This window comes from Amblyomma mixtum, chromosome 5 (genome assembly GCF_055824585.1).
Source record: "Amblyomma mixtum isolate Tamu chromosome 5, ASM5582458v1, whole genome shotgun sequence".
Classification (NCBI taxonomy): domain Eukaryota; kingdom Metazoa; phylum Arthropoda; class Arachnida; order Ixodida; family Ixodidae; genus Amblyomma; species Amblyomma mixtum.
This window is the reverse complement of record NC_143016.1, coordinates 93,591,280-93,734,831: the sequence shown is the minus strand read 5'-3', so window position 1 is coordinate 93,734,831 and position 143,552 is coordinate 93,591,280. Positions and strand designations below refer to the sequence as shown.

The following is a 143,552-nucleotide window of genomic DNA, read 5'->3' as shown; positions in this document are numbered from 1 at the left end:
TCCTCTTGAGGATGACTGCCTTGCAGTCATTCCTGTCGGATGGCTCACAGAGACAAAATTAAGAGTGCTACTGGCCTGTGGCCAGGAGCTCGGAGGTGACGCGGCTCGCAAAAGCTGAGGCCAAGCCAGCTCTCGGAGGGGAGTGGATGCGTTGCCCAGTGGTCGTCGTTACCACTTGCCGTAAGTAGTCTTATTGCAGACATAATGATGGTAGCTTCATCAGCGATTGTAAAGGCCTCTTTGCTAGATTCTCTGAGTCTGCACCTCTGCATGGCTAAATTACAACTAAGAAGTCATGTTGATAGCCACCGCTTAGCCAGCTGTCAAAAAGAGGAGCAGAATGAACTGTTAGCTATTGCACTTGTAAGCTGATGAACTACTTCTGAAACTCATTAGTGCTTTGTTTTTGAAGACCTGTAGTTCCCAGAATTAGTGCTGAACTCAGTATGCTTAATAATATTTAGTACAGAAAGGTTTAGTATGGTAATTTTTTTTTTGCATTATGAAACATTGTTTTGGCACACAAAAAGCACAGACGAGGAAAGAGCACACAATACAAGTGCCAGACATCAATTGATGCTTTGCGTTGTGTGCTCTTTCCTCATCCATGTTTGTTGTGCACTGAGACAGTGTTTCATAATGCAAATTCAGAACCAATTCATCCAGCTGTTTACATTTAGTTCAGTTTGAATTGTAAGCCTGCCGCAGTGGCTGAGTGGTCCATGCTGCTGAGCCAAGGGCCCAGGTTACATCCTGTCTGTGGTGAAATGGAGCAGTGCAGAATGCGCTTGTGCTCTGTAATATCAGTGCATGTTAAACAACCCCATGTGGTCTAAATTAATCTGGAGTCTTCCGCTACGTCATCCTTCATAGCTTAAAGCTGTTAAATCCTAGAAATCAGAATCACACTTTTAATTGTAAATAAAACAATGCCTCTGCCACATGAGTGTTTCACAGGCTTTCAAACTGATGGTCTGTTGGCCTGAGTGCTGCTATACAGGCAGCTGAACGGGCATCAAGTCAGCAAAGCAGCCCAGAACAGCGTTTACATGCAGTAGTGCTGTGCACTCTCAAATGGCAGTGTTGTGGTTAGGTGCTGAGGAATGAAGCCACAGCAGTATTATTAGTGAAATTGGAAAAAAAATCCCGGTGCACTTGAAGGGGCTATGACAGGGTCATTCGACATATTGGTAAATTGGTTTTTGAGGAAAGGCAGTTTTGCGCTTCTGGGAATAATATGAAAGTCTGATTCCACTCCTGGAAGTATTAGTACGTGGGGCGCTTTATTTTTTAAAAAAATGCGATAGAAATCGTGATCGGGAAGCTGTTCCCACTGCGAGTGGCCACCATATTGAACTGCTCATATGATGTCACAATAGATGGCAGAGCGTTATCTGCAATGCAGGCCACACTGTCAAAGGACATGTCTCCTTCCTTTTGTGCATAAATGAAGTAGTGGTCCTACCTCATGCGGGAGTGTCATGAACGTGTTACTCTGCTAAAATGATAAACTTAATGTATGTTTCTATTGGCATAGTTAAGGCATGGTTGCACTCGGTGGGCTGGGCGGTATAGGCCTTAGCTGATTGATGCACCAATCTTTCACATTATACCGGTGACGATACCAGCGCAACCAGTGATCGCCTAAAGCCTGCGACCGATGAAACCAACCGGCGGATGGTCACTCGATCTGTCTTCGGCAGACCAGAGGCTGAGTCGGCGCTGCTTGTGGGCAACAAATTTGGAGCCTTTATTTAATGCAAATGGTCACCAAGCATGCTTCTGGATTAAACAATTTAAAATTAAGTACTAGTCATATCGAATAAAGCATGTACATGTAATTAGCGGGAAGCGGAGATCCTCTAATATCCCAATGTTGGAAGTCACATCCTTGACGCTTCTTGCAGCACTGTTACAGTGTGTGAACAAATAAAGCTACGACTGGTGAGAAACAGAAGAGAACATTTTTGGTAATGTGAACTTACCTTGCGTCTCATCCTGTACAAATGAGCAATATACAGCCACTTGTACACTAGCTTTGTAAACAAACACGCTGGGTTGTACATACTTGCAATTTACGAATCGGTGCATTCCTGCAGGAATCTTGAAGCACTCATTAATTGTATACACGAGTGATTTGCTTAACAAGCACTGAGAAAAGCGAGTGGAACCTCGGGATCCTGTGACTGCCGCACAATCGGCTGTGGGTGAAGTGAAATGGAGACAGCAGTGGCTGTTGGTCAGTGTGGGCAGTGAAGCTTTTGGATCACTTCGGGATCTACCGTGGTAGGACTGGGGTGGCAGCGCCGCGTGCTTTCGTGTGCCGGCCATCATTTCCCATGCTCTGGTAATGGTCACACTGACCATGGTTTTACAAAAGGGCTTTACCAGCCGAAAAAAATTAGTGTGTTTGACTAACATGTGCGCACACACATGCAGCTTCTCGAGCATCGGCACAGAAACAGCCTTATTTGGGATCGTAGGAGGTTTTGAGTTATTATTGCAGGTCAGTTGCCTTGTCTTGAAAGGCACTGCCGTTTTAGGTGATTTGCTGTCGCAGTTTGTAGTGCTCTGGGAATACTAATACCGCTGGTGTTTCAGTCTTCTGCAATGCCGAGTATGAAAGTAATGCACTTTAAACCAGACTGACACAATCTTTAAATCATTGTAGAAGCTAAAGTTTGGTACTTGCATTAAAATTTGGGAGGGTAATCTTTGTTCACGTTTTTCTACTGTGAACATATCATGCATGAGAGCATGCTTTGGTGCCGCTCGAAACAATGCTAACAACCTTGTACAATGCTCGAGGGCCCTTGAAATCTCGCTAAAGAGTTCCACACTGCTTTGACTCTATAGACTATATACTCAATGGCCATTAAAACTTCCGTTGTAGCAGCGCTCAGCGTGAGGTGATAGACTATCAGTTTGAGAGCCTTCGAAATGCCCGTCTGACAGGGATGTAAGATGCCTGTGTCATTGCCACACTGCACCTTGGCCTTATATATGCTGTTTGCTACCTGGAAATTACAAATGCCAGAAAGCAAGCATATTTAAACTACGTGCATAATGGCGTGACTTGCAGTGTGACCTGTTTGTCCTGAAATGTGCCAAATAATTGGTTGGAATATAAAACACAGTAAACTGCGATATAAAATGAGCTGGAGCATTTCCTTGTCTATTCTAACAATCAGGCTGCTCTAAGATGTTCATCCTGAAATACCAGCATGATACACTCACATTATTTTTTTGTGTGTGTGTAGTGTGGTGTCAATGGATCCCAGCAATGTGAGAAATGTTGCTTTATTTCATATGAAGTAGAATTTTCATGTAGATTGCTCAAGAGTTTGGTTTTTGATTTGTAATTTTTCATTTTCATTTATTGGTTTTGTTTGGCCAGTACAGAGACTGCAAACAAGGGAGAGCAAGCTAAAGGCGCCTAGTAGCGCCTGACAGAGGCCTGCCCTCCCCATGTAAAAAACAAAAAAACAAAGTGGCACTTGGCAATGGTACAAAGTTTCCATAAGTAACAGAAACAAGAAAAACAGCGGATATATTGACAACGAAACAGAGATCAGGCATGCATAGAGCTAAGCACAACAAAACTAAGATCAAAACATAACAGACAAAAACTGATTAGGTAAAAACACACCACAAATAGCTATAACAAAAATATTCATGAACAGTTTTCCTAAATCTGACCTCGGACATATTTTGTAGTGACAATTCTGTTAAATATGGATAGGCGTTTAATGTATGAGGAATTATGTGAGTTAGTTTTTGGAACCCATAGTTTGTACGGGATTTTGATGCTTGGTATTGAGGGTGCCTAAGACTGTATGCTGTTTGGGCAATTAAATATGTGCTCTCGAAAGTCTGCCAGTTTCCTTTCATAAGGTTTCTGATATAAACAGCAAGCTTCTTGTGGTAAGTGGCCGTGATGGTTAGCAGTCTATGGTTGAGGAAGGAAGGACCTGTGCTCTCACTGTAATGTAAGTTATCAATCGCTCGTACAGCTCTTTTTTGTAAAGTAAGTACTTTCACAAGATTGGTTGAGGTAGTCGTTCCCCAGATCAACAAACAATATTGTACATGCGAAAAGACTAGAGAGAAATAAATTTGTAGTTTGAATTTTCGAGGCAGTATTGTGCGAAATTTATTTAGGATACCAACAGAGCGAGCCATTTTAGTGCTAACGTAGTTTACGTGATCTGTCCAGAGTAAATGTTCTTCAAAAATGACTCCAAGGAACATTGTAGAGCTGACACGAGTTATAGGAGCTTGCTCGAAGTGAATTTGGAAGTTGTTCGGAACTTCCTTATTTTTGGCTCTAAACAGTATGTACTTTGTTTTCCTGACATTAAGTTCTAACCTATTTGATTTTAACCAAACAGACAATTGGGATAACCAACTATTGGAGGCTGCTTGCAAAATATTACTATCTTGCCCTGAAAAAAATACGTTAGTATCGTCTGCATAGATTATAATGTTGTCTGCTGGACGAAGGTTGACGATATCATTAATATATAATAAGAACAACGTTGGTCCTAGAACGGAGCCCTGTGGCACACCAGACACAATCTGACCGATCCCAGATGAAATACCGTTAATGATAGTTGTTTGAGATCGGTTGTCAAGGTAGCTAGCAAATAAGGTTAAAGGAACGCCGCGTATTCCATAACACCGCATTTTTTCAAGCAATATCTTATGGTTAACCGAGTCAAACGCTTTCCTCATATCAAGGAATATGCCAACTGTTAGCAGTTTATTTTCTATGTTTTCAATTAGCTTTTCTTTGATTAAGGCGGCCTCAGTTGTTTTGTTTTTTTGAAATCCGTACTGTTGCTTGGAGATGACATGGTTTTTGTCGAGATATTGAGAATGTTTGCAGGATCCTACAAGAGCGCCGAAAAAAAGGTGCGGCGCTACGAGTTCACTTCAGCCCTAGAAAGCTCGGCAGTTTCTGGTAATTGAAATTCTCATATTTCTTTATTGATGAGAAATTATTTTGCATACTCAACAAGACGTTCATGTGCAATTATTTTTAGGAAATAAGGGCCACAACGATGTTGTACAGCTGCCGTCACCACGTACGACATGAATTCTCATTTGTTAAGCCGCCGCGGTGGCTCAGTGGTTACGGCGCTCGGCTGCTGACCCGAAAGACGCAGGTTCGATCCCGGCCAAGGCGGTTGAATTTTGATGGAGGCGAAATTCTAGAGGCCCGTGTACTGTGCGATGTCAGTGCACGTTGAAGAACCCCAGGTGGTCGAAATTTCCGGAGCCCTTCACTACGGCGTCCCTCATAGCCTGAGTCGTCTTTGGATGTTAACCGCCTTAAAACTAAAACACCATTTCTCATTTCTATTTAATGTAAGGTCGACATTGTGTTAGTTTTGATTGGGGATTTATGTAGTATGCTTGCAAAATCTGGGAAAAAAAACTCCACCGTAGCTAATTGCACTTGCAGAGAAATAGAACGTGTTCAGACTTGGCATCAGCTTTTTACATTTGCCATGCTCTCAGATCAGCAGTGAATCTGCCAGTAACCATTTCGTGGCAAACTCTCTTACCCACGTTAACAGTACTGCGAACAGGTTTCTATTCACATGACATATATTCCGCTCTCTGTTTTTGGTTTCGCCATGACAGTTTCTTTTATGTCCTTAAATGTACCGTATTTTCCGGTGTATAAGACGCACCCGCCATATATGCAGGCTGTAATTGAAAAAGTTGCTATATAAGACGCACCCTTATATAAGACGCACCCCAGTTTACCCAGTTGGGCTAGTGAGGATCAATTAAACACGCTTGTGCGACCATCATGAAATTCACCGTACTTGTGAGAAATTCTTAAGCAACGCTAAGTGGTCGAAAAAGGCAACACTCACACCATTCCTGCCCACGTTTTAGAAAAAAGAAAGAAAAACGAAAAAACTCTCCCATATGTCCATAAGAACATTTTATTTCTACTTAAAACCTTGGAAGTCTTCACCTTCGGATGCGCTATCAAAAAGTTCGCCCATTTCTGGTGGCAACGCGACTGAAATATTCTGTTCGCACTACGTACATGGAGCAAACAAAATGGGAAAGGGTGGCTAAAATAAGAACGCCGGCTTGTCCTGGCTTGTCTTGACAATGGTGAGAAGCGTGATTGTTGTCATCTTTTGGCATTTCACATTACTTTTGCTTGGGGCCTCCGAAACGGTGGTGTGTTTGTGATCCCGGAAGTCGTCATCCCCGTCGTTTCATGATAAAGTTCACCTAAAAAAAGTTGCGCACGGTGGTCCCTGTATTGAAGTATTAACCGTGTTACAACCGCATCATTGGTAGTGATATTTTTTCGGTAAAGAAAGCTTGAAAATCAACCTGAGTAATTTCTGAACTCTCTAAAAAAAAACGAAAAATTCGCATATAAGACGCACCCTTGTATAGGACGCACCAGCAAGATTTTTGAAAAAAAGCCGCGTCTTATACACCGGAAAATACGGTACCAATGCACCATGCTGGTGCATGAGAAATGTAATTATTGAAGTACTATAGACACATATTTAAAAAATTGAAAACTGATTTTTCAGGAAAGAAAGTGGTGCAGTAATTCTCTCGCATTTCGGTGGACATTCATAAGGGAAGGGATAAAGGAGGGAGTGTGAGAAGAAAGGAAGAAAGAGGTGCCGCAGCGCCCTGGGGTAATTTCAGCCGACTGGGGATCTTTAACATGTACTGACATCGCACAGCACACGGGCGCCTTTTGCATTTCGCCTCCATCGAAACGCGCCGCCGCAGTCGGATCACAACGTTCTTTTATGTGTCATAGGTATCTGCATGATGTGACATTGTTTGTCACGTCAACTACTTGTCATGGAGGTGTCGGTTTTGGTGGGTTTTGAATTATGAAGTCTTTGTACAGCCTGTGATTGAAACCAAATTAAAATATCTTTTCGGCCAAAGGAAGTGTTACTATTGCCTGGGGGGCATCTCTATATAACCAGGAATTTGTTTCTGAACTTCGTAATTTTGTGTCTATTGTGTTTTAAGATCACCTGTATGCAAAACAGCCTGGCCATGCAACTGTTCTGTCCCTTCTCCAAAAATATCCTGAAGTAGCATTTCTGCATTCAATTAGGATAGAAATGTGACATTGTAGTTGTACACAGTAGTGTGTTCTGTACTTCCTGGATTGCCATCAATGACACATGTTCATCTTCAGCCCCACTGAATCACGCTGGGGAGAGCGTGAGCGAAAACAGTGCGCCACCCAGCGAGCTGGAGGAGTCGACAGCTGGGACTGTTGATGGTGAGATTTTCACTTTGTTTACTTTTGTGCAAAAAGAGAAATGCAAGCCAAACTTGGGGACACAGTGAGAGGAGAGGACAAATGCTGCTTGTCCCATCTTTTCACTGTGTTCCTTTCTTTTAATTACACTCCTATTTTGTCTAGTATCAAGTCACACGACAAGATGTAGAAGCTAGATCTGCTTTGTCTTATAGAAAAACAGCAAATATTAAATTTCTCATTGTACCTGCTGCTGCCGAGCAGCAGTCAACAGGCCCAGAAAGATCTAGAGAATATACTTATTCAGGAAGATATTTGCATGGAGTTCTCATCAGTGGCTCTTGCAATGGTGCTAGGAGCACATTTCTAGTTTCAAACTATGTGCTTTGAAAGGGGTCACTCTGAAAATCATCACATGTATTTCTCAAAAACGATTGTATTGAACTGAAGTGGTACTGGAATTTACAACCTAGTACTTCCATTGCTTTCTCTTGTGATTCATAGTGGACTGGTTGTTGTGCGCCCTTCCCAAGAGCTGTATGTTGTGCTTTTGTTGGGTTCTTTTGGATCCTGGCATTTCTGTTGCCTCTCTCTGCCTACATCACCACCAGGAAGCCACTCCTACAAATTGCACTCTACACAGTAGTCCCATGTTCTGTGCATTTGTTTCCTTACCAGCATAATTTGGTCGCTTCCAGAGGCACACAGGTCAGCAAGGCCCATATTGTAATTTTTCATTGTCTTTCAAAGTATTTTAAAAGTTTATTGGTTGGAAGTGAGTGCAGTGCCTTGGATGCAGCGAAATGTGCTGAAAAAAATTAATTGCAATATCACAAAGCTCCCATAAAGGGTGCTGAAGGAGATAAGCAGCCAATAATAGTGGCATGCTCTGAAGGAGGACCTCTTGCTTAGGAAAGAACTGAACAGCCTAACTGCCTTGTGGAGCACATCAGCTGGCTCCTAGTCTTGTCTTGCCTGCAGCAAAATGGATGCGTGGTAAGAGATAAATGTGACCTTGTTTTATTTCTCAACGGTTTGGCACCTCCTGTGCCTAGCAAGAAACGTTTGGTCCACCTCTTTGTTGCATTTCGCTTGTCAGCTAAGGGCTATAATTTCATAAGGGCTATCTTTGTTGCAGTTTTAATGCATTGATCCCTGCCAGCACTTGCAGTTAGAACAGATGTCTACCTCCAGCATTTTGGCCAATGTGGGTGTTGCCGTAAGCAATACTTTCCAAATGGTGCAATGCTATATTAAGGGCACAGGCCTGCTCTCCTTTCTGGCTTCTATTAGCACATGCTTCTCATGACACTGGAAGAATCCATTTGCGACTAACTGCTGCCATCTCTGCCATGGTGCAATAGCAGTGGAAATGCCCATGAACCAATGTAAAAATTGGCGAAGCTCATAGACTGAGAAGTCCTTTACACAACAAGGCTGCAGGTTCTGTGCTAGCTATCACACATAGAGCAGCTCCATTTCACCTAGGTGTTTGTCAGTGCATGGTGACATTTATGGCATTTAAATTAGGCTAGCAAGGAATAGAACATGAATTAGAAGTGTCTTGGAGGATAAAATTGGTGGAAGTTTAGGAGCATAGTACAGAGTGTGTTGCTGTTCTTTATTGTACCTCAGTGCGCAAATGATATTATTGCGCCCAGGTTAACCCTGCTCTCACTGAAATTGTTGATTGCTTCAGTTTCAGCTACCCTGCTGAAGCTGATGCGCCTGGTGCTGGAGGTCCGACAGCAGCAGCGCGACTTAATGCAGCGGTTACAAAGGCTGGAGGATCACGTGCTGCTGCGGTCAGACCGGCAGCTGGAGCAGAGGACTCGGCCAGTGTCCCCCTCGCCACCGCCTCCCACCCTTGCACTGCCCGCATTCTCCCCCGAGCAGTTGGACACTGCGGAAGCTGCCGTCCAGGACGACAGCGTGGCTGCTGGACTGGTGATTTAATGTTTCTGATAATTTGTGTCTGGAAAAAATGAATGCCTACTAACGAATTGCATGCCTAATGTAATTCCGAGGTTTGTGAAGAAATGTTGAGCTCCAAGAGTATTTGCATGCCGTGCTCTGTGAATAACATGCTCTTCATAGATATAATTCCTACTGTTGTGCTGGAGTGTGCTGTCACAGTGTGTTTTGTTAATGTAAATGTCCTGTTCATGAAAGTTGCTTGCTGATATACACACTGGCTGTTTCAGTGAACATTTTCAGGAATTCCTAAGAATAGGGAGTTCAAAATAGAAGAAATATTTGCAGGAACACACGCACAGTTATGCAGTAAATTATGTCCACCACTGCTGAGAGATCGTTCCTCCAAAAAAAAAAAATTGTTTTCCCATATCGAACTTGCGCTTCTTTAGGAATTTTTGAGAGTGTTCACTGGAACGCCCTGTCGATTCCTTGTGTGGTGAGATTTACTGTTGGAAGCAAAAGTGGTACGCAATGCCCAGCCGGTAGCAGAGCTTGCAAAAACTGCATCACGTGTCGGGACAGCTGTTAGGGGACTCTCTTTATCTGCTCTTTGGCTCCTATCAATTTGTTGGGCTCAGTAGCAGTGCTGAACATGTGGTGCTCGCAATATTGCTTACGGCAAGTGCCAGTTGTCACATCATGTTTCAGCCACGCAATGCAAAGAAAATGCCACCTGCGAGACTGCTGTCGCATCAGAGCGTTTAGGCGAGAAGGAGCGCTAAACAGCAAACAAAGCTACTGATGCTGGTTCTGTGCGAAGCATTGCACCTGTCACATCTTGTAGTAGCTTGGTATTTGGCGGTGCAGTCACAGGCTTTTTTGGGGCAGTTGCTCTCAGATGGTGTCACTCGATGTCATTCGATGTAGTTTTCCAGAGCTCTGCCGGTGGCCGGTCGTTGCATAACAGACTTGGTTCCAACAAATTTTTTTTCTCAGTCAAATATTTCTGTGATTACATTATTGTTTTACATCGATCAACAGCAAAAAAAAATCCCCTATGCTTTTGTTGCCTATGGCTGCCTTTCTTCGTATGTGTCTCATAACGAGCCCCTCATTTTCCTTACATTTGTCATTTATTGTTGTGCTGTTTTAATTTAGTTCAGCAGTGGACTTTGTAGCTAACATTAAGGATGTTGTAAGGTCTGTTTTACAGGAAGCTGAGCTTTCGGTTAATATACTGTTGCATGAACTGCTGTGAACACAGCTGGAAGTTGGTCCTCTCTCAGCGCGTCTTTAATTTCGGCTAGGTTTCCCAAATAATGGGGCAGCTTTAACCCACCTCTTCCCTGTCTTTTGCTCACATTATGCACATTTCATTACTTAATCTGCTGCCAAAAACAAGCAACATCGTTTAATTAAATGTGGTTGCTAAGCACGCAGCTTTACTCAGGTGCTTGGGGATTTAAATAAGCGCCCTTTGTATAGCATTAATTAGACTGCTCAATTTCAGGGTAGTGAGCCCCGCCATGGTGGCTCAGTGGTTAGGGCACTCGACTGCTGAACCCAAAGACTCAGGTTCAAACCCAGCCGTGATGGCCAGTTTTCCATGGAGGCGAAAAGCAAGGCGCCCGTGTGCAGTGTGATGTCAGTGGCGCATGTTAAAGACCCCACGTGGTCGAAACTTCCGGAGCCCTCCACTATGGTGTCCCTCATCATAGCCTGAGTCACTTTGGAACTTTAAGTTCTACAAACCAAATCAATTTTAGCGTAACGGCTGTGCAGAGAAAACACATCCAGCACATAGATATCTGCAAAAAGCATTATAGTTATAATATAATAATGTCCAAGATGCAAAGCATAATGGGTAGGAGTTGGCCACCTTTGCTTAATCGCTAAAGTTTCCCTGCTCTTAGTAAACTGGGAAAAAAAAGAATGTCCATATTGGTGGTGGTGCTTTCTGCTGGTAGCAACTAGTCAAGCTATTGTATCATACAGAAATTATGCATTATGATTGTAGGTACTCGCATGGGCTGTTGACAGGTAGTCACACAATTGCCTTAGCTATTCGATTCTGCTAAACTAAATGAAATTATAATTTATGTTTGTGCCTAATAGCTTGTGCACCTGTGGTGTTTCTTTTCAGCGAAAGCAGCTGGTCCACCTGGGGAGCAAGGGCCTGAGGGAGGTGGGCTCCAACATAATGACCGCCATCATGGGGTTGGCTGTACAGAGGATGTACAGCCTCCATGGCCGCAAGGGCAAGTGGTCATTTATTGCCCTGAAGTTATGCAAGGTGGCAACAAGTATGTTGTTGCAGTAGCTTTTAACTGAATTTTAAAAGATGAGCGGAAGAACATGCACCAGGTTCTGCTGCGCTTTGTTTTCTTTTCTTCTTTTCAGTTGATACTTTACCAGTTTTCTTTTTCATTACAGGTGAATATTTTGTTACTGTTTTTATGGGGATAGTCATCTGCAGTTTTCTTCCATGTGCATCTGAAGATATATGAGTCAGCAGATGCCTTTCAAAGAAAGCCCTCCCATCAGTCACATCCATCTCTTGTCATGGATCGTAGTCGTGCCTTGTATCTGCCAGCCATTTGTGCTCCCATATGTTAGTAGTGCAAAGTGGTCGACCGTGATGTCGCAGCAGCTTTATACAGTTGGTTAGAAGAGCTTTCAGGTGGATTTTCCCCTCAAGTTGTATTTGGATACTGTAGTCCTTTCATTCTGGCACGCACTTTGAGTTAACATGTACTTGTGGCCTTTTCTGTTTTCTCTGTTGCTGAAATAATCTTGATTTCTGTGAACGAGCAAACTTTTTCTGCTGGCCTAAAATGAACGCTTATCTTATGCAGATGCCATCTGTGAGAAGACGGGGGCGGATGTGGTGGAAGCGCAGGGGTTTATTAGGAAGTGGTTGCCAGGTTCGGTGGACCGTGGCGGCGGACGCAAAAGGCGTTTTGCCGAAGCGTTTCTGCCAAGTACCGCTGCCGGCCTGGCAACCACTGCGAGCCCCTGTGCTTCAGCCCCCAGCACAGTGCCCTCCCTTCCCCAAGCGGCCCCCACCTCCCAGAAATCCTCCTCCTGTGCGGCCCTGGCTCCTTCCCAAGGTCCCGCCTCCTGCGCGGCCCTCGCTGCCTCGCAGGACTCGCGCAACCGCGCGTCCCCAGCCACGGTGCCTAATTATTTAATAAATTGTTTCTCAGTTGGATTCTTTCATTGCCTCATTTTGTTGTGCATGTGTATAGAAGAGATGATTGCAGCTTTGCAATGCCAAAACCCATGGCTTTCCCAATGCGAACATTAACTGGAATGTGAATATTCGCTGAACTGGAAATGCAATGGTGGCATAAACTTCGGGCAAGCGTTAGCAGAAAGGCTGAACAGTGGCCTAATTGTGGTATGTCAAGCCGGTGTTGGTAGAGCGGCTGAAAGTGGGTACAATAGCGGCATGAATGTCGGTTCAGTGTTGGTAGAGCGGCTGAACAGTGGTCTGATAGTGGCATGAATGTCGGTTCAGTGTTGGTAGAGCGGCTGAACAGTGGTCTGAGAGTGGCATGAATGTCGGTTCAGTGTTGGTAGAGCGGCTGAACAGTGGTCTGAGAGTGGCATGAATGTCGGTTCAGTGTTGGTAGAGCGGCTGAACAGTGGTCTGATAGTGGCATGAATGTCGGTTCAGTGTTGGTCCGAACATCAGGCCAAGGTTGGAAAAAGTAACTTTTTGCCCCAATGCCGACGTCGGTACGACTTTCGAGCCGATTTTGACCAGCATTATGCCAGCGTCGGTCCATTGTTGGTGTGCTGCTTGGGCCGCGACAGCAACGGAACTGAGTGGTGTTCTAATCGAAAGAGGCGCCGGACACCAGCAAACCAGTTTTGGTGGCCGCTCGCTGCACACTGCTCGCTGCTTTCTTCGTGCCCGCGCACCCACGCTCACGCACCCGCGCATCGCCGCCGAAGCCGCGACTCTCGCCACCGCCATCTCTTGGTCGCAGCAAGCAAGCGGTGGGTCACGTGAAGCGAGCTCGCGCTGTTACTGGCACGCTCTCCGTGGGGCGGGGCTCCGTCGCCGCCGCTAAACGGAAACGTAGAGCAAGACCCGGCGGCACCGGCTTCTTGGGTGAAAAATACGAACTGACACGTAAATTTGGCGGAATAAACTCCCGTACGTAAAAATATGCGTTACTTAGAAGATATTTGCTTTAAAACATTTGTTCAAAAATTTTTGTGTCGAAAAATTTGCTTGCAATAGTTCGTAACACGTTGTAAAAGGTTGTTCATTTTCAGACGAACTTGCTTGACTGTGAACGGCTGCATACCTGACGGGAGTTGCGCGTTCAGTTTTGCCGTAATCGCCACATATATCTCTGCGTTGCAAGTAGGGGTGTTCGAATATCAAATTTCTCGAACACGAATCGAATACGAATACTTAGTTCCAAATATCGAATCGAATATCGAATAATAAAGGACCGACGCATTTAATCACTACAAAACATTTATTTGGGCACACAAGAACATCACAGTTCAACTATCGATAATTAAATGAACAAAAAAGGTGTGTGTGGCTATACAAAAAGTATCAAAGTCTCGAACATTATTCTTAGAAGAGTGGAAATATCAGATAAAATGGCTAGTATACAGCATTGATTAAGGCTAGCTTGCTATCAGCACAAAAGCGCGTTGCTGGGATGACGTAAAAGGTTGTCGTGAAGGAAAACCAGCTGCGCCACATGGTCAGGCAGAAGTAGTTCCCTTCTAACTGAAACGACTCCCCCAGCCACAGAAAATGCCCTCTCACTTGGCACTGAACTGGCACGTATTGCGAGGTATTTCGTGCACCGCTCTGATTATACCAGCTTCGCAGGTATAGCCACAAAAAAGCTCACTAGCGCAGTTAGCTACGGCATGGCTTTTGGAGGAAGAAAAAATTTTCCTTCCGTGTAGGCGCCGCCATTTTGTTATGTATCTGTCGATAGGGCTTGTGGACCGAAATGAACGCCGGTGCTCACAATGAATATTCGGCTAGATACGAATATTCCGTCGGGTCGAATATTCGGAACAACACGAATACATGGATTTCGAATCGAATTCGAATACTAAAAACATAATATTCGAAATGTATTCGAAAATTTCGAATATTCGTACACCCCTAGTTGCAAGTCATCCCCAGCTGGTGGCGCAAATGATTTTCCCACAGCCTAATGAGGCTTTCCGTCGCTGATGCAGACCAGCACGTGCGTTTATCGCACGCGGACGCCAACACGGACGCCGACGCTGCCGACGCGCTGACTCTATTCATGGACGCCGCCATTTTCTCGGTTCACGAGCTAACCGAGGTTCCCAAGCTCGGTTCGCGATAACCGCGGTTAGTCGCGTAACTGCGGTTTTGTCCGCCGTGTAACACACGCTAACCACGGTTACGCTTGACCGCGGTTACGCTAACCGCAGTTAACTCTGCCCGTGTAGCAATGGTATAAGACGGGCTGAAAATGGTTGCGCTTAACAATTCTGAATGGTTGACCTTGTAAACAGAGGCGGAGATCCATTAGCTGTCTCCGGGTGAAAGGCAGCACTGCTGTCACATGCCAAAGTATCATCCCTCTTTCCTCTTAAAAACAGTGTATTTCGTGGTGGTGGTGGTGATGAAACTATTTCCAGCAGATAAAGAGGAGCGACCTGAAGTCGACCCCCGCTTAAACGGCGGCCGCTATCTCTTGGGCAGCGGCGGCGTCTTCAGCTAGCTGGAGGCGCTTTATCTGTGTCTCTGGGTCGGGTCTGAGCAATAGAGCCTCCCAGTGATCAATTCTAAGATGGGCTCTGGGCTCCAGGCCACCAGAGTCTACGAGGCAATGAGGCCGCTGATGCGGCCGCCCGAGCGCTCACACGCCGGGCTCCTCATCCTAGCTCTCCTGGCTCAGAAGCTCACAAACCGCTTCTGCGGTTCCGCGAAATCTTGATGCATTACTGCAACAGCCATCGCTTCTACCCAGCATCTGCCAAGGGGCTGAGTAAGGCGGAGGAGCGAACTCTGCGGCGACAGGAACTGTTCTCTGTTCTGGCGTCGCCAAACACTGATCCGAACACAGATAGGCGCTGCCTGCACTGTGGAGAGATCTGCGATATCTTTCACATGGTGTGGGCATGCAATCAGAATCCTCAGCTTCACCCTTCCCCAATCCCGACCCGATAGGCATTGGAGACTGCCTTCCTCAACTGCTCCACACTGGAGCCCAAAAGGGCTCTAGTAAAGCAGACAACAGACGGGGCCTCGTCGTGCGGTGTCTCGGACTAAGGATACAGACCATATAGCGGGGTCGTCTGATCCCAAAACTCTCTCTGAGTATTAAAAAAGTTTTTCACCACCACCACCCAGTGATCAGAGTCGGTAATGAATTGACTCGCGGGTAGGGACTGCGGGCAGTTCCAGATCATATGATTTAGATCGGCTTTGAGTCTAGGCCAGCTTTTAAGACTGGTTCGATGAAACTGACAGCTGAGCCTGAAGTTCAAATGCTCACACCTCACTGACACAAATAACACTGTAAACAGGAAGAATTGCCTAGTGTTCAACCTGCATTCACGCTGTTAAAACTTAATGAATCGGAACGCTATCTACCTACAATTTAAAAAATTGGTGGGGCCTTATCTTTGGTTAAGTTTGGTAGGTTGCGAGCAGGTGTTTTGTACCGCATATGCAGCGCCTCTAGTGGGAAGAGCGCGGCGCGTCGTGGCAGGCGGCCGCCGTTAACCGACGAGCCGAGTTGGTAGCCCGTCTCTCGCTCCTGGTATGACGTCACGCCATAACGTCACTAGCGCCTGTGCGGGAGGAGCGTGTCACGCGTGGCTACCGGCCACCGCTGCGCGACGACTCGACTTGGTAGACCATCTCTCACCGTGGTATGACGTCAGAGGAGATTATAAAGGCCAAACATGGCTACCGGCCGCCGCTACGCGACAGTCCGTTCATGAGCGTAGTATTGATTTCACAATAAAAAAAAATTGGCGGGGGCTTAGCTTTCGTTGAGCCTGGTATGTTGAGAAAGCAGGTGTTTTATACCGCATATGCAGCGCCTCTAGTGGGAAGAGCGCTGCGCGCCGTAGCAAGCGGCCGCCATTACCCGACTAGCCGAGTTGGTAGCCAGTCTCTCACTGCTGGTATGACGTCACGCCAAACGTCACTACCCAGGCAGCACAACAACATTGGCCGAACGTCGCGCAAGTGTTGGCAAAACTTGGCACGAACATCGGTCCTACACTGGCATTTGGGCCGAGCGCTACCACTTTACACATTGGCCTTACTTTCATGCCAGTTTTGGGCCAACGCTCGGCCGATCAAGCGGCCAACGCAGTCCCGATGTTCGTTCTGCAGCATGGACCAGCAAAGGTCTCATACTGGCATCCAACTTTCAAACATTGGTAGCCAACTTTCAAACATTGGTAGCCAGCTTTCGAATAATGGTTTCCAGCTTTCGAATATTGGCATCCAGCTTTCGAATAATGGTTTCCAGCTTTCGAATAATGGCATCCAGCTTTCGAACGCTGGCACATGCAATTAGCCCACTCGCCAATGACCGGCACTGTGGATAGATGTACATACATAACATTCTACCTAGCAAATATTCATAAATGAGGGTGCGAAAGAATTCCAGAAAAAAGACCCGTTTATTGCTTTGAGTTACAAGAATCACGCTTCTAGCGCACACAGGATGGTTTGCGCTACCACCAGCCACCCTGGGAAGTAAAGAAAAGGCGCCCAAGAGCATGGTGGCAGAGGCTGTGGGAAAACAATTTATTTTCAAGTTTGGCGAGTGCCGATCAGGTTGGACAAAGCATCTCGGCAAGCTGCTGCGGCACGGCTAAGGCATCCATAAAGCGCTCAACGGAGCTGTCCTCCAGTGAACTGATCAGTCATATACGAAGTAATCGTTGCACTCCACTTGCAAGGGGGCTGCTGGACTGCATTCAAACAAATTCCTCGTCCAGTTCTTGCACGATGGCCTCACGAAGTGCCAAGCCTGCAAAGAGATGCATGATGTCATGGTAAGTTGAATCATGGCCATCACAGAACAAAAACAAACATAACATAACAAACATAACAAAAATAACACCGAATTTTGTGAAACACAGTCATCGTGAAGACACTAGCAACATATTTTACAGGATAATTTTTAATTTATTCTTAAGAACCAGCCCCACATTAGTTGCACAAAGTGGAATTTAATTTACTAAACTTCCCTTACACCAAATGGTTTAATTTAGTTTAATGCGTCGTGTCGCACTCCCAGTAAATATATTCAATGCGAGATAAGCAAATTAATGTGATATTGAAAACAGATTAATGTATTATTTTGTTTTAATATCATAACTTGTATCTCTAAATTGCGAGGTAATTTTTTATTCCAGTAAATATGCACAGGTTGTAGCGTCTCTTCCACACGGACGTCAAAACAACATTTTTGATTAGTTTTATTTAATGGGGTCAAAAATGCGGCTTGCGACTTTTGACGAAATACGCTGAACGCAAGGAACTCAGGGCACCTTTGTTTTACCTTAGTTGCTTCGCATGCATGCTATAGTTGGATTCTAAACTGCAACTTGAAAACCACACAAAAATACTAGTCTGATAGTCCAGAGTAATGCCCTTTTTCATTGCGAGAGAACTTGGGCAAAAGCTTTAACCAGTAATTGCGGATTTTCTATTGAGTCTAGAAGAGTAGAAGGCAAAAAGAAACACTACGGAAGTATTACACATATCCTTACCAACTAGTCTGCAGTGGAAAATTAATTAAGCGGTTCTGATTTCCGTCGTGCATAAGCGGTAAAGGACATATTCCTGAATGCATCCTATCTCAATTCATATGAGTTCAAACCCGCTGTTAGCCAAAGTAGTGAATCTTTAGTGAGTTCATCTCACCAAAGACGAAAAATTAAATTCTCACCATTCGGCCACAATTCCACTGCGCATGACGTCAAGCAAGCCATTTCGCAATGAGAGTGGGTACACAGAAGTCGTCCTCGTGCTTTTTGGCTCGCTCTCTTCTCCTGCCGAAAAAATAAAGGCGCATGTAGTCAAAGCAACATTTACTACAAAAACCACTTCAACTTCCAGACGTATATCAAGATAAAAGAGTTTTAGTACTTACAAAAGATCTTGCAGGCGGTACGAACAGCGTCGGAGCTCTCCTAATATACGAGGGGGCAAGGGCGTCTGCAGAACTTTTTCCAGGGGGGTGCACCCGATGGCCGGTTATGGGGGAGGCGGCACCTATGTAGTTGTTTTCTACTAGTGCATAAATAATATCCGTAATTCCAAGGGGGGGCAACCGCCCCCCCTTGCCCCCCCTTCCGGACGCCCATGCGAGGGGGTACCCAAAAGAAACCGGACTAAATTTTTTGGTCGGCAAAGCTTCTGTGGTACCGCGTTTTGCCACTAGGAGCGCATAGAACGAACATTCCAGAGTCAGTAAGCCGAGTGCCGTCGGTGAAGGAGGTCAGACTAGTTTAGGCAGAGTTTTAGAGTGACGACCGTTTTGTGTGAACGTCGTTTTTGCAATGACTGATTTTCGTGAACAGCGTGCGCCGGTGGAATTCTGATTTTTGCTCGGAAAAAGTTGAATGGAAACTCTTGAAATATTAAGAAAGACGTACAAGAACGATGCTATGGGGACAACTCAAGTGTTCCTGAATCGAATCCTGAATCAAAGCAACAATCATGCCAATGGAAAACATCAAATTCACCCCGCCTCAAGAAAGCTCGTCAGGTGAAACCAAACCTCAAAACAATGCTGATTTGTTTTTTCGACGTGAGAGGAGTCGTCCATTGAGAATTTGTTCCGCAGGGTCAGACAGTTAGCCAGGCTTTCTACTTGGATGTTTTGAAAAGATTGGGCAACAGTGTGCGGTGGAAGCGGCCAGATTTGTGGCGGTCGGGTGACTGGTTTTTCCATCATGGCAATGCCCCTGCTCACACAGCCCTGTCTCTACGACAATTTTAGACCAAAAATGGCATGACCCCTATTCCTCAACCCTCATACTCTCCCGACCTTGCCCCGTGCTACTTTCTTTGTTTCCTAGAATGAAAAAATAGGTGAATGGAAAGCGTTTCGCTGATGTTGCTGAGGTGAAGAAGAAAACGACGGAGGCACTGTATAGCATCACAAAAGATGAATTTAAACAATGTTTTGAAAAATGGAATGAAAGATTCGACAAGCGTATCATTGCAAGTGGGGAATACTTTGAAGGAGATTGAAGGTCTGTGCTTAAAATGTGAACAAATAAGTTCAAACAAAAATAAGTCCGGTTTCTTTTGGGTACCCCCTCGTATGAGTGTGGCTTTTCGCGTGCGCAGACTATGAACGGTGCTAGCTCGAGTGTGCATGCATTTTCGTCGCGTTGGTTTGCACGTGGTTGAGCTCCGCCGTGCAGTCAAGAATGTCTTATTGTGATGAGTCGCGCGGTTCCAAGACGAGCAGTGGAGACGATGGTGTGGGGGGGGGGGGGGGTTGGCTGGAGGGGAGAGAGGAATTGTCCTTTGCACAGGTTTTGTGGTTCCGAGAAAAGTCCTCGAGCTGAAAGGTGGAGACAGAGAGGTGGATGAACAGCGAAGCGCGTAGCTGCGCGCGAGGGAAAACAGGTTTGAGAAAGTGACAACCAAAAAGAAAAAATAGCGCTTCGCGGGGTGGGGGGTTATCCCGCTACCTGGAAAAGGGCACGGCCGGGAGAACAGGTGGGGAGATATTGGACTTGAAGACTTGAAAGAGAAAGGGAAAGAGGCCAAAACACGTGAAAAGGGTTTGGAATTTTTGGAGAATGAGTCACATGGCCACAGGCAGTAGAGAAAGGAATATCTACAAGAGAGAAGTGGATGGGAAACACGGAAGCGTCAAAGTATTGCTACAAAGCTGCAGCAAAAGCCTGAAAATTTTGAAGTGAAAAACTTGGAGCTTCAAGATGCATTTCGCCAAAACGACTTGAGACACTCGCGTATTTTGTGGGGCCGTATGATGTGGCTTCTGTTAGTTCAAGATAGCTTAAAATGTTACCACATGATAACAAAAATATAAAGCAACAAAAAATATCCAAGCAGAATGCGCGCTCTTTCATAGTTTCATGTACCGTACATGCGCCAAACAAGCTAGGTTAACATGCGTCTAACGACAGTTGTCAGTCCATTTATTCAGTGGTCGTCGAAGAATCCTCAAATTGTTTGTTGGTGTGGAAGTTTCGCGCAAAAAAAGCAAAAACAAACAAAGGCATGTTGAATTGTGGTTCGCAACTATTTTCGACGGTTTTCATCAATAAAGGTCATGTTCGAAAGAAAAAAAAAACTTGCGAGTAAATATGCAAGGACGTGAGCAAGAGCTATATTGCCCCCAATGCAAATTACGCAACAGAAGAATAAAATGGTCAAAAACAACAATTTCCAACACAACGATTTGCAGAAAAGGAAGGAAATAGCAAATCAGAAAACACGGGAAAGGCGCAATCACAGGGCACGACGTAGGGAAGCGTAGGAATCGCTTAGCACGTGTCCGCGTGCGTTTATGAAGCACCCGCCTAATATTTCACGAGCGCAATGCATAATTCGAAATTACGAGGCGACTGCTTCGTTTCTGGACGTTGCCAAAACTGAGCACAATTTCGGTTTAGCGAATGCACTTGCGCTAATCTATTACGTTTGTATCGCGATCTCCCTGAAGCAGACACCAGCTGCGCACTGCGGCAGTGAATTCCTAGAGCGAATAAAAAAAAGTGATTTTTTTATTCCAAAAATTTAATCAAAGGAAACTTATTTGATTTTTGTTGAAGGCACCTGTTCACAATTTTTGTTGAAGGCGTCTCGGGTGTAATCAGAACGTTAATTCTGATCAACAGGACTTCGATCGCAATTCTAAACGTATTATTGCTGCTCACTGCGCAACCAGAGTGCAGTTTTTCCAACGGAATCATCGGTAGCTTTGCTCACAAACTGCAAAAGTGTTCGGTTAAAATATAGTAATAAATAAAACCAAATCTTTGAACTCGCATGTTTTAGCGCGTTCGAAAATTATGAACTGCCGATATGGTACTCGACAATAAAATTAATTTTGAACCCATTTTAATGGATGACACAATGTTTACCAACGTTTGCCAGTATACTTTGAACACTGGATAAGCGGTGGTAATCCTAGGCCAATATAGGCAGCTCCCGGAAATGGCATAGCCAATTCTGGCAAAGAGTGGAACAACACTGGCTAACATGGCCCATGATAGCCATGATTCGATGATGGCACAGCCAGCAATGGCAAACAGTGGGGCAATCCTGGCTAACCTGGCCCATGATAGCCAGGATCTAATGAGGGCTCAGCCAATACTGGTAAAGCGACGGACAACCAGGGCCATTGTTGGATGTGCTAAGGAGTGGCACAACCAATATCGGATGCTCACTGGCAACTCTGGGCCTAGTTAGGGCCACGCTTTGCCAGTGGATTTCCAATATTGGCCCGCCGTCGTGTGCTACCTGGGTAGCTCCTCTAGCGGGAGGATCCTGTCACGCGTGGCTACTGGCCGCCGTTTCGAAACGACTCGACTTGGTAGCCCATCTCTCACCCTGGTATGACGTCAGAGGTCATTCTAAAGGTCAAACGTGGCTACCGGCAGCCGCTACTCTAAAGGCCGTTCATGAGCGTAGTATTGCTTTCGCAATAAAAAAATTAGGAGGTGCTTTGATGAACTAAAGTGCTGGTAGGCGAAATCCTTAACGCAGTGTTGCTTCTTGTGTCACTGTTGTGTGGTTAAGGTGTTAAGCTTCGCCTCTGAGTGTGGAACGCGGTAGCCTCTTGCAAAGCTGCCAGGGGGTCCGCAGAATGCCATCGTCCGTTCGGCTACCCGCCGTGGTGGCTCAGTGGTAAAGCGCTCGTCTACCGAGCCGGAGTACCTGGGTTCGAACCCGACCGTGGCGGCCGCGTTACGCAAGAGGCGTCCGTGTGCTGTGCGATGTCAGTGCACGTTAAAGATACCCAGGTGGTCGAAATTATTCCGGAGACCTCCACTATCAATTACTACAAGGAGGAGCACCGGCGCTACCCGGCCCCTTGTAAGGGTCTGGATCGCGCTGACGAGCGCCTCCTCATCAAAATTCTTACTAACACTGTACTGTGCCCGGCGGTGCTTAAACATTTCAATACATCCTTTGATGGCGCGTGCCAGTTCTGCGGGGAGGTGGCTGACACCTTCCACATTGTTTGGGCGTGTCAATCAAACCCATCTATCCCCCCCAACCCCAACCCCACCAGAGAGGACTGGGAGGCGGCCCTGCTCGGCTGTCAAGACCTAAAAAGCCAAAAGGCTTTGGTTCAACGGACGCGGGCGGCGTTGCTTGCCAATGGGGCACCGGAATAGGGGCTCCACCCAGTATTGTAAGGGGAAAGGGCCAATAGGGTCCTACCCCAATCACCTTTCTGTAAAAAACTTAATTTCCCATAAATGTTTTTCACCACCACCACCACTACGGCACTTCTTTCTCTCTTTCTTCTTTCACTCCTACCTTTCTCCCTTCCCTTCGGCGCGGTTCAGGTGTCCGCCGATATATGTGAGACAAATACTGCGCCGTTTCCTTTCCTTAAAAACCAATTTACCGTTCGGCTCTACGCCTTGCTCGTCGGTAAATGGGTTTCTGAGGAAACGAAATGTATTTGTCTCGCTTATCTCGGTGGACACCTGAACCTCATCATATGGAAGAGAGGAAGATGGAAGTGAACGAAGACACCGTATTCACTAGACTCGCCTTTGTTCAATCCAAACCATCGAACAGGCATGGCGGAGCGGTTAGCGTGCACGTCTCGCACTCCAGGGACCCTATTCGATTCCCCAAGTCGACCAATTCCCTACTCGGCTTTGAAGCGAAAATCGCTACGCAAGTCAACACCGCGCTTCGCGTGAGCCGGCGTATGTCGGAGCACTAGTGACGTCACGCACGGCGCAGGCTACTGCGCATATGCGCCGCCGCTTCTCCTCCTCGCCACAGTTTTACCTTTCGCCGCAGCCGTGCGCAATGCGCATTTGAAAAGAGGGGTATATAAGGCGCGCTTGCCCATAGCGGCTTCGGCCACGTATTTGCTTTTTCAGCAGCGTCCGCTTCGGCAGACGCGGTTGTTGCTGCGACGCGCGTCTTTTCTCTTTCTCTTTTCTCTGACCTTTTAATTCTCCTCTATCTGCACGCGGCAGCGGTGGTGGTCGTCTCGAGCCAGTAGGCAGGCCCGTGCAATTCCCTTTTCATCCTTCTCCCAGTCACCACAACAACAACAGGCGCACGCTGCCGCGCGCTATGCGTCATCGTTTGACGTTCGCCGCAAGCGCGCGTTTATCGCGGAGGCAGGCTATATAACCGCTTGCCACAGAATAGGCGTGCGCAAGCAATATGGAAGGAGAAGAGAGTGATACTACCGATACAGAAGTGCTACCACGAGAGTTGGCTGAAAAGGATCGAAGAAATGAAAGGCTGAAAGCTCAACGAGCGTCCGAGACACCCGAACAGCGAGAAGAACGTCTTGCTAAACGACGCAGCAAAGACAATCACAATGTTTATGGCGGACCATCTTGCTACTACTACTCATAAATCATAAACCATAACCATATGCTAAACCGTAAGCATATCCATAGGCTAAATCATAAAGCATAACCATAAGCTAAATCATAAGCATCACCCCAGCTTTTCGCTTCCAGATATCCAGGCTTAACCTTAGCTAAGCCCCAGCCAATAGACCGATTTCACAAAGCCTACTGCGCATGCGCGCGTTTACCGGAAGTAGCCAGCCGCCATCTTGGCTGTAGTCCTTCGTGGCATCGTCTGCACGACAGGCTACATTACTTTGCGCCTTGACTGGCATTATACCCGGCCGCAGTAGCTTTCCGCCGTTTCGTTTATTGTGTTGAGCTCTATAAAGGAAACAGAGGCTCCACGGCGGAGTTTCGAGGGGTGCAATGCTAATCGCGGTAGGAGCAGCGCAGAGAGGGTGGTCAGTTGCGGCATGAAGTGGAGTGCCCACGGTGGCGACGCTGCGTTTGTTCCTCGAACCTTGCTTTGGAAAATGCTGCAGGTGGCGATAAAAACGCGCTTGACCGCCGCTTTCGTTAATTTTGTCAGCAGAACATTTGAACGCATAGCGATGCACGCGATTTAATAAACGTCTTCAGGCAGTATTTACATTTCTTGCCACCTAATTTTGCTGTTTCAGTATTCGCTGTATTCATCTAGGCATTCGCTATAGACGTGTCACACAGCGTTTGTTGCCTTTATTTTTTCATCATAGCCCTTGATCAAAACCGGCCATGCGATTGTTTTTTTTTTATTCACGTAAACACACAGTATTCACGACGTGCTCGGCGGGTCACCAGCAGGAAAGGTGAGCGATTCGAGCGAGCTATGCCGTTTTTCTAAATGGAGACGTGACAAATGCTTGTGTTCAGTACAAAATGAGAAAAGGAGAAGCCAATCGGGGAGCTTTTGAGTACGCCTAATTAGGGTTTAGGGGATTTTAATTTCGTGACGAATAGTTTTATTTTGATTATTGATACACTAATTACTTCTTTATTTAGGTTAATATAATCTTCTGCCAGGGCGTCTCCCGTACGACTCACTTTCGCTATTTTCGTAGTACGAGTCTGAAAAGGTTGTCTGATTGGTAAACACTAGATGGCCTTTTTTATCCAAAACAACGGACAAAATGTGGATGATATCCCGGCATAAATGGCATGTGGCTGTTAGTGGAATACCATGTATACTCAACGAAACGTTGGAAATTATTCCACATTTCCACAGTTTTATAGCCTCGCTTTCTCATTCCGTGAAATAGAGAAAGCATTATCGCTAGTATGGGAGCTCGAGGCATCAGGAGTGAATACGTGCATCAAGCTAACATTGTGGATTCCTGAATATAACAATGAATCTTCGCGCACTGGTTACCTTACAACCTTGCACCGGGCAGAAATCGCTGCAAAGAAGGCTTGACGACGCAGCACGAAGGCAAATCCGATAGCCTTCTTTTTAACAATTTAAGGGACTGCCTCAAAGCTTAGAGCCTCGTAAAAGGCATTTAATACAGTTCAGACCTTGCAAATTTGCCATTCGTCATTGTCCACTGATCAACAGGGACAGTACGGCTAAATGTACTGAACGGCACTTCTTCAGCTGCCTCTCGTGAACAGCTTCTATGCAATGTCTTGGCTACTTTTTCTCTTCTAGAAAACGGAAAATCCGGGACGCTCTGCTTCGCACAGTTGTCGGAGCTCACGACACTCCTCAGGTGAACGCACTTGTCCCGCAAATACAGCATTCACGCAGAGAAACACCGTGTGGCGACGCAAACAGGGCTGCTTCTCGCGCGTGCGCCACGCACCGCGCTGACGCGGCCGCCGGCCGGAGTACCACAACTCCCAGAGTGCATCGCGGCGGCGGTGGCGTAGCGCAACTGCTTGTGAAATCGGTCTATTTGTTTGAGGCGAAAGCCTTTAATGGCTTATGCTCGCGGTGTCCGTCCATGATCGCGGTGACCATCCATGCTCGCAGTGTCCGTCCCTGCGCTGGAATCGCGCCAACTGTGGCCTCTCCTCCGCGCAGCGGTGCAACCTCTTCCATAATTTCCTTTCCTAAAATTTATTTTCTTCATTACAGACCTATCCCGGCCGCGGCGGTTGAATTTCTGGGGAGGAAAAATTCTAGAGGCCCGTGTACTGTGCGATGTCAGTGCACGTAAAAGAACCCCAGATGGTCGAAATTTCCGGACCCCTTCACTACGGCGTCTCTCTCAGCCTGAGTCGCTTTGGGACGTTAAATCCCATAAACCAAACCAAACCTCACTATATTTCTTCTTTCACTGCCTCTTCCTCCCGTCCTCTACAAACGGATGATAGGTGTCCACGGAGATAATTCAGCTGCATGACACTGCCACCACCCCACAGTACCTTGTCGCCCTTATCCAGCGCCACATGGCGACAATTACAGACAGGCTGCTTTATTTCCCCCCACCGTCTCTCATGCTTCCACCCCACCTGATCGGATGGGGAGGATTTTAATCCGGTCTATACATTCAAAGATATTACAACATATTATCAAAATTGTCATCGCCTTTACCCTAGCCCATGTAAAGGCCTGAAGAAGGCGGATGAGCGGCTCCTTCTGCGCCTTCTCACCAATACTTTGCTGTGCCCGGCAGCGCTAAAACATTTTGACCCCTCCTTTAGCGGCAGCTGCCCACACTGTAGTGCAGTGTCTTCTGACACCTATCACATGGTGTGGGCCTGCCCCTCCAACCCCGCTATTCCCCCCATCCCCAACCCAACCCGGGAGGACTGGGAGGCGACCCTGCTCGGCTGCCACGACTTACAGGCCCAACAAGCCTTAGTCGGGCGCGCCCGGGCGGCGGCAACCGCCACTGGGGTCCCATACTAGGGACCTCCACCTAGTGTTTGTAAGGATCGGTCCCTTACGGGCTGATCCAAACATACCTCCAGTTCATTCGAAATAAATGTTTTCACCACCACCACCCACCCCACCTTTCCTCCTGATTGTAACACCTGTGGCGTGCCCAGATCCACACTTTGCCAATACCTTTGGGAATGTCCTTCCCCAAAGGCAGTACAGCCCATCCCCTCCCCAAACCCCCTCGATCTTCCTGGGAGGCTGCTTTACGGACCGCTCAGCCCGCCGGCCAGAAATTGCTGGTGGATCGGCCTTTACGTGAAGCACAAGCCCGTGGACTCCTGGACCAGTAGGGGACCACCCTGGAAGATTTTTTTTGTTTGTAATAAAGTTGTTTCCATCCATCCATGCACTCATATACGAGACAGTTACTGGAAATTTCCTTTCCTCAATACACTTTTCATTTTCTCCACTACTGCTCATTTTTGTCTTCTTGCCCTCCCGCTTCCTCCTTTCTTGTACGGTGCGGTTCGGGTGTCCACCGCGCCGGTTACCAGGCAACGGTTCTTGCGGCCGCAACAGCAACACAACAGCGCGATTCAGGCGCCCACTGACCCAGGGAGCCAGTCATGCGCGCTTCCTTTCCTTAAAATTATCGGCTTGTAAAACGTCAACGACAACGCTAATGATAACGCCGAGCGGTCAACGGCGAAGCCGCGTAACGGGCGCCAAATACCTGCTCTCTAAAACACTATAATCAAAAACGTAACCGCTGTCGCCAAAGACAATAAAAGTCGCACATGCGTGAAGCCCGCCACGCGCCAAGCTGTTCGGGGAAGCGGCGGTGGGTTGACCACATGGCTTTCGCCAATCACACTTCAGAATTTCCAAAGTGTATTCGGTAATTTTTATTAAGGCGGAAGCCTTTAATGCCTCATCGTTGTAAGCAGAAGTTGTCGACAGAAAATGTCACGCTTTTCAGTTGGTCGAAACGGTCGTGACGTCACAGTGCGCGAATTTCAAAGGGGGCCAATTGCACTTTGGCTACTAACCATGCAACCAGTTAAAGGGATCGTATAGTGATGCTCCAAGTTAGTGGGACTTACTTAACCAGTTAGCCTTTCTAGTCAGACCAGATAAACAAATAAAACAGAGTAGGAAATTTTCCGAGCTTGAGAATCGAACCCCGGTCTCCGGAGTGCGAGACGAGCACGCTACCGCTTCGCCATGCCAGCTCGATGATTTGGAATGAACAAAGGCGCGTCTAGTGACTACGGTGTCTTCGTTCACTCCCATCTTCCTCCCTTCCCGTTACGGCGAGGTTTAGGTGTACACCGAGATATGAGAGACAGATACATTTCCTTTCCTCAAAAAACCATTTTCAAAGGCGCGTGTACTGAATACGGTGTCTTCGTTCACTCTAATGTCCCTCCCTTCTTCCGGTGAGCTTCAGGTGTCCACCGAGATATGCGAGACAGATTCATTTCCTTTCCTCAAAAAACAATTTTCAAAGGCGCGTGTACTGAATACGGTGTCTTCGTTCACTGTCATGTCCCTCCCTTCTTCCGGTGAGGTTCAGGTGTCCACCGAGATATGCGAGACAGATGCATTTCCTTTCCTCAAAAAACCATTTTCAAAGGCGCGTGTACTGAATACGGTGTCTTTGTTCACTCTCATGTCCCTCCCTTCTTCAGATGAGGTTCAGGTGTCCACCGATATATGCGAGACAGATACATTTCCTTTCCTCAAAAAACCATTTTCAAAGCCGCGTGTACTGAATACGGTGTCTTCGTTCACTCTCATGTCCCTCCCTTCTTCCGGTGAGGTTCAGGTGTCACCGAGATATGCGAGACAGATTCATTTCCTTTCCTCAAAAACAAATTTGCCGACGAGCACGGCCAAGTTCCGCCACGGCTTGACTAGCAACCCAAACCGCAGCCTCATGGACGAGTTCAGGCGTCTAAACGAGCATCGCTTGACTACAATCACCCAGCGGTGCAATGCGATCATGGAAGCATCACAGCTTCCACTAGCTTGTGTGAATGTACGTTCACTGTCGCTACACGGTCAAGACGTCGCATATGACCATGTCTTGGCTCGGTGCAAGGTTCTCTGTCTAACTGAAACATGGATGAATCCCTTGGTGGCACCAGTTGAGATCAAAGGCTTTCACTACGTTACAGGAGCAAGTCGTGCTTCCAACCAAGCAGCGGGAGTTGCCATTTACGCGCACCCAGACGTCAACCTAACACCGCTACAGTTTGACGACTTGCACTTTGATGTGGGGGAAGTGTGCGGTGTCAAGCTCGGAAGTGGACTCAACGTGGTGTGCGTCTACTTGTCACCTCACATATCCCAACGGGCTGGCCATGAATTCATGGGACGAGTGCTACCAAGCTGGTTCAAGTTTGGCCCAATGATAGTGGTAGGAGACTTCAACCAGGATGCCAGAACGCATCAAGACTTCCTAGATGGAATGCAGAAATCTCTGGGTCTGCACTTGTCTACTCCACGGGACAAAGCTACCACCAAGTACGGAAGCTGCTTGGATTTGGTCTTCAGAACCCACCCCAGCGTCAAAGATCTAGACTACATATCACTCCACTTCAGTGACCACAAGGCGGTAGTAGTCGACGTAGACCCGATCAAACATAAAGAATTCACCGGGCATGAGCCATCTGCGGAAATCTCCCCCGACCTAAACTTTGAGGAAGTCGTGGATACAGCCGAAGTCGAAGAAGCAGATAAAGAGACGCACTAGGGGAGAAGTGAAACGCGCCTCTGAAAGTGTGTAGTTTGAATGCGCAGTTAAAGTATACAGCCAAATAAAACACTAGTCAATAACAAACAGTCTCTCAGTCAATGCCTAACAGTGCTCCAGAAAGGCTTCCGCCTTGAAGCAGTTTAGTGTGCCAAAGTGCCCCCTGAACATTTCGTTTATTTATTTGTTTTACTTGGAGCATCACTATTCCATCCCTTTAATTGGTTTCATGGTTGCTAGCCACAGTACGATTGGCCCCTGTTTGAAATTCGAGCACTGAGACGTCACGACCATTTCAACCAATAGAAAAAAAAAATTGGCTGTGGTTTCGCCCATCGCCATCCCGAGTAGAATTCCGGAAGCAACGGCGCGGCAATCGCAGCGGCGGCGGCACCACTGAGTCACCCGTGTAGCGGAGGAATCGATGGTGGCCCCAGTGCCGCAGCTGTGCGCTGTGTGACGTCACTCGCTACTCGCGCATGCGCAGTTGAGGCTCTCCGGGGCTCCGCGAAATCACTCACACCTAGCGTAGTTATGCTTCCGCAACAAAAGCGTGACATTTCTGTCAACTCCTGCTTACAGCGATGAGGCATTAAAGACTTCCGCCTTAAAATCTGAAATCCATAGCAGCGGCCTTCCATTCACACCAGTGTGTAGTAAATTGGGAAGTAGTACATGGACATGACCGACCGTGTCGAACGGCCACTCGATATCCAGAAATACTACATTGGTGTCAATATTGTGACTTAGGACGGCCACTCGATATCTAGAAATACTACATTGATGACATTATTGTGGCTTTGGCCATGATCAACGCATATCAAAATACTCACAATCACATCCATTGTGCAGCCATGACCTCTGAGAACATCTCATTAGGGAATATTTCGACCAGCTCGGTATTCATTCGAGTACCTGACGTGAATTACCGAAAACTTCAGGGCGGCTTAAAACGATATCTCGGAGATATCGATAGTAAAGAGAATTATTCGACCGTTGTCTGAAAAGGAACAACCGTCACTCAGTCAGCGAGCTGACGCATGCCTACAGAGCCTCACGCCAGCTCTACCCCACGCCCCACTCCTCCCTAGATAACAAACAAGCAACACTCTGGCGCAGACTACAGATACACACTCTCCCCTCACCCTTTACCCTAGCCCACTATCATCCCTCCTTCCCCACTCCGGCATGCGCCCTATGCCCAGAACCCTTCGCTTCTTCCCTCCACATCCTTTCCCACTGCCCGGTGGACCCTCCCCCGCGAGACCTATAGAACCTCAAGACCTGGGAGGACTGGAAGACCCTGCTGCGCTCGGAGGATCCGGCCGTGCAGACCGTCGCCACCAGCCTGACTGGGAGGCGACCCTGCTCGGCTGCCACGACTTACAGGCCCAACAAGCCTTAGTCGGGCGCGCCCGGGCGGCGGCTACCGCCACTGGGGTCCCAAACTAGGGACCTCCACCTAGTGTTTGTAAGGATCGGTCCCTTACGGGCTGATCCAAACACCTCCTGTCCGTTCTGAATAAATGTTTTCACAACCACCACTACCGGCCGGGCTGCCAGTGTTACGGACCTTAGGCACATAAACACTTGAGTGCAGTGGGGTCATGCGGGGACCACGGGGCGTGCCCCGAATTCCTCTTCAAATAAAGTTTCTCTCCCTCTCCCTCGGTTGTACAAAGTAGCAGCGCGGCGACTGATCTTGCCCAATACACAATGATAGAGAACGGCCACTATAGTCGCCCGACACACACAGAAATGTTACATACAGCGACTATTACAGCCAGCCACCAAAAAAAAATGTCCCCAGGCATCCCCGTGGACTGCTAATGGAGGCAGTGTCTTTACGACTATGCGACAAATGGCACTGCACGCAACGCTCGAATTCGTACTGCCTTTTTAAACAAATGCTTTGATTCTTTCAAAGCTCCTGAATCGCTTGAGGTCATTTTGCCGAAAATACTCCTGCATACTCTGTACTGCATTAAATTTCAACTCCCAAGAGACCTCAATCCGTGCGGTAACCAGATATCTTGTAGTTTAAAGAGGTGTTTTGCCTAAGCTGTAGGCGTGAGAAGAGCGATGGAGCAGCCTACGCCAACGGGGTTCCGGACTGAGAGCTCCAACCACCGCTACAGCCTCCTAAACTATTTCATTAAAATATTTTCACCACCATTACTGAAATAAATTTCCGGAGACCTAGAGACCTATACTACGGCAACTCTTTCTTTCTTCTTTCACTCCCACTTCCCTCCCTTCCCTTCCGGCGTGATTCAGGTGTCCACTGAGATATGTGAGAGATACTGAGCCATTTACTTTCCTCAAAAGCCAATTTTATGACGCTGCTGGAAACCACTGTGATCCTGGCACGTTATTGCACTCATATGATTGCTTATCAGGTAGAGACGTTACTCGTGGTGGTGCTGGTGAAACTTTATTACCAGCGGATACAGAGGAGAGACACGAAGTCGCCCCCCGCTTAAACGACGGCCGCTATCCCTCGGGCCGCGGCGGCGTCTTCAGCCAGCTGGAGGAGCTTGATCTGTGTCCCCGGGTCGGGACTGAGCAATAGAGCCTCCCAATGATCAGAGTCGGTAATGAAGTGACTCGCGGGTAAGAACTGCGGGCAGTTCCAGATCATATGATTTAGATAGGCTTTGATATCACAATTTTTGCATTTTTCTGAGTTGAGTCGTTTCAAATAGAAGCTACACAATTGGGGATTTGGATAGGTGTTTGAAGTTTACACCAGGCTTTGGCCTGTTGCTTGGAGAGCATTTTATCTGCGAGGGGAATTTGAGTCTTACAAGCCTGTAGTGCTGCAGGATTTCTCTGTAAGAAAACAACCTGTCCTTGCCGGAGTATACGGTGGGTGGGCTGCACGACCCAGCTCGGCGGGACAGTTCTCGAGCTAGGTTATCAGCCGCCTCATTACCAGCAAGGGAGGCATCAGCTGGCGTCCAGATTAGGCGAATGCGCCGAGTGGGCTGATAATTTAGCAGAATCATCATCATCATAGTAACTTTATTTTATGCAGAGGAGTTTCGGGCTCACAGACCCCTGGGCCCCCGCACGACCCCACTGCACTCAAGCGTACATGCTCCTGCGGACCATGACGTTGGCAGCCCGGCTGGTTGCGATGGCCTGCTTGGCCGCGTCCGCGGAGCGCAGCAGGGTCTCCCATGCCTCCCAAGTGGTGAGGTGCTCCAGGCCCCGCGGCCGAGGGTCCGCCGAGCAGAGGAAGAGGATGTGGGAAAGGGTAGCGGAGGGATGCTGGCAGAGGGTACAGGAAGGGCTAGTGGAGTGATATCGGGATTGCACACAGAGTGACGGGAGGGTGCGCGTCTGGAGGCGCCGCCAGAGCGTCTGGTGGTAGTTGTCTCGGGAGTGGTGGGGTGGAGGGTAGAGCAGGCGCGCGGCCCGAAAGGCCTGCGTCAGATCGCTGAAGGAGTGCATGCGATCCCGCTTGAATCCCAGATCGGAGGCCGACGGCGCCCGGTTTAAAGAACCTCGGGCTAACGCATTGGCGGCCTCGTTACCGGGATTCCCGGAAAGCGCAGGCACCCATATCAGCTCCACATGGCGGGGCTGGTGGGCGGCAGGCGAGCTGAGTATGCTAAACGCAGGGACGTGAACTCGCCCGCGCGCGAAATTTAGTATCGCTGTTTTGGAGTCCGATATTATGTAGCGTGTCTCAGTGTGTGCAAGCGCGTAGGCGATGGCTGCTTCCTCGGCTGCCTCCGAGGAGGTGACCGAGGGGAGGGGGACAATAGCAAGAGGCTGCAGGAAGGAGTTGGCAACGGCCACCGCCGCTTCCTCACCCGTGCATGCGGTGTCCACCCATACGGCATCAGATTCGGAGCCATAGTATTTGTGAAGCGCCTTTGCTCGGGCTCGGCGGAGCGACTAATGATGCTGGGGGTGCTATTGCGAGGGAGAGGTTTGATGAGAAGTTCTCGATGGAGGGGCCGAGGAATGGGGAGGAGGGCAGGGTCATTCGCTGGGATACGATTGTCTATAGACCCCAGGATATGGCGACCAGTGGATGTTTGCGTGAGTCGCAAGTATTGCGCTTGGCGATGGGTTTCCACAAGCTCCCCAACTGTGTTGTGGAGGCCTAGGTGTAGAAGGCGTTCTGTGAAAGTGCTACCTGGCAGGTGTAGGGCCGTCTTGAACGCTGTGCGTAACATGACATCCAAGGCGGCCGTTTCTTGTCCGGTGAGTCGGATATAGGGAATTGTGTATAAGAAACGGCTGAGGACGAAGGCATGAATGAGACGACATAGGTCGTGCTCTTTCATGCCTCTGTGGTTGCCCGAAACGCTGCGGATGAGGTGCGATATCGCGCCTGTCACCTGTTTGAGCTTCTTGAGGGCAACGGTGTTTTTGCCATTGTTCTGGATGTGGAGTCCCAGAACCCGGCGAGTATCCACCCCTGGGATGGGAGAGCCATTCATCTCAATGGCAACGGGTGCGGTGGGGTATCCGCGGTTGGTTAGGCGGAGAATAAGGAGCTCACACTTCTCTGGGGAGCACGAAAGTCTGATGCTCTGGGCGTGGTCTTGTGTGAGTGTGGTGGCGTTTTGTAAGATGCCCTCTATGTTGCCATCCCTACCGTAGGTGGTCCAGAGTGTGATGTCATCCGCATAGAGGGTGTGTTTGAGATTAGGTATGGCAGACAGTTTCCGGGTGAGGGGGATTAGGGTGGCGTTGAATAGGAAAGGAGAGAGGACTCACCCCTGTGGGATGCCGACGCTCCTAAGGGTGTAGGGTGGGGAGGCAAGGGGGCCAAAATGAACCTCAGCCGTGCGGTCCGTGAGAAAAGCCTGAATTTAGGTGTACATCCCTGCACCTATATTCAGAGGGGAGAGGGCAGTAATAATCGCCTGATGTTCGACGCGATCAAAGGCTTTGGAGAGATCGAAAGCCAGGACTGCCTTTGTGTGGGCCGGAATATCCGGATCGAAGATGTCGTGAGTGAGCTGCAGCATGGCGTCCTGAGCGGAGAGATGGGGGCGGAGCCCACCATGCTGTGCGGGTAAAGGTCGTTGTCCGCCATGTGAAGTGTCAGCCTCGCTAGAGTCACGTGCTCGAAAAGTTTTCCGAGACACGAAGTGAGCGAGATTGGGCGTAGATTTTCTAATGCAAGGGGCTTGTTCGGTTTTGGTATGAATATTACCTTGGCGTGTCGCCAGGACTAGGGGAGGGTGCCCTCCGCCCAGCATTTGTTGATGTAGTCTGTAATCTGGGTGACTGACTAGTCATCCAGGTTGTGGAGCATAGAATTGGAAATTTTGTCGACCCGGCGCCGAATTCGTGCGGAGAGTCAGGAGGGCCGCTCTGACTTCCACCTCAGATATATCGGCGTCCAGTTCCGGGTTAGGCTGGCCTGTGTAAGGGGGCATAGGGTCAGGTGTGCCGGGTGAGGTGTATGTCCATTGAAGGGTGTCTAGGAGTGCGTCCGAGTTGCTGTTGTGTGCGTGTAAGAGGCGTGTGACGTGGTGTTGTGTAGAGGATTTGGACTGTGTGGGATCTATAAGATGTCTGAGAAGTTGCCAAGCTCGCTTGTTGGACAGTTTGCCGGTCAGTCCGTCGCAAACTTGCCACCAGTTAGAGCGGCAGAGCTCCTCCGCGTGTTGTTGTATCTGCGTTTGCAGCGTGTCCAGCCGCTGTTTAAGCTTTCTGTTGAGCTTGTTGCGTTTCCAGCGCCCGAGGAGGCTGTCGTAGGCCTCCAAGAGGTGGGCGAGGCAAGAGCGTAAGGTAGGGGTGTCTTGTGTTGTTGTGATGTGTTGGGTGTTGTGATTGACATGGTTGTAAGTGATTGTTCCCATTCGTCGATGTCCATAATAGGCGTGTTAGGGAGGTCTTTCCACGATGCGCGGATGGCGTCCCAGTTCACCAGCGTGTGAGTTAGGTATTTAGGGCAGGGTTGTTTGAAGGGGAGCGAGATATTAATGATGTAGTGATCGCTTCCCAGTGTGTGTTGTGTTCTTGTCCAAGTGATTCCACGCAGGCAGCGGCTGAGCGTTAGGTCCGGACTGGTGTCTATGCTGACGCTGTTACCGATCCGCGTGGGTGTGTGGAAATTGTTGTGAGTAGTGAGGCGCAGTTCCTGTACTAGGGACCAGAGGCGCTGGTTACGGCCTGTACTGTAACGGTAACCCCAGTCGGTGTGCTGGCAGTGTAAGTCCCCTCCAATCAGGAGAGGGTGCTTGCGTACAAGTCGGTGGAGGCCCGGCAGTAGTCTCTTGGGAAGACATCGAGTGAGATGGGGGGTGATATCGTATATTTGCAATAAAGATGGAGGGCATTGGGTTAGTGGTGTATGATTTCCGTGGAAACGGAGGGTGTCTCTGAAGTTATGGTGTATGATAGGTGAGTGATCGAACAGTGTACAAGTGTGGACACCCTGAGTTTGTCCGTGGCGTCTGAGTGGTAGGACGTCAAACTAGGAAGGGAGGCCCTACTGGCCGTATCCTGGGTGCAGAATCCGTGCTGCTTGTGGGGTTGATTCTTCCAAACGTGTAGTTACGTATCGCCAATTTTGAGTCGCTGGCAATGGTTTATGCCGAGGATCCCGCAATGGCTAGAGCAATGGCTGGTTCGTCTTCAACATGTGTGTGCTGAGTGCGTATAGTGCCCCCAGTTATGAGTGTACCACATTCCGTGGTGACCACAGCTACCATCTTGTCAGCCGAGGAATCTGCTGCATCTACATATACCACAGAGGTATCATTAAGAAAGCGTTTGCCTAATGATTTGGCTCTCTCTGCACGACGTTCAGCGTGGAAATCTGGGTGCATGTTCCAAGGTAGTGGAGGTATGACCAGAAGCTGGCGTATATATTTGGGAAGGTCAGTTGTTGGGCCGCCTTGTCGTTCGTATGTTATGCCTAGTGTGGACAGAATGTGTCTGCCAGTTGGTGTGTCCGATGGTGGTGAAAATATTTTAATGAAATTGTTTAGGAAGTTGCAGCGGCTGGTGGAGCTCTCACTCCGGAACCCCATTGGCGAAGGCTGCTGTCAGCGCTCTTTCGATGAGTTCTTTTTGACTCGTTTCGTCCGAGCTGGCCAGAGCTCCCTCCTACCCCTCCTGCGTTGGCTGGTTATTGAGCATGACCGCCCGATTTCGTTGGCAGGCTCATACCATATGGTACAGGTCCGCCTCCTCCCCGCAGAATTCGCAGTGTGAGTCAAATGACTCCGGATCTATTGCGTGTTGTCTTCGTGGGTTGTTGTAAGTGTTGGTCTGTAGCTTTCGGAGGTGTAGTTCCTCCCCTTTGTCCAGTGTCTTAGCCGGCGGAGGGTAGACCCGACGGGATACTCGTAAATGCTGAAGTATGTCGTTATAAGTTAGTAGTGGGGTAGAAGGTTCCACGGCATCCGCAATGGGTGCACGGGGGAGAAATGCTCGGGCTGAGGCATGTGCGCTCTCTTTCCCTGGGATGCCCTGGTGACCTGGTACCCATATTAAGTGTTTGTGTGTGGGTTGGTAGCCACGAGTGTAGCTATCTTGCAGGATTTTAGCTGCTAGTGGTGCCATCCTGCCCCTGAAGTAATTGCGATACGCTGCCTGTGAATCTGTAAGAATGTATTCCGAGCTAATGTGTGTTTGTCACAAAATTCGGCGCATATTAGAAACAAAGAAAGAAAAACCGCCGCGAGCACGGCGTCTCGCCGGCGCGAGCCCAACCGGAGAGAGGGAAAGCCCACGCCGAGAGCGTGCCTATCTCTCCCCTCCACCACCACTCACCGCCACGGCGTGCACCGAGGGGATGAGTCATCCAAGCCGAAGATTTCTCTAGAACATCCGAGTTGCTTCTACAGCTGACGGGGGGAAGAGGGGGAAGCCTTGCGTGCGCTAAGACATGTCCCCCTCCTCTGCACTCGGACGTCGGCGACGCCGCCACGATGGCGCCACGCCAGAATACGCTCGAAACTTCGAGACGCGACCCCCGACCTCTGACCAATGGGGACGCGCGGCTGGCGAGAGAAATGAAGGGAAACTGCACAGGAGATGCTGCGTGTATGTGAGTGCCTACTTTGGTGCGTACAACAAACAGACGGGAGAACGAGCCTATAAAGAAGGACGTTGACCGCTGTCAAGTCAATGAGTATCTGTTCTCGCTTCGGCGAGCGCGGCTTGGTGGTGGTGGTGGTGGTGGTGAAAACATTTATTACGAATGAGCAGGAGGTATGTTTGGATCAGCCCGTAAGGGACCGATCCTTACAAACACTAGGTGGAGGTCCCTAGTATGGGACCCCAGTGGCGGTTGCCGCCGCCCCGGCGCGCCCGACTAAGGCTTGTTGGGCATGTAAGTCGTGGCAGCCGAGCAGGGTCGCCTCCCAGTCCTCCCGGGTTGGGTTGGGGATGGGGGGAATAGCGGGGTTGGAGGGGCAGGCCCACACCATGTGATAAGTGTCAGAAGACACTGCACTACAGTGTGGGCAGCTGCCGCTAAAGGAGGGGTCAAAATGTTTTAGCGCTGCCGGGCACAGCAATGTATTGGTGAGAAGGCGGAGAAGGAGCCGCTCATCCGCCTTCTTCAGGCCTTTACATGGGCTAGGGTAAAGGCGATGACAATTTTGATAATATGTTGTAATATCTTTGAATGTATAGACCGGAATAAAATCGGGTTCCTGATCGGACGGGGAGGAGAAAACAGCCCGGTGATAGAGCGCGTGGGCGGCTACGTCTGCTGCCTCGTTTCCTGCCAACCCCTGATGAGCAGGGGCCCATATGAGGTAACGGTGTGCGGGGTCCGTATCCCGTATGCAATTTTGGTATATTCGATAGGCTAGGAAGGGAGTGCAGCCTTGTTCGACGTTCCGACAGGCCCCTCGCGAGTCGGTGATTATGTATTTTGAATTGGAATGTGAGGCCGCGAGAGCAATCGCGACCTCTTCTGCTTGTGTTGCACTGCGGGCTCTGAAAGTTAGGCCGTTAACTGTGTTGCTGTTGTGAACTACCGCGGCCGTGTACCATCCCCCGTGGTGAGGGCCGGAGGCGTCCACGTAGTATACACCTGTTTTGTTGCCATAATATCGTGCTAGCGCTTCCGCTCGTGCCAGGCGCCGACCATTATGGTCTTCATGTGACATGTTTGCTGGAAGAGGCCGCACGTGGAGGGCACGTCTCCACAGTTCCGGGATGCGAAACCTGTCTTCCATTGGAGGGGTGTGTTGGATATGGAGTCGAGCAAGAAGGCGCCGACCCGACTCCGTTAGCGACAAGCGCGTGTACTGGTTTATAAGGTGCGCCTCCCGGTGGTCGTGGTGGTGAAAAACATTTATAATACAATAAATATTTACAGAGAGGTGATTGGGGTAGGCCCTATTGGCCCTTTCCCCTAACAATACTAGGTGGAGCCCCTATTCCGGGGCCCCATTGGCAAGCAACGCCGCCCGCGTCCGGTGAACCAAGGCCTTTTGGGTCTTTAGGTCCTGACAGCCGAGCAGGGCCGCCTCCCAGTCCTCTCTGGTGGGGTTGGGGTTGGGGGGGATAGATGGGTTTGACTGACACGCCCAAACCATGTGGAAGGTGTCAGCCACCTCCCCACAGAACTGGCACGCGCCATCAAATGATGTATTGAAATGTTTAAGCACCGCCGGGCACAGTACAGTGTTAGTAAGAATTTTGATGAGGAGGCGCTCGTCAGCGCGATCCAGACCCTTACAAGGGGCCGGGTAGCGCCGGTGCTCCTCCTTGTAGTAATCGGTGATTTGTTTGAATGTAATGGCCAGATTGTCTGATTGGGAGTACCCTTCCAAGGACAGGGAGATAGCCCGGGGAGAGAGTGCGCGGGCGGCCTGATCGGCCTGTTCGTTTCCCTGGAGTCCCTGGTGACCGGGGGCCCAAATCAGGTTGCGTGGAGTTGGATCTTCAGATCGACAGCTATATTCCAGTATGCGCCAGGCAAGCGGGGGAGCCCAGCCCAACTCGTAGTTCCGACAGGCCCCTCGCGAGTCGGTGATGATGTGTTTCGACTTGGGAGTAGTGAGAGCAAGAGCAATGGCAATCTCCTCCGCGTGTGTTGCGCTGTAGGCTTTGAAAGTGAGCCCGGAAGTGAGCCTCCCGGAGTTCCCGGAAAGTATTCACCACCCCAAGAGCCATAAGCCGGCTGTTTGAAGTAGTGATGGGGAGGTCAAGGGCACGTTTAACAATTTTGCGAAGGATGACCTCAAGGGCGTCCTCCTCTTGTTTCCGTAGGTGGAGATAAGGAGTCGAATAGAGAATTCGACTAGTTACGAAGGCGTTTGCCAGCCGCAAGGCATCCTTACTTCGTAACCCTCCGCGTTTGTTGGAAACCCGGCGGACCATGCGGCCCACCTGGTCCCCCACGTTACGGAGTTTGGCCAATGTAGTCTGGCCGCCTGTGTTTGTGGATGTAGAGTCCGAGTACCCGTATCTCATCACTTTCGCGTATGGGACCACTCTCAAGAGAGAGAGATATTTTAGTTGTGCACTTCTGGCGGCTTCGGCCGCTTATCTGTTTTTCGAGCAGCGTCCGCTCCGGCGGACGCAGTTGTTGCTGCGACGCGCGTCTTTTCTTTCCTGTTTCTCTTTCCTCTGATCTTTTTAACTCTCCTCTGTCTGCACGATGGCAGCGGTGGTGGCTCGGCTGGAGCCAGTAGCAGGCCCGTGCAATTTCTTTTTTCATCCTTCTCTCAGTCACAACAACAACAACAAGTCAGTCCGGACCGCCGTTTAAGCTTCATCGAAGCGCGCCCTTTCGACTCCCGGGAAAACACCAATCGGCCAGCATCGGACCAACGAGTCAACGGTCGCCAGTCTGCGGGACGGCATCGTCGTGGAACTCTGGTCGTCGGACTGCCGCAGTGCCCGGTGAACAGATTGTGTTTTGTTTGTTTACCTCTCTCTTGTGTTAGTGCACTTTAGGTGCAATATTGCCTTAGTATTGTATACTCTCGAGTTTAACTTTGCACGAGTTGCATCGTTTTGTTAATCACTTTGTATGTGTTTGTACTAGTGATTGTGTAATCCTCTGTATCGTCTCTTGGCTGCATAAACTTTGTTTTGTTTGTGAACCTTTGGCTCCGACCCATTCTCTGGCTTGCGACCAGCGAAAGCTGGACACCGAACGCCCAAAAACCTCTTGTCACTTGGTAGCTGGTCTCCGCTGAGTTTGCCACGCTGAGTCGAGGGCATCTCGTTCGAGTCCGAGATCGCTACCCCCACAAGCTCTAAGGGTGTCTGGGAGCTTCCCACCTAAATGTGCGCGAAGTGTGGGTGACAGTGTTGCAGCTGAAGCGCCACTTCTTCCGCAGCCAGCATGCCCTGGATAGCCAGTACTAGTCCGTCCACTGTTTTATTTTTGCGCACTACCGCGACGGCCGTCATGCCCTGCTCGGGACCCGCAGCATCGACATAGAACACACCCTCGCGCCCGCCGTAGTGCCTTCGGGGTGCATATTCTTGGGTAGTGGAGCTGCCTTGAAATGTCCTCTTCATGAGGCTGGAATGTCTTTTTGAGCGTCTAGCTGTCGGGGGCAATTGATGTTTAAATCAGTGAGGACTTGACGGCCAGCCCGACAAGTGGAGAGCCGTACTACCTGCGCCGTGAGGTGTGTCTCTATTAGCTCGTCTATCGTGTTGTGTACTCCCAGCCGTAAGAGCCGGTCCGTCGACATCGCAAGAGGGAGGCGCAGTGCTTTCTTGTAGGCTGTTCTGATTATGACATCTAGGTTCCTGATGTCGCGCTTCTTGAGGCGCAGGTAGGGTCGGTCGGTCGGTCGGTCGGTCGGTCGGTCGGTCGGTCGGTCGGTCGGTCGGTCGGTCGGTCGGTCGGTCGGTCGGTCGGTCGGTCGGTCGGTCGGTCGGTCGGTCGGTCGGTCGGTCGGTCGGTCGGTCGGTCGGTCGGTCGGTCGGTCGGTCGGTCGGTCGGTCGGTCGGTCGGTCGGTCGGTCCTCTTCATGAGGCTGGAATGTCTTTTTGAGCGTCTAGCTGTCGGGGGCAATTGATGTTTAAATCAGTGAGGACTTGACGGCCAGCCCGACAAGTGGAGAGCCGTACTACCTGCGCCGTGAGGTGTGTCTCTATTAGCTCGTCTATCGTGTTGTGTACTCCCAGCCGTAAGAGCCGGTCCGTCGACATCGCAAGAGGGAGGCGCAGTGCTTTCTTGTAGGCTGTTCTGATTATGACATCTAGGTTCCTGATGTCGCGCTTCTTGAGGCGCAGGTAGGGTCGGTCGGTCGGTCGGTCGGTCGGTCGGTCGGTCGGTCGGTCGGTCGGTCGGTCGGTCGGTCGGTCGGTTGGTTGGTTGGTCGGTTGGTAAACATTTATTAAAACAGTCAAGGGGCCGAAGGCCCAGATCTAGGGGTCGGCCAAGACTCCTTGGAATCTGGCAGCCTCTAGAGCGAGACCGATGAGCGTTCGTTGGTCGTCTAGGGTAGAGCTGCGTAGACGAGCCTCCCAGGTATGTTGTGTGGGTGTTGGCATGTGTTGTCGTGGGCAAGTCCAGGCCATATGAAGGAGGTCTGCTGGGATATTGCAGTGTTTACACATCGGCATATACCGTTCAGGAAATATATTATGGAATCTTTTGGGATTGGGGAAAGTGTCCGTCTGGAGTTGGCGCCATGTGACGGCCTGTGTCTTTGTAAGTTCTTGGTGCGGACCGGGATAGAATTGGCGAGAAAGACGATAGTGCTGGAGCAGATCGCGTGAAGTGATTATGGTGTCCTTCCTGACCAAGGCGGGCATGTTGGGGGCGGGGTGATATCAGTCGTTGTGTGCATGGGTAGCCCAACTGCCTGTTTGATGCATTTTCTTATTATGGCCTCCACTTTCTCTTTTTCAGCTGACTTAGCTGATATAGCTAAGGGCATACGTAAGCTATACGGCTGATCACGAAGGCTTCTACTAAACGAAGAGTATTGCTTTCCCTCAAGCCCGAGTGGCGGTTACTAATGCGGCGAATGAGTCGCATAATTTGCTGCGAGGCTCCCTGAAGCTTCTGAATTACGTCACCTTTGAAGCCGTGTTCTTGTAGAATTAGGCCCAAGATTTTAATTTTTGGTACTCGAGGAATGGGGACTCCGCGAATACTGAGTTCGATGGCCGATGGGGGTTGCGCAAAGGATCTGATTTTTCGGAATATGAGAAATTGAGATTTGGCTGGAGAGCACCGCAGCCCCCTGGGGTCTACGTAGTTCCCCATGATATCGATGGCACGCAGGAGTCTCTCCTCGATTTCGGTATCACTGCCCTCGGCGGTCCACAAGGTGATATCGTCAGCATAGAGGCTGTGGTGGAGTTGCGGGATCTGCGCTAATTGGTGTGGAAGTTTCAGCATTGCAATGTTGAGGAGAAAGGGTGACAGGACCGATCCCTGCGGGTGCCCTCTGCCCCTTTTCGGTGGACACCGCAACCGGGCAGTGAAGAGGGGGGCGCTGTGAGCGCGCGGAGCGAGACAGCGTCGGTGCATCGGCTCCGCCAATTTTCGGCTGGAGCCACGTATCTTCGACCGCAACCCCGTCAACACAGCCGCGTCTGGCTTCCCGAAGTCGTCAGCTACCTGTGCATACCTCTCGCACACAGGTGGGGCAAAATTTAGGCCTTTTAGGGCCGATCTTCACTTAGGTGTCGTGGCGGCGGTGCTGGGCCTAGCGCCTACGGCGGCGCCCGGCCGTGAGTGAGTCGCCCACCCGCGGCAAGATGGCTTCGCCAAACCTGCAACGTGGCTACGACCCGGACGCCATGGCCTGGTCCGAGGTTCCAGCAAATCCAGCGCCTGATAGCCCGGCCTCTGCGCCCATCGAGAACTTGAAGTTATTCAAGCTAGTGGAACGCCGCTCCCGCAAGCGGAACGCTTCCAAGAAAGCGGACGCCACGTCGCCAGGCCGCTCAACACGGCACAACGCTGCTGCGCGCGCTGCAGCGCTTCACGGTGGGCCCCAGGGACCTGCTTGGAAACCAAAGCCGCTGCCGCGGCTTCATCCCGAAGACATCGTTATCATCCTGAAGCCCCGGGTGACCGTCGCTCTGAAGGATGTCTTTCAACATGGTGAGCTGGGAGCAGCGTTCGCGGCCTACCTGGGCGCCAAGGCCGCAGCATCGCTCAGCCTGCTCCCCACATGGGAGCAAAACCTGATCGTGGCAGGCACCCGAGAGCCGCACGTCGCAGACAAGCTATTGCGGGACTTCGAACTAACAACACCGAAAGGCCAGCTCTCTATGTACGGCCAGTTGAAGCTCACTGGTGACGTGTGCCGCGGCGTCATCACCGTGGCCAAGCACGAGACCAGTGAGTCCCTGCAAAACAAGATCCAGTGGCGTGCTGGAGAGCTTGCCGATATCCGCAAGCTTGGAAAATCAGACGTCGCGGTGCTCACCTTCGTGGGCAAAGTGGTGCCGCGATACGTTCATTACAACTCGGAAGTCACCCTTGTGCGTACATATAAGAAAACGATCCCGGCCTGCGTGCGGTGCGGCACCGTGGGACACCGAGCGGACACATGCCCCTGCCCGGATCAAAAGTGTGGCCTTTGTGGCAGTGCGGTGTCGACCATCGACGGGGTGAAGACACCGCATGAGTGCACACCGTCCTGTGCAGTCTGTGGGCAAGCCCACGCCACCAACTCCCGGGACTGCACGGGGAAATTCAGGCAGCTCAAGGTGCCCGGCCGCAAGACTAGGCGCCCAGAGCTCCCTGGAAAACAGCGACCTGGCCGGCAGGCAAGTCATCCCAATTCAGGTGCCGGTGGCGGAACGCCGCGTGGAGCTGACGGCATCGACAACAAAACATCATCATCATCATCCTCGGTGAAGTCACCACCCGGGAACAAGACTACGCCCCCACCGCCACCGCCCAGCGGCAGGGACGCTGGCCACTTCCCGGCGCTCAAGACAAATGGCGCTGCCGGCGCCCGGGCATCAACGTCTCAACACGGCAAACAACAGGTGAGCAGCTGGGCTGAGATCGCCTCCTCCTCCTCCCATTCCCCCTCCTCCCCAGTTACCGTCTCCGCACTCGATGCGGAATACAAAAAACAGATCGACGTGCTCCGGGCACAGAATGAGCTTTTGCTCAACAAAATTCAAAATTTAGAATCAAAATTGGCGTCCGCCGCTCCGAGCCCGCAGAACTCGGACGCAATGGAGAGCGACGCGGAGATCTCGCCTGCCCTCGTGACAGCCATCTCCGCGATGGAGGAGCGCTTAACCTCTAAATTACGATCTATGATCGAGACCGCCATGGACCAAATTTTGACCAAGGTCAAATCTGCCATCCCCGCGGTAGTATCAAAACACATATTGGACAACCCCCGCCTCCTCCGTCGGACGGGGCCCATTAGGGACGTATCCCGTCCTTCAAAATTCAACCGTCTGATTATTGATTCGGACAATGAGGACAGCTGCCCCGCTCCTTCCGTCATCACCCCCTTGATGGCGCAAGTAGCTGGCTCTGAGGCAGCCAATCCCTCCTCCTCTCCCCCAAGAATTTTAAATCATGGCGAAACACCTTAATCAAAGGAGTTCCGCCATATCCAATTCGGCCGTGTCAACTTCAATAACACAGTGGAACTGTAGAGGCTTTAAGGACCGCACTAAGCGGGCCAATTTCCGCCTCTACCTTGAAACTTTCGAGTCCTTACCAGCCGTGGTTGCCCTCCAAGAGCCAGGCCTGGGCGCCACAATTTCAAATTACACGACGTTCCAACAGGACCCCGCGTCTTGTCTTCTCGTTCACAAAGACTACACAGCCAACCTAGTGGATCTCGACCTCCAACTAGAGTACTCTTATGTAATGGTGACCCTCCTACCAGTCCGCCGCAGGGACCCACCGTTGCATATACTCAACGTGTACTGCTCTCCCAAACTAAAGCGAGTGACTTTTGCAGACCTCTTTAGCCGCGCGCTAAGAGTAGCGGGCCGCGATCCCCTGCTGATTGTGGGCGACTTTAACGCTCCCAGTCAGCAGTGGGGGTATCGCAAGGAGGAGTCGCGCGGGCGTAAGCTGGCGGAGCTTGCGTCCACGTTGGGCCTCACCCTCCACACGGACCCTGTCCACCCAACCCGGCTAGGAAATTCCGTGACACGGGATACGTGTCCGGACTTAACCTTCACTCGCAACATACGACACGCAGACTGGCTCAACACCGAGGAGACCCTCGGTAGCGACCACTGCATCATTAACACTACACTACGCACACGCCCCCTCAAGCGTCCCAGAACACAAGCCCATATCCCAGATTGGACGAAATTCAGGCAAAATTTTAAATCACTTGATAATACACCCATTTCCGCGCAAGGCTACACAGCATGGTCCCAACAGCTGCTGGCACACCTTTCCTCGCATGAAACACATCCAGCTCTCAGAGGCGGTCACGGACGTGGATAACCACCTTCTACACCTCTGGGAAGCCCGTCGCAGCCTCGTCCGCCGTTGGCGACGGCAGAAACACAATAGAAAGCTTAAAGCTCGAATTGCCGAGCTTACCCAGAAAGCGGCAGAGTACGCGGCCCAACTCGCCGACTCCAACTGGGTAGATAGATGCAACACGGCCGCGCGACAAATGTCCAGCCGAAACACGTGGCGTCTCTTTCGAGCCCTAATCGACCCAACCCAAACACGATCCGAAACACAAAAACATTTGCAGCGAGCACTGCACGCTTTTCCTGGCAACACGACTCAACTGGCACAGAAACTTCGGGACCAGTATCTGTGTACAGCCCAAGACCCCCGTGGATCTGCGTACTCTTATGCAGGCAGAGAGAACACGGAGCTGGATCAACCTTTCCAGCTCCATGATCTGCGGGCGGCTCTCGCCAAAATGAAACGGGGCACTGCGCCAGGACGGGATAAGGTCACCGTCAAGCTTTTGACGAACCTTCCCGACTTGGCATACCAGTCCCTCCTGGAATACGTAAATGCGATTTGGCGCGGGGACACCCCCCTGCCAATCGAATGGAAAACGGCTTTGGTCACATTTATTTCTAAAGCTGGCAAACCAATTGACACAGATAACCTCCGCCCCATCTCTCTCACCTCATGCGTGGGCAAACTAATGGAGACGATGGTGCGGGATCGGTTATCTACATATCTTGAACACAAACAAGTCTTTGCGAACACCATGTTCGGATTCCGCCCACACAGATCAGCACAGGATGTCCTCCTGCAACTCAATCGGGAAGTCCTTGACCCCCTCGAATGCCCCCATAATGACCGGGTAGTACTCGCCTTGGATCTTAAAGGGGCATTTGACAATGTAACACATGAGATCATACTCACTAACCTAAGTCACACCGACTGTGGCCTCAACACATTCCAATACATAAGCCAATTTTTAATGGATCGTCAATCCTACATTCGAATTCAAGATAGAGACCATGGTCCTTACCTACTCGGCACGCGGGGAACCCCTCAAGGCGCGGTACTTTCCCCGCTGCTCTTCAATCTGGCCATGATGCACCTGCCGGCCCAGCTGAGTGGTGTCGCCGGCGTGCAGCACGCCCTGTACGCTGATGACATCACTCTGTGGGCCACGCAGGGCAGCACAGGAGACATTGAAACCAGCCTGCAAACAGCGGCGACGATAGTAGACCGCTACGCCCGCCGCTGCGGTCTTCAATGTTCCCCTCAAAAATCGGAATTTGTGCACCTCCGCCCCTCACAGAAGTGCACAACTAAAATATCTCTCTCTCTTGAGAGTGGTCCCATACGCGAAAGTGATGAGATACGGGTACTCGGACTCTACATCCACAAACACAGGCGGTCAGACACTACATTGGCCAAACTCCGTAAGGTGGGGGACCAGGTGGGCCGCATGGTCCGCCGGGTTTCCAACAAACGCGGTGGGTTACGAAGTAAGGATGCCTTGCGGCTGGCAAACGCCTTCGTAACTAGTCGAATTCTCTATTCGACTCCTTATCTCCACCTACGGAAACAAGAGGAGGACGCCCTTGAGGTCATCCTTCGCAAAATTGTTAAACGTGCCCTTGACCTCCCTATCACTACTTCAAACAGCCGGCTTATGGCTCTTGGGGTGGTGAATACTTTCCGGGAGCTCCGGGAGGCGCGCCTTACAAACCAGTACACGCGCTTGTCGCTAACGGAGTCGGGTCGCCGCCTTCTTGCTCGACTCCATATCCAACACACCCCTCCAATGGAAGACAGGTTTCGCATCCCGGAACTGTGGAGACGTGCCCTCCACGTGCGGCCTCTTCCAGCAAACATGTCACATGAAGACCATAATGGTCGGCGCCTGGCACGAGCGGAAGCGCTAGCCCGATATTATGGCAACAAAACAGGTGTATACTACGTGGACGCCTCCGGCCCTCACCATGGGGGATGGTACACGGCCGCGGTAGTTCACAACAGCAACACAGTTAACGGCCTAACTTTTAGAGCTCGCAGTGCAACACAAGCAGAAGAGGTCGCGATTGCTCTCGCGGCCTCACATTCCAATTCAAAATACATAATCACCGACTCGCGAGGGGCCTGTCGGAACGTCGAACAAGGCTGCACTCCCTTCCTAGCCTATCGAATATATCAAAATTGCATACGGGATACGGACCCCGCACACCGTTACCTCATATGGGCCCCTGCTCATCAGGGGTTGGCAGGAAACGAGGCAGCAGACGCAGCCGCCCGCGCGCTCTCTCACCGGGCTGTTTTCTCCTCCCCATCCGATCAGGAACCCGATTTTAATCCGGTCTATACATTCAAAGATATTACAACATATTATCAAAATTGTCATCGCCTTTACCCTAGCCCATGTAAAGGCCTGAAGAAGGCGGATGAGCGGCTCCTTCTCCACCTTCTCACCAATACTTTGCTGTGCCCGGCAGCGCTAAAACATTTTGACCCCTCCTTTAGCGGCAGCTGCCCACACTGTAGTGCAGTGTCTTCTGACACCTATCACATGGTGTGGGCCTGCCCCTCCAACCCCGCTATTCCCCCCATCCCCAACCCAACCCGGGAGGACTGGGAGGCGACCCTGCTCGGCTGCCACGACTTACAGGCCCAACAAGCCTTAGTCGGGCGCGCCCGGGCGGCGGCAATCGCCACTGGGGTCCCATACTAGGGACCTCCACCTAGTGTTTGTAAGGATCGGTCCCTTACGGGCTGATCCAAACATACCTCCAGTTCATTCGAAATAAATGTTTTCACCACCACCACCGGGCAGTGAAGAAACTGGGACAGAACAGGAAAGAGAGAGGTTGTTGTTGTTGTTCTTTGTCGTTCCTGTTGTTGTTGCTGCGACTGTAGGAAGGATGAAAGGGAAAGTGCACGGGCCTGCCGACTGGCTCGGACTGAGCCACAATCGCTGCCAGGTGCAGACAGAGGAGCGTTGATGTAAGAGGAAAGATAAGAACAGACGCACGTCGCATCAACCGCGCCCGCCGAAGCGACGACGTCGGCTTTAACAGATACCCCAAGCCTCCTACTGTGTTGTAGCGGAGTCATACTGAATAATTTCTACCAACTGGCTATCCTAAACGTGCACTAGTGTCGCACAGCACATGACGCCTTTTCATTCGAAACGGGGACAGTTTCTCAGTAGCAGAGCGCGCTAAACACTGAGCCCCTGCGGCGGGTTCTGGTGCTGAGCTAGTACCAAGCGGTAGGCTGAACTACAGCATCAAGCGGTCCACAATTTCTATATAAATTATATGAGAAATTTGCTTTCACTTCCAGAGTCAGTCTCTCTTCTGCGTCTGCTTTTGTTCTTTATGCTTGCGCACAGAAGTGCGTCCTGGCTCGTGCTCATGCATGCGTACGTAAAGATTGCCGACGATTATGTTACTTCCTAATGCGAAATTGGAGCGCAGCTCATCAGCTTTTTCAGTTTTTCGATAGATTGTGGCAAAGAATTCGAGAAAGACATGTATGTACAATTACAGGCAACTTGTTATTTTGTTCATTGGCGTTGGCGTTGACCACGTTTTACACTCCGATCATTTTAAGGAAACGAAGTGCGCATAATAGCTCCCGGGGTCAGTGGATGCCTTAATCGGGCTTATAGGTACGTGAGGTGATGAGAGAGAGATGTAAGCTGCAGGCATTGGCAACGTTGTGCCAAAAACACGGCGCTGAAGCCATAGGTCGTCGGCGTTCATTGTGTTCACAGTGTTTGTGTTCATTGTTGGTGGCGTTGTCAACGTTTCGCACTCCGATCATTTTAAGGAAAGGACGGCGAGCGCGCGGCGAGGCACCTCAGCTGTCCGTAGAGACGTCACTTGTTCCTCGCGCATGCGCAATATGCGCATGCGTAAGAGCACGCCAAACGGCGAGACTATGGATGGATGGATGGATGGAAACAACTTTATTACACACAAAAATAAATTCTTCCAGGGTGGTCCCCTATTGGTCCTGGAGTCCACGGGCTTGTGCTTCACGTAAAGCCCGATCCACCAGCAATTTCTGGCCGGCGGGCTGAGCGGTCCGTAAAGCAGCCTCCTAGGAAGAATGAGTGGGATTGGGGATGAGGGGTACTGGCTTTGGGGAAGGACATTCCCAAAGATAGTGGAAAAGTGTGTATCTGGGCACGGCACAGGTGTTACAATCAGGAGGAAGCGTGGGGTGAAAGCATGAGAGACGGTGGGGGGAAATGAAGCAGCCTGTCTGTAATTGTTGCCATGTGGCGCTGGATAAGGTCGACAAGGTACTAGGGGTGGTGGCAGTGTCATGTGGCTGAGTTTGTAGAATGTAGTGATTGGATGATATGTAGAGAGGACCGATGTATGGCTACGCGCAGATGTTGCTTTCGCAATCCTCCATGTTTAACCTGAGCTAAACCACAGCCGATTTTTATTGCGAAAGCAATACTACTCTCAAGCAAGGTGTGTTGCTGGGCGAGTTGGTTGGGGTACATATTGAGAAAAAATAGCGCTTGCAGACAAAGGACCAGAACAAGAAGGACCAGAAGCGCAGTTGTGTGTCCTTCTTGTTCTGGTCCTTTGTCTGCAAGCGCTGTTTTTTTCTCAATATCTACTCCCAAGAATGGCCGTTCGCGTAGGGGCGCCCGCTTGGCACGTTTGACCTTTAAAATGAACTAAAAACAACAACATACCGCATAATTCGGCGAGTTTTTTTGTTATGCTTAGACACTGAGTATTGTCAGTAAACAAACCTTTATGCTTCCCACTCATTGCGTATTCCTTTGGCGCCGTCACCCAGGACGACGACCAAGTAAATGTTGTCCCGATGGCGAAGAGATCCCGCAGTGCATCCAAAAGAGGCAGCCATGCTGCGCCATTCACTTAACGCTTCCTCAAACGCGACACCAATCTGAATGCGTTTCGAGGAATTAACTAGCCGTCCGATAAAAAAAATGGCTGTGGTTCAGCTCTGGTTAAACCTGGAGTGACGCGATAGCTACAGCTCGGCGAGTTGAACTCGTTGAGTAGAACTGCAAAGTCAGTCTTTCGCTCCTGCATTTCGATGATGATGATGATGATGATGATGATGATGATGATGATGATGTCCTCAGGCTTAATGGCACATACCTGCTGCATTTCGCTGGACGTTCCTTCTTCATTTTTTTCCCTGCACATCGATTCACAGTTACTGCGTGATTTTTCTCAAATTTGCTCAAATTCATTTTCTTCATTGCGGCCCCTCTTCCTCTTCTTTCACTCCCACTTCCTCCCTTCCTCTACAAATGAATGACGGGTGTCCACTGAGATATGCATGACAGTTACTGCTTAATTTCCTTTCCTCAAATACTATTTTCATTTTCTTCATTACGGTCCCTCTTTCTTCTTTCACTCTCACTGCCTCCCTTCCTGTACGGTGCGGTTCGGGTGTCTACCGAGATGGAGAGTTACTGCGTCATTATTAGCGAGCTAAAGGCCATGACTACTCTTAGGCTTCGCTGTGGGTAAGCGATGTAATTCTACTGATGAATTACTTGGGTAATCTCTGACGTCATCAAACCGATGACGGGTGTCCACCGAGATATATCATACAGTTACTGCGTAATTTCCTTTCCTCAAATTAATCATTACGGACCCTCTTTTTTTTTTCTTCTTTCACTCCCACTTCTTCCCTTCCTCTACAAACGGATGACGGGTGTCCACTGCAGCCACGGGCATACGGCCGAGGTGTGACCACGCTCGACGAGGCGAAGTGGCTGCCATAGTGGAGCTATAGCTTCAAAAATAGTATTTTTGAGGAAAGGAAATGGAGCCGTAACTGTGTCTCTTGTCGATGGACACCTCAGCCGAGCTTCGACCCGGCGACTCAGTTACAACTCGTCCGACTGGCTGAAGCCGCCACCGAGAGTCAAGACCTTTCGACCGTCGTCTAGGCGGGTAGCCCTCTGGCTACCCTCTTTTTGTGGGACATTAAAACTTTTCCTATCCTATCCTATCCTCTCCTATCTGTCCTATCCGAGCAATAAGGAACTGAAGGTGGACGTGAAAGAAGAAAGAGAGAGGGAGGTATCGTAGTGGCGCGCTCCGAAATAATATCAACTGGCAATTTTAAGCATGAAATGCTTTTAGCCCCCGTTGTCGGCAGTGTGGTGACGTCACGCCGAGACCGAGAGCCATCATCCGGGCACTGAAATCCAGTCATCCGGGCACTGAAACGAGAACATCCGGGCACCGTACGAGACTTAGCGAGATTTAACGAGACTCTGTAAGCCCTCCTACGCGACCGGCATGCAAGCGCTGGTTGGTCTCCAAAGGAGTCACAAAAAATAACTGCTGCCAGTGCCTTCTCAATGTTTATCAAGATATCAGTCGCTGTGCGTTTCATAATGCACGGAATTATAATTTCCGATTTCTAATAACGCGTGCAAAAAGCACATAAATGCCACGATACACTTCGTTGTCATACGTGATCTCTTAGGGGCTTCGCGCATCGAAGCAAAGCCGCGCAGGCGCACAGGGGCCCGGGGGAGAAGCGCTGCGTTCAAAGGGCAAGACATCGCGCCGAACGGGTGGTGGCGTTCCTCCCTTCCATTACGGTGTGGTTCGGGTGTCCACCGAGATGGCAGAGAATTACTGCGCCATTTCCTTTCCTCAAAAAACCTTGCGTTCAAATGACAAGGCATCCCGCTGAACGGGTGGTGGCGTTCCTCCCTTCCTGTACGGTGCGGTTCGGGTGTCCACCGAGATGACATTAGGCCCGTAAACATTTCATGCTTACTCTACTCTCGGTTACGGGAGAGGCAGAGATTTTTTAACAACCCACCATGGTTGCTCAGTGTTCAGGCGCTTATCTGCTAAGACGGAGTACCTGGGTTCGAACCCCAGCATGGCGGCCGCGTTTCAGTTAAGGCGAAACACAAATGACGTTTGTGTGCTGTGCGATATCAGTGCATGTTAAAGGTTCCCAGGTGGTCGAAATCATTACGGAGCCCTTCACTACAGCACGCACCTCTTTCTTCCTTTCTTCTTTCACTCCCTCCTTTGCCCCTACCCTTACGCTGCTGTTTGGGTGTCCACCGAGAAGTGTGAGCTTGATACTGCGCCCTTTCCTCTCCTCAAAAACCAATATTCATTTCATTTTTATGTGCACTGATATGAAACGCACGAAACGCTGCCGCAGGGGTCGGGTTCGACGAAGGATACTCTGGGTGAGTAGGCGAACGCAATAACCACTCAGCCACCGCGGAAAGTAGCAGTGGAGGGCTCCGCAGTAATTTAGACCACCTAGCGATCTTTAACGAGCAGTGACATCGCACGACACATGGGCTTATTTTTCGTTTCGCCTCCACCGAAACGCAGCTGCCGTGGTAGGACTTCAACCCAGGTTCTCCGGCACATGCTCCGGCAAGAGGCTCGATTCCATTTGTTGATCGAATTGAATTGTTAAGGAGGGGAAAAGAGGGCCCCATTTGGTAGATTGGCAGACGTCTTATATTGTGGAGCCACGCCCTACACTGCTCTTTAGAGGGCACTTAGCACATTTAACAGTGTCTTCCCAGGTACCGTTCACTCCTGCTCTGGTCAGTGCACGAAATTCCTCATCAGTTAGAACTGCATGCTTAGCGAAGGGGTCGTCGCGTCCGTCGAGGAAGTCCTAGGAATGGCAGACTACGCCACACAGATCAGCATGGCATAATACAGACCCTTCACGGCAAGTCTACACGCCCTCATCATCCGTCATACGTGAGGGCCGGCAAGCGATTTGCGGATGAAGTGCGCTGCGTAGCTGGCATCGGCGATAATATTAATAATGACAATATGGTCAGGCAGGGTGAGGGCAGTTCATTGAGCAATGTAACCAGGTGGAGCAACGGCCCTAATTCGAGCGCGGAAGCTCTGTTGAGCATATTCTAGTGTGCATGTTAGGAAAGACAGATCCTTAAAGAAATCAGTAGAGCCGTCAATACCAGCAGAGTGTGCCCGCATAGGAAGGAACGAGGTCCTCTCCCGAGCCACACTGTGTCCGGATTGTTCCTGTCGTCATCACCCGTGTGTCCAGGGATTCACGCTAGGCATACATGAGAAACAGCGTTGGGTCCAGTGCAGACCACTGCGGTACTCCAGAGAAGACGTTCAGACGGTCTGATTATCCAGTGCGTACATTAACAAACTGGGTGTGATTAGAGCGGTAAGCTGAAATCCAGGAAACAATCTTATCACTGACATCGTAATCTTTAAGCTTTTCTATTAACAGAGGATGCAAGACAAAGTCAAACGCCTTAACAATGTCTATAAATACTGAATCAACGCAATTAATTATTGTCGCTAGGTCATGCGTAATTTCTATTCATTGTGTCACAGTTGAGAACCTTCGCCTGAATTCGCGCTGTGCTGAACATAAGTTATTTCCTTCCAAATAACTCGTAACAGAATTACTTATAATATGTTCCATTGTATTACTGCAATGGAAATTGGCCTGCAGGTCTCTCACTAACGGTTTCCAGCAACAACAACTGTGTAAAGAAAAATGCATAGACATTCAATTCTCCGGGCTTCTAGCCCCTCTCCCTCATCCCCTGCCCTCCTGTTCTCTTCGTCTCCGTACAGCTGGGTGCTTGAGGCGCTGCTTTAACGTCCGAAAAGGGCACCGAAAAGTTATTGGAAATGTTCTGACGGTTTTCCAGAACAAGCAACGTTCGAGTATTCCCATTGGCGAGCAGTAGGAAACAGAACGCCACAGGCAACACGAAACCGGCCGTTTAGTTAGATAAAACACTTAGATAAAACAGAAATCCTTATGCACCACTGCCGCTTCCTGGGGAAAGTAAATGGCCAGGGTTCAACGTGGATTGAACCTAATTATACGAGCGAAGGATCTGGTAAGCCAAATGTCAAGGTCAAGTACCTAATAGTCATAGTCATATGATTATGGGTCATACTGTTATAGCTCGGACCATACAACCACGCACTTAAGTACCGTTTGGCCTTGTGAGGCAATGAAGGTCATTTTCGACGTGTTGCCCACTGGCTCCAAAAGTAAAAAAAAAATGGCGAAGGTCAAGGTCAGGTACCAAATGGTCATAGTCTTATGATCCAGTGGTCATACTACCATAGCTTGGCCCATACCACCACGAAGTTAAGTTCGGTTTGACCTTGTGAGGCACTGAAGGTCATTGTCTCATCCACATCGAAATCGGAAGTTATACCCCGAGGAGTAGAGCTCTCGCTCTAAAAATGCGTACCACGAAGATAGGACAGTGCAGTCATGTTCACTGAAATGTGCTTGTATAGCGCAAAAGGGAGCTTGGGTTTTATTGCGGAAGCAATGCTACGCCAGGTCTAACCGCTCGCCGCGTGGTCCGTGGATCCCCCTGTTCCTCAAGGAGCCGCCGCCAAGCCTAACAGATGGTGTAACGTCCGCCTCTCCGTTGCTATGGCGACGCGTGACGTCAGCTTACTCTCTCCACCACAGCCAGGAGGAACCGGTTGTGCCGCGCTCCACGAGGAGTCTCGCCATGGAAGTCTCCGACGAAGAGTCTATATCTGAATCTAGTTGCTCTACTGCTTCTTAACAGTTTAACTCTCAGGCGAGAGCCAAGCAAGCTAGGAAGAATGCAAGAAAGAGGTTACAACGTGCCCAAGAAACGGAAGAACAACGAGAAAAACGACTGCGGAAACGACGAGAAGCCGAAGCAGCTAAACGAGCTGTATCGAATTCAGAAGCTGGAATTAGGCAAGCTAAACGGAATGAAGCCAAGCTGAAACAACGCGCCAGGAAACAGAGGAACAACGAGAATAACGTTTGCGAAAACGACGAGAATTAGAAGCAGCTAAGCAACCTAAGCTTTCGCAACCAACCAGATTTAGATAGAGCTAGTACAAAGTAGTACAAAACTTTATTCCGCGAAATGGGACGGGGTTTAGATAGAGCTAAACCACAAATTTTTTTCTTTATTACCGCCCCTATTTCTTCTTTCATTCCCACTTCCTCTCTTCCTCTACAAACGGATGACGGGTGTCCACCGAGACATGTGAGACGGTTACTGAATAATTTCCTCTCCTCAAATACATTTTTCATTTTCTCCATCACGGCCCCTCTTTCTCTCTTATTTCACTCCGACTTCCTCCCTTCCTGTACGGTGGTGGTGGTGGTGGTGAAAAACATTTATGGGCAATTAGATTTTTTACAGAAAGTGATTGGGGTAGGACCCTATTGGCCCTTTCCCCTCACGGTGCGGTTCAGGTGTCCACCGAGATGGCAGAGAATTACTGCGCCATTTCCTTTCCTCAAACCATTGCGTTCAAAGGGCAATGTGGTGGTGGTGTAAAACATTTATTTGTACTATTTACTAGAGTGGTATTGCTTGGACCGTGCCTGAAGGGCCCGGCCTCACAATCACTAGGAGGGATCCCTAGTCCGACACCACTGTGGCCTCCGCGGCGGCCCAGGCTCTTGTCACCAGGGCTAGTTTGTCCTGGAGAGTTGAGCAGCCAAGCACGGCAGCCTCCCAGTATTCTCGGGTGGGGTGGGGTGGGAAAGCAGGATTGGCAGGGCATGCCCACACCATGTGATACGTTGAAGGAGGGCAAAAAGTTGGGCAAGCTGGTAAACATTCAATTTTGCTGTCGGAGAAGGAACGAGCGTTTTTATATAGTAACGGCTAATATCTTGTTCTGTCTTGTTATTTTTGGTTCTTTATGTTTTCTGTGACCCCTAGCTATTCCTATCGTTGCAATAAACGTTTTTTGTTGCTAGTAAGCGCTTGTCGTGTGTGTTCTTTTCCTTTCGTCTCCGTCTTGTCGCGCTTTGAAACCCATCATGAATGTGATACGTGTCCGCAAACACTTCCACACAGTGTGGACACTCACCCAAAAAGGCCGAATTGAAGTGTTTAAGCACTGCCGGGCACAGTACCGTGTTGGTGTAGCGGCGAAGAAGCCAACGCTCCTCCGCCTTTGATGAGGCCATTACAAGGGGGGTGGGTATCTGCCGTGAGCGGTTCGATACAGGAGAGTGATCTCCCGAAAAGTAATAGCCGGATTGAAATCAGTAGGCGGATCAGGCAGCGAGAGAGGCGATGCCCGGTGGTTAAGCGGGCGGGCGGTAGCGTCCGCTACCTTATTTCCCTCTATCCCCGCATGTGCTGGGGCCCAGATGATGGTGCGACGGGTTGGGAAACATCTATGTAAAATTTCGAAGGCACGATCTGGAATTTCTCCCTGTTCAATACTGCTGCAAGCTCCCCTTGAGTCGGTGATAATGACTCGGGAGGCTGGATCCGCGGCTGCAAGTGCGATAGCAACTTCCTCCGTGAATGTAATGTTGGGGGCACGGAAGGTGAGGCTCTTAACTACGTTGTTTTGGTGGACCACAGGAGCCTTGTACCAACCCCCATGGTGTGGACCGGCCGCGTCCCAGTAAAATACCCTTGGTCGAGCACCATACTGGTCGGAAATGGCCTCGGCTCGCGCGAGGCGGCGGCCATTGGGCATGTTTTTTTGTCATGTTATTGGGGAGGGGGCGAACCTGTAGTGCGAAGCGCCAGACCTCGGTCGGATACCCGCTTCTCATCATGGGTTGTGTAATTGATGTGGAGGCGGGTCAGTAGGCGGCTACCCGCACGTGTTTTGCTTAACCGCAAGCATTGATTGCTGAGATGAGCCTCGCGCAGCTCCCCAAAGGTGTTCGTCATCCCCAGGCCGAGGAGACGTTGGATGGATGTTGCAATTGGGAGGACGAGAGTTCTCTTCTAGATTTTTCGGAGAATCACTTCGAGTGCGTTCTCATCGCATTTGCGCAGGTGGAGGTACGGTGCCGAATACAGGATTCGACTGGTTATGAATGCATTGGCCAGCCGCAGGGCGTCTTTGCATCGCAACCTCCCTCGTTTGTTTGATAACCGGCGGACCATATGGCCCACCTAATCCCCCACCTTGCGGAGTTTCTTCAGCGTGGTGTCAATCTTGCGGTTCTTTTGTATGTAGAGTCCCAACACTCTGATTTCATCGTGTTCAGGTATCGGGCCACAAAGCAGGGAGAGGGCAATTTTGGTTGTGCACCTTGGATTGGGACGTATGTGCACGAATTCCCATTTGGTCGGGGAGCACTCACGGCCGCAGCGGTGAGGTTTGGATCTTTGGATCTTTCCAAAGCTTTTGATCGCGGTGAACATCAGGCGATCATGACTGCCCTTTCCCCATGGAATGTGGGTGTGCGCACGTATGCCTACATTCAAGCATTCCTCACTGACCGCACGGCTGAGATACACTTAGGCCCTTTGTCTTCCCCCTCCTACACGCTTCATTGTATCGGCACCCCTCACGGGTCCGTCCTTTCCCCCTTTCTCTTTAACATTAACCTCATCCCCCTCGCCCAAAAATTGGCAACTATTCCCCACCTGAAGCATACTCTTTATGCCGACGATATCACCCTGTGGACCACCCACGGCAGTGACGGCGGCATAGAGAACACCTTACAGGAAGAAGCCACCCTCACTCAAAATTACGCACGGACCATCGGACTGTCTTGCTCCCCAGAGAAGTCCGAACTGCTCCTCATACGTCCTAAGAACCACCACTGTCCCCGCTCCCCCATTGTCATTGAACTGAATGGTGACACGGTACCTGAGGTTGACACCCTCCGTGTATTGGGCCTGCGCATCCAGAACGATGGCAAAAACACCACCACCCTCAAGAAACTCAGGCAGGTTGTAGGCGCGGTATCCCACCTCATCCGTAGGGTTTCCGGACATTATAGAGGCATGAAGGAGCGCGACCTATGTCGCCTCATTCATGCCTTTGTCCTCAGTCGTGTGCTGTACACTACCCCATACTTACCACTATCCAAACATGACATAAACGCTTTGGATGCTTCGATTCACAAGGCATTCAAGGTAGCACTTCATCTTCCCTCAACACACCCATAGACAGATTACTAGGCCTGGGCCTCCACAACACGATCGGGGAACTGGTGGAGGCCCACCGACAGGCCCGATACATCAGGCTCACAAAAACCTCCACAGGTCGGTATATCCTGGAAACCCTCGGAATCAAAATACCGGCCAACGACCCAACCCTCCTCGCCATCCCACGATCCCTTCACCGGGAGCTCCTCATCAGGCCGCTCCCAAGGATTATGCACCCGTCCCACCATGAGCAGCGCCGCAGAGCCCGTGGCGAGCGTACGGCTCCGACCCGGACGCCGTATGGGTGGACGCTGCCTGCACGGATCATGAAGCGACAGCAGCTGTGGTGGACTCCTCTTTATCCACCCTACTCTCACACTACCTCTCCCTAAAGAGACCTCCCCAGAGGCTGCAGAGGAAGCCGCCATTGCACATGCTATCACCCGCATGGAAGCCCGGTACATTTTAAGTGACTCTAAAACTGCGATTCTAAATTTTGCTCGAGGCTGACTCCATGTCCCTGCCTTTGGCATACTGGACTCGCCCAACGCACCCCCACCCCGCCAAGTTGAGCTGATATGGGTGCCTGCGCACTCCGGGAATCCCGGAAACGAGGCCGCCAACCTTTTAGTCCGAGGTTCTTTAAACCGGGCTCAAGTGGCCTCGGATTTCACGAAGGACCGCATGCACTCATTCAGCGAGCTGACGCAGGCCTACAGAGCCTCACGCCAGCTCTATCCCCCGCCGCACGACTCCCAAGATAACAAACAAGCAACACTCTGGCGCAGACTACAGACACACTCTCTCCCCTCACCCTTCACCCTAGCCCACTATCATCCCTCCTTCCCCACTCCGGCATGCGCCCTATGCCCAGAACCCTTCGCTTCTTCCCTCCACATCCTTTCCCTCTGCCCGGCGGACCCTCCCCCGCGAGACCTAGAGAACCTCAAGACCTGGGAGGACTGGGAGACCCTGCTGCGCCCGGAGGACCCGGCCGTGCAAAACATCGCCACCGGCCGGGCTGCCAGTGTTATGGACCTTAGGAACATAAACACTTGAGTGCAGTGGGGTCGTGCGGGGACCCTGGGGCGTGCCCCGGATTCCGGTTGCAATAAAGTTTTCTCTCTCTCTCTCTCTCCCACACCTCGGTGGACACCCGCAGCCCGGTATATTGGTCACCGTTTCGAATTCGAACATTCTATGGCAAACGGCTGGCATGATACGATTTTTGAAGCTAGAAGCTTCACTACGTATGCCGCGTATGCCGCGTATGCCGTGAAACCGAATGGCGAGTTCTACGCATGCGCGAAACCGAGTGACGTCGTGCGCGGCGCAGGTGGCCGCAGCCGTCGCCGCTGCCTCGTCGCTACTTTGAAGTGGAGACGCTACCACTCCGCCACGAATGCTCAAGATCTGAGCATGAGTTAAGGCGCCTCTAGTGAATGCATGGGTATCGTAAATGAAATAAAAGAAATAAAAAATGAAAACAAAAATTAAAAAGCATTAAAAAAGAGAGAAATAAGACATGAAATGAAAAAATGCAATGTGCAGAAAAATAACAACACAGCTAAGAAAAAAAGGGAAACAAAATGTAAAAAATAGTAAAATAAAAAACCCGTACATAATAGGGAAAAAATGAAACAAAACATTAACTAAAAAATGAAAATAAGCACCGAAACAAAAACAAAAATGAACTGAAACAAATAAAATATCACAAAAAATCAAAAAAGAAACAGTGCTCCAGGAGACACTCATATCTCGGTGGACACCTGAAACGCCCCTTAAGGGAAGGAAAATGAAAAGAAAATTAGTTTGAAGGAAAGGAAACGACGCCTGTCTCTCTCATATCTCGGTGGATACCCGAACCGCGCCGTAAAGGCCTTAAGAAAAGGGAAATGAAATGAAAATTGGTTTTAAGGAAAGGAAATGCCTGTCTCTAATATCTTGGTGTACACCCGAAAGGAATGGACACCACAGTACATGTATCTAAAGTAGTAGTAGTAGTAGAAAACTTTTATTGAGATCTTTTAAGAGATTCGCGGATTCGGAGCCTCCGTCGTCTTTCGTGGCGCCGGCGACTTGAGGCTTCTCTTCAGCAAGGTTGGGCCCCTAGTCCAGGGCTCCACTGAGTCGCGCTGCATCAGTAGCGTGCCGCACTAAGGCCCTTTGGGCCGCGAGCTCGCTGCTGGTGAGCCGGCTCTCCCATTGCTCCGCACTCGGGAATTCGTGTTGGTGGAATGCTTTATTTCGTTCGCACTCCCATGTGATGTGGTATAGTGTGGGTGTGTCGCCGCACCAGGGGCAGTTTGCTCTGTATTGTGTTGGTGACATCTTGTTATAGATGTACAAGTTGTATCTAAAGCAACCTTCTAAGACAGCACCGTATTCACTACACGCGCGTCTCCTTTTTCGCCTCCGTACAGGCAGTGTGTGGACGGCCGAACGCCGCCACCGTTACCGTGGTGCTCCCAGTGCATTGTGCGCGAACTGCGACAGCCATGACGTCAAACCAAGCGTAACTGACCTTTTCGCTTCTATATCCAGGCTTAACCACAGCTCAGCCACTGCCTAATTTTTAAGCATGAAATGCTTTTAGCTCCCGTTGTCGGAATTGTGGTGACGTCACGCCGAGACCGAGAGCCATCATCCGGGCACTGAAATCCACTCATCCGGGCTCTGAAACGAGAACATCCGGGCACCGAACGAGACTTAACGAGATTCAACGAGACTCTCTAAGCCCTCCTACGGGACCGGCATACAAGTGCCGGATGCTCTCCAAACGAGTCACAAAAAATAACTGCTGCCAATGTCTTCTCAATGTTTATCAAGATATCAGTCGAGCTGTGCATTTGATAATGCACGGAATTATAATTTCCGATTTCTAATAACGCGTGGAAAAAGCACATACATGCCACAATACACTTCGTTGTCATACGTGATCTGTTAGGGGCTTTGAGAGAAGGCCGCTTAGAGAAAGAGGGTGAGAAGGGCTTTCGGCGGAAAACTTTCGCTCCCTCCCCAAGGATGGCGCTGCGGTCCCACACTCCTGCATGTAAAAGACCGGCCGCTTGGCCTTCAAGCCCTGTATCTGTTCTCGCTTCGGCGAGCGCGGCTTCGGCCGCTTATCTGTTTTTTGAGCAGCGTCCGCTCCGGCGGACGCAGTTGTTGCTGCGACGCGCGTCTTTCCTTTCCTTTCTCTCCTTCCTCTGATCTTTTAACTCTCCTCTATCTGCACGTGGCAGCGGTGGTGGCTTGGCTCGAGCCAGTAGCAGGCCCGTGCAATTTCCTTTTCATCCTTCTCTCAGTCACAACAATAACAACAACTTTCAAGCCCTTTCCCCCTCTGGCAGGCAGATGTATACACGCTCGCGGAGTATTCGAACGCGCTGCATACACATTCTCGTCAGGCCTGCGTCTCGTCGTGTCCGCGTACGCTTCTGCATCGTCCTGGATTTCAATGCCGCCACCGTAACGCCGGTGGCAGGCAGCGCGAGCGGTCGCACGCCACGTCGGCTCTACCACTGATCGCTGTTATTTGCGGTCCTCAACTCTTTCCCGTAGAAAGCTTGGCACCATCGTCTCCGGCAACCTAAGCGGCATCCGTGGACACCACATTTGCCAAGGTGCGCTGAATTTTGTTCCATTTTCAGTGCTTTGAAGACCTCGCCCCATCTCTGCGGCGCTAAGCCTGACGGTGGCAAGGCCTGCGCCGGCAGCGTTCGGGGTTTCCTCTGGGATTCCTCGGCAATGGCGGTCCAAGGCCAAGTCACCGGATACGATCCCACCTCCATAGGGATCGTTAACATGGAAACCGTTCAACATGAAGAGCCTCTTCCCAGCGAGGAGGAATACCTCCAAGACATGGTCCGCGTATGGCGCGGACGCAGGAAGACTAAAGCCCCAACTCCAAGGGCCCTTCCTGGGCGTACGCGCTCAGCGTCGGCGCTCTTGGCGTACGCTAGAACCGGTCTGCGCATGCGCACTGCAGGAGACGCCAGCGAACCTCGGCGAGGCGCCGATATCTGTCACTGCTAGATATCTGCGCCAGCGCTAGCGCGAGCGCCGGAAGCTGCTCACCGTCACGTCTCTCATGGGCGTACCTCAGGCAGACATACACCAATGGAAGGACGCGGTTCTCGGGACATCCGGTGCGGCTTTTCGCGCGCTTTTCAAAACTTGCTGTCTACATTTTTGCTTGGTGCCGAGGCTGTTCGCGCCATGTCCCAAAATAAAATAATAAATGAAAGTCTGATCGCCGCAGTAGAAAGGCGGCTGTCGCTCTGGCAGGCGAGCCATAAAAGCCATAAAAATAAGCTAATAAAGGCAGCATTGTGGCTTGAAGTGGCAGCGGAAATTCTGCCAAGCCTGCTAAGCACAGGTAAGCCGATATCTTGCTTGTGACGAGTGCTGATTGAGTGAAATGTGCTCGAAAACGCTTGTGTTTCAATCGTGCAGAGGGTTCCACTCTAGCCCAAAAGCGGTGGAAATCGCTACGAGACAAATTTTGCCGGATATATCAAGCGGCGACGGAGGCAAAGAAAAGTGGCGCCGGGGCCGAAGAAGTGGCCGACAGGTCTGGCAACCACACAGCAGCGTGAGCACAAGCGCGAGCAGCGTGCGGCAGCGCTAGCCAGCGCCTAGTACCATGGAGGTGCGTACTGCTGCCAGCGCCTGTCGTTGCGCGGCGCCAAGAGCGCCGACGCTGAGCGCGTACGCCCAGGAAGTGTCGTTGGAGTTGGGGCTTGAGGCCTCCAGGGACGCCAACACGGACGCCGGCCAGCAACGGGTGGCGGGACGCTCGGCACATGTGCAGGGCGAGAACGCGCAACATGCAGCTTTGCAACAAGCAAAACAGCCCCGGTGGCGGCCGCAACACACGCCCCGCATCGGGAAAGACGAAATCATTGTGGTGCTTAAGCCACGAGAAACCATCGACCTGAAGGCCACCTTAGGTCCTGGACAAGCCGGCGCTGCCGTTCGCAGCATCCTCGGGGACGCCGCAAGTGTGGGGCTTGCAGTGTGGCCCGTGTGGGAGCAAAATGTGCTCGTGTGCACACTGAAATCAGTGGAAGCTGCGGAGAAGCTGCTCCGGGACGTCATGCTGCCGGTCGGAGGCCGCACGCTGCTATTCCGGGGCCACCCTAAGCTCTCCGGCGAATTCTGCAAGGGCGTCATCACCGTCTCCCCGGACGAGACATCTGAGACTGTCAAGAAAAAACTCAGTGAGGACCCCAACGTAGTATCCGTGCGCAAACTGGGCAAAACGCAGGTTGCTGTGGTCACCTTTGTGGGGACAAGGGTGCCGCGGACCGTGCTTTATAGTTGCGAGCGTCTCCCCGTCCGCTTCTATAAGAAAACGATCCCTGCCTGCCCTCGCTGTGGCACGGTGGGGCATCGGGCCGACGCCTGCCCGCGGCCGCAGCTTGGACACTGTGAACGCTGCGGGGCTCAGGTTGCTGCTGTTCCTGACGGTGGCCCAGCTGAACATCAATGCTCCCCGTGCTGCCTCATCTGCGGAGGCAGCCATCCCACCGGAGCGCCTGGCTGCGCGGGCAAGTACCGCAAGGTCGTCAAGCCGGGACGCCCACCCACCCCAAAGCAGAAGCAGACGCCGGGACCCAAAAAGGCCCAGACGCCCACGGCCGGACCCAAGCAGGCTCCGGGGCCCAAGCCCGAACCCAAGAAGGCCCAGTCAGGGCCGCCAAAATTTGTGAAGTCCGGGAACCCGACGAGGCCACCGGTCCTGAAAGCCGAGGATTTCCCACCTCTCGTACCGCGCCAAAATCAGGTGAGCAGTTGGAGTGGGTTAGTCTCTGGGCCCACCCCACCTCCCTCCCCCACCGAATCCGCCCTACAGCGGCAGGTAGAGGAGCTCAGGCGCCAAAATCAAATTCTCGCCCGTAAAATTCAAGAATTAGAAGCTAAGCAGGCCGGGCAGTCTGAGCCCATGCAGAACGCTGAGCCTGAGGATAGTGATGACGGATCCTCAGTATCATCTTGCCTAACTAGCGTCTCGCGGCAAACCGCGGACACGGTGGTCGATTCGGCTCCCGCGGACGCCGGCCGCTTCGAGGCCCTGGAGCGTAAAGCCGAGCAGTTGGAGGAGCGGGTGGCAGCGCTCCCGAACCAAATTATGATTGCGGTCCGCGAGTCCTTTCAGGACATGTTCAGGGCCGCATTTGCTGCAATGCTTCCCGACATTGCGGCCCAGGTGACTGACTCTGTCCTTAAGGCGGTGCAGCCCTGGGTCAGCTCCCAAATAAAAAATTCTCTCTCCTGCGACTCCCCGCAGCTAAAACGTAAAATAGCTCCTCGACAGGCAGCGGAAGAAAGCGGTTCCGGGCCGATAGCCGCGGCGTTGATGCAACCCCTACCTGGGGCTGCGCCGGCCCCCGAACCGAGTGGCTACCCAGCACTGTAAAATAAACACATCAATATGGCTGGCAAACCTTCTCAGAAAGCTAAAAAATTAGACGAATTCGAAATCATTCAATGGAACTGCAGGGGTTTCAGAGCCTGCAAAAAACGGTCACATCTCCAGCTCTACGTGCAGTCCCTTGGTGACATGCCGGCGCTTCTTGCTTTGCAAGAGCCCGGCAATGATGCTAAATTCTCTGGGTATAGCTCGTTTCAGGAGGGCCCCTCGACCTGCATCCTGGTGCATAAAGCATACACCGCGATTCAGGTCGATCTTGATCTGGAGACTGAGCAAGAATACACCATTGTGAGGGTTCTGCCTCTCAGGCGCCGCGACCCGTCAATACACGGGCTTAATGTGTATTGCCCCGCGCATAAGCCGCGTGTTACTTTCAGCGAAATTTTCTATCGTGCTCTCAGGTCGGCTGACAATGAACCCCTGGTGATCATTGGGGATTTCAACGCACCCAGTCTACATTGGGGCTATCACTTCGAGAAATCCAGGGGACGCAAGCTGGCGGAGCTCATCTCCACCCTTCGTCTTACGTTGCTCACGGATCCGTCTTGCCCCACACGTGTGGGCAACTCGGTCACCCGTGACACGTGTCCAGACTTATCTCTGGTTAGGAACACTACAAACGCCACATGGGTGAACCTGGGGGATACCCTGGGCAGCGACCACTGCCTTCTCCGCATCACGCTTTTGGCGAAGGCAGCCCGTAAAAAATGGGGCCAGGCGAAAATAACCAATTGGCACCAATTTAGAATTCAGGACGTCCCTCCGGTACTATTCTCCGACGGCTATGCGGAGTGGGCAACACAGGTCACCAACATACAGAAACAACACACGCAAACACTTCACACCACCGACGAGATCCCCGCAGTGGACAATCACCTCCTGCATCTGTGGGAGGCGCGCCGGAGCTTAACAAAACGATGGAAGAAACACAAGACGAATCGCAAGCTTAGAGCTCGTATTGCACAACTTACGGAGCAGGCTGCGGCATATGCCGCCCAGCTCACAGACACCAATTGTATAGAACGCTGCAACTCGGCAGCGCGTCAGATGAGCTCGAAGGGGACTTGGCGTCTCTTGCGCAGCCTCATCGACCCTTCTCAAACGAAAGGGGAGACGCAAAAACAGCTCCGGCGGGCTCTGCACGGGTACCAAGGTACGACGGCGCAACTTGCGGACACTTTGTGCGACAGGTATCTCTGCCGCACAAACGACCCGGTTGGGCCCGAGTACACGTACTCCGGAAAGCCAAATCAGGATTTAGACGCCCCTTTTGAGTTGCATGACCTTAAGGCGGCCCTGTCTAAAATGCGCCGAGGTGGGGCACCGGGTCGGGATCGCATAACAGTGAAACTGTTGGCGAACCTCTCCGACTGTGCATATCTCCATTTGCTACAATACATAAATCAGATCTGGGATGGGTGTCCGCTCCCACTCGAATGGAAAACATCGCTTGTAACGTTCATCCCCAAAGCAGATAAAGCCGTGACTACGGACAACTTGAGACCCATCTCATTAACCTCGTGTGTGGGAAAGCTCATGGAGACGATGGTTCGGGATCGCCTCTCTCCATACATGGAGGGTAAGGGCCTCTTTGCAGACACTATGTTCGGGTTCCGCCCGCACATGTCTGCACAGGATGTCCTACTCCAACTACACAGGTACATAATACGACCCACAGCCATGCAACAAAACGACAAGGCCATTCTCGACCCGATCTTAAGGGGGCGTTTGACAATGTTAAACATGGCACCATACTCTCTAACTTGAACACCACTAACTGCGGGACGAAGGTCTTCGCCTATGTCAGAGACTTCCTCTCTGCGCGTCAGGCACTCCTCCGGATCGAGGACGAGGAATACGGCCCGTACTCTATGGGTGCACGAGGTACACCACAGAGGGCGGTGTTATCACCACTCCTTTTCAACATCGCCATGATGCACCTTCCCGGCCGACTGGCTCAGGTGGATGGCATAAAACACGCACTCTACGCAGACGACATTACAATCTGGACCACCGAGGGGAGCCTTGGGGAGATAGAGGACCGCCTTCAGCAGGCCGCCTCCATAGTCGAAGCATATGCTGCCGACTGTGGTCTCCAATGTGCTCCCGCCAAATCAGAGCTTCTACACGTCAGGACAAACCACAAGGACAACACGTCTCTACACATATCTCTGTCGGGCGGTCCCATCAGAGAAGTGGCGGAGCTCCGGATCCTGGGTCTGTTCATCAATAACAAACTTAGGCCGGACTCTACTATAGCGAAACTCAAGAGCATAGGTGAACAGGTAGGGCGCATGATCCGCCGTGTTTCCAACAAGCGGGGTGGTCTGCGGGGCAGGGACGCGCTACGGCTCGCCTATGCCTTCGTGACCAGCCGGATCCTCTACGCCGTGCCGTACCTACGCACCACCAAACAACAAGATGAGCGCATTGACGCCATCATCAGGAAGGCAACAAAGCGAGCACTGGACCTCCCGGTGGCTACCTCCAACGCCAAACTGAAGGCGTTGGGAGTGGTAAACTCCTATCAGGAGTTGCGGGAGGCCCACCTCGTGAACCAATATACGCGGCTATCGCAGACGGTGCCTGGTCGCTGCCTGCTAAACCGCTTACACATCCAACACACATGCATACCAGAGGGTACGGAGAACATCCCGGTGCTGTGGCGCCACATGCTCTTGGTCGCTCCGCTCCCGCGTAACACGGACATGGCTTCACATGAAGGCAGACGACAAGCGCGGGTTCGCACGCTTCAGAGGCAATATGGCTATAAAGAGGGCGTCTATTACGTGGACATCACAGGGCCGTCGCCCGCGGGATTCTTCACGGCTGCCGTAGTCCACCGGGGAATGAATGTCGATGGGCTATCTTTTCGGGCCCCAAATTCAACACGAGCGGAGGAAGTCGCAATAGTTACGCTGCCGCCGATCCAAAATCGAAAACGGTTATCACAGACTCTCGCCGGGCCTGTGAACATTATCTTGCAGGCGAAATATCACCTCTGGCCTCGCAAATTCTAAGACGCGCTCTCGCCGATCCAACTCGCACAAAAGTGATCTGGGCTCCTGGCCACCAGGGTCTACGAGGCAATGAGGCCGCTGATGCGGCCGCCCGAGCGCTCACACACCGGGCTCCTCATCCTAGCTCTCATGGCTCAGAAGCTCATAAACCGCTTCTGCGGTTCCGCGTAATCCTAATTTATTATTGCGACAGCCACCGTCTCTACCCGGAACCTGCCAAGGGGCTGAGTAAGGCGGAGGAGCGAACTCTGCGGCGCCTGTAGACAGGAACCCTTCTCTGTCCTGCAATAGCAAAACACTTCGATCCGAACACAGATGGGCGCTGCCCGCACTGTGGAGAGATCTGCGATATCTTTCACATGGTATGGGCATGTACTCAGAATCCTCACCTTCCCCCCTCCCCCACCCCCACCCGAGAGGCATGGGAGACTGCCCTCCTCAACTGTTCCACACTGGAGTCCCAAAGGGTTCTGGTCAAGCGGGCGCGAGACGGGGCCTCGTCATGCGGTGTCCCGGACTAAGGATACCGACCATGCAGCAGGGTTACTTTTTTTTTAACCCTCAAGCTCTCTTTGATTAAAGTTTTTCACCACCACCACCGTCACAGCTGCTTAAGCCGAGCAATGGAGCCTGTGTTAGGCCCGTAAACATTTCATGCTTACTCTACTCTCGGTTACGGGAGAGGCGCAATTTTTTCCGACGCGCGGTGCTGGCAGCTACAACTACGATGCCGACGGCTATTCGAGCCGATCGAGCTGTATACGCTGGTTCGTAAACGTCTACGTGTGGGATACTGAAAAGAGCGCCATAGATGGTTGGTTGCGACTGAGAGAAGAATGAAACGGAAAAGTGCACGGGCCTGCCAACTGGATCCAGCCGAGCCACCACCGCTGCCACGTGCAGATAGAAGAGATTTGAAAGATAAGAGGACAGAGTAAAAGAGAGAGAGTAAAGAGGCGCGTCGCAACAACCGCGTCCGCCGGAACGGACGCTGGCTGAAAAAAACAGATACACGGCCGCAGCCCGGAGGCTGCAAACCGAATCGTCACCACCTCCCCCGCGCCATAGAAGTAAGAGGTCGCGCTCTTATACTCAACCGCCGCCGCGGTGGGCTGCTGACCCGAAAGACGCGGGTTCGAAGACGGCCGCGGCGGTTGAATTTCTTTGGAAGAGAAATTCTAGAGGCCCGTGTACTGTGCGATGTCAGTGCACATTAAAGAACCCCAGGTGGTCGAAATTTCCGGAGCCCTCCACTACGGCGTCCCTCATAGCCTTAGTCGCTTTGGGACGTTAAACCCCATAAACCAAACCAAACCATCTTATACTCAACCACAACATAGCGCATTGACAGCTGTCCCTGAATATTGCGTTGACACGTGGTGACCACCATGTCGTTTGTTGCTTTTTTTTAACCCCAGAGTAAGAGATATGCGGATTGTGAGGCACCACAAGCGAGCATGGAGTGCTAGCCTCGGTCGCAAGGATGCAGATGAGCAGTGTAAGTACAAATTAAAACATGGCCTGTGCACTCACGCGTGCTTTACCTCATGGCTTAGGGGCGCGAGTGTGCGGTAACAACTGGTTGAAGCAGCAGTGTGTGGCTATGACTGGTTCCTGTCAGAATAGCGGAGGAAAGAAAAAGTATATCCGGTGGTATGTCAGCTCCACTCCCAAATAATCATGTTGTTGCTAACATTAGTGTCGTTCTATCTGCGTGTTTAAACTTTCGCTGCGTCGGACTTTCTGCGAGCGAATATATGCTGGCAATGTTTCCTGCTGGAGCAGCCATACACGCTAAGTGTATTGAAAGGCTGACAGTCGGGAAACAAATTTGACATGGTTTCTAAAACTCTGCGTTGGGCTATGTCGTCGCATGCGAAAGTTAAACCGTCGCGAAAAGGGTTATATTGTTTCAGGCATAGGCCTGCAGTAAAGCCCCAGTCAGATATATCGGCAGTCTTTAGAAATTGCTTCGGTTCATTTCTGCCGCCGTTTCATTGAAAAGTGATCCGACCCATCAGCTTGACGAGGAGTGTATTCTATAGAAAGAAAAAGGCCGGTATATTTTGCGGTAGCGGAACCTTGCATGCAAGAAATGGCCCACGTGAGTTGAGCCATATCGGCGAGACTAATCGCATTTTTGATATTCTAAAGACTGATGCGGCTATTACTAACGGCCGGCTAAAAATCTGTTATTGCAGGCGGGCAGTTCTCGATAATAGGCAACAAGTTAACTATTGGAATTTATTTATTCAGCTTAATGGTTAATATGATTACCCTGTATTTTTTTATGTCTGCCAGCACTGGTATACTGTGCCGCAAAAAACTTTTCTTAACCTCAACAACCATATATTAGTGGCGGGCTTTCCCTGAACACATGCAATAGTTTAAAAGCATGTTTATTTGGGGAGGCATTATGGAGTCAGAGTGCCGCTTTGAGGAAAGGACCATGCTTGATTTTTCATGATGACTGACGTCGAAAGCCGGTGAGAGAAAGAGAAAAAAAGCTATTGTAAAGGGAATTCGAGGCACGCCCTAGGCTCCCCGCATGACCCCCACTGCACTCAAGTGTTTATGTTCCTAAGGTCCATTACACTGGCAGCACGGCCGGTGGCGATGGTCTGCACGGCCGGGTCCTCCGAGCGCAGCAGGGTCTCCCAGTTCTCCCAGGTTTCGAGGTTCTCTAGGTCCCGCGGGGGAGGGTCCGCCGGGCAGAGGGAAAGGATGTGGAAGGAAGAAGCGAACGGTTCTGGGCATAGGGCGCTTGCCGGAGTGGGGAAGGAGGGATGATAGTGGGCTAGGTTAAGGGGTGAAGGGAGAGTGCGTGTCTGTAGTCTGCGCCAGAGTGTTGCTTGTTTGTTATCTAGGAAGGGGTGCGGCGGGGGGGGGGGGGGGGTAGAGCTGGCGTGAGGCTCTGTAGGCCTGCGTTAGCTCGCTGAATGAGTGCATGCGCTCCCTCGCGAATCCCCGAACCGAGGCCACCCCGTAATTGGAGGTCGAGATCAAAATAATGGTAGCTAGTCAGTTTTCTACTCATTCACCTGATTTTTTTCTAACCTTTGTAAAGAACAATAGCTCCCAGAGACTGGTTCCTCCTCCTCCTAGTGTTCTGTTCCTGGCAAACTAAGACCGGTTATAACTGAAATTTTGTATCGTCATTTTCTTTCGTTGTGGCTCAATCAAACTTTCAGAAGTAAATCCTGATTCTTTCCGAAACGTTATCTTTCATTCCAAATGAATAACATACTTTAAGTGCAAAAGAGTAATTTCAGTCTGTATAAATATATGTTATCATGTTTTCTTTGCGTGTTATAGGTGATCGGTCAGTGCGGTACGAATTTTTATTTTTTTATCTACGACATGACCTCCCATGTGCTCGCATATACATTTTCATGACAATAATACGTGAAAAACCACATGTATTCCACATCTCATGCTCAAGAATGCCAGGAGGGGCAAAATGAGCGGGAAGCGTCGGATACGACGGTCCAAAATAGCATGACTTAGCCATTGACTCGAAAACTCTAGTCACGATAGTGCCGATTAAAACCAGTTCCATAAGTCAGAAAATTGAAAAAGCACAATTTATTGGGTTTAGGTGTTGAAGTGTTGTTATTTATTTTGTTTACTTTCATAGCCCCTAATAAGCAATGGGCCTGTGCACGATCAGAGGGTAGGTTTCCAGCAATTACGAGGAACTTTAGCGGCTAAAGTGGGGAAAGGCGAAAGCCTGAGTGCTGCATTCTGCTACGCGATTGTTCACTTCACATTTTGTTGGTGCATTAATTAACTGCCAGTTAATGACGCTTAAGCTTCGCCTTCAGGAGTGGAACGCAACAGAGTGTTGTAGCGCTGCCAGGCAGTCCACGGAACGCCACCACCCGTTCGGCGCGATGCCTAGCCCTTTGAACGCAACGCTTTTTAAAGAAAGAAAATGGAGCAGTAATTCTCTGCCGTCTCGGTGGACACCTGAGCCGCACTGTACTGGAAGGGAGAAGGGTGAGTGAAAGAGGGGCCGTAGTGAAGAAAATGAAAATTGTATTTGAGGAAAGGAAATTACGCATTAACTGTCTCACATATCTCAGACACTAGTCGAAAATTGTATTTCAGGAAAGGAAGTTGCGCAGTAACCACCCGTCAAAATTCGCGCGTGGTGACGTCACGACAATTTGGACGAATCTGAAACGCGGAAAAATACGCCTTGCTCGTCGGTAAATTGGTTTTTGAGGAAAGGAAATGTATCTGTCTCTCATATCTCGGTGGACACCTAAACCTCGCCGTAACGGGAAGGGAGGAAGATGGGAGTGAACGAAGACACCGTATTCACTAGACGTACCTTTGTTCATTCCAAACCATCGAGCTGGCATGGCGGAGTGGTAGCGTGCTCGACGGGGTTCGATTCCCAAGCTCGGCCAATTTCTTACTCGGGTTTATTTATCTGGTCTGACTAGAAACGTTAATTGGACTAATTGGTTAAGTAAGCAATTAACTAAACTCAGTCAAACTTACTTGGAGCATCACTATACGATCCCTTTAATTGGTTGCATCGTTAGTAGCCAAAGTACAATTGCCCCCGTTTGAAATTTGAGCACTGTGACGTCACGACCGTTTCGACCAATTGAAAAGCGTGACATTTCTGTCGACTGCTCCTGCTTACAACGATGAGGCATTAAAGGCTTCCGCCTTAATATCAGCAGCTTTTGGCCACGATTACCTGCCAAGTATTTGTGGTGGTAGTCAAGAGGGGGTGGCCTGCCGTTTCAACTTTTGTTGGAACGCTTGCAGGTCTGACACTGACATCCTACAACGCGTCAGAGGCATCAAAGCAGCACGACCGAAAGTAAATGACCAAAATGCAAGCGTAAGGAAGCAAAAGAGCCAGAGTGAAGGCGGCGGTGGTGGTGGTGAAAAACATTTATGGGAAATTAAGTTTTTTTACAGAAAGGTGATTGGGGTAGGACCCTATTGGCCCTTTCCCCTTACAATACTGGGTGGAGCCCCTATTCCAGTGCCCCATTGGCAAGCAACGCCGCCCGCGTCCGTTGAACCAAAGTCTTTTGGCTCTTTAGGTCTTAACAGCCGAGCAGGGCCGCCTCCCAGTCCTCTCTGGTGGGGTTGGGGTTGGGGGGGGATAGATGGGTTTGATTGACACGCCCAAACCATGTGAAAGGTGTCAGCCACCTCCCCACAGAACTGGCACGCGCCATCAAAGAATGGATGAAAATGTTTAATTAAGCACCGCCGGGCACAGTACAGTATTAGTAAGAATTTTGATGCCAGGGTTCTGGCACTCTCTCCCTTTCCTCAACGTGGTAGTCATGTTTGATGTGTAGCCGGTCCGAGAAGCGGCGACCGGACGTGGTCTGGGCAAGACGCGTGTATTGGTTGACTAAGTGGGCTTCTCGAAGCTCCCGAAATGTGTTCACCACGCCCAAGGCCAGAAGCCTCTGGTTGGACGTGGTGACCGGGAGATCGAGAGCCCGCTTGATGACTTTCCGCAGGATGACCTCCACTTGGTCATCATCGTGTTTGCGCAGGTGCAAGTAGGGAGTTGAGTAGAGGATTCTACTCGTTACGAAAGCATGGGCAAGCCGCAGCGCATCCTTGCTTCGTAATCCGCCCCGCTTGTTGGAGACCCGGCGGACCATGCGGCCCACCTGGTCTCCCACCGTGCGAAGTTTGGCTAGGGTGGTGTCGACTCTGCGTTGGTGGTGTATGAAGAGGCCAAGGACGCGGATCTCCTTGGCCTCCCGGATCGGTCCCGAGGGGAGACTGATGCGAAGCGGTGCTGTGTCCCGAGGGGAGGGACGTAAGTGCACAAATTCTGATTTAGCTGGGGCGCACTGGAGTCCGCAGTAGGCCGCGTAGTCGTCGACTAGGGTCGCCGGTGCTTGCAGGCAGGACTCCATGTGGCCCATGTTACCTTGCGTGGCCCAGATTGTAATGTCATCCGCATAAAGAGCGTGATGTATCCCGGGCAGAGAAGACAATTTGGAGGGAAGACGAAGCATTGCCAAATTGAAGAGCAGGGGAGACAGCTAGGACCGCGCCTTGAGGTGTTTCCCTCGAGCCGATGGTGTATGGCCCGTGTTCCGCATCTTATATGCGTATATAGGCTTGACGGTCTGTAAGAAATTGTCTTATGTAAAGGAATGTTTTGTGGCCACAGTTGGTGTTACTGAGGTGGTCCAGGATTACTTCATGTTTGACGTTGTCGAATGCGCCTTTAAGATCCAAGGCCAGGACCACCTTGTCGTTGTGGAAACCACCACCGACAGTAACTTCATGCTCTCGACCCAGATGCAAGACATGCAAACATTTACAAAGGGACACTACGGTTAAAAGTACGGCAAGCGATTTCAGTTTCGATATAAAGACCAGTTTTGACTGCACATCGTCCAATATTATCTACATGCTCCAGTGCTCCTACTGCCAGAAACAATATATCGGAGAAACCGGACAAACAATGAGTGCCAGATTAAACGGGCACCGGGCTGACACAACACGGAATGAACAGAAGGCAGTGTCGACCCATTTTAATCAACGCCATCACAAATTCGACGAACTCAAATTGTTCATTCTTCAGTCAGGCTTCAAATCGACTAGGGACAGAAAATACAGAGAAGCATTCCTAATCCACAAATTTAAAACACTGCAACCAACAGGGATCAACATGTCCAGAGGAAACCTGGAATCTCTCAGGTACATTCCAGGGTCAGCATGATTTTAAATTAACAAATGTCTTGCACATGGTCAGACTATTTCCTAGAACCTCACATAAGTATATTGTCGCTCCTTGCACCCTTCCCAAGTCATATCTTCCACCCCATTTCCGGCCTTGTCACCCTCTTCCTTTGTTCACCTTTTTTTTTCTTTTTTTTTCCTTTTTCTCCTAATCCCCTGCTACCAGTTCTCGGAAACCATGACACTCCTGTTACCCCCTCTGCCCCCACTTTTTGGCTTTCTCTGAACACGAGCCATTCCCCCCCCCCCCCCCTGCCTAGTCCTTCCTTGGAAATGCCCCCCTTCCTTTCTCCTTCCAGTGCCAGCCCCCCCCCCCTTTTTTTTCCCTTGTTATCATTTCCCTGTACCACGCTGACTAATCCTTTTATCTGAGTTTTGCAGGTTCACCCAGCGCCTCCCCCCCCCCCCCCCCGTCGCACCCCCTTCAAAGCCTTTTGTTCATTGCATACCCCCCGGATATAGGTTGTTGCACTATTGCAGCCTAGCGAATGATGATTCACCTCCCTCCCCTTCCTGACACGCATCCCCTCCCACACCACTTTCCTTCCCCACCCCCGGGGCCTTCCTCCTCGGAGCGAAGGCCCTATATAATCCCTGCCGATGATGAACGCTTTGCCCAGACGAAGACAAGTCCCCTTGTCGAAACGTTGGCTCTAGCAAACTGAGGTTTTCCCCTCCCTTGTTCATTTTGTGATTGTCGTTGTGGGGACATTCTACAGGATCTAAAGTGTCGTGGTGGAGCTCCAGAAGTATATCCTGTGCTGACTTGTGAGGACGAAAACCGAACATAGTGTCCGCGAAAATGTGCTGTGTTTCGAGATAATCGGAGAGTTTGTCACGCACCATCGTCTCCATCAGCTTGCCGACACAAGACGTGAGGGAGATGGGGCGAAGGTTCTCCACATCAATAGGTTTACCGGCCTTCGGAATGAAGGTCACGAGAGCCGATTTCCAATCGAGAGGGAGAGGAGACTCTCCGTCCCAAATGCTATTGATGTATTTGAGGAGCGCGGCGTAGGCTGTGTCGGGAAGGTTGGCCAAGAGCTTGACCGTAACCTTGTCGCGCCCGGGTGCAGTGCCCCGCTTCATCTTGATAAAGGCCGCCCGGAGGTCGTGGAGCTAGAACGGAGTTTCCAGCTCCGTGTTCTGTTCGCCTGCATAGGAGTACGCCGCCGGCCGGGGGTCCTTAGTGGTGCACAGGTATCGATCCTTGAGCGTGTGCGCTAGCTGTGTTGTCGATCCTGTAAAGTTGTGCAATGCCCTATGTAAGTGGCGTTGGGTTTCCGTGCGTGTTTGTATTGGATCGATGAGAGCGCAGAATAGGCGCCACGTGTTGCGGCCAGACATCTGGCGCGCAGCCGCGTTGCACCGGTCCACCCAGTTAGTGTCGGCTAGCTGAGTGGCATATTGCGCTGCCTGTTGTGTGAGTTCGAGGATGCGTTTGTTTAGGCGTCTGTTATGTTTCTGTTTCTTCCATCGTTTTGTGAGGCTGCGGCGGGCCTCCCAAAGGTGGAGCAAGTGGTTGTCCACGTCCGTTTGTGTTTCTGTAAGCTGTATCTGCTTTTCGTGTTGTGTGAGTGTAGACGTGAGCGATTTCGACCATGCGTCGTATCCCGACTGGAGCGGGTCTACGATGGGTAGAGAGGTGCGGAAAGTCGTCCAGTCCGGGACACGAGCTTGTGTTAGTGGGCGTTTCAGGAGACGCATGTAAATGGTTGTGTTGATTATACAGTGATCACTACCCAGAGTGTCCTCTGTATTCAGCCAGTCGGCATGGCGCATGTTGCGTGTAAATGTGAGGTCCGGGCAAGTATCTCGTTGAATCGAATTGCCGACACGTGTTGGGTTGGCGGGGTCAGGGTGCAAAGTGAGTCCAAGTGTGGAAAGAAGTTCCGGAAGCTTCCTCCCACGTCTGTCCTCCCGGGGGCACCCCCATAGCCTGCTCGGGGCGTTGAAATCCCCGACGATCAGAAGGGGATCCCTTCCAGCCTCCTGCATAGCTTGGGTGACAATTTCATTGAACGTGACGTTCTTAAGTTTAGGTGGGCAGTAAATGTTCAGAATTTGTACAGGTGGGTCAGACCGCTTTAGGGGCAGGACTGACACCATCGTGTATGGGAAAGGCGGTGTTGTGGGGAGCGTGACCTCCTGCGCAGTATACTGCTTGTGAACAAGTATACATGTCTGCGGGTTGTGTTGAAATGTAGTGTAGTTTGTTAGTTTGGCCCCGGCGCCGGGTTCCTGAAGGGCAACCACTGCAACGAGGAACTCAAAGGTCTCAAGATAGAGGCGGAGATGAGTCCGCTTCGTGCGGTTCTTGAGACCACGGCAGTTACACTGCGTTAGTGTAAGCGGCTGAGTTGTTCTTGTTCGCGACTTAGGGTTGGGGGCCATGGTCGGAGGCGGAGGGTGGGGTTACGTTGTTAAGACTCCCCAGTCCGCTAGTGCCCGCCGCAGACGTGCAGGAGTTTTCCGAGAAGTCAAACTCATCGGGAATAACTCTGTTGAATTTGGAGGGGCGGTTAGCGTCCCTGATGGGCCCTACGCGTTTAAGGACGCGCGGATTGTCTTTTATCCACTTTTGGATAATGTGAGTTACGGCTTGTGTCATCTGTGCGATGACACTCTCCACCTGACGCGCAATGGTATCGCGGATAATTTTGGGGAGGTCAGCCAATTGTGTTTCAATCGCTGTCACCCGGGTCTCCCAGGGCCGCGGCGCGACTCTCCACAGGAGTAGGAATCTCCCTGTCTGAGATGTTTTCTTCCTCGCCGCTCGACGCTGCCGGAGTAGGGAATTGGGCTTTGAGCGAGTTAAGTTCGCTGGCTAGTTTTTCGTTTTGAGCTCGCAAGAGGGCGAGCTCGCGCTTGAGTTCCTGCGTCTCGGTGGTGCTGGTGGGGGAGGAGGGAGGAGGGGAAGGAAAAGAGGCGACCCTCGCCCAGCTGCCTACCTTGGGTTGGTTGCAGGCGGCGCCGCCAGATGAAGCGCTGAGAGCTGGGAACTCCGTTGCTCCGGGTGGTGGCGTTACCGTTGCTGTCTTGCCAGGGGGAGGCCGCGGCGTCTTCTGACTGCTTTGCTGCCGGCCGGTGGCGTGGCTTCCCCGTGTCGCGCCGGAATTGGCTCCCTTGGGTGGCTTGATTGGCGGCCTGGGCCCTGGCTGCGGAAGCCGGATGAATTTGCTGGTGCATTCGCGGAAGCTGGTGAGGTGCGGGCCCCCGCATATTATCCACATGGGATTGCACACGTGGGCGGCCATCCCCTCAGTACCAACCCCCACGTTCTGGCCACAAAGGCCGCATCTTTCTTTCACCGGGGTGGGACAGTTGTCCACCCGGTGCCCCAGTGTGCCGCAACGGTAGCACGCTGGCACCGTTTTCTTATACTCCTTGACGGGAGTCAGTTCTGCATTGTAGTGGACGTAACGCGGAACGCTGCGTCCCTCGAAAGTTAGCACTGCTACATTCGATGTTCCCAGCTTGCGCACATGGACTAGTTCACCACCGCGCCACTGCACACTATGTTTCAGGGATTCGCTGGTTTCAAGGTTATGCACAGTAATCACACCACGACACACATCACCGGTGAGCTTGAGGTGTCCGTGAAGCGGGGGCGATCCTTTGCTGGTGGTAATTTGGATGTCCGTCAGAAGCTTTTGAGCCACCTCGGGGTTCTGCGTGCCACAGACGATAATGTTTTGTTCCCAATTGGGAGAGATTGTATTCGCATTCAGATGCTGTCTGCCGATTAGTTGCGAAATGGCAGCGCCGAGCTCACCGTGCTGAAATGCTGCCTTGAGGGCGACCGTACTGCGTGGCCTCAGCACGATCACGTAATCGTCAGGGTTCATCCTGACCGTTGGCTTAAGCGTCCACTTGGAGATTGGTGAAAATGTCTTTTGTGGACATTTAGAAGACGGAGCGTGAGCGTCTCCCGTTGCTGATTTGTCGAGAGGAGTCTTGGGCATTGCAGCTCCTCGTGCGTTTTGCCGGTGGCGGCGCCGGCTCTCAACGACTTGAAAAGGGGCAGCTTGCTGCGCCGAAATCGTGGATGGGCCATCCTCTGGCTGGCTTGCAGGGACAGACGACCACGATAGAGTCGTGGGGTCGTATCCGCGTTGTTCAGGCAGAGCCATGTTGAGAGGTTGACCGGCGGGCGTCTCCGCAGCCAGCAGCGGGGGAGCCGGAGCCGTTAGGCTCAGCTCGACCGCTATGTGGTGATGCGGAGGGTTGCTCGAAGTGGCCGAAAATTGGGCGTACCTGGGTCAGATCGGTGTCTCCAGGATCCTGCTGACTTCACAGATGCAGACGCACAGGTTTGATGGGTGTTACATCTGATTGCCGCGGTTCTAGTCGAAAATCGACGGCGCCGATGTGCCACGCGTCCGATCGCTCCGCGCTCAAACGCGGCGTCCCAAGGCGGCGAAGATGCAGGGGAGCGAGAAGTGCCGATTAAAGCCTTTCTTGTATGTGGAACTTTCCGTTCAACGACCGTCAAGAAATGCGCAAAAAGAGAGAAATATCCAGGACAGAGAGTCGTATCCATCTTGCTACCTCTAACGTGAACCATTTGCCTCTGCAATATAAGCACAAGCGTTAGCATCCCGCAAAAAGGGAAGGAACGGGTGAGTGATGCTGCTGAGTGATGCTGTCATCGCTCCTCGAGAAGCGTTCGATCTACTGCTCGCAGGAAAAAAAAAATAGAGAGAAGTGACACTTCGCGATCAAAGGAATATCCTCTCAGCGAACTAATGCGTTCTGTCTACTGCGGCAGAAAAAAAAAGAAAAAAGAAAAGGCCAAAGGAGGTGGACGAGTCTCTCTGCTGTTCTTTTTTCCTCTCGCGTTTTGACGCATTACTTCTGCTCCCTTTTTTTACCAACTGCCACTTCGCCTTGCGAACTGTGTAGCAAATTACATTCTTGCGTAATTTTTATCCATTATTGGTATTAAAGAAAAAGATCGAGAGCGGAAAAAGAAGTAGAGAAAGCCAGGAACCCACACAAAAATCAGTTGTCCGGGACACCTAATTATAGGATGTGCCGGCAATGACATATTATTAAGAGCTGTTCAGACCTTTATCGCAACTGACGTCATTTCCGTTCTGATACCGTCGGTTGCCTCCAGTCATTGGCAATGCTGGGGCCTGGTGAAGTCACTGCGCCTCAAAAGTGGTGCGTCTTAAGACCGACGACTCAGTTTGGTCACAAGGTTCTTCTAATGATACCACATTAATGCAAAAGAATGTTTCGGTTGTCGTAGGGATTTGGTTGTCCCTTTTCACAAACGAAGTGACATTTCTTGTTGAAAGATTTTTTTGGCTAATACTTAATTTAGGTTAACTGTGCTCATTCCACTCACCCTCGTTTCCAGTAAATAGTCGGGTTGACTGCCCCTTATATCCTGCCAAAATGACCCGACTATTTCAATTTCAATTTATTTCCCATGTACACATGGTGAGGGCCGAGGGAAAAAAGCCAGAAATTTTGGCTTGACGTGCCCCTCGGCCCCTGCATTGCAGGGCAGCAGGTAACATAAATGTTTTAAACAAGTAGCATCTCAAAATGCAAACAATAGTTATCAAAAATGGTTTTGCGTATTATTAGAAAAATGACAAGGAATGAAGTGTACAACAAAAAATGGTAACAAGAAAAGGAGACAGAAAAATACACGTCATCGAACAACGTGAATTCGGTTACTCAAATAAGGTCAACACTATACGGAAACGAACTATGTATTTTGGTAAACTGAGATAAACAGCAAACTTTTCTTGCCTATTTATTTTGGGCAGCCCGCCGTGCTTTTCTGCATTCCCGTAGGCGTTATCTGCAATTCATGTCTGCTTTGCACTTTATTTTATATTGGAATCTCTCTTCGTTTTTGGTGGAAAATAAGCGCTGCTGTTACAGTGCTTCTTTTAGCACTGTTTACACAAAACCTCTTGTGAGTTTGCGCCGTCATCAGAGCTGTTCAGTCGCAAGTTTAGCAGCTGTCCTGAATTCCCTCCTGTTTCGAACAATTCGTCGGCGACGTTCCGTCACTGTAGCATGTGTTTCATCGCATATGGAAGTGCTGAGAAAGGAAGAATCACGTCAGCCTGTACAGAACACGACGTTTCGTTCTCAGGAAACGACGCTCTCTTCGACGCTCTATTTTCTTGGGACACAGAGAAAGAAATAAAAAAAGGAGCCAGTGAGAGGCAATATGGGCATTACAGGCTAGGCGCCAGCAGACGTTTTTGCACCAAGCACTAAACAGCCAACAGCGGGTAGTGGGCCTTCCACTGCGCATTGACGTCCATGGACCTAAAGGTATAGCTCTACTTCCGGAGCTTTTTGTTCTTTTTGAAGAACTCCGCTATAGATGGTAATATGAAGCGATGTAAATCAAATATAAGCAAGAAAGGAAGTAATGAGAGAGCATTTGAAAGACGGAGAGAGCAAAAAACATGTGGTATGACTGAAGCAATGCTCAGAGAAAGATGTGCTCGCTGTGCCAAGAAGTTTCGTCGACCCCTTTTTAGTTTAATAAGCCCCATTCATGGTGAGGTCTTTCAAGAATCTCAGAGGGGCTTACGAAAGGTAAGGTTGTGGTATAGAATATTGCTGCGGTGCTGATTGTTCAGGCTTGATGCAAACATTTCACTACGACACTGCGGAAATCGCCGCGTTAGAGGCAAGCGCTGCGGTGTGGTACAAGCTGTGTTTGCACTGGGGACTTGTGGGAAAAGTTTGTGCTGATGCAAAAAGTTGAGGAGTGCTCATATGTTGCATAAACAGGTAGAGGTTCATTACTGCGGTCAATCAAAAAGACCACCCCAATGCTGCAGACGATGTGATCACTAAACTGCAGTGCTCTGTTGTTGTAATTGGGAAAACCTGCTGCTGCTGCTTGCACTAGTTGCTTTTCTACGGATCGTACAACCTTTCTCAATGGACGCGAAATTTCAAGAGGGCGTAACACTTGGCCACGTCAAGATGGGTGAAGATGTGCCCCGTCTTCTTACGTGCCCCTTCACTCCTAAGAGCGTTCCCTGTTTAGTCCGCATGGGCCTCATGAATAATGACTGCGCGCTAAAAAGATCGACATTATTTCCTTTATTCATTTATGTGAATTTTTTAATAGCCGTCAGATAAACCGGAGATATTTCTCACAGCATTCCTTCACAGCATTTTTCACACGTCGCTCCAAGCGCAGCAAGCATTTTATGACCGATTCTACAGCGTGTAGGAAGAGTAAGCTATCAGTAACATCATCTACGCTCACCATTTAAGGGAGGCTTTAGTTGCCTCTCAATAAAAAAAGATCACATTCAGTTAAGTGGTATTCGCTACGTTCGTTCCACAGACATCGCCATTTTATGATGCCCTGGAAAGCTGGCTATGACTGGCGTAAAAGTGGAAAGGCGTTGTAAAGAAATTAAGGGTGAATAAAAAGGACTGAGTTAAAACAAAAAAGAAGCGGCTGAACTGAGACGTGTCAGCCAGTTTTATGCAATTAATCACACAAGATATAAAAATAAGCATTGTCTACAACCCACAGGATCAAGCCATATGTAGTGTCAAAGCGCAAGGCAGCCCCATAAAGAACCCGAGCACACAGAGTTAAAGTCACTGGGTAGGTCTACAACAGGTGCCGCGCATCACTCACAGTGGCAGGTGCGGGCTCTTCGCAAGCGCACGTGGATACTTTTGGCTACTTAGGACGTTTCTAGGAACTTGGAATCCCGAGATGCAGTTCTGTAGAATAAAGGCAATGAATCCTGCGACCTTTCCGGACACATAGCTACGAGCGGACTATTCACACCTCAAGACACACGGTATTTTTACTCTATTACGCTTTCTCAGGTGCCCAGTGCCCGCACCTACACGTCTGGTTCTTTCTAATCATGTGCTTCGCCACAGTGGCTTACATTTTACCGAAGTAGTTAAAACCTTGCTGGATTTCTGTCTTAGCGACCTAACTGCTTCCATCCTGCTGTTTCGAGCTTGCATTTCCACGAAAAGGTTTCGAGCCTTGAGCAAAATTAAAGGATTTGACGCTCTTTTAGTGGCTTTTGTTCCTGTATCTTCTGTGCACCAGGGCAAGCAAAGTTTGAAGATTACGATATCTTGAATAATTAGCCAGGGTACTTTATCCCATCGATGAAAAAAAAAATTACCTGCTAGAATTGGCCATTCTAGTGGACAATTTACTGAGAAGGTTCGGGGCTGAACCACAACGCGCAGAGGATTTTCTGCTCCTGTGCACTCGCTGTTTCCTCTCACTCTAGACTGTTTAGGGGATTGATGCTTCAGCGGCTTAACCAAGATTTAACTGATCCCTATTCTTCCTCTTGTAAATTGTAAATTAAGTTACTACCACAATAATATCCGCACAGCCGAGCAGTTATTTTTGTAGAACAAATGCATCCCCTACTGAATTGCGGTCTTTTTGTTTTAAATTTTATCGAACTTGAGTTCACCGATACTTTCTGTTCTTCTTCTTCTACAGTTCATTACAAGCCGATTTTTCGCAGATCTCGCATTTTCGGCGCAGCTAATTTGTAAGATAACACTAGGTCCCAAAGTTTCTCCTTTATTAACTCAAGGGTGTATACATATCTCGTGATCGATTACAATGATTAAAATGATGATCTATTACTATAAAAAGTGCCTCATTCTTCAACGATTCTTAATATTTTGGCCAGTATGGCGAGGTAGAAAAGTATGATGGTAATTAATTTCTATGGCACAAGGGCATCAGTGGCCAAAGAGCGCCAAGGCACAAGGTATTTCCTTCTACTCGTGATGGGGTACCCAATGCGAGGCGCCCGATGGGTACCAAATGGGGTACCCAAAATGGAGCACACAATAGGCACCCAAGTGAGTACCCATTGTATCGCCAGCGGCTAGTCGGCGGCACTGAGGATGGAACCCCACACCTCCCACTACCGAGGCAATTGCTCAGACGACTAGGCCACCGCTGCGGTCAGCTAGAAAATTAACGCGCAACACAGCTGCCAACAACACATTTAGCTGCGTTCACTTTCAATGTTCTTTTTTTTCGACAGTGGATACCAACAGAGCACACTTTATACGTGCTTCATGCTTCCTTCCCGTGACCCCGGCTCATTTTCTCCAGGCTGGTCGTCGAACCGAGTTCGTCGGGAGAAAAATCAGCAATGCACGAGTCAGGATAGTGGATAGTGTGAGTGAAGAGGGGTATGAAGGATTGGGATGTATACTACGAGTGCGTGCGTGCGTGCGTGTGCGCGTGTGTGTGTGTGTGTGTGTGTGTGTGTGTGTGTGTGTGTGTGTGTGTGTGTGTGTGTGTGTGTGTGTGTGTGTGTGTGTGTGTGTGTGTGTGTGTGTGTGTGTGTGTGTGTGCGTGTGCGTGTGCGTGTGTGTGTGTGCGCGCGCACACACTCTACATTCCTGACAAGTGCCTTAGCGGGTAACATGCATAAATTTTTTAAGCGTCCGCGTAGTGTAATGTCATAATCTCTACAGAGATGAACATTACTGACCCACTTCGCTCCCTCTCTTTCCACTTGTTCGAGTGCGCAGTCTTATAACGTTCGTGCTTCAACAGTGAGTGCGGTGGAGATATCATATTCTTCACCTCGTTTGCCCCCTCCTTGACAGCGCATCTAACGCCCTTACAATAGTCGATTGTACTCAAGGGTACAAAGAGCGCGAAGATATCCGCTGACTGATAAGCTGAGCATTTATTCCGCCAGTCGCCGTCCTTGCTTGTCACATATACGCCAGTCAAATTCCACACTTACAATTCTGCCCGGTAAGTTTGCCTCAGTGCAATTTGTGATTGTGCTTTTAAAGCTTGCAGGTTAATCCTTCAAACATTTCAGCATTGCCGAACCGCAATGAAGGCAATAATGCATTCATTGTAGCCGTACAGCTCATATTGTGTTCTTTTTCGTAGTGATTTTCTTACTCTGATACGGAAGCACCGATTGAAGCCAGTGTAGCATGCGACGCTACGTTCTTCGTAAACTATTATTTCTTCCATGATAACATGAATGACGTCAGTTAGGCCCATACCTACGTTGCAAAGCATGCAGTGCACTTCATATGCGACCGTGTGTACAGTGTACGCGTATGCAGGGTGTTTCACCTAAGACTTTTACACAATTTTGAAAAATCATCTTTTTGCGTTCAAAGGCGCTTTTTTCGGCATAGCACTGACAGCGGTGTAGTACATCAGAAACAAAATAAGACGTGCTAACTAGCTGCTGATTAACTAATATTGAGTATTTATCTTCGCAACTATTACAGTTAGACTCCTTAATTATTGAGAGGCACGTAGCCATTCGTGGGCAACAACTATATCAGTTTTTAGAATCTCGAAAGTGCGGGTACCTTCGGTGCTGTAGCCCGACATTTTTTAGCTACTTCGACGAGTTACGTGTACTGAAGGAGTTACATTGCCTACAAGCCAAAATTTGTTGTCTCACAGCGCAGATTGCGACAACGTTTTCGAAATTCTAAAAACAGATAATGATACTACTTGCGGTGCGCTACACGCCTCTAAATATTTAAGGAATCTAACGGTAATAGTTAAAAAGTCAACCATTGAGTATTGGTTAGCCAGCCTGCTGGCTATCACATCTTATTTTTATTCTGGTGTACTGCACCACTGGCAATGCAACGCCGAAAAAAGCGCTCTTTTAACTCACAAGGTATATTTTTAAAATTCTGCAGTCTTATGTGAAACACCATGTAATAATACCTGGGTCCTTTCACTATGCAGTTGAGGAGGACTCGAAAAAGAGGCAATGTATTCGGTCTAAACAATTTTCTTTTTCATACTTCCTGTCTTTTCGTTCATACCTATCTCTGTGCCGGCGCGGACATGCAAACGGTGTACACTATACATGGCGGCGCATATAGCGTGCCACTACCAAGGCATCTGCGCTTTTGTTCTTATTTTCAAGTCAACATTGACTAGACTCCATAACTCGGTGAACTTAGTAGGCGTCTGCTCAACATCATCCGCCAGCAGACGCAAAAATTGGGACCACCCGGGCAGAGCGGACACGCTGAATGGCTCTATGGGGAATGTCGACACGGATCATCAAGGGGAGAATCAAGACACGTAGAATACTGACATTTAAAATCCAAATGTGGGCGCGTAACATCATTTCACTGGTTAAAAAATTCCTGCCGCCTTTCCTGGGAATCTCTACGAGAGTTCAACGGCTATTGCATTTGATCCTTCGATTAGTCAAGTGCTGGAGTTTCGATGACTAGCATTGCTAGGAGATGTGTATAAGAAGTTTAAAATTCTTCCAGCCGTAAGGCACAATAGCACGCCAGCTGTAGTGCTTAGATTAAATATTTGCGCAGACTATCACCACGTAGGCCCTGATGCAAGGGCGCCTCTCTCCAGTGGAAAAAATGATTTAATTAACCGCTGTTTACGAGTTCCTGTGATATCCGCTTGTGCATTCTCTAGAGCGAGCCATAAATGAGGATGGTCCCAAAGCTGAAGGAGCGGTGATGAGGCGCGCCATATGCATCTCTAACTTTTCTTTTGTGGGCGCTTTTGGCTGTGGCGCCGGCGTTCAGGTGTGCAGTTTTGAAGCGAAAAGCTTCACTACGTGGATCAGAGCCGAGCTTCGCGTGAACCGAACTGGTGAGTTATGCGCATGCGCGAAACCCAGCGACGTCATGCGCCGCGCGGGTGGTCGCTCCTCACCACTGCCACAGCCGTCGCCACTGCCGACTCCGTCGCCTGACCTTTCGGCGCAGCCGAGCGCTACTGCGCACGTGCGTCGCCTCCTCTCTGTCGCTACAACTGCGCGCTTCGCCTCCTCGCCCACCGTTTGACCTTTCGTTGCAGCCGCGTGTTGCCCGCGTCGCAGCCGGCAACCCTCCTCTCCGCATTCCTGCGGGCAGTTTTAACCGCGCCGATTTCCGTCTTCTCCTCCGCCTCCGTACAGGCACTGTGTGGACGGCCGTCAAACCAAGCATAACTGAAGCTTTTTGGTTGTACACCTAGGCTTAACCAGAGCTAAGCCACTGCCTATTTTTTTCAATGACAGCTTACTCGGCGTATGGGGCACACTCAGAAACGATTACCTGCTTACCGGTTGTAAAGAGCCAATGCGTGAAAATCGTGTTGGACGCGATTATCCTTTAGAACGTTAGCTCTGATATTCCCAGTACTCCAGGTCGCGTTAGTGTAAAACACTAAGTCATACAAGTGGGACTAGTGGATGGTGCCACCGGTACACAGATTTTGGACCTCCTAATTGACATAGAATGTTGACAGTGGTGTCACACTATTCATCGCGTTACAGAGCATAAGATTACTCAGCCGAATCAAAGCTTAGAAAATCATAGGGACTTGCATCGACGAACTTCGGTTCCCCAAACCGTGACTTCTTGAAATTTCAAACGTTCATTGCGGTCAAACTAATTGACGTAGGACATTCGAGTGGTGTCAAATTATTTACTTTCTTACGCTGTATACGCTGGCATAAAATGTAGACATCCGGATACAACAAATCATTTGTACCTGATATAGCCAAGATAGCTAATGACGCAATATTCGTTTCTTAATGCTAACGCTTGATACTCATACTCTGCCACAGAGTTTTTATTTTGTCTTTTTAACACGCACCTCAATTTTACAACGGGGCCGTATTGGCATTTCGCCTCCATGGACACGTGGCCTTTGAAGACGAGATCAAACCCGCCACCTCGCCGTGATCAGGAGATGAACGCCGTAGCGTCTGACTGCGAACATAGAATACCAGCGGCACCGGGTTGCTTTAATGTTACTCGCACTTTGGGAACAGCGGAAAGGCCTACTTATCTTCAACACCACCTGGAAACCCCAATACATTTCCGTTTACAACCGCTGACGCTCTATGCCGCAGAGGCAACCAGATGCTTTTGAAATATATTATCTGTGGCCTTGTCGAATAGTACGGAGGGGTGAGCTTTTCCGGCCCTGAAGAGGCACCGTACAGATTTCCTCGCGCTGAATTCTGGGAACCGAACTTCATTTGCACTGTTCGGAGCTACCCCAGCGATACTCCTGCATTTTAGGCAAAAACCACAACAACTGTACAGAGGTAAATAGTAATTTCGTGCCCCCGCTTGGCCGTCTTGTGTGAGCATGTAAAAATACGCCCTTACATTCATTCAATTTAAATGCCCGCCAGTCTGCAAAATTGTGTCGCCTAACGGATTTCCTTTACGAATTTTTCTTTAACTATGAAGTTCCTGTGGAAACTGTATAGCTTTCCTTTGTAGCCGTATGGCTGCGTTGGGTGGATGTCAGTGAGTAATTTGATCTCTTATTATAAAATTAGAAACACGTATTCTCAAGTACTGATCACTCCGATAACTGAGAAGACGCTAGTTTGAAAACAGATCCGTTTCGAGCGCTCCTTTGGTATACTGACACAACACTTTAAGGTCGATGATGCGATGTAATGCATGACAATGGCACAAGGATGCTTGAGAAATGCTCAACAAAGTCATGTGGTCACGATTCCTTCCCTTATAGCACCGTTAATTTGCAAATAAGACTCAACAAAATCTCCGATCTCTTTAGGGCCAAAAACACAACGGCGTTGCTTTTAGAGTTGCTTTAGCCTTTTTCTATCTCGGATCATATTCATTTGAGGATGGGTGCAATAAATCTGTGGTAGCGTGGTGACATTATGGTGGGTTTTTCACCTAATAAGAAAGTCACTGCAAAGACACAAGTTTAATACAAGACTAAAAAAAAATTAATAATTTATTATTTGTTTATCAGCAAAGTGTTTTTCCAAAGTGTTTTTTGAGGGCTACGCTCTTTGTGCGCGGTGATTCCATTTTATTTCTTTGCCATGAAAGCAGGCATTGTTAATCGAGTTGAAATATGCATTCACAGCAGACGGGACGTCAGCACTAGACTTTTTTTTAAACGAGCCATATTTTACAGTTTCCGTTAAAGAACAAATCGGACACGCCCAAATCCAAGAAATCGAAAGTGAGAGGGGGAATTAGGGAGCAACCGGTGCAAAAGCCTAATTTATGAAACGCTGTGTTCTTTGGGCTACTGTAGTGCATTTTTCGAAGACCCCTTTTTGTGTCAAGTAACCCGTCGCCAACATATAATACTTTTGTTCGTGGTTTGCCCTTCTGCTAGTATATGGTAAGAAAGGCTCACTTGCGGTTCTAATACAACATGGCCCAACACCTTCCCAACCAGCAAAGTGGTCTTTCCTTTCCCTGCGGCGCTATCACCAGACGTCATCGACTGCCTTATCTTCTGCGAGCAAAGCCCTGTGGAATTTTATGACAGATCGTCGAACACTCTTATGTTGTTCCTCTTGCACTTTTGGCGACTGTTATAACCGCTATATTTGTTGAGCACAAAAGTTTTTTTATGCGGTTCGTTTTTGCTTAGGGTCTTGTGCAGTCTTTAAGATAAGCTGGTAACAGTATCAGCAAGCTCACAGGTATCAATATTGACGTCACGAATTTTTTCTTCAAAGTTACAGTGGCGTGGGCTCGAAAATAACGTTTTGTTTGTTTCAGTTTGATCTCATATCGGCTCAGGCTTAAACCCATAGATGAAACATTAAATAAATTGCCGCTAGGGCTAAGACCACCGCTAACTCGGCTATGAACTGCGCTGCCACGTATATCTGTAAGAAAGTTAATTTGTCATTGCGTGGAATTAATTTCTTTATTTTTGTGGGAATTGCTGATGCGCTATCCTGAAACGTATTTCCGACTTGAACAACAGCGCGATTTCCTCTCGACAATTGGCCCAAGCTCGTTTCAAGAGCAATAATTTTCACCAGTGCTATAGAGAAAGAATTATTGTGCGATATAACATATATATGTATAAAACTACCCTCATAAAATACTTGCAGGGTGAAGTATGCATCCCCACAGAATGGCGCTCTCGTTTCTTGTCGTCGCGGCAAGCGTACTGGCTACAGTGTCTGCAAAGAATGCTTCCCGGCCACACATCGTGTTCATCCTGGCCGATGACCTGGTGAGTGAATCCAATTTAGTGCCGCACTAAACAGACATAAGCTAAAGGGCGGCGGAAACAGCTGGCATCAACTGAGCAGCAGCAGCACATCTAACAGGTGTTTGGCTGGGATGTGAAACAAACTAAACGCGGCTTTTCGAAAGGTAGTTTGCGTCAGTGACTGCGGCTTATGTTTCCCAAATCTCTCGTACTGGTTTCGGTTCGCAGGATCGGCTCATACCTGGCTACCGAAGTGGTCATCTCTCCTCCTTAGCAATGACGATTTTCCCGCTCATGCTTAAAGAAGACGCACTAATAGTTTATCGTGTCTAGCCCTATGTGTATACCATCGGTGTCTGGTTTTCTTAAAATTGTCTACATGGGGTACAGAAAGGCTTTATTTACTTCTAATCTGTGCAGTATTGCATATGTATCCAATACTTGAGCTACAGGTGGTGTGTCGCGGTTTTCTTTCCAAAGCAAGACGTTTTGACACCCGTGATATTGTGACAGAGCTGCACGTGTAGGTATAAACGGGCCCAGAAACGCCGGCCACTCATCAGTACACTTCAAATTTATATCACGTGTTACTTTTGTAGAGGGGACGCCGTTTGAATGTGAAAATATATGGATGAACCCCAAATGCACAATTTTTGCGAGTATAACGGGAGGGGAAAGGTACGTAGAAAGGGTGCAACATAAATTGTCAGCTGTTGGAGACATATTCGAAAACATTAAAATTAGGATATGGTTGTGAAAGCATCACCATGGAAGGAAACTTGGCGAAAACATCACCATGATGAAAACGTGCAATTGAAGACTTTCCCCCTCTCTTTCTCGCTACATATGCAGTCAGAGTCTCAGACTTCTGGTCGTACATTAAATATATTTTCACATGTAACGGAGCCCATGTAGCGCTATGATTTGCAGACCAACACAGTGTTTACAAAGAGCAAGTTTGTGGTAGCCGGACTCGCATGGGGGCGACAAGTAGGCTCAGCGCCCTTAGAAATACATGAAATCAAAAGATTTCGAAGCAGTTTTCTCGTCTCACAGTTCACCTATGATGCCAACCCTTCGTCAATAACGAAGTTCATCCTAGAACAAATTTCAAGTGTATGAAATGTCATTTTAAAGTCTATGTAAGTTTATAACGCAAAATAACGTGCTCTTGGGGTGATTCCCGCCGGGGTTTACGGGGCGGGACCGCGGCCCATAGAAAGAACTTCATACAGAGCTTTCAGAAACATTTTTCTCGTTTCACAGAGTACCTGTGAAGGCAGCTGTTTGTTAACATCTGGCAAGTGCTTCGAGAGAGAGAGAGAGACAAATGGACGGAAAGGCAGGGAGGTTAATCAGGCGATGCCCAGTTGGCTGCCCTACACTTGGGGATTAAGCAAACAAGGGAAGGGGATGAGGGGCTCGTTATAAATATGACAGAAGCCAACAGCCACAGAAACCAAGGGGCACAGGGGATTTTTTTTAAGTTATTTATTTTGTGGTGTTCATCAATTTAGAATATTACTGAATATGTTATCGTTTTTAAAGATAACTGATTAGAAAAGCAGAAGAAAAAACAACCACCTGCCGCCGGTGGGATCCGAACCCACGACCTCCGAATTACGCGTCCGGTGCTCTACCTCTGAGCTACGGCGACGGCTGTCAATTCTTCTGCTTTCGGGGGTATTTTTGTTTACAAGTAACCTAACCTTGAGAGTGTTCATCAGCGCCACCCACGTTCATAAGCGGCGGACGCAGAACGTCCTGAGTTACCGCAGGTGTGACGTAGAACGTCATCGAACGGAGAGGGTGGAAGCTGCGTGAGAACCCTCTTATGCTTCCTAAGGCATCAAGGCTGCCAGAATCGAGGCCCTCGCTAAGCAATTAAGCAAACAAGGGAAGGGGATGAGGGGCTCGTTATAAATATGACAGAAGCCAACACTTGGGGAGGGGAACAAAGGGGAAGAAGTAAAAAGAGCGGCAATGAAATGGGTTTTCGAAGTGTCCAGCGACCACTATGTCACGGGGACTGAGGGCGCGCACTGAAAACTTAAAGATTATAGACGGGAATACAACCCCGAGTCCCTTAAGAATCTCAGGAGCGCTTTCACCGCTTTCCTTTGCGTGGAAGGTTGTGTCCAAGGCCCCAGAACGTTGGACTCTGTTAGAGGACGCGAGTCCAAACGGTACAGAGTAGCAATCAGGAAACCGCGCTCTTGCTCAAAACGAGGGCAGTCACAGAGGAGGTGTCCGATCGTTTCATCACAACCGCACTGGTCACACGCTGGAGAGTCTGCCATTGCGATGAGATGGGAATAGGCGTTAGTGAACGCCACTCCCAGCCACAGGCGGCACAACAGCTTAGTATCACCGCGGGGAGGCCGAATGGTATATGATGTTGAAGCAAGAGGTCGAAGTGGTGCGAGCGGGGTGTGACAAAATATGCACGTCATTTCGAAGCTATCTGTTAAAAACGCCGCGACAAATGAGAGTAGTGAACCCTTACGGGCCCCCAAAAGGCGCTCTATTTGCTAGATGTTTCCACGAATCGCCCAAGTTTCTCGTTTAGTCTGACATTTCTGCCGCGCGCACTACATTCCCTCGAAAAGTCCCTCGCAGCCGAGGGAATCGTCTTCGGCGCCGGCTGTTAAAATGCGTGGTTCTCTTTCGTGCGCTTAAAAACAGCATTGAAAACGAAAACACTCTTTAATGACCCAAGCCGCAAAAGAGGGGCCATCGCTAAAGCCTTGACCTTTATCTTTAATAAATAAGTCAATAAAGTAAACATTGCCATGACTGGGATTCGAACCCGCCCCGTAGGGAACAGATCAGCTTCACTAGGCTCTACACGAGAGCACTATGATATAGACTTAGCGTGGCTCCGAACCGTCAACGGTACAGTGCACCACCTGAGTCGCGCCACCTAGCCAAATATAGATTATTTCTGATATTTCTGAGAGCGGGAAAGTGCATAATTGATACCGCAGATAATTGTTGCTTCTGTGACACAGAAGATAACAACACTGCTTTAGAACGCGAAAGAAAGCAGTTCGAATGTAATTTTTACTGGAACACCTTTAACGCTTGCCTTTTTTCTAGTATTCACACCATGCAAACCATTTATCATTTTCCCCTGGGGAAGCGTTGCCTTTTAGGTCACATTCTGAGATGCGGGAAAAAAAATCGCTGTTTTCGCCCTTCAATACAAAGCAAATTCAACTCGTCGTTCTGTTTATTTGAACAAGCAATTACCGCACTCGGCTAGGAATTTACTGTTTCCCGTCTTGATATGCGTTACCTTGTAAACAGGTTAATTATTAGGGGCTTTGAAGGTAAGCTCTCCGTTTAAAAAGATTTCAGACCAGCCAGGAGACAAGATCAGGAGATGGTGCGCTGTATCGTTGACGGAAAGGAAATAGGCATCTCCGCAGCCGGTCACGCGTCGTGTTAACCTGAGGCACATGTGCACTCTCGCGCTGTGTACTCCACTTCCTTGCCTCCTATCAACTTCCATCTGATTCGCGAACCGATCAGATCAGCGTAACCTCGATCAGAGCTTAACATGAGTCTAATTTTAACATGAGTCGTTTGTATTTTTCAAAGCTAGGCACAGACCCCCAGGATTACATAACTAAACAGACTTTTAAGAAATCTCGTGATAAGCATAAATACTACACTGAACCAACTTTTGCCCGCACGAATGCCTATAAGTATTCATTTTTTCCGAATACGATTAATGATTAGAACGCACTGCCTCATGATTCTCCTTTGCTTACCCCCTGAGTAATTTCAACCGTCGGTTGGCGCTGCCTGTGACGCGCTATGTTGCTGACACTGCGTGTTGCTTCTTTCCTCCTGTGCCTATTTAGCGTCGTATAAGTGTTGGTCTTCTTTTTTTAGTGCTTGTTTCTTCGCTATGTATGTTTTTTCTTTTTCTTTTTTAAGGTCGAAGTTTTGTTCCCGAGTGTTTTGTACTGTGCCTCTCCTGCTTGGACCACATTTGGTCCGCAGTATGGGATAAATAAATAAATAAAAATAAAAATAAATAATATTGTCGCCGGAGCGCCGACGACGCAACAAGGCAAAACCACGAGCCAATAAGGCTAAAAACATGCTTTAACACGTCTACCGGGTTTAACTACGTTAAAACCCTAGCCTTGTTTTAAGGTAATTCTCTCCAGGCTCACTTGTTTATACGACTGTATTAGTGAGCAAATGTAGCGCACGTGAAAGCATTTAGGACTAAGCGAGTAGCTTGCGCGATTCGTGGAAGCATATAGGACCTTTTGAGGGTATGTGTGGCTTCACAGCCCGCATTATTTCGAGGCGTTTTAAAAAGATGCCTTCGAAATAACGCAGCATACTTTCCCTCGCTCTTCTTCAAAGCACCCAACAGCCACCTCCATGGATACTCTGCGAAACGGAAAAAATATCCCTCAAAAGTTCTGCTTACACGCGTTTCGATGGGCCGCGCTCCTGTTCCGTACCCCCCGCCAGCAATTACTCGCACGCGCACATAACGCGGTGTTTTAAAAAATACATCGGCTTCAAAATGACTTTTCATATTTTCACAATCTGCTCTAGGATAAACTTGCTTGTTCTTCCCGAACTAACGACAGCGTAGGTGCACTGTGAAATCAGAAAATTGTTTTCAAAACTTTTGCTTCCATGTATTCCTAGGGGCTTTAAGCCTAATTTTCACCCTCAGTTATACCTCAGCCGGAGACAGCAGCGCCATCGTACTTTGCTTACGTCACAAACTGGTGTTGGTCCTTAGTGGTGAACTTTGTTCTGCCCAGAAACAAACATGTTTGGTCATATATCTGAGACACGCTTTCGAGGTGACTACTGCATTGTATATCTTCGAACTTCGTCTATTAGCACAGTTACCGTACCTTTAAAGTACACATAAAGCTTAAAAGAAAACGAAACTAAAATATGCTGTATGGCCGAAGACTTCGCTCGCGTGACGTAGCTACTTTGGCATAAACATTATCGACAAGTGTTCGGCGGCTAAACCAACGACTTCCGTGTTATGGCCTCGTTTACCAAGCGTCTATAGCGATGACGAACAAGCATGAACCGTTTTTGTTCATGCATGGACTAGTGTGGTGCAGGTATCCCCGCTTGGGTAATGTTCGTCATGTAGCAACTGCCGGTTCCCGCGTTCAAAAGGTCATAATAAGCGTAATACTGAAGAAAATTTGTGCAGTTACCAAATTAAGAACGGATGGTAAATATGTCACAAACAATCGGCCGAAAAAAATTGGCTGTGGCTTAGCTCCGGTTAAACCTGGTAGGTAGCGAGAGCTACATGCCATGACTGCGCTTAGGCTTCGCTGTGGTTAAGCGGTGTAATGGTACTGATGGTTTACTGCGCTAATCTCTGTCTGTGCTTGGAGAAAGACACATGGTTAAGCAATGGTTGCAACTTTATATATTACAATCAATACGCTTCTGTGGTCAGTAAAGTAAAGTAGAGAGAAGCCGAACTCGCCACCTCGTCTTCAACCGTTGCGGATTCACTGTTGGAGGCTAAGTGAGCTCGTCTAGCCGCGTCGTCATTACGACGCTTATCGAAATGTTTGACACGCTCTTCGGTTTCTTCGGCACGCTGTCTCCTCCTTGTTTCGTTCCGACGCCGAAGTCTGGCTTCGTTCAGCCTAGCCGACCGATCGCTCTCCATAACGGCTCGCCTTCCACTACGCCGAACCGTACATATATGCACACTGCGACACCCCCTCTCTCTCTACTACGCATGCGCACAACTGGCGAGGCGAGTGGGCGAGTGCCGTCTGCTCCACGATGAGTGCAACGGCGGAGTGACGTCATGCCAGATGGCGCGCCGAGCGGCGACGCCCGCCAGCTGCGGTGGTTGCTAGGCAACGGCTCAAGATCGGTGCGACCACGGCGAAAGTGCGACCATGCTGAAGAGGCGGAGCGCTAGCGTAGTGTAGCTCTCGCTACAAAAACTCCGAGCATGGTTACTAGTGTGTAACATAAGAATGAGCGACAGCTTGTACGGTATCTTCATTTGGTGATGCATTAAGGCATGCATATATGTATAGCTGTAGAGCACTATTTTTGTGTCCCCATACCTAGCAGTTCTTCGTCCAGCACTCCTCTCCAGTCCGCCGCTTCACACGCGCGACGCCAGCGCACGTTTCATAGCAACCGCTGCATGCCCGTTGCGGCCATAATCCCATTGCGCATTTCTCAACTCTCGCAGTGCCCTCTTCTTTCAAATGTAACCCTCCTTCTTCCACGGCGCCCTCCCTCCGGGCGGTTTCAGTGGCGTCTACCCTCCGCTGGTGAATTCTTCCGCTCTCGTCATATTCTCCTCCTTCTACAATAAACATCCTCACTATCCTTCCTTGGTAGCCACATTCGGGTTTCGCATTCCTCCGCTCTCGCTACAACCTCTTCCTTCCACAGTAACCACCGATTGTCACACTTGTATAGTTGTGTCAACTGGCTGACAGCGCTTATTGTTCACGCACGCATCGCATCAAAGCTGCAACGTGGTATTGCACCTCCACCAAGTGTACGGCGAGATTTAACACACTGGGAGCCGTCAGAAACGCAGCAGTGGTTTTCTGGTTTCTTTCTTTCTTTTTCTTTCTTTATTTAAGACATTCCGTTACAGAAATGCCTTAGGGGACGCGACAAAAGGCAATAGACATGCCTGACGGGGCCGCGCCCCCCTTGGCTGCGGCGGAAACATAGCATAAGCACAATAATTACAAAGCAAAAGGAACAACAATACTTGTGAGCTTGTAGTCTGCCGGGCAGCCACACTTCCCTTCTTCGCCTACCGCTAGCCGTTCGGCACAACTTCTCCGCTACAGAATACCAAATTAAAGCGCGCATGAATGCAGGGATGGGCCGATACTAGCCTCTACGGTGCGAAGCAGATCCCGACGCCCAATCTGGACTCCCTGGCGAGAACGGGGGTGTTACTCAACAACTACTATGCGCAGCCAGAGTGCACGCCTTCAAGGGCGTCGCTGCTGACTGGACTCTATCCCATCCACCACGGTAAGCAGCTTCTTTCTACCTGAGAACAAATTATATTTTTTTCGGGAAAACCTGATGGAAAGAAGATTGGTGACTGCATTGCAGAGAACTCTGATGAATTTTTGTTCAGGACTTGAACCATTTTAGGATTTTTAATAAAGTCATTGTACATCAGTTGTAAACTCAGGATAAGACAAAGTTTCTGCTGACTCCCTTCAGGATGTCTATCGTACAGTATTTTTTTATATGGCCGTTGGTCATTTAATTTTGATGACTTCATAATAAAAACAATAAGTGCCACCTCTAGCTGCCAATTTTCTACCAAAGACGTCCCCGTAAACAAAATCACCTAAGGCTGTGGATTTGTGTCTCTAAAAAAGTAACCGACATTAGTACTACATTGTGCTGCTAAGATAGCCGGACACGACTGGAAATATACAGCTGTAAAGGTGCGTAATCGAAGCGCAGGTCGGTGGTCGTTGATCGAAGAGCGTCACAACAGGCACACTCCCGGGAGTCACCCGGGAACCAGAACTGCACTTCGTCGACCTCTTCGTCCCACCGCTTGAACGGCTGTCTGTCGTTCCCTGTGCGAGTGCCGATGTAATCCCGGTAGAAGTGCAATCAATCTACGTGTCACTGTTTTGTCATGCTTGGATCTGTGGCTAACAACTTCAATTCTTTCCCATTATCGGTTTCGTTTTGTTCCCGGAAGTATTTTCCTCAGCTCGAATGATACTCCGTGAACATACTACCGATTCGGAGGTATTTATTGATGTACATTGGCTCATCAGTCGAGTCAAGCAGATAACTGTATTTCAGCATCGACAGCAAAATGCAATACTCGTGATGCTACAGGGAGCTAGCAAAAAGCCTGTAAAAACAGCAGTGGACAAAAAGGAGTAAAATAAAGTAAGGCCTTACAAGAATAGCGACGGCATTAAATAAAAGGCACGTACTACATTTAGTTGACAGGACTAAAACTATATCGACTAAATTGAATATGTTAGCCATAACTTGAATAACTATATATAGTCTATTGCATATTTTAACGCGTTAACGGAGGCGTCAAGAGTGTGCTGCAGTTAGTACTTCAACATTTGGCCGTCACAGTCAGTACGGGGGTAGAGAACCTTCCAAATCGGACTTCTTCGTGTGCTAAATATTTTTGCAAGTAGAGACATGGTTGCAGGTTTCTTCTAGAAAAAGATAACTTCTTTGCAACAGGCTTGATGACGTTTTAATACAAGTGGGCTGAACAGGTTCGGTAGTGCTTGTAATCGAATGTCATCAAATACAGCTTTTTTTTTGTGCCTCATATGGTGGTTTAGAGTTTATTGTTCCACCTTTTTTCATGCTATCAACAGACTTTGGACAAGTTTCTCTCAGTCGTTGTGCCCCATACCAAATACCATGCGTTAATGGGGATGCGAAAAGTAAATTGTATAAAAGTAATTTAATATTTTTAGTAGCGAGCAACAGAAGAGTGTAAAAATACCAACTGTTCGTGAATGTTTGGAGTGAGCTAGGTCTGTACGGGCGTTCCACTGCATGTGTTATTCAAAAAGGACACACAAGGTCTTCCGTTCTGGTACCATATTTATGACTAAAGGACCGACGTGCACGATAATATTTTAATTAGCTAGCTTACTTCAAGCAAATATGCAGTTCCGACATTCAAACAGAGACACACTTAACATCGCCACCGAATATCACCACTGGTAGTCGTATTTCTCTCGTACTGGGCTATCACCACATTTCTCTTTAATTTGTGACTCCTACCACTGGCCCTCCTGCCTTCTCATTAAGACTAGGGCATATATATATATATATATATATATATATATATATATATATATATATATGAGAGAGAAACCAATGGACACAGGGGATTTTTATTTATCAATTTAGAATAATACTGAATACTGAATATGTTATCGCTTAAAGCTAATTGATAAGAAAAGCATATATATATATATATATATATATATATATATATATATATATATATATATATATATATATATATATAAGCAAACAAGGGAAGGGGTAGAGGGGCTCGTTATAAATATGAAAGAAGCCAACAGCCACAGAAACCAAGGGGCACAGGGGATTTTTCAATTAATTTATTTATATTGTGGTGTTGATCAATTTAGAATATTACTGAACATGTTATCGCTTAAAGCTAATTGATTAGAAAAGCAGAAGAAAAAACAACCACTGCCGCCGGTGGGATCCGAACCCACGACCTCCGAATTACGCGTCCGGTGCTCTACCTCTGAGCTACGGCGACGGCTGTCAAATCTTCTGCTTTCGGGGGTATTTATGTTTACAAGTAACCTAACCTTGAGAGTGTTCATCAGCGCCACCCGCGTTCATAAGCGGCGGACGTAGAACGTCCTGAGTTACCGCAGGTAGTGACGTGGTAGTTGTAGTGACGTGGTAGTTGGTAGTCGACGGTAGTTGTAGTGGTAGTGACGTGGTAGAGTTACCGCAGGTAGTGACGCAGGTAGGTCGTGGGTTCGGATCCCACCGGCGGCAGTGGTTGTTTTTTCTTCTGCTTTTCTAATCAATTAGCTTTAAGCGATAACATGTCAAGTAATATTCTAAATTGATCAACACCACAATATAAATAAATTAATTAAAAAATCCCCTGTGCCCCTTGGTTTCTGTGGCTGTTGGCTTCTTTCATATTTATAACGAGCCCCTCAATCCCCTTCCCTTGTTTGCTTAATTGCTTAGCGAGGGCCTCGATTCTGGCAGCCTTGACTCCATAGGAAGCATAAGAGGGTTCTCACGCAGCTTCCACCCTCTCCGTTCGATGACGTTCCACGTCACTACCTGCGGTAACTCAGGACGTTCTACGTCCGCCGCTTATGAACGCGGGTGGCGCTGATGAACACTCTCAAAGTTAGGTTACTTGTAAACATAAATACCCCCGAAAGCAGAAGATTTGACAGCCGTCGCCGTAGCTCAGCGGTAGAGCACCGGACGCGTAATTCGGAGGTCGTGGGTTCGGATCCCACCGGCGGCAGTGGTTGTTTTTTCTTCTGCTTTTCTAATCAATTAGCTTTAAGCGATAACATGTTCAGTAATATTCTAAATTTATCAACACCACAATATAAATAAATTAATTAAAAAATCCCCTGTGCCCCTTGGTTTCTGTGGCTGTTGGCTTCTTTCATATATATATATATATATATATAGCGAGATTTGCAGTGCAATCTACTATGCGGCCCTTCAAATAAATCATCACACTCTACACCTAGATATCTATACTTGCAATGGAAAGACGGAGCCTGTCACAAAACCTGAGTACTGCTGGAGCATGATAGGTTAGCTTTTATCTGGTTCCCTGCAGCCACGTGTGCAATAATTTCCGCAGAAATAACAGATTCGCGAAAGTGATGGCGTACATATGAAAAGTTCATTTAAAATGAATTTTGTGTATTTTTCTTTCAGAAACATTGATGAGCATATCAACAAAATACCGCAATATCATAAACCACGCACCACTTCTTCGACGAAAGCAGGTGTAGCAAGTGCTATTGAAGCTTGAACGAAAGACGCCCACGTTTGATCCTTTCGAATTTCAGACGCTAAAACAGAAGTATGGCGAGACGGAGCAAAGCAAAATTACCTGGTCCAATTATTGTGAAAATGCTAAACAAAGAAGTTAAGCAAATTTACTGCAGCCAAAAATTGTGGGAGGAAATATTGGTATTTCTACATGGAACGTTCAAAACGCAATTTATATTAGAGCAGAACGTTGGGCCAGTTGGTGTAGCGACATATTCAGGAAAACTTTGCGCAGAATAACACAAGAGGGAAGGAAGAAACACGCAAACACACGCAAAGTTTTCCTTGGTAATTCATATGTGTTCACCTGCAACAAGGATAACAGTTGAGGGCATCCTTAGACAACGAAAACATTGTATGACTAATGGAATCAAACAATCAGTAAATGAAGCACTCAGGCAGATAAATTTTCTTCACCTCCTAGCATTCTATATCTCATTATCATTGCAGGCATTCACAACGCCTTGTATCCGGCCCAAGCAGGCGGCATACCACTCGATCTCAAGGTCATGCCTCAACATTTCAAGGACCTCGGATACGAAACTCACATCGTAGGAAAGGTAAACGCGAGAACCACTTCGGTGGCCGAAATAACCATTAGCAGGTACCACTTCTGCAGACAAAGAGACTTCGTTCACAATGGAACTTGGCAATCGGCGCAGGTACAACATGAAATTTTTTATCGAAACGCTCATGCACCTTGCAAAAAAAACTATTATGCACCCCTGAGCACGCAAAAGAAGGGAAATGAGGGGCTCGTTATGACCTACAGTGACAAAAACTAAGGAGCATAGGAGGAAGCTTCTATGTGTTTTTTTAATTATGGTTGGTCATCAATGAGAGTGAATAGTTAAAATATTTTAACGCTAAAATTAATTGATTAGAAAGCCGATAAGAGCCAATTACATGCCGCCGATGGCATCGGATCTACGCCCTCCGAATTACGCAGAAGTGCTCTATCGACTGAGCTACGGCGACGGCTGTACGATATTCTGCTTTCGGGGATGCGTATGTGTAGTGTAAGCGAACTTTGAAATTGTTCATCAGAGCCACCGTCGTCCGTAGCGGCGGACGTAGAAAGTCCTGTATTAAAGCGAGTGTCACGTGGGACTTGTTCGAACGATGAGGGTGGAAGCTTCAAGAGCACCCTTTCATGGCACCTATGGCATCAAGACTGACAGAACCCAGTGCTTCGTTAAGCTATTTAAGCATCCAAGCGAATGGAAATGAGGAGCTGGATACGATAAACATGCGACGGAAGCCAACAGTCACCTAAACCAAGAAGCATGTCAGAAATTTTCGATTTCTTTTAAATTTTTGCTATTTGTTAATCGAAAAAATCATCTAGTTATTTTATCTCTTCAAGATGATTGTTTAGCAAGCAGAAGAAAAAACAACCACATTCTGTCATAGGGATGCACACCCACGACTTACGAATTCCGCTTCCGGTGTTCTGCTAGCTGAACTAAGCCGACGGCTGTCCCAGCTTCTCTTTTCGGGTGTATTTATGCCATCTGTACAATAACGCTGAGAGGGTTCGCCAGCGCCATCCTCGCTCATAGCGACGGACGTAGTACGTCCTGTATTAGCGCGAGCATCACGTTAGACTTGATCAAATGGTGAGGGCGGAAGGTTTGCGAGAACTCTCGCATGCTACCTATGGCATCAAGGCTGCCCGAACAGAGGCCCTCATTAAGCTATTGAACAGAAAAGGAAAGGGAAATGGGAGACTCCTTATGAGATACTTATAAAAGAAGCCAACCGTCCGCGAAACCGAGGAAGATAGCGGGAAGCTACCATTTTTTATATTTATGGTGTTGATCAATGCGAAATTAATCGTGTAATTATTTAATCACTCAAAGATAATTGGCACAAAGTGGGCTGTGAGGTCAGGCTCGCTGTGGGTCTGAAAGTAGGAGCTGATGTGCCACCATTACGGGCTGCGCAACACTGGCCGAATAGCCCAATGCCAGTACCCAGAGTAGCTACCCATGGATCAAACTTTGGACCAATGTAGGGTGCACATAACGGGAAAATTTCAGCTTCCCCAAAAACGCCAAAGCATACGTAGTAACGTTCCCTTCGTGGAATCTTCTGTTTTTCACTCTATTTTCGGTGAGGCTAAACTGGACCTTAAAGGGACTATGCAGTGAATTAAAAGTCACTTGTAAATGCTTTCAATACTTAGAAATGATGCTAAGAAGCATTCGCACCAAGTATGAGTCTTCGGAACTCAGCCGGCAATTTATTATGAATTTGAAAAACCGCGTTCATTTTAAATTCGCGGGCCGATTGGTGTGTTCGTAGTGACCGACTTTGAAACGAAAATCGGGAAAATAGGCGTCACTAGTCCCATGACGTCGACAGGCCACTGCACGTTGTCATTCGCTGGAGCCACGGCAGCCACGACGTCACGGGTACGCTTCCGGTAGTTGTGAAAATGTCTGCTCAAGCAGCCGCACGACCCCCTCGGGCAAGCGCGAGCCAGAGCATTGCCTTCACGCATATGTTTTCAGTTTACCTCTGCCGCCTCTTTCTGTCGGGAGTTCGGGAACCACTCGCAGTGCCTTTGTCGCAGTGACAAGCAAAGAAATCTGACGTGCGCCGCGATCCAGGAAGGCGAAGAGAGACCGGAGAGACGCTGCCGACGATGCTGCTGGGGTGCTGAGTGCGACAACCGGAAGTCGCAAACCGAACGTCAGCGATTGACATATTCATGGGCGGAGCTCAGTCTGAGAGCTGTTCTCTTTATTTTTTCTTGGTGCTCCGCGCGTACGAGTTCAGGGGGGAGAGGAGGAGCGTGATATTTGATCGTCTATAACTTCGTTATTATTGATGCTAGCTCAAAAGTTCTTGCGCTGGGGTGTCGAGTGGTGGAATGCCTATCTCTCGTCTGCTTTACGTAATCGCAATTAATTTACTGCATAGACCCTATAAAGAAAATAGGAAGCTCAGCGAGTTTGGGGCAATTTTAAGTATTACCTCACTTTTTTGGAATACAATCGGTGGGCTGCACGTGTTTTCAACATAATTTTTTCTTGTCCTTTGCGGGCTATGTATGGATTCGGAATAAACGGTCTTTGTTTGTTTTTTTGCAGTTCAGCCATTATGCACGAAATTCCCAATTCACTCCTATAACGAGGTTTCGTGAGGCTGGCGTTCTGGTTCTGTTGGCATCACGTAGCTTATTTGTACGCGTGCTTCAACAAATTTGATAAACGTTCGACGGAAGAAGCATTTTGTGCCAATAACCATGAGGCGCCGGATAGTTTTATCCGCAATTTTATTAGTGCATTTTTTTTCTGAACTATCTGCTTGAAGAAATATGAAAATCGTTAGTTACTTGGCGACTACGAAAAATCAGGTTTCTCTAAAAGAGAACCACGCTTACTCTGTACTTCCAGCGACTTTGCAGGATTTTATATTACAGAGGAACGTTCTCACTCCTTAGCAAGGAACTGTCTAGTTAAGTGATGATGTAAAAATTTATTTGCTACAAAAATTTCTACAGTAAATCATTTGGCTGAGTGCATAAATTTGTGAACATGTTATATATTAATTTCATTTTTCTTTCAAATTCCAAACCATTACTCAATCGTAAGCAGTTACATCGGCGTCCTCTCAGTGGGCTGTACTGCAATGATATTTTTTTGTTGTTCTCTCGACAGTGGCATGTGGGTTACGAAAGTTTAGAATACACGCCAACAAGACGGGGGTTTGACAGCTTTTTTGGCTTCTACAATGGCTTCAACGACTACTATCACCATATATTGAAATCGGTTGGTATTCTAAGAACATTACAAGAATGTTTCTTATTTGTGTGCGTGCGTGTGTGTGTGTGCGCGCGTGAGTGCCTGCGTGTGTCTGTGCGTGCGTGTGTGTGTGTGTGTGTGTGTGTGTGTGTGTGTGTGTGTGTGTGTGTGTGTGTGTGTGTGTGTGTGTGTGTGTGTGTGTGTGCGTGCGTGTGTGCGTGTGCGTGTGTGTGTGTGTGTGTGTGTGTGTGTGTGTGTGTGTGTGTGTGTGTGTGTGTGTGTGTGTGTGTGTGTGTGTGTGTGTGTGTGTGTGTGTGTGTGTGTGTGTGTGTGTGTGTGTGTGTGTGTGTGTGTGCACGTGTGTGTGTGCGCGCGCGTGTGCGTGTGTGCGTGTATGCGTGTGCGTGCGATTACACAGCCTGAGCCATGAGTCGCAGATGCGTGTTAGCAATTTCCCTAGTAACCGAGAACGGCAGTTAGGCAAAGTACCCGAAGCAGTTTCCTATGTGTGAATATGCTAATATGTTGAGGACCATGCTAAAGATTTCTACGGTAGAAGTATGAATTATGAGGGCAGTTGATAGTTCGTCTTACGCTGGCTCTCCGCACTTCTTTGCTTCTCCTGACACACTGTATTGGAAGTAAACGGTTTCCAATATACTTACTTCATTACTGGCAAGTTTTCCTGCTCGGCACTTTTTTGCGTCGTAATTTCTCTGTACTCCTAGGATGGCCACAGCGGACTCGACTTTTGGAACAATACTGATCCTCTCATGCTAGAAGACAACATTTACGCCACAAGGCGGTTCACTGACCATGCCAAGGACATCATCAAGAAGAGAGATGCGTCAAAGGTGAGCAGTTCTCTTTTCATAGCAAACATAGTTCAACGTTCGTGGAGAAAGACACATCGGTAAACACTCTCTTGTAATTTGTGTGTAATGCAAAGGCGAGATAACCGCGGATCGCTGAAGGTAACTAAGAGGATTCCAAGAGAAGGAAAGCGTAGCAGGGAGTGGCAGAAAATTATATGGGCGGATGAGATTAAGAAGTTTGCGAGTATATGGTGGCCGTAGCTGGCAAAGGACAGGGTTAAATAGAGAAACATGGGAGAGGCCTTTGCTCTGCAGTGGGCGTAGTCAGTCTGATGATGATGATGATGATCATAAAAGTTTAAAAAATGATCTTGCTAATCGCCTGACACTGCTCACTCGAGCAGAAAAATGTTTGCGGCAGTGATGCCACCATGTTGTACATGTCACCATGTTCAACATTTACTGTGGTACTTGAGTGTACCATTGAAAAAGTACTGGTACGATTTCGTAAACTACTTTGCTCAGCGGCCGCTAAAATACTATTCTCGCTGCATCCTGCTGCTATCATTGCCGCGTGCAGATAGAAGGCATTTGAAAGAAAGAGACGTCCAAAGGTGTGTAAAAAAGACGCACGTCGAAGCAACAACGTTTGCCGAAGAGACAACGACTACGGCTACATTAACATTTACCTTAACAGGTGGTACAGCACAACAATATTTGAGATTTGCTGAAGCCCATCACGGTGGGAATCAATAGTACGGCTTTCTACTATAAAATACGTGGACATTAGAGCGGGTGTCAAAATATTAATCATGGTTTTAATGGAACGAAACATAAAACGCGAGATTACAAAGGTGGTAGCACTGGTCTATTATAGACTAGTCTTCCGGGCAGACGCCGGTGCGGAAAAAACTAATTCTTTGATAGTTTTATGACGTAGCTGGTGTACTTAGGGAGGCGACGCTATAGGGTTGTAGAGCCGTCACTCACCACATTTTCTCGTGGAAATGAGTGAAGTAGGGTAGATATTAATACCATCCATTTTCTTCGCGCCAACGCCACAAGTTAATTCACTGCGAACACAAGCGCTCCGCTCAGGTCGTGTCTCCCGAAAACATTATGGCCGCCAACATTGCCTGCAGCCCCTCTTCCTGCTAATGGCTCACCAAGCCACTCACAGCGCATACGAGCCGCACCTCCAGCAGGCTCCCGAAGAAAATGTTGCCAAGTTTGCGTACATCGGAGATCCAAAGAGAGCCGCCTACGCAGGTAAGGACAGCGCACTGTAGGAGATATATACCGGGTGTCCCAGCTAAGTGTAACCAAACTTTTAAAAAAGGCGAAGTGTCCTAGTCCAGTGAAACCAACTGAGGGTTGTTCATAGTCGCGTGGCCTAGTCTTGAGTATTTTTTCGCTCTTCAAAGTTAATTAATTAGTTAAGCTTAAATAGCTAACTCTTTAATTATTGACTTCAGGAAGAAAGTGTCAATGACAAAGTTGTAGATCGCCTCGAAAAACCGCTAGTAGTGCTGTTTCCGCCAAGTTACGAGTTACGTAGCTTCATTTATAGGCCTTAAAAGAAAGTTGTCACGTGACCAGCTGCTCGATCACTTCTCTGCCCCAATGTGCACCCAAAGTCTCATCGAAGAGAGGACTTCAGAAGAAACGGATTTTATTCTTTAAGGCGCGTCTTGGGACGTTGAAGTGGCACCGTTATCATGTGGAAGCTTTTTCTTGTTGTACGGGTTGTGGTTGAAGGCCGGTAAAAGAACTACTTTACTTAGATATTATTTTGCTGCAAATGTCTCAGTAAGCTGTTTCTCAAAGCGATCTACAACTTTTCTTTTGACACTTTGCTCCTCAAGTCGATAATTAAAAAGTTAGTTAATTAAGCTTAACTAATTAGTCAACCTTGAGGAACGAAAAAATACTGCAGGCTAGGTCACGCGACTCTAAACAACCCTCATATGGTTTCAGACGGCTAGGACACCCCGTATTTTTTAAAAGCTTGGTTACATTTAGCTGGGACACCCGGTATATACCAACCGTCAAGAATTCCGCTTTGATCATCATGACAAAACCTTTCTTCGCTGATTGCGCTTCCTAATTTTCTGGACTATTTCTCTTCGATTCACTTTCCTCATTGGGCCGCCTCCTTGGCTCATTATGGGAGACAGTTCAAAAACGGCGGTCTGAAACATAAAAAAGTGCGAGCGCTCACTCTAAAGAGAAAAAAAAAATTGATTAACAAAAGATATTTATAACACATCAAGGTGTCCAGGGGAATCTAAAAGTAGTGCTGCGTGTCAGAAAAAATTACAATGGCAGAAAACTTGAAAACAAGACCGAAGCTAATGGCTCGAAAATAAGTCTCCAAAAATGAACGAAATGGTTGATTGGTTTATGGGGTTTAACGTCCCAAAGCGACTAAGGCTATGAGAGACGCCGTAGTGGAGGGCTCCTGAAATTTCGACCACCTGGGATTCTTTAACGTGCACTGACATCGCACAGTACACGGGCCTCTAGAATTTCTCCTCCAAAGAAATTCTAGCCGCCGCGGCCGGGCCGCTAAAGATCTATGTATTTTCAAAACCAAATGCTGAAAACAAATGCCAAGTTCCATAAAAAGACCGCACTACATTCGGTGATAAGCATCTACCCCGAAATAAGTCCTATTGCTGTTTGAGAGCGTAGCAATATAAAGCATTTTTTTTTATTTGTAGCGCGAGAATTCTCCCTGTATTGCAAATTCTGATGTTTTGGCTTTGATATTTCGTTTCCTTAGATTACTGTACTCGAAGATTGCACGTGCCGCTTGAATATATGATGGGCCGCTTATCTAGTCTATGGCATTGTTTGGATAGGAAACAATCAAATTCAGCTCAGGCTAATGAGCTAGGTTTTCTCCACCATAGAACGAAAGTAGTCCGCATAAATGTGCCACCAAGAAAACTGGAAACCCGCAGCTTAATTCTCGATCTCTTTAACGCGTAATGAGGGCGCTGGGGTTTGTCATATCTGTCTACGGCAAAAAAGCTACTTTTCCGAAACACCACCTTTTCCAGCTGCGAACTCCTTGCGTCATGTTCCACCAATGTTGTGCAATGGTTGTGGCAGACATGCTTCAACAAAAAATTTTCACGTGCCTAGCTTCAACGACCACTCGATTTTCGTTCTGCGAAGGTATGGTGGATGCCTTGGACCAGTCCAATGGGGCGCTGTTTGAAGCGCTCTACGACGCCGGCATGTTAGAGGACACTTTGCTGGTCTTCAGTTCTGACAATGGCGGCCACCCATACGGCAGCGGAAGGCCTAACTTCGGATTCAACTGGCCGCTACGGGGCTCGAAGGCCACACTCTGGGAAGGTGGAATCCGCTGCGCCGCATTTGTGTGGAGTCCGCTGCTAAAGAACAGTCCAAGAGTTTCGTCCCAACTGATGCACATCTCGGATTGGCTGCCCACACTGTACTCCGTAGCTGGTAAGTTACGAAACCCGGCGTGCCGCTGTCTCTGAGGTCTTGATTGTTAAGATTTGGTCATTTCGAGCTAATAATCCTCTTAAGCGTCACGGCTGGAGCAGTTTTATTTAATACAAAGTTACAAGACGATGGATGCGTTTATTTAGTTGTACTTCATTCCAAAAACAACGCAACAGTACTAAAAGATTGTTCTGCACACATGTTACTGTGTCCACAGTAAATCCGAGCGCGCGATTCGACTGCGGCAGCTCCGCGTAAAGCAAGTACTATTCAACAGCAGCAAGCACTTCTACGGCATCCATGATCATAACAGGCGATAACTTTGACTTCTAAAAGGCACATACCAAATAATTCTGGACAAAAGCTTTTTTTCTAATGCAACCGTTTATGAACGCCATTTTTTCATATAATTTAAGATTTCACTGTAACAATCAACATATCCAGAGATCACCCAACGGCGGTCTTGTAATTTTTCTTCTGTTAACGCTTTTCTATGGCAGTCTTATGGCAACTTTCTATGGCTGTCTTAACTCGATGGAAACACTCTAAAAGAAAGGTTTTGATACATATCAGAAGAGTGGACCATTACCTTCAATAATTTCATAACTACATCGTACAGTTTTCCGATTTTCAAGATTTTTATACGAAAATGTTGGACATGATTGTTCCATACTTGCAACAGAAAGCAGTGCCACCTATGTGTCGCAATGGCTCATCAGGTTCAGCACTGCTGCAGGCCTTTCGTGAGTATATCGAATTGCGTCAAAACCAGAGAATACCGGGCACCCGCACTATGACATATTTCTGCTTCTCCGCTATGCATACATTTTTACTTAGGTATTCGAACAGTAGTTTTTTTTTTCCAAACCGGATCGAATCCAAACCGAACCGAACAGTCTAGCTAAAAATCGAATCAAATATGAATCGAATATTAGTACTAACATTCTATATTTGTGTGAATATTCCTACAAAAGGAGCAATCGTACGAAACACTGAACGGTCAGTGATGTCATTGCCATACCGTGCTCTAAGTTTAAAGCTCATGAAGAGAAAGCTTTACATGTTAAACGACGCAGCACCATGCTCCAGTAGCAGGTTGCCACACGAAGTTAATGTAATAATTCTAATACCCTTCAAGTTGCAGGTATACAGGAAAATTACCATTCGCTTGGTTTGCCCGAAAAACCTTCTCACCAAGCCTTTCCACGCAATAAAAGCCGAGCACCAGGCCTAAGAAAATCATCTGCCGATTAGAAAACCGGTGGGTACCCGGTGACGCCAGAGCCAAAGGCCAGGAAATGGCACTGGTTGCACCTACGTATGAGCCACGGTCTGCGAGATCGAGTATCAAGGCTACGTTTTGCTGAATATGCCCCAGTCTTGCCGTGTCGTCCAGTATTAGGAGCGATGTAAAATCATTATATACGCCTTCACAGAAATCGACCGCGTAGTGGCGCTGAACCCCTCATCCGGTTCATACTTTTTGCGGAAGGGTCATTCTTTTCGTCGAAGAAAAATACTCTGGGCCTTACTCGAACCTCGTGCCGAATATTCGAAAACTACTCAAAACGTTGAGTACATATTCGATTCGCTTCGAATAAAGGCACTATTTGATTCTTTCGAATAAATGAACAGGAGGATATTTGATTCGAAATTTTAGAATATTCGCACACCCCTAGATTTTGCATCAAACAAGGTGTTCATGTTTTAGTCTTCTGGGATCTACCTTTTAACGACGTGACAGAAATCGAATACAATAGAGTGCATATGTAACGAACCTGACGGTGGCGCGAATTTCGTTCATTGTACGTGAGGTTCGTACTAAGTGGACTTCCCATGTAACAGGCAAAAATTAAAAGTAGAACGGTTTGACGTTAATTTTTAAAACAAACGCAAGTTACGCGAGCCTGCTTGTACAAACTAGGTTCTATAACGGCGCTTGCCAATCTCTACACCGCAGCCACATACCCTGGTCGATACCCTTCCTATCAACAAGGAGCTTTAGGGATGCTTTATAATTAATCGCAGTGGGAGTGGCCATAGCAGCTGGTTGTAGGCTAACCTCCTCGACATTTTTCTCACCATATTTATTTTATAAAGAGTCTTTACACTTTGCGCATTATTATTTTCGTTAGTCTATGGCTCTCCGATGTAGGCGCCATCATTCAGGGTGACATCAAGTCATTCAGGGTGACATCAAGTCCGGCCAGCTGCGTATCAACGACGCGTTGTCACAAACCCACGAAAATCCAGAAATCGACAGCGTCCTTCGTCGTTCGTGAGTGTATAAACCTTTCCTTGCAGGAACCATTCTGTTGCACTGTGCCGTCAGTTCCATCCACGCGACCTTATAATTCCACGGCGAGGAACAGAGAGATCCGAAGTCGCTAAGTTGCTGTCAGCATACGCTATTGACGCGTCTCCGTAACTTGACCGCGTGAATTATGCTCAAGCTAAGTGGCACTCCTCGTGTTCGGTGCATAACAGCGCAGTCAGCGTAGTCGGGGTTCACACCATGTGGTTCACAGCATAGTTACCGTGCAAGAGCAGGACTTTCGCACTTTACTACCTGGTTATGGCAAAACTGAAGCAATCCGATGAACAAATCATGTCGTCTCCGTAACCTCTCTAAACTTTTGCCTAGTGGCACATTTGTATAATAAAAAAAAAACGCGCTCATTGAGGCTTTTGTGTCATACCTGCGCCATACCAGCCCTTGTAGCGTCCAAAGAACTGCGCCGTGCGGGTCTTCGCGATGAAAAACGGCAGCCCCCATTAGCTGCCGTCAATACTTGTGCACAGAAAGAAAAAAACGCGAAGCTTACTATACTTTCCACCTCCGCTAGACGTCGCCTTTCAGGGCATGAGTTTTTGACAACCGCAAGCGATAAAATGTTTCGTCGCCACTCTATACATTCCGTATTTTTACTTTTTTTTTTGGTCGCCACGTTCTTACAGCAAAAAGTAAGGGAGTGGTTGCCATATAGGCTTGAATGCGTTCGTTGCTCAGCGCTGCTGCAAAAAGCGTGGTTATTGCAGTCATCGGCATACGCAACAAAAAGAATGTTGAGTGCGGAGACTATGACTCTGCCCCAAGAAATCTCGCAACCATGAATTCTGTGAGAAGAAGCAGCGCACAAGCAAGCGAACTTTCCCCAGGTTACTCGTAAGCGGCATGAATATGTTTATAAGAATATGTTTTTTGTCTTTGCGGAGGCATCCATTTGCAGCATTAGGCTTCATCTCGGGCATCGCTCACCGGTTTTTTCTTGCCCGGTCAACAGCGAGTTCCAAGCAGGGCCCCATATAATGGGCTATGTGTAAACTGTAGTTCTTGCTTTTCCCCTTAAGACCAGTTAGTGGTCAGCGTTCATCGCATTTGTTAGCACAAAAATGTAAGCCCAGTCGTCTTTTTCTGCAGGTGGAGATGTGCATGCGCTTGGACCGATAGACGGCGTAGACCAGTGGCAAGCGCTGTCCAAGGGAGGGCAACCTCCCCGAAAAGAGCTGCTCCATGACATCCACCGCAATGCCGGACACGCTTCCCTTCGACACGGCGACTACAAGCTGGTGATAGGAAGCTACGGTGACCCATGGGACAACCGCAGCCAGGTTCCTTGTTTCTGAGTTTTTGTCTTTTGCAACAAGATAATTTGTTAGCAGCAATCGTCTCGTCATTGGGACGAATCGTCCACATGCAAAAAAAAAAAACAATGATACGTTTGTGCTCAAAGTAGGTCAAAATATTCAGGCCGTATAGGTTTCTCTTGAGCTGCATAATGGATCACTTACGGCATCCCTAAAGGGGAAACAGCTTAGAAAAGGGGATAAACCCTTCCTGCAGATACTCGAAGAAAAACAGTACTATAATTTACTAAATGATAAAAATTGGCGCGCAGGTGGTCGGGAGAAGTCTTCCCTGCGACGATCTTGACGAATTGCAAAGCCGAAGCAGGACGGCAGCCGTACTTCGGCGTTTCTACGGTGACCGGCACATTTTCGAGGGTGGCAGTGCAAAGAACTGGAGACGCAAAGCCACCGTTGACTGCGGGCGAGGCGGAGGCGCCGCGGACACCACGAGCTTCCGCGCTGGCCAGCCGTACTACCTCTTCAATCTTGCGAAAGACCCATGTGAGCTGCACAACCTGGCCAACAAGAGCTCCTCAGTAAGAATACGGCATGCTGCGTATATTTACCGTGTGATAAGTCTGTAATACGCTGCAATGAAGTAGAGGTGCAGAAATATCATACATACTTATTTTTTCATATTTTTGCCTTTAGGTTCTTTCTTCAATGCTGAAGAAGCTGAGCATTTACAACGAGACCACTGTGCCAGCCATCAGTGGTTCAGTGGACCCCAGGGGATTCCCCGAGAACAACAACGGAATCTGGGCCCCATGGCTGCCTTGAAAAGCATGAACTATGTCAATATGTCTCCTGCAACTCAAAAACCAGAAAAGGTGTGTAAAAAAAAAGAAAAGAATATCGCCAGCTTATTTTTCTTTATTAATGCAGTTTCACGCACTAGAGCAAATAAAGAAGTCTCAAAGCTTCAAATCTTAAGGCGGTTCAAAGTTGATTGTCGCATTTTGCCTCAATCCCTGAGGCGAAATTCAACAGCGCACACGGAAAACTGAGATGTTCTTTCAAAAATAAGATATTTTGCATTCTTGATGTGAATGCATACAAAGTTGGCTCCATGGGCACCAACACAAACTTTCTTAGTCCAATGTTATGGCAAACACTGGATCCAGATAATAAATTCAAAAAAGTAAAGTAATTTGAACAGCGCATGCTACACAAGGACACAAGACGAGGAAACACACGCACGAGCCCATGAGCTCACCCTGTTTACAGGATCCAGATAGAACGCGGCACCATTTTGTTCCATCATCCACTGCAGCATGCAGTGCTATAGCTAGACTATGCGCTAGCCTGGTTACGCGGCTGACTTAAATTCCCTGCCTTCTTCGCATATTTCTTAAGTTTTAGTGTCAAAGCTGCATTTCTTCCCCTTAGTCTTTGTTAAATGGACTGGATATGCTATTACGTTCGCAATACTTGAAAAAGAGCTTTAAGACGTGATTGGAGGTCAGACCGAACAGAGTTTGTTCCTTATCAATGTGCTGTACAAGCCGCCGGCATACTTCTTCGGCAAAAGTTTGGCACTAAGGCCCTAAAGCCAGTTTCTGAATTTTATTCCCGTCGTGCCCCCTCGCTTCCTCTACTGCTTTGTGCTGTGCGTTGTTAAAGGGACGAAAACACCAAGCGGTCCAACCACTGTTTGATGCTCTCCACTTCTTCCTTTATGTATTATCCATGCAACTCGTCAACCAATGCTTTCTTTTGTACGTTCAGACCATTCTAGGAGCGATGAAACAAGCATTAAGACAATCATAGTTACTCTATGTCTCGTTTTGTCCACGTGTAGCTTGCTGCTAAATAATTGCTTCGTAGAAGATGAGGAGGAAACATTTTTATGCCTTGTCTCAGAAAGCAGCGATAACAAATTGCAATAAATAAACACTTTCATCATGCCAGGAGGCTTCGTCAGTCCAGCTGCGCAGTTCTAGAAAATGCAGCGTGCAGAATTTAGCCTCTTTTCGACAACTTGCTGGTTCGTCAGAGCTCACTTTTCATTTTTTTTATGTTTAGAACAGGCAATCTCATCAGCCTCAAGATCAACTTTAGTGGACATGTGATGGATCATGTCAGCTTAATATACACTTATTATAGCACCGGATTTATAATTTACGGGGCGCTGAACAAAATGTCATGTTTTCCCTCCATTGCATTTTGCCCCACTGTCCTCTAAAGCGTGCCGGTGTCATAGCATGCTGCTGCTAGAAATCTCCGCGTTAACCGGATGTCCTGAGAGATCGTTACTTTTAGAGACTCGAATTGGCTTTTCGCGCAGAAATATTGCAAGCTCGTTCCTTCCTGTGCTGCCTTTCTGAGCAAAAACCAGTTCCAGTAATGCCCCAGCTAGCCTGCAAAAAGGCTGTCACAAATTAAATGTCAGCGCTGGTAGTAACACGGCAGTCGGGACTTGTTGTTCAAGAGTGTGTGCGATCACACATTCTAGTGCAGCCTGACAGCCTATAGGAATTTGCCCGCACAACTTCTTGTCGACTTAATTCTGTACTGTGCTTCCTGATTTTCGTATATTTGCGGTGTAATGAAGTTTTGAATCCTCAAGTGCTTTGCAATGTCAGATTTAGGCTTCGCTGTAACGAAACCAAATTCATATCACCAATAAAAAGAAGAAAAAAGTTATGACTCATTGGTGTATCCTACAAAAGGGCTCACCGCCTATGTGCTTCTTCAGAAGTCAATTATTTTAAAGGCAATCAACGGTGGTTTTACCCGTTTTTCACCCGTCGTTCACTGTGCGTTAATTAACAAGGCTGTGCACATCATGCTTGGCTCGCCATTGCCAGTGTATTTTTTTAATACAAGCATTGTTAAAGCAATCGAAGTCTTTCCGGGGTATGCGTCCGAGCGTTAGTTTGTGCTCAGGTTTCGCGTGTGAACGTCAGCTTTAAGCAACGAACTGTACAATTCCTGTCACACTAACTTTGAACTTTTTCCTAACCCAGGAACCAGATCGTTTTTTCCAAACTATTTTCGTAGAACCTCTCCGCATCCCTTTTTAACGAGTAAGCTGCGCGCGCTTCTAGCTACACACTTTGTTACATGATCAACACCAAGTGCGGTCGCAGCCGCCATTGGGCTTCTTGAGGGCCACATCGCTAACCCTAACGAAACGCTGCCTCTCCCACGCTACAAAATTTTAACGGCAAGTACCACTCGGGATCTTTTAGACGAGTAGCCTTCTAAAATATATCTCTCTGTATCGGTATGCAGCTGTAGTTCCACTACGTACGCACGAAGCAACACATGTTTGAATTAGCGGTATCTAAAGTGGATTAAACCGCTGTCCTTTTCCTATTAAATACGATCTCAAAATTCACTGAAATGTGCTTCTACACTAAATCGGATAGTCGTACTCCTATAGGGCTCGCACAATGGCAGCGTTGCTTCATTGACATGGATTGATTGCAACACCCGTCCAAACAAACCACACTATGGCTGTAGCATCGCCGAAAGCCTTATTGCAGAAGTATCCACTCCTTGAGAGGAGCCATGAAGCATTGAAACTCTGACGCCTCTTCAGACTGCGCACTTCAGAGGACCACTTTTCACGTTAGAAAAAGGCTAGCAAAACCTATTTTTCTGATCTGTTGAAGCTGAGTGCCGCAGTCGCAGTGATAACGTGTCGCCCCTTCAGTAACGAAGAGCTCAAGTTTTGCGACCTATATGATTGTCCAGCCATCCCTTCGCTCGACTGTGAAGAGTTATTTACGCTTAGTAGAAAAAAAAGAGAGAGAGAGAAACAAAACCCAAGGAACCTGAGTAGGCTGTTTTCAGTTATACGTTCGACGCACGAAATATCATTGACCTCGGCATTTTAATGTTCTAAAGCGTCCTTTTAGTGTTTACCTTCTTATATGAACTGTCGGAGTGCGTCCTCTTCTCAGCCTCTTCCACGCATACTGTGGCTCCTAATGCTCTTTATGTACTTACTGACAGGTCACTGAACCGTAGCACTGTTCTCTAGCTGCTCTTTTTTGCATGCAGTGCAGTGTCTTGGAAGTGCCTCGAAGCATCACTTTGCGGAGTTGGAGCCTTAAAGAGACGTGGTTGGTCAACTTTCCTTCGCTCTTTTTTCGTTCCCTATTAGGAACTCAGAAAGATGCATTGTCAAGGACCAATAAATGCAATAAGTTAGGATAATCAGAGAAACCAAAACATTTGCGTCCACTTCCAAACTGTCAAGACGTCCCGATTCGCTTCAGTTCCTCGCAGTCTCTGTAAGTGCATTGGTGCGAAACTTGTGTTAAGGCAAAGTTTCCAGTACTTTCCCTTTCCCATAAGCAGAGTTCTTTCCTCAGTTTCTTGATATATTGTCGTAGGGACAGGAATAGACGGCGATGCAGGTCTGTTTTGCAAGGCCGGTTTGAGACAGGAAAGATGCGGGAGTCGAAAGATACCGTTATTTGTCTCCCTCCCGGAGAAGCTTCAAAGAACCTATCCCGACGGTGCGTCTGTTTCAGCCCCTTCTGCATTATCTGCTTCCTTTATCCAGAATGTACGGTGTGACTTGTCGGTTTGTGAAAAAAATAACATAAACGCTCGAATCTTTGCACGCCTGCAAAATGCTACTTTTCGGGTCGTGGTTGTCGCAACCGTCTGGCTGCGATTTTTCTCAGACCTTGTGGAACGTACAGGAAGGTCATAAAACCTGACAATGCCTCCGACTGCGAAACAGTATTTATGGGATCAATATTTTGCGCCTCTATGAATCCGCTGTCTCGTTTATGGTGCCGTTTTCTCCGAGAAAAGAATTTACGGCTTTCCAAATGGTCTCTACTCAGAAAAGATGTCGTCGATGTCTTCACCTTTTCCTACCTCAGCCTCCTTTCTTTCCGCTGCATTGAGACGAAAAAGACGAAGAGAAGACAAGCGTCACAGACGGCACGCTGTTTATCTGCTTCTCTAAAAGAAGCTTCTTCCCGGAAAGAATTTCTCACAGCTGAGTGAAATCAATGTATCTAAACCCACAATTTTGGGAAAAATATCGGCTGAGTATTAACTTAGAATAAAGGCAGATGTATGCAAGTGATTTCATCTACTGAGATTAGGGAGCGCTAGATTCAAGAAAAGGGAACAACACAAGACACGAGCGCTCGTGTCTCGTGTTGTTCCTTTGTGTGTGTTGTTTCCTTGTCTTCAACCTAGCGCTCCCAATCTCAGTATGCACGACCAACTAGCGCCCTACAAAGCTTTATTGACGTTTGATTCCATCTACATTCGTGTTTCTGTAAAATATACACCATATTAATGTCACGACATCATCGTGCTCGCGGTTTTCTGTAAATATATTGGCGTCGTAGCTTTAATAACACCTCTAGCGTCCATTGGGCACTCGCGCCATGCGCTGCGTTATTTTATTCGCGCCCTTGTATCTCCCCACCTGTAAACTTTCCTACTAAGGCAAGACGCAAAGCATTCATTAAAATAACATAAGAAGCATACTCAGATTTTAAATTTATTGCCTTTCATGTACACTGGTTCCCGGCTTACTATCGCAATGTTTGCAAAGTGTGCTCTTGAGAGAACTAACGACTTTCTCGACAACACAGTGGTTTATATCACCGCAAGCATGTTGCAACGAATGGCGCATTAAGTGCCTACTTCAAATTCTAGAATGCTTATCCGGTTCTTCCTTTTCTGAGGCCAGTAACCAGAAGCTTCCGCATCGTCTTTTTTATGATAAACATGCGGGGACTTTCCCTAATGTGGGCTCTTCACGCAGCTGCCGTATTTGACGTCTGTCCCCTTCGTTCCCCTCATTTTTGCATTGTGCCGTTTTCATTTGCGTGTTTAACACCGAAAATAACTTCCGTATCTCATGCTTCTTTCTGCGAAAAGTTCGTGATCATACGCGCCGCACGTAATTATTCAAGACTCGCTTTTCCAAAGCGAAATCAGGAGGCCGTAAACGAAGTCGGGAAGATGTGAAGAAGGAATGGTGGGCGTCATTTCGAAGTTTCTGTTCGCCCTCTAAACGTTAATTGCAATTCGCGAGAACTTTCCTCACCCGAACCCATTCAGTCCTTCCCCACAGCTGCGGAGCTAGGAGCGGCGCGGCTACCCAGACACCAGCATAATCGGAAAGACATTACAAGCGCCATCTTCTTTACTAAGCGAAAAATTAATGTGGAAAAGATTGGTCCCTTGAGGAAAGAAACATTAGTTATCATTATTGACTGTCGTGCAGTCTCATAAGGTGCGACGGCCATCCTAACGCATGACCATATTATTGATCTCCACATGCCGGATGGAAGACTCAAGAAGTGCAGTACGAATATAGCAGTTTCGGGCTTTGCTAATGGTCCGCGGCAATGAAATGAAGGTCCAGAAATGGAGGATCCGACCGACCGCAATACACTGCCAAATGAAATCAGTAGCACATACTTTGAAAGTTGACACGGGGGTAATGAACGACAAAAAAAAATATAAAACAAACTCACACACGCGGTGACCTTAATTGCATTTGAATGCGAGAATAATTATTCGGTGTTCATGGTCAATACTTCAATTATGACAGTGAGACAAAGCCGGTGGTCGAGTATTCGTTGTTTCACGAGGTCCGCTTTTTAGAAATGAAAAACAGTGGCAGCAAACGATCAACAAAGAGTCAAACAGTACAGTACAATCAATTAGTCGTTAAGTATATTGCTGAACTTCGCAATTATGGTCATGTAAGCCGATTAGGATTATATGTGTCAGTTTTCCTCAAAGCTGAACTTTCTCACAAAACTTGAACCTCTCAGCAAGCCACTGTGCACAAAACGTATGGTAATTATTTTTGTGTAATGGCTTCACAGAACACCGTCTAGCACCGGAAAACTAGAAACGAGAAAACTAACAGTATAGGGCGTTATGTGTCTACCTCTGCAGCTTGAAACTAAGCGCAAATTTGAAGCTTCTAGAAGATCTGCGATGATACAACATCTTGTTACAGCAGCCGTGGCCTAGTCATTTGAGCACCCGCCTTGCATGCGGTAGGTGCGGGGTTCGATCCCCAGTGCCGCCGGGTACCCACCGGTGATAGAATGGGTACAAGCTTCCCCTGGTCTGATGCTTAGCTTAATTGGGAGGACTGGGAGGTCGTGCTCTCGTCTCCGGACCCGCCATCGCAGCTTGCTGCGGTGCTTCGGGGTGCCGACGTCATGGACAAACACCGCATGAACGTTACGACGTAGAGTGGGACCGTGCGGTGGTCCAGGGACCCAAGGGGGGTCTAAACACACTTGCCATGATAAAGTTTTTCTCTCTCTCTCAGGGTGATATTCTTGGGAGATGGGTCTTCGAGCTCACCTTGAGCAAACGAAAAAAACCTTGTGCCAAGGCGCTCTTTGGCCGCAGATGCCCTTGCGCCATAAAAATTCACTATCATCATCATACATCATCCTGGGGTTTTATCCCAACTGCGCCTGGAAATAAGGATAGGACAAAACATTATTTTTCTTCCAGTTCTATTCAGGTAAGTGCGAAGTATTTTCACACGTCTTATTTTTTATGAACCTTGAATTTCGGATAACTAATCTCTTTGTACTACTTTTCCTCTAGTCTCGTGCTTTCTTCTGCTTGCATACGGTACTGTAAAAGTAAACAACCCTGCAAGACCAGAGTACTGGGGAGAGGACACACATCACAGGCGGTGACTCGCATCTAAATGTTGACTTCAAGGAAGCTGAAGCTTTTTTTTTTTTTCTGGGATTCGATGAGGTTGAACGATTGGAATGTAAGAAGCTTGCCGAAAATGGATTTAAAATGGTGTCGTACTCACAGAATAAAGCAACGGCAGTTTTCAGGCTTGAACTCATTGCGTCAGAGACGTGCTAAGAAGCTTAGTAATGACGTCATTGTTGCTGCGATTTCAGATTTGCACATCCTTTCTTATACGTCTTGCTATGCGTCCTCCGCTGCCTCCAAACAAAGCTTCGTGGGCGCTACTTTCCGTAGGATTTGTTTTCTTGGCTTCAACAAATGTTTCTGTGTTAAAATGCACGAGCGCCGTAGATGACGTCATCATGAGACCCCTGTACCCGCTACTATGTCGTGTGGAGAAGCCTGAATGCCATCGCGTCTTTATTCAGCAAATATATTGTAGCGCCACCGCTTCGGCACGCGGAAGACGACGAAGCGGTGGGCACGTGCAGGAGAACGCGGCTCGCGCAGAAGAGAACGCTCTGGACTTCGGCCTCGCCGGACGCTGCCGCCGCTGCTTTGTCGCTACCTCTTCTCAGGCAGCCTCAAATAAACGTGGCCGTGGTCGCCTCCTCGGCGACCTCAACACTGGCCTCCACATCGTGGTGACCCGGAGAGCCGCGCCTTCTATCCCAGCGGCGTCCCAGCATGGCAGGCTGGCAAGACCTGGATTTCAAACCCCCGCTTCCAGCGTTCCGGCCTGCAGGCGTCGGCGGGTGGTTCGCCCAACTGGAGGCTGCGATGTACTTGAACGGCATTACCATCCAGCCGTTTAAACACGCAGTCCTTTGCGACATTCTCCCGCCTGACCTCCTCTGCCGACTCGCCTGCCCTGCCTCGGGATGCCGGCCCTACGACGAGTTGCGCGCTGCCGTCCTCGTCTACTACGGCGCATCATACTACCCGCTGCCGCTCCATGATGAGGCGGACTCGCTTTCGCTACCGTCAGCGCCTGCGCCCGCACCAGCATCGCACTCGTCTTCGGCTGCATCCTCGAGAAACAGCACGCCGCAACCGTCGCTGGCCAGTACTCTTCCGCCCCAGTCCAGCGTATCCGGCCCGGTTGCTTTAACAACGACCGCACCCTCGAACTCCTGCCCTCTCGACAAGGACCTGGCTCAAGACGAGTGGCAGCCACCCGAGCTTCTCGACCCTTCACGTCTGCAGCTGTGGCCGTTCCGCCCGCACAGCCCTGTAGTTTGGTTTCTGCAAGTGGACGCTCAGCTATACGTGAACGGCGTCCGATCACAGATCTGGCGGTACCTCCTCGTGAAAAGGGAGTTGCCCGCCGATCTCTTTTCCCAGCTTGACCTTCCGCCGCCGGGTGAACACCCTTACGATGGCTTGAGGGACGCCTTCTTCAAGTTTTTCGGCGCAAACCTTCCCCGCTCTGCATCCCGCACGGTACAACAAGCTTCGGCTCTAGACGCCGATCCACGTGCGAGCACCCGTCCCACGGCTCCTGCCCAGCCCTGCTTGCCAGCTGTGGTGCCTGCCTTGGGACCACCACCAGAAGAGGTCTCTCTCGACACGTGGCCCATCTCTTCGGAAAGTAACCCGACCTGCGGCGCAGCCCCGCTCCTCGTCACATGTTCGCCTGTCCCCTCATGCCTCTCCCCGGTGAGCCCATCTGTCCTTCCTGTCGCGGGGCACGCATGCACGCCACACCAGGACCCTGTCGCTGCTAATGCGCAACCCGCAATGCTTCCCACGGCTCCCTGGTCATCTGGAGGCTTCGCAAGTGACTCTGCCTCTGCGACAAACGAGACAGTCGCCGAAGGTGGCATGCATGCGACATCGACGTGCCTCAGCGGGCCCCCTCCAGCACCGCCTGTCGTAGCAGCACCAGCGCACCCCGTTCCTTCCGACGCTCACGTGCCGGATTTGCGCCCTACTCCTCCTTCCACCGCTGCCACTACCCAAGCAGCCCCGGCTTTCCAATCAGATGGCAGCCGCCCGTTGCTCGCTCCGCCTACGCCTGCCTTGCCGTTTCTTCGCCGCCTCGAGCGCCTCCGCCATCGCCTCCGCTACTACCGCTGCTGTTGCCACAGGCGGCATCATCTACCACACCCGCTGGGGCGACGCACTAAACACGCTTGCAAATCTGGACGCTGGTGTATCTTCAGGCCATCATCGAGCGCGCAGTCAGCCCTACCACTTGCCCCCAAGAATTGTTCCCGGCCATCCCGTGGACGTATCTTGGATTACTGTTCATGTCTGCTGCCCCTGTCCTCACCTTCCGCTTTCTGTCTCCCTCGCCCGTTGCGAAGCAGCCAGGCTCGACCGCCTGAGCTTTGTTCTCCAGCCTGACTGCCTTCCCGGACTACCGACCTGAACTCACCGGCCTTTCGTTCTCAGTTTATATTTTTCTTTTGTTCCACCCTCTCCTCTCGTGTTTTCTGTCCCTTTCGCACAAACCGGACGTTCGTGCTGGGTGGGGGCCTCTGTAGCGCCACCGCTTCGGCACGCGGAAGACGACGAAGCGGTGGGCACGTGCAGGAGAACGCGGCTCGCGCAGAAGAGAACGCTCTGGACTTCGGCCTCGCCGGACGCTGCCGCCGCTGCTTTGTCGCTACCTCTTCTCAGGTAGCCTCAAATAAACGTGTCCGTGATCGCCTCCTCGGCGACCTCAACACTGGCCTCCACAATATTACTGTTTCAAATCCTATCACAAAAATTATTCTCATGCTTTACCTGTAAGTTTCCGAATTATATCTCTTTAAGCTCATCGAATTCCAAAACCTCTTCAGTTTCACTCTAAAAAAGAAATCATCAAAGAAATAAGAATTCAAAGAGAACTTAAGACTGCTTACGTGTTGTGAACAGGGTGTCGAACCGGAATTTTTTCGGGTTCGGTTCAGGTTCGGGTTCACGCCTTTCGGGTTCAGTTCCGGGTTCGGCTCCGGAGCGACATTCCGTTCCGGTTCGAACCGCTCCAGATAGCGTCGAACCGGTTCAAACGGGTTCAAACGGGTTCAGACTATCAAAAATTCTGAACGTACGTTTTTATTCTACCTTGTTTTGCTGTTTACTTTTTTTGTGATATTTGCTCAATGCGAGATGTTTTACTGTCCGCGGCAAGATTTAAATTTATGCAAGAGCCGCGAAATCAAATGAACTCAGAATTAGTGTACACCGGCTACGCATATATACTAGACTCTATCTGATGAGATACATAAAAAGAAAAGCTGATGGATTTTTCATCTACAAAACCTTTCAGCTTTAGCAGTTTCGGAGTCCCCGTCAGATGAATAATAGGTCTCTTGAAGCCTGTGTCAATCGGGAATTTCTGCTGTGCAAAATGCTTAAGCGGGCGCCATCAGGAGCGCTGCATGCGCCCACTATGAGCGGAAGTTGTCTTGTATTTGCATGTGTATACAGCCAAGACATCTTTCCGTCACCCAGAAAGTGGCTTGCCAGTCACTCCCCCCCTCTGGCACACCTGCAGCATACATCTAGAGAGTTTACCAAAAATATTTTATTTTCATCTCCTGCTCTACATTGCCTTTGTAACTCGCATTATATGTCTCGACAACCTATAGCTCAGTTTCTTCAAAAACACAGCTAATCGTGGCTTGTCGCTAGTACAGTGTAAAATTAAGATTTTGGCCTATGCTGATGTCGTCTCCGTCTCTTGCTCTGATGAAAAGAATATTATAAAAAAGCAGGCTTGCATTGGTTGGGGGCACTTCGTGTCTGTACGGACACAAACTTGCGACGTCTTCGATGCGACGTTGCGTTGTGAATATGTTGCAATTGGTGCATTGCAAGAGGACGATCGTAAATTCGTTAAATAGAATTTTTGTTACTTTTCGGGGTCGCTTTCAAAGGGAGCCCATGCGTGGACAGAATTTCATGCTACCTTGATGCAGTAACCTGTCCAGTAACCTGTTTCATGATTTTTATTTTTCGAAACCGAAAACCACCGCTTCCTGGCAGCTGTGCTTATTAGGTGACTAAATGCTCATCTGTCTTTTATGTACATAGTCGTGAGGGAATTTTTTGCTGATACACTTAATTTCCTAAGTATTCGCTTTTCCTTAGAATACCTGTACGGCTTCTCCAGAAGGCAGCTGACAAAGGTTGTGATCGATCATTACTTCCTCTACGTGCAGCCTTACCTAGCCTTTCTTGACGGCCTTATATTTAAGGCGAGTTCAGAGGATGTACATTCAACAGGCCCCAAAAACTTTTCTTACACTTCAAACGTCTACCTAACGTGTTAGGACATGCCATCGAGCCAAGCGGACGTGTGTGCGATGGTCAGTGAATTGCTACATCTGCAAGCAAGGAGGAACTATTGAACAACGAAATTATTTGTGACGCTATGTTCGCTTAAGACATAGCTCGCTTCAGCAGTCTCTTAAAAAGGACATTGAGGTCATGCCTTACTCTATAAGATTTGGGCTAGTAATTAAGTACACCGGAATTCCGTGTGAACTTTTCCTGTTAATAAGACTGCTTAGCGTGTGAAGAAGCTGTATGCTTGATAAACACGCACAATCGCCTCTTTCGGCGAGGTCACTGTTCAGAGAACAGTTCATTTTAGCTCAGAACGTATATGCTGCGAAAGTTCAACCTCCTGACTGATCGCCCTTTCTTGCCGTGTGCGCCTGCAGGAATTTTTATGTGCGGGCAAAGCAAGGGAGTGATAGTGGCATGAGGCCGTATGCCGAGGTCGCGGAATTCGACCCAGTCAAGTAAGGCAAGACGAGGTCAGGGAGGTTCCTGATATTCCATGCGGCAACAATAAAAAGAATCTTCGAAGATGGCCGAGTAGCCTAAGGCATCAGTAAACGAAGCTTCTCTGTTGCGCCCGCCGCCACTGGCTCGATTCCCACTCAGGGTTAGAGTATTGTAGCAGGTTTCTTTACTACGTTAGCAATTTAGTCCCCTTTCTCAAAAATTCAAAAATTTCCGTGGTGTGTGTGTGTGTGTGTGTGTGTGTGTGTGTGTGTGTGTGTGTGTGTGTGTGTGTGTGTGTGTGTGTGTGTGTGTGTGTGTGTGTGTGTGTGTGTGTGTGTGTGTGTGTGTGTGTGTGTGTGTGTGTGTGTGTGTGTGTGTGAGCATGTGAGCGTGTGTGTGTGTGTGTGTGTGCGTGTGTGTGTGAGCGTGTGTGTGTGTGTGTGCGTGTGTGTGTGTGCGTGTGTGTGTGAGCGTGTGTGTGTGTGTGTGCGTGCGTGTGTGTGTGTGTGTGTGTGTGTGTGTGTGTGTGTGTGTGTGTGTGTGTGTGTGTGTGTGTGTGTGTGTGTGTGTGTGTGTGTGTGTGTGTGTGTGTGTGTGTGTGTGCGTGCGCTTTAAGCATGTGTATGCACACGCGTGCATCATCTGCTGGGCGCACATCCGGGCACTCACTGGCAAAAAAATTTACAGACGGTTGCAATTGTCGGTAATGCGAAGTTCAAGGGCAACTCATCACACGCTACCTGGCATGTGGCATATTATGCTGCTAGCCGCTCTTGGGGTCTTCCCGTGGCAGCCACCTTCCACGTGGCGTTTAATGCGCTCTGCTACTTGGACAACTGGTTACGCCGACTACGACGCGGAACGCTGGAACGGGAGGCATAATAGCTTCGGTCTAAAATGCCCCATCTGCCTGCAGCTGATCTACCTGAGGTGGAATGCTGTGAATGCTTTACGTGTGCCGTCGTAAAGCGCTCCACAAAAGAACGCGAAAACGCTAGCGAATCCTGACGCCGCGATGCAAAAACTTGTTTTTGAATCGTCGCGGTGGTGAGCGGCGAGGTTCCAACAAGTTGGAAATTTTCGCTGGGACGCGCCGCTCAGTCGCCCATTCGCTTGCATGTGAACCCATTTTTGGCCTCTCGCCTCAGACACAAATAACCAGAAGCGAGGGTTCTCGCACAGCTTCTGCCCTCCCCGTTCGACCACGTTTTTCATGTGGCACTCTCGGTAAAAGAATACGCATTACGTTCGCTGCTATTGACGAGGGTGGCGCGGTTCGGTTACACTACACCCCGGTTGCACCCCCGAAAGCCAAAAAGATTAGACAGTCGTCGCCGCAGCGCGGATGTAGCGGACACCTTAAATTTCCTTACTGGGCGCTTTTCTTTAGACTACCTGTATAGCTTCTCCAGAAGGCAGACGACTCAGGTACTTACAGGATATTTTTTCCCTGTACTGTTGTATCGGCAACCTTTTCTGTAGTTCCTTAACACCAGTGCTTTAAAACGTGTAAAGCGAACGTACATTAATTTCTCCTGCTGCAAAAGCGTTCTTCTCTAAAATTCACACACCGACGCTGCCTGTGAAGGCATTACTTCATGCTGAGAAGATGTTTGTGTCATGGACGGTAAATTGCCGCCTGCGCAATGCGCCAAAGATCATTGACCATTGCATTAGTCTGTGAAATGATGCTACGTTCTTCTGGGACATAATTACGGCGAACGTGCACTTGAGAAGGACATTGAAATCACACGGATTAGTACTCGTTTTTTTTTCCAGTGGAGAAAAACTGTGCTGTGCTGTGTGATCTATTTATGTTGCTGTGACTGTTTAGTCTCAAGAGCCGTATGATGGACCACCGCCGAATCACCGGGGTCATCGAAATCTTTGTTCCGTGAGCAGTGCGCTTAGCTGAGGGGAGTACTATATGTTGCCCTGGAAGGGCCGCCTTGCTGGCTCCCCTATCTAGATGCATGGGTGTGCCTCTCAGACTTCTGATGTTTAGGGAGGTGTGGATTTGCAGGGGTATGGTAGGCTCGTATTGCACAGCCTGGGGTTTTGTGGCATGGGCTTACTCCGATTTTCCTTTTCGGCACTGTTCCCATGCAATGAAGAAAAAAATCGTCGCCGTAGCTCAGTTGGTAAAGCACCGGACGCAAAATTCGGAGGTCCAGGGATCGGATCTCATTGGCGGCATGTGTTTTTTTTTTCAGTTTAATCAATTATCGTTAATTACTCTTTAAGCTCCTATTGATGAACACCACAAATTACTTTTAAAAAAGTACATCCCCTATGCTCCTTGGTTTCGGCTATTGTTGGCTTCCCTCATGTGCGGCAGAGAGGCAGATATAAGCCGCCCGTCAGAGAACTCAAGATACAGCAATCTGAGAACAGCGTGACGAAGCTGCGCGGTAGCGATTGGCATTTTTTTGTATATATAAGCAGAACAATTTCAATGCATCGACATAAACGAAAATGACTTCATCACAGTTACATTTTATTTCAGTAGCACCTTTCTAGGCGTTTTTCACATCTCAGCGAGCGCATGTATTTCCGCATTGCCTCTTTGTGTAATCACTGTTTTTTTTTTTCTGAGTATCGTACCGCTGCTACATGCCCGCCTTTCATTGTTTATTTCCGTCGCGTGCAACAAATAATGTTCGGATTCTTTAAAAAGAAAACACATGTATATTTATTTGTTTTGTAGTAATAGTATTATGTGTGTTCTAACACGTCAAAGCGGCGCGGAGTCTATCAGCAACGCTGTAGTGGAGGAATCCAGATTAGCGTAGACCAGCTGGGGTTCTTCAGAGTGCACTCACATCGCACAGCACACACGAATTTTTGCATTTCGTCGCTATCAGAATGCGACCTCGCCGCCGGTATCAAACCCGCGACCTTGGCATTAGCAGCCGAGCACCACAGCCACTGAGCCATCGTGGGGGGTCTTATTCATTATCTGCTATCTGAGACAAGGAATGCCTCAGAAAGTAAACGTTGCACAGCATGATTGGGTCATTGCGCCTATGATTCACATATTTATGGTACTCGACACAAAGAAAAGGAAACCATTCTTACTCAGTGCTGTACAATTTAAAGCAGTGCTAACAATTCGAGTAAAGCTGTACGTAAGCATGGGAAAGGGGGATACTAAAAAATCCAACATTTCACGTCAATCTGATTTAAAATACTTTAGAATTACCAAAATCACATTGCAGAAACGCCAATTAGCTTAGCTTTCTTCCTAGACCGGCAGCGGCGGTTGAATTTCTTTGGAGGAGAAATTGGAGGCCCGTGTACTGTGCGATGTCAGTGCACGTTAAAGAACCCCAGATGGTCGAAATTTCCGGAGCCCTTCACTACGACGTCCCTCATAGCCTGAGTCGCTTTGGGACGTTAAACCCTATAAACCAAACCAAACCTTTCTTCCTAGACACGAGACTTCTTTTAGTTTTGTTGTTGACCTAGATGCCATTTCGACTGGATGCCAATTTCGCACTCCATAGCGCCGACAGCTTTCGCTGGGTAAATCTACGCGCTGGAATATGCCATTTAGTCTGAAAAAAAGAAAAAAAAGTATGCCGTGTTGCACAAAATGGGAGGCTGAACCGAGTCCCGAACCGGTTCGGAACGGTTCCTTTGAATCGTTCCGGTTCGGGTTCAGTTCCAAGATGGCGAAAAAAAATTGGGTTCGGTTCGGTTCCAGTTCCGGGCAAAAATTCGGGTTCGGTTCCGGTTTCGGGTTCAGGTTCGGTTCCGGTTCGACACCCTGGTTGTGAAGGTCAAAGCATTTGTGGGTCATCGTGAGCGTTCAATCTCAACGCATGTTGTGCGCTGAGAAATGGAACGAATACCCGCCTCCGAACGCTGATTCCTAAAACGCTGAGTGCACAAAGGTTCGAATGAAACACGGCGTCTCGGTTTGAATACCTGTCCCGAGCTAGTCACTAACCTGACTAGAAGACGTATGCTGTACGAGGGGGTACCCAAAAGAAACCAGACTTATTTTTGTTTGAACTTATTTGTTCACATTTTCAGCACAGACCTTCAATATCCTTCAAAGTACTCTCCACTTACAATGATACGTTTGTCGAATCTTTCATTCCATTTTTCAAAACATTGTTTAAATTCATCTTTTGTGATGCTTGACAGTCCCTCCGTCGTTTTTTTCTTCGCCTCAGCAACATCAACGAAACGCTTTCCATTCACATGTCTTTTCATTCTACAAAACAAAGAAAGTAGCAAGTGGCAAGGTCGGGTGAGTATGAGGGTTGAGGAACAGAGGTCATGCCATTTTTGGTCCGAATTTGTCGTAGAGACAGAGCTGTGTGAGCAGGGGCATTGCCATGGTGGAAAAACCAGTCACCCGTCTGCCACAAATCAGGCAGCTTCCACCGAACCCTGTTGCCCAATCTTTTCAAAACATCCAAGCAGAAAGCCTGGTTAACTGTCTGACCCTGCGGAACAAATTCTGAATGGACGACTCCTCTCACGTCGAAAAAACAAATCAGCATTGTTTTGAGGATTGGCTTCACCTGACGAGCTTTCTTGAGGTGAGGTGAATTTGAAGTTTTCCATTGGCATGACTGTTGCTTTGATTCAGGATTTAATTCAGGAACACTTGAGTTGTCCCTATAGCATCGTCCTTGAACGTCTTTCTGAATATTTCAAGAGTTTCCGTTCCACTTTTTCCGAGAAAAAATCAGAATTTCACCGGCGCACGCTGTTCACGAAAATCAGCCATTGCAAAAACGACACTCACACAAAACAGTCGTCACTCTAAAACTCTGCCTAAACTAGTCTGACCTCCTTCAGCGACGGCACTCGGCTTACTGACTCTGGAATGTTCCTTCTATGCGCTCCTAGCGGCAAAACGCGGTACCACAGAAGCTGTGCCGATTAAAAAAATTAGTCCGGTTTCTTTTGGGTACACCCTCGTATGCGACGAGAAATTGTATGACGCCATCCGCAACGGTGTACGACAAACGGTTAATTTTTCATCAAAGCAAACGCCGCAGTGTCACATACCGGTGGACACGTCATCTGCGGCTCAAGGGAAAGGGCAAAAGAATCTGTGAAGGCATACGATTGAAAGTGGGGTTTACAACAAAACAAAAATTGAAATACAATCGTCGTCGGTTCGAATCCCTGTCGCCAGCTAGTCTCGAACTTTACTAGCACATGTAAGCAATATGCAACCAGAAATCATACCACACCACACGGATCACTTTACGACAAACAAATGCGTTTCAATTTTGAATGAATGTAGTCGGGAAAACTGGCGTCACATTGAGGATTCTACCGAGCGTGCTTCACACGGTGGTTGATCAGTCCTCGCTTCGGCGAGCGCGGCTTCGGCCACTTATCTGTTTTTTTCAGCAGCGTCCGCTTGTCACAAAATTCAGCGCATTTTAGTAACAAACAAAGAAAAACCGCCGCGCGCACGGCGTCTCGCCGGCGCGAGCCCAACGGGAGGGAAAGCCCCTGCCGAGCGCGTGCCTCTCTCTCCATCGCCACGGCGTGCGCCGAAGGAATGAGTCATCCACGCCGAAGATTCTCGAACATGCGAGTCGGTTCTACTGCTGACCGGAGGAAAAGGGCGTAGCCTTGCGTGCACTAAGTCACGTCCCCCTCCTCTGCACTCGGACGTCGGCTACGCCGCCACGACGGCGCCACGCTAGAACACGCTGGAACCTTCGCGAAACGACTCCTGACTTTAACCACTGAGGACGCGCGGCCGGCGAGAGAAAGGAAGGGAAACTACACGGGAGATACTGCGTGTATGTGCGCGCCTACTTTGGCGCATACAACAAACAGACGTGAGAGCGAGCCTATAAAAGAAGGACGCTGACAGCTATCAGTCAGTCCGGACCGCCGTTTCAGCTTCGGAGAAGCGCGCCCGTTCGACTCCCGGGGAAAACACCACTCGGCCAGCCACGGACCAACGAGGCAACGTTCGCCGGTCTGCGGGACGGCATCGTCGTGGAACTCTGGTCGTCGGACTGCCACAGTGCCCGGTGAACAAATTGTGTTGTGTTTGTTTACCTCTCTCTCTTGTGTTAGAGCACTTTAGGTGCAATATTGCCTCTGTATTGCATTCTCTCTCTAATTTAACTTTGCACGAGTTTCATCGTTTGTTAATCACTTTGTATGTGCTTGTACTAGTGATTGTGTAATCCTCTGTATCGTATCTTTGCGGCATAAACTTTGCTTTGTTTTGTGAACCTTTGGCTCCGACCCATTCTCTGGCTTGCGACCGGCGAAAGCTGGGCACCAAACGCCCAAAAACCTCTTGTCACTTGGCAGCTGGTCTCCGCTGAGTTTGCCACGCTGAGTCGAGGGCATCTCCTTTGTGTCCGAGACCGCTACCCCCACACGCTCTAAGGGTGTCTGGGAGCTTCCCACGCAAAAGTGCGCGAAGACTGGGTGACACCGCTCCGGCGGACGCAGTTGTTGCTGCGACGCGCGTCTTTTCTTTCCTTTTTCTCTTTCCTCTGACCTTTCAACTCTCCTCTTGTGCACGTGGCAACGGTGGTGGCTTGGCTCCAACTAGTAGGCTGCTGGCCAGAGCAATTTCCTCTTCATCCTTCTCTCGGTCACAACAACAACTCTAGTATCAATTTTATCGCAAATAGCCAGAGCACAAATATCTACGCTTCCGAGCGCACAAATGAGAAAACATAATCTTTGAGGCATTTTCTGCGTATAACAGCTTCTTAAAAGAACCTCATTCTTGCTAGAATTGTGCCTTTTGGCAAGGAATGATAAAGTTGTTTAGTTGAGGTGCTTCCTTTCATAACATGGTTTTCATCTTTGATTTTTATTATATCTCCAACTTGCCCCCTAATGCCACAAGTACAGATGTGGCTTCTGCGTCAACGATCAGGTTTAGCAAAAGTGATTTGTTTTCTCTTTTCTCTGCTCCCCTACGCAAACTTTAACAACAGAGCACTAGAAAACATACAAAAAGAACCTTAGTCATGGAAATAATTTCTTCAAAACAATTTAAGGGCGTGAATTCTTTTTATGCAAGAAACTGCGTTCCTACTAGTCGGATCTAATGGTGACCGTTTTTACCTCTTCTACTTTAACGGTCGTTGCGTGCGTTAAGAATCAATTTAGAATTCCATAGGCGCGCCAAATTTGGCTCGAAGTTTTGCTGAAGCGAAACTCTACGATTCTGCTGCATCTCATGTTTTGAGATCTGTTGTTATGTTTTCTTCGCTGATTTATTCGTAAGCCTGCTTTCAATCTCGATTTGCGTCGTTCAAGCGGCCAAGCGAAAGCGTGTCCCTACCGCCGTTCTCCTGGGCTGCTGCATTTTATTCCGTTCATTCATCACTCGTTCTCCTAAGCACCGTTTGGAGCGAGCCGTCTTTATTTTTTAGCCAGGCACACATATCCAGCAAAACTGATGAGAAGTGCGCATTACGCCCGAGATGTCTTAGTTGTGCGCGCTCCCAAAATGAATGGCCAACCTAGACTTTGAATTACCATGAACGATTTCGTTCCCTTTAGAGGGGCTCGTTATAGGGAACTTTAGTTTTATTCGTGACCATCTTGCATCAGCTGTCAGATTCATTTTTATTCAAGCATTCCCAGCACACGGCTTCTTGCTGTTCATCGGGGTAAAGGACAAACAAGAAAAAACCTACCGATCCTTTACCCTGCTTTAGGACAAGGATATAACATCGACAGGTGCACCATCTTTCCCTTCCCCACTCTTTATTCCTGCGGAGAGAGCCCATTTCAAACCACGCATGTGCCACGCCTACATGAACAACTTGGCTACTTGATGCGCCTTATCGCGCCCTCTATTCGGGCCACATGGATAAGACTCTCATTGAACGGCGGACGGTCGAACGAGAAGTTTTCGGTCAAGGCTCTGTCAACACTGCACAATGGTCTCTGCTCAGTCTTTTTCTGCAATAGCCCTTCGCGGGCTGTTGCAGCACGGTCATGCACTCAGCTCCTTAAGTGAATCAGAAAATAAGAGAAGCCTTAGATGCAGCTGTAGAAAGAAAGATTGTTGCAGCAGCAAAGATGTCTAATGGGTGAATTTGAGACAGAAGCCATCTTCATTTCATTTCCATTTCATTTATTAAGTCCTCAAAGGCCCCATTTAAGGGGTATTACATGATGGGTGGGCGGGCAGTATGGCAGTTATGACCAAAAAAAATGATTTTCGATGGCAGTCTTGAATTGATGAAGATCTTCAATGGAAGCGATATGGCCGGGAAGGTCGTTCCAGTCCAGGGCAGTACGGAGGAAAAATGATTTTTGGAACGTTGTGGTATGGGCGCGCTGGGGGTAGACTGCTTTGGGATGACTTTGACGGGATAAACGATGGGCTTGGCGGATGAGTGCGTTGTTCGATGGAAAGCTGTGAAAAAATGTATGATAAAGAGAAAGGCGAGCTAGTTGACGACGGGATGCTAGGGTACGAAGTTCAAGTCAAGATTTTAGTCCAGTCTTGATAACCAACTGAACAGAGGGCACACCTGAGAAACACGACAACACGCACATCGGGATCTGATATTTGCCAAAAAATCAAGGCTCTGGTTCCACCGGGCTTAATCAAGCAAGACGAGCGAAAAGCTCGGCAACGCCTCGTTAAGCAAGGTCAGACTTTTTCCAGTCTCTGCTCTTGTTCCTCATCCATCTCTGTATCCTACGCCACATGTTTTCGCTGTAATGCAGCTTGTCTCCGAGCTATATCAGCCCGATATTCCTACTCTGCTCGCCTTCGATTTCAAATCGCTGTTCAGCCATGATGTCGTATAGTGAGGTTTTGCAAGACAGCCGCTTATTATTTTCTCACTCTCCACTCTGAGCACGGGATTTGGAGAGTGGAGGCACAGGTGTTAACCGTTGTTTTCTTTTCAGCATGGCAATTACAATAATCATGTATGCACAAAAACATTTATAGAGAAACCCGAAAGCACCGTAAATTAGCCTAACAACACAAAACACAAAAATATACAAGCCCACGCTCACAGTAGAAAGAAGGTATAAAGACGACCACAAGCCACTGCTGCGGCCCGTGGTACTCGTCTTTCGTGATAAAGAGAAATAAAAAGAAACACTGAAGAAAAAGGCTCTCGATCTGAAAATTATAGGTAAGTGTCCAAGCCAATGTTACGCACATTTATTGAGCAGCTTCGTGGATACGTAGTACACAACGTGCTCTCTACTTGAGTGCATGCTATAAAAATTTCGCTCTACGGAAACATGAGACCGACAAAGAAATCCGAGATATTCGAGTTGAGAAATCTTGTCCCGTCATTAACGTTACTACCTATAAAGCCCAAGTCTGGGTTCAATTAGCAAGGATACCAACGACGCTCTTTACACGCAGAAGCCAGAAAATATACCCAAAGAAACTCCCTGAAAAAAAAAAGGAAACAAAAGAATCCTCCCGTTCAAATGAAATCCAGAGGCGGTCGCCTACGCTAGGTAAAGTTGAAACACATTCGGCTCCTTATACACCTGGGGCTGTGGACAAGCAGACCGACAAGAGGGTGGTGTGCTGTCTGCTTCCGTCCCCTTTGTCGGCTGTGGTCATGCGAACTCAACCGGCTGCAGCGCTCTACAAGCCGGCACTCGGCGTTATTTCGTGTGGGGGACAGGCCTCCAAGGCCATTACCTAAGTAAATTCTGCGCAGCCTAGAACTGCAGGGCCCACCCCTGGGTGCCTTCATATGACGTCCTTCTAGAGTGGCCTTGTAAAATCAAAAAGAATGATGAATTTAGGTTAAAAATTAATATTTTATGGCTGCTAAAATTTCTGGTGTCTGAGTCAGTTGTGCTGTCACAGGGAATGAGAATAAACTGTTCTCTCTTTTCGTTTTGGGATTTCTATCCAATCGCAATGCCACACCTGGCACCGGCTCCACACGAACACCAGCTTTGCAGACCCCAAACCAGGGCAACCCTCAAGGAGATGTCCTCTCGCCCCTTCTTGTTCATTAACTAACTGCACGCGAGGACATCGGCTACACCGTGTATGCTGACGATATCACCCTCAGCTCCACTCGCAGCTCCCTGCAAAAAAGCAATCAAATTATCGCGATGATTGTCACTAAAAGCTGGCATATGCAAAGTGCCCCAGAAAAACCTGAAGTTTTTCGTACTCTCGGATGCCAATAGAAGTCACCCGGTCTTATCTACCTAGAAATTCCCAAACGTTCCACCAAGTACCGCCCGCTTGTACGAGTCCTTGGTTTCAGTATACGGCACGACAGAAATGCCATCCATACCATCACCACTCTTTACATATCCACCCATAACACTGTCTGCATGATTCTCCGCATAGCATGGTACCGCAGGGCATGCGTGAGGAATACACGACTCGTTTAGTCCCGGCCCTTGCCATCAGCCTCATACAATATGGCCTTCCTTATCACGAACTCACACGCACTACCCTCATTCAGGTCAGCGTCCTAAACCTCACCCTCTACAAGACTACTCCCGGCTTTCCACTGCGCACTTCCACGGCCCGCCTGCTCGTCGTGGGTACTCAGAAGCCCTTTTAAGAACTCCGAGACCCGGTCCTCAAATGCACTCGTCTGGTCACCGCCTCCACATACGGAGCCTTTTTCTACGATACTGTGGACCCCCAGGCATCCCAGAAGCATACTCTCCACCGACATCCGCACCCACCTCCACCTTGACCCTATTCACCATCATATGCACCATGAACATCGAACGGCCAGAAAACAGGGCCGCCTTCGAAATCTTCGGAACAGTATGGAAAGGACACACCACATCCGTCTACGTGGATATTACCTCCTATACCCACCCACAATCATACGCCTGCGCAGCAACAGACTACACACCCCTCACCATTAAACTGAGCGACGCCCGCCTGCTGAGCTTGCATAAGCGGTCGCGTCCCAAGGCAAGCTCTTCGCATCCTGGAGCATACTCTTCAACAAGGCCATGTCAGTACCTGAGTCCTTAGCTACAATGCCTGGCTGGAAAAGTCAGGCTGCTGCCCTAGCTCGAGATTATATTCACCGAGTAGAGCCTATACCCCTCACCTCATGAACACCTTTCTCCGGAAAACTCCCACCTTCTCAGGCGAGTTCAGATCCTAAGATCCCCTAATCTCCTCTACATCTGTCGGCTTTATCCAGCACCATACGTAGATGCATGTCCTTGATGTGGAGAGAGAGAGAGAAAAAACTTTATTGTAAGAGGAATTCGGGGCACGCCCCAGGGTCCCCGCACGACCCCACTGCACTCAAGTGTTTATGTTCCTGAGGTCCATAACACTGGCAGCCCGGCCGGTGGCGATGGTCTGCACGGCCTTGTCCTCCGAGCGCAGCAGGGTCTCCCAGTCCTCCCAGGTCTTGAGGTTCTCTAGGTCCCGCGGGGGAGGGTCCGCCGGGCAGAGGGAAAGGATGTGGAGGGAAGAGGCGAAGGGTTCTGGGCATAGGGCGCATGCCGGATTGGGGAAGGAGGGATGATAGTGGGCTAGGGTAAGGGGTGAGGGGAGAGAGTGTGTCTGTAGTCTGCGCCAGAGACACTCCTACTTTCGCTCATCTCACATGGAAATGTCCACAAAAACTTAACCGTCCGAATCGACCGAAGTGAGTTCAGTTTCCTTTCGAGGCAAGTAACGGAGAGGTGGCCTAGTGGTGGAGCAAACGCTTCGCATGCGGGAGGTACGGGGTTCGATCCCCAGTGTCGCCGGCTACCCACCGGCGATACTATGAGCACAAAGTTTCCCCTGCCCTGGTGCTCCGGTCATGTTTTAAATGCTTGAAAAATGGGTCTGTGACCCCAGCTCGTGTACACGAAAAATACCTTGTGTCATGGCGCTCTTTGGCGCAAGCTGCGCTTGCGTCATAAAGATTCATTATCCTCATCCTTTGGGAGGTAAAGTGCAAAAGCAAAGCAGAAGACAAGCCGCACATTTCCTTCAGCAATCCCATTCTCTCGCATTGTAGACTCGGCCTGCGCTCCGCTGAGCTGAGGTAAACGCCTGCTAATATCGTTCCTGGTGATCTCACAGTGTCGAAGTAGCCCCTTCAAGAATTGGCTTTGTGATTTTTCGCTTACCTTTTCGTAGGTTTTCCTAATTTGATATGAAAATTATTAAAAGGTACTCGTGCGGCGCAAAGTAAAGCAAGTAATCTACACCCTGTACCCTAAATATTCTAAATTGTCGCTGTGTTTTTTTTTTTTGGCTGACTGACAACGGGAGGGTACGTCGCTTGTCTACCAAAGTAGAAGGCAAAGGTGAAGGTTTATGTAATATGTGCTGCGCTTTAGTCTCGAATGCAACGGTTAGCCAATTCAAGCTCAACGTTCGTATGCAAAACTAACTCGTAACAACGGCTGTAGACCAGTTTAAGTTCAAAATCCATTCCAATCAGCAGGTCAAATTTTTCGAGCGCTAAGGAACAATACCCTTGAAAAACTTGAAACTGGCCGTGTTTCCTGGAAGAACGGAGTCGTGTGCGGAGATTAGAAGCTGTTTAGAAACATTATGTGTCTATATCAAGTCGTCCTTCTTCGATGCTATTTCGCTGTTGTGAACAGGGGCCAAAAAAAACTACTTTTTCTTTCATTTTGCCTACGCCAGACAACGATAGCAACACAAAACGAAAATCGCGGTGTTACAAGCTTCCAAAAGACACCAACGACGTCGCCGCCGTGGCTTCATCTAAAATCCATTAAGGTAATTTCCGGCGGGAGAAGAGCGCTAGTTCCTTATTCCCCTCACAACGTCCCGTTCATTTGCTCCAGCGTTGTTTTTAATGTCCGAGCTTTCGACGTAACGCCGGTGTTTTGGTGTCAGCAGGAACGCACGCACGAACCTTAATGTTCATCGATCGGCTAGGATGCTTTCACTTTTAGGAAGAGCCCCATCCACGCAGCCAGTACTCGTTTCCGCTTTTTGGCGGAAACACCGAAGTGACTTATTTCTGATGCAATGCTCTAACCGTGCATTAGCCGTACTACGAAGCACATCTCAACAGGCGATTTCCCATACGAAGCACGCTGAAAAAACTGATCAGAGCTGCATAAGCTCTCGGGATATAAAAACTTGCAAATAGCGTGTACGAATCAAGGAAGACAGAAAAACGTTCTATTAGACGTGCTTGGTTTTCTGAAGAGCCAGCTCAGCCCGTTTAGCCAAGCGTGTGGGACTCTGTTTTTATCTGGAAGGGTAGTAGCCATTACTTGCATTGAAAATCTGCTGTTATTGTAATCACTGCATATCGTTTATGTGAGTGCTTTGTTTAGAGCTCGCGATTTGTCGCCTCTTTTCAGCGACGAATGGTTGAAAATTAGGCAGTTGCGTTACGTCATTGCTACTTTCTGGCAGTGTGCATGTGTTACCGTTATTGCTGCATCCACCTCTCTCCTAGTATGGAGAGAGAAGGGATGTGCAGCGTTGCAGCGACAGCCTTGGACAGAGAAAATTTCGTAGCATGTTTTCGAGGCGAATGTGCACATAGGGTCGCCGTAGGGTAATAAAACGCTGTCAGCTAGACCGAAGAGACTGAACCCTAAATTTCGTGACTTCCGACGTTTTCTGACGGTTAAAGGAAAGCTACTTGAAGTGAAGCGGAGAATGTTTTGCGCGAGTTGATCTTTTCTATTTTGGCTTGGCTGTATAAAGAAAAGATTCGCCACTTTTTAATTCTAATTAATACACTTACCTCCAATTATCAGTGTTTTCGCTTCATACGTGCTTAACGATTAAAGGTACTGCACTAAAAAGAGGCGGGTAATATTGTAGCCAGTGCACACTTTTGTACAACATCAGCAAACAATGCCAAAAATATGCAATAAATGGATACAGGCTGCTTGACTATTGTAACTCGCCGCGATAGCTCGGCGGCTATGCCAGTCCGATGCTGATCACACAAGATTGAGGAATCTATATCTTGACACGGCGGCAGCTTTTAGCTCGGAGTTGTTCCTATTACTATTTCTGACGCCATGGTGATTTAGAGCCGCCGATTTAAGTGCCGTCACCAGGGCAGGAATGATTGTTCTGGTGACGTCACTTCTCTCGCCAAAGAGCGAATTTTATGACGGATGGCACAATAAAACCATCGCAATAAAACATGCGCCTAAATTGCTGTGTGGTTACGAAGCCAGGTTGCACATTGGAACCATGAAGCTGAGAGGTGATACAAAAATTAAGAGAAATATCGAGGCTCTCTTAGGATAATGAAATGTCTAAGGTGAAAAAAAGGCTTAAAACCAGGGCCGGAAATAGTCAGAATTTACTGTCGCTGAGAACGCAGACAGCTTCACTGTTTCGACCCATAGTCCTCCATCGGCGCAGTAGCACGCGCCGCCTCAAATCCCTCGTGGAATTTCACTCGATGATTTACGATGCGGCGCGCAGGGCCGTTTATGCCGTTCTGAGGCCGCATATGTGGTCAACAAAAAAAAAAAAACAACCAGGAGTAAAATTTAAAAAAGAGAGATAGTCCCCCTTGCCCTCTAATAAACGCGGGCGCTTCTAGAGCTTTCAGGGAATGCGCTTGCCTAGGATATTGAGGTCAGCGTCATTCCTTACGGTGCCCCCTTTTCGGTGAGGTTGAACCGTGTTTACACTTCGAACGCAGGGAGGGTGCTCTCTTTAAATATGCAAAACGCGCATAATTCAGGAAGATTTATGCGTAAGCCAGGTCAAATACGCCTTCCGGTTTCGCGCCTTCGGACCGCCTCTCGCCCTGTGTGGGGCTTAACGTTCGTGAGCGGTTGTCCTCATCCTGCTGCGTTGTGGAGCACAACTCACTGCACGGGCGCAGGGTCCGGTCACTTTGGTCCTTTTACCATCTCCGCGCATTAGGGCTTTATGGGCGATTAGATATCGCGCCGCTAACACCACCGACAGCTGCTGCCGCTTGCGTGATTTTGATATGGCAGGCACGGGCAGAGAATAGCATCCCTTCCGGGTTCCTTTTGTTAGATATTAAAACTGTTAAGCGGCGCTCCTGCTTCGGCTCATTTTCTGCAAAAGACACAGCCTGACTGTGTTTGTATCTGCCGCAAGCATGATATGAAACGGCGGCTTTGTATTGTTATGGAGCTACATGTGACTAACGCAGTTCACTGACGCCAAAGCGCGATGATGAAGAACATAGTTTTTCTTGATATTCTCCACTCACACTCTTGGGCCAGTTGTGCATGCTTGCAGTGCAGAATTGAGAAATATTCGTGCGAAACATCCAGGCGAATAAAATGGAAAGAAATAAGAATGAAGGTTATAGAAGAGAACGAAATCTAAAGCCCTCATGCGTCTAAATTGTGGTTTTCCACAATTATATTTCTGCCTCCACAAATCTGGCCTGGCCTGGTGCCCCTTCTGTGACGAAGCAAAAATTATCGATCACTTTTTCCTATCCTTACACCGCTTGTCCTTTCTAATGAAGCGGCTTCAACAAATTCCGCTTCAACAGTTTGACCTTCGTTCGTCTATTGGTGCTGTCCTCTTAGGACTTCAACGCTTGGGCATGCAAAGAGGGATACCAGCACTTCCACACAAAACACACAAAATGTTATTCCTCGATTTCTTTTTTGTTGCGTTTCATGCCCACGATTCATTCCTTCATTACTTTTGTTCCTTTTGATGTTCATTCACTTCGAATCATTTTATTACCTGTACATAAAGATTTTGTTCTTGTTTCGATTGCTCAAGTATATTGCAAAAATAATTTCGTTATTTTATTTATTAAACGAGTATCCTACTTTAGTTAACAATTTTGTAAAAAATATTGAAAGTTGGGATGTCGTCGCCATATTCTTGGCTAATCCCCCACAGTGTGGAGTCATGTTCCTTTTGAAGAAACTGTAGCATCAAAATAATGAATCAAATAGAGCGGTAAAAGCAAATAGGATAGGTTTCTTTTCCGTGAGAGAGGATGGGTACTTTTCCAAGGAAAGGAACACAGCAGAAAAAGACCTCTGACATCTACCCCGGCGTTGAGATAACTGTAGGGTCAGTGATCGCTGAATGGAAGCAGACATGGCATGACCTAGCTTCAGAGATCCCCCCCAAAAAAAACAAAAAAACATAGCTTCATCGCATTTTGCTCTTTAAAATACCGTAAGAGGTGACATACGCATATTTCATATTTTCGCCTTCTCTAGCACACAAATTACGGCTCCATTTCCAGTACAATTCTACCATGTGTATCATTAAAAGGGCTGTATTGAATCTATATAGGACAACTTAATTTCGTCCTCTGTGTCCCTCCGGTGCACGTTTGGTGCATTTTCTTTTTTTCCTCTTAACCCTGTAATTGACGCTCTAACGCATGCACCTACACTCTTACAGTGACGTGCCCAAGGGCAAGAAAACGTTACAATGAGATGACCCTACTCTGTCACGCTACTCATAATCCAGTTTTCTACACGTTACAAAAAAACAAGTAACCGGTTACGATTACAATTTCTTCGTCTGAAATATAATTGATTTCTGTGGTCAATTATAGCCCCTGAAGAGTAACTGAACAACTACGGAGAAGTTATCGTTTACTATTTTTTTTTCACACTTCTTTGTTAGCACTACACAAATATACGCAGACGAGAATAAGCTTTGCGGATTGCATAATCTATAGTCTATTTTAATATGTTAATTTCGCCCGCAGTTGTTTTGTGAGTATTTCCCGGCATTTCTTCCACGTTGTCTTGCGAACACATCGGTAGCGCCACTGAAGAGTGTCTCGACGTACGCGCCCGAGGTAACTGCGTTGTTTGAACATAAGAATGCCTTGCGCACCACTTAACGTCATCGTGTAACGTCACGTGACACACATTTCTTGATTACTGAGAACGTTTGGCGCAATTTTCTGCTAAAACGTACGCTTCTACTGAAGTGGCACAAAACGTGCAGAAAAAGCGCGGCATACCGGCATTAGGCGTCGCCTTCCCAAGATGATGGTTAATGAAGCCTCGCGAAATATTAAAGTCGCTAGAGAGAGAGGAAAGGCAGAGAGGTTAACAAGGAGGATGTTCCGGTTGGCTACCCTACATTGGAATAGAGGCATGAGTTAGGCTGATGATGATGATAAAAGTAGGGAAGAACTCAAGAAGCCTCGGAGTCTTGCGGTAAAGTTAGTTCCCGATAGTTCGTCGCCAAATTGGTTTCCACCCTAGAAATATGTCACGGTAGGCATTGCGACGGTACATAAGAGCCAGTCTTCTAGGTAGAGCTTCGCTGAGTATTTACGCTCTCTAAATATAAGCGTGCTGTCGTACCTTACCCTTTCAACCTCTTTCTTCTTTGTGCTTTACAGCGTTCCATTTCGTCGCTCTGCACTTTGTTATATTAGTGTCATACAGTGGTGAGGGGAAGAGAATCAAATAATACTGTTGAACAAAAGAAAATATGAGGACCTCACGGATTATTAATGGAATATTCCCAGTGCGAACATCGCAGTCATTGAGAGCCATCAAAAGTATACGACTGCAGGTAGGAATGCTAGTTTCCGTGCACGCGAGTGTGCGTTCGACAAGGGTAGCTCGCATTCATTACTCAGTTTAATTTCAGTAAAAAAAAAAGATTTTAGCAAAACAACAATGTATGTAATGTATGTCACAAAAAAATTGCCGACAGTTACGTTACTTCCTGATGCGCAATTTGAGCGCAGCTCATCAGCTGTTCCAGCTTTTTTCTAGATTGAAGAGAAGAATTCTAGCTAGACATGTACGTACAATTACAGACAACTTGATAAGATGTCCACTGCTGGTTACAACTGACAACGGCGACGGCGACGGCGACGCCGCGAAACGCAGAAACAGGCGCCAAAGAGCTGCGCTCTAAAAAGCGAAGTGGTGTTCAGCACTCTCATTGTTTTGAAATTGTTTCTGTTTATATGTTCATCAATTCATTTGTTACGCAAATTTATTGTAATCGTAACTAAATATACTGCGAACTTCTGCTTCTACTGAAGGCTGAAATCTTGGAGAGCGGCCGAAATAAACAAAACAAAGTTAGAACAAAAGTACACGTTTTTTTAATAACCACAAGCAGTAAGCCTACACGTGGACCTTTACCGTGCCTTCTTCGTGAACAAATACTCCATTCACTTTGTTTTGCCTCCAGGTGGAGGACAGGCCCGAATAAACCCAATTGTTTCTTTCTTAGTTCGTTAAAAAGCGTTGGCTTTTTCGCAGTAGTGATTCTTGTGCAGTGATGCACGCTTTACAGAGCAAAACGGAAAAGTTTTTATAAGGCGTTTCCAAGCGTCGTAGGAAATTGAGTGTAGTAAACCTTTCAAAACTGTCGCATAAAAGAAGATGCGACTTGTGTGCTCAAATACACGCTCAAAAATTATTCATTATAGAGATCAGAGTCCATCCTATTATACTACGATGTTTCCGCAACGCTTAGTTGGCTGACGGTATGAAGGCTGAATATGTTGCTCGGTTATTGCAAAAGCACGAGTCTGGATTTGGGATGACTTCGAAGAGTTTTGTTTATTTTTTTTTGGTGCGATGAAAGCAAACCCTTCACTCTTCTCGACGAGACACACTTTTTTTAACGCGTAGTAGTGAAGATAAAGCAGTTGTCATTGACCATCGCTCTGCGCCGCTGAGTTATTAAACGTATCCTTCAGCTCCCTTTGCCAAAGCTTCATTGCGTGTAATATATGAGAATACAAAGACGCAGTACAGCATAAGGCGAAGTGTGCGCACTGTGTATATTTCCACTCTTAAATAAGAAAGTAATAGCTCATTGGCAGAGACCCAAGCACACCTATTCAGCTACAAACTTTCACTTTGTGCGCCGCATACGTGTTTACAGGAAGGAAGGGAAGGGAAAACATTATTTCTACTAATGCTTTTCCTGTGGTTTGGGGGCATCTTCAGAGACGTCTTGGTTCTATCCCCAGGAGCCTTCTCTGTCGAAGTCGTCCGCCTCTAATCAATGGTCGGTTGCCCTCAGTCCAGTGCTCCGCTGGCCACTGCCGCCCGTTGAGCTCGCTGTACCAGACCTTGTTGGTCTTCACTACGGTCGCTGGACAGCAGAGTCTCCCACTGCTCCGCACTCGGGTTTTGTATTTTGGGGACCACGTCTATGGTTTGCCAGGCCCATGTGATGTGATATAGAGTAGGTTTTTCATCC

At 48.7% G+C, this 143,552-nt stretch overlaps 3 protein-coding genes and 1 pseudogene across 4 annotated transcripts; 2 read left to right on the top strand and 2 right to left on the bottom strand.

Moving 5' to 3' along the window:
- Positions 1-2,295: 2,295 nt before the first annotated feature.
- On the top strand, positions 2,296-14,550 carry LOC149343083 (uncharacterized). The gene is made up of 6 exons (XM_089546886.1): positions 2,296-4,963; positions 7,208-7,294; positions 8,973-9,220; positions 11,334-11,448; positions 12,046-12,276; positions 14,417-14,550. Exons 1-6 carry the CDS (start codon positions 4,855-4,857, stop codon positions 14,548-14,550), a joined length of 924 nt encoding a protein of 307 aa, XP_089403012.1. The 5' UTR covers positions 2,296-4,854.
- A 17,496-nt stretch (positions 14,551-32,046) lies between these two features.
- LOC149343082 (uncharacterized) lies at positions 32,047-35,180 on the bottom strand (annotated as a pseudogene).
- A 33,450-nt stretch (positions 35,181-68,630) lies between these two features.
- On the top strand, positions 68,631-113,800 carry LOC149343080 (arylsulfatase B-like). 2 transcript variants are annotated; one of them, XM_089545599.1, is made up of 11 exons: positions 68,631-69,552; positions 89,675-89,799; positions 96,657-96,816; positions 100,825-100,934; positions 104,043-104,153; positions 104,855-104,980; positions 106,084-106,210; positions 108,125-108,421; positions 111,843-112,033; positions 112,321-112,587; positions 112,703-113,800. In XM_089545599.1, exons 2-11 carry the CDS (start codon positions 89,683-89,685, stop codon positions 112,829-112,831), a joined length of 1,635 nt encoding a protein of 544 aa, XP_089401725.1. In that variant the 5' UTR covers positions 68,631-69,552; positions 89,675-89,682; the 3' UTR covers positions 112,832-113,800. The 2 variants fall into 2 exon arrangements, with proteins under 2 accessions (XP_089401725.1, XP_089401726.1); XM_089545600.1 differs by lacking the exon at positions 96,657-96,816.
- On the bottom strand, positions 72,957-79,213 carry LOC149343081 (uncharacterized). Its single transcript, XM_089542291.1, has 2 exons — positions 77,750-79,213; positions 72,957-73,160 (listed from the first exon to the last, which is right to left on the bottom strand). Exons 1-2 carry the CDS (start codon positions 78,929-78,931, stop codon positions 73,017-73,019), a joined length of 1,326 nt encoding a protein of 441 aa, XP_089398417.1. The 5' UTR covers positions 78,932-79,213; the 3' UTR covers positions 72,957-73,016.
- Positions 113,801-143,552: the final 29,752 nt, after the last annotated feature.

What these genes read in the sequence shown, in the direction of transcription:
- LOC149343081 (XM_089542291.1), bottom strand. Translation starts at nt 78,931, where the DNA reads ATGGCTCTGCCTGAACAACGCGGATACGACCCCACGACTCTATCGTGG. An exon ending in CCGCCTGCAACCAACCCAAG is followed by an intron (nt 73,161 to 77,749) that starts GTAGGCAGCTGG and finishes CAACCCCACCAG; the next exon opens with AGAGGACTGGGAGGCGGCCC.
- LOC149343080 (XM_089545599.1), top strand. Translation starts at nt 89,683, where the DNA reads ATGCATCCCCACAGAATGGCGCTCTCGTTTCTTGTCGTCGCGGCAAGC. An exon ending in ACTCTATCCCATCCACCACG is followed by an intron (nt 96,817 to 100,824) that starts GTAAGCAGCTTC and finishes TTATCATTGCAG; the next exon opens with GCATTCACAACGCCTTGTAT. An exon ending in CATGGGACAACCGCAGCCAG is followed by an intron (nt 112,034 to 112,320) that starts GTTCCTTGTTTC and finishes ATTGGCGCGCAG; the next exon opens with GTGGTCGGGAGAAGTCTTCC.
- LOC149343083 (XM_089546886.1), top strand. Translation starts at nt 4,855, where the DNA reads ATGGTTTTTGTCGAGATATTGAGAATGTTTGCAGGATCCTACAAGAGC. An exon ending in GACAGCTGGGACTGTTGATG is followed by an intron (nt 7,295 to 8,972) that starts GTGAGATTTTCA and finishes TGATTGCTTCAG; the next exon opens with TTTCAGCTACCCTGCTGAAG. An exon ending in ACAGCGTGGCTGCTGGACTG is followed by an intron (nt 9,221 to 11,333) that starts GTGATTTAATGT and finishes GTTTCTTTTCAG; the next exon opens with CGAAAGCAGCTGGTCCACCT.